Below are 144,179 nucleotides of genomic sequence, written 5' to 3'. Positions count from 1 at the left end.
ATTATTCTCTACCATACTCTGGTCTCCTTATGGGTTCACAAATTATCTAAGGACTACTTTCTTTGATTGGTAGTCATTAGCAGTATGGATATAGCTATCCAATGGTGGTCCCCCTGTAGTGCCTAGCACAGTAGCAGCAATTTTGGATTGTATTAGTAACAATTATTAATGTCAGCTCTTATTCTGACATAATCAGAAATTGAGTGTGTGTGTAATGTTTTAAATATATAATACTCTCAAAATAAAGTGCAGTTTTTGAGCAGCATATACTGGTTTGTTTCTGTACTATTTTCTTTTCGGTAAGCTCTGCATCATGCTGTGGATATTTACCAGCTTGCCTGCCCTCTAATTGCATCATGTCTGATACTTCTGTGCTGTGGAGAGTCCGGGACTCCAGAATCAACATTCTCTCACTGCAGGCTGCATCTTCTTGTGGGGGAAGCTCGGCTGCCTCTCTCATTCTATTAGCTGGAGGGAGGCACCAAAAGTAAGAAGGGAGGGAGAATGAGGCTGTTTATATTATGCGGGCTTCCCTGGCTGAATACACAGCTCAGTGCAGGGGGGGTTTTCCAGACACCCGAAATAGTCCCCTCCGTTCGCCAGTGGCCTCAGTCTATAATCCAGAATGTGTACCGCATCCCCCGACCATCGCCTGGCCACTGATCCATCAGGCAGATCAACTCAGACGATTGATGGCAGAGACCTCTGTCCTCCAACTCAGCCAAGTGATGACAGAGACCTCTTCCTCCAACTCAGCCAAGTGATGGCAGATACTTCTGTCCTCCAACTCAGCCAAGTGATGGCAGATACCTCTGTCCTCCAACTCAGCCGAGTGATGGCAGAGACCTCTGTCCTCCAAATCAGCTGAGTGATGGCAGAGACCTCTGTCCTCCAATGACCAGTCTACTCTATATGATTTCTCCTTCACATCGGTGAAAAAGCAGAAGAGTAACCGATTACATTATCTGGCTTTGGTCAGTTTTACAGTTCTTATTGTATTACCACTGATCTCTGTCAGGAACCGGCCCGCGGCACTCCTGCGTATACGGTTCCCGACTGCGGGTTTGACCAGATTAAGCGGGGAACAGCCTTATTTAAGCTACAAACTAAGCTATGCGCTTAGGCCGAATACGAGAACGCCACGCACCCACACACACAGTACAGTTGTACAGTAACACAGCACAATCAGACAATGATTTGTAATGCAAGTTACACTGTCGTGCAGCAAAACCACTAACAGTCGTTCCGAACGATACTGTTAGACTTCCCACTCGGCTGTCGAGCGCAGAAGTGCCCCATACACACAATACAATTACAATTTCATATGGTAGTGTTGCTCAAACATACAATTAGGCACGGACTTATACACAGCTACACTGCAGTCTCCTCTAGGCTGTGAGTGTTAGTTTAGTACGGCAGAAGTCAAGCTTATTAAATAATTTAATATTCCAGAAAAACATGGAACAATGCAGAACAGAATATATACAAAAGATTACAAAAAACAAAGTAAAAAAGTTACAAAATTAAGAGTTACAAAGATACACACAAAGCGATTTTGCTTACCAAAATAAACGGGGAAATAAACGTACCAGTGTATCGATCTGGCGTGTTGCGGGGGGTACGCACTTCTGGTCAGGAACCAGGTTAGTTCTAGCCGTGTGAGCTACCTCCAAGAACTACGATTTGTGACGGTCCAAAAGCTGGGATTATATAGTCCCCCTGGATGGCCTGAGGCCACTCACATGTCCATATCCAGGAATAATTCAATTTCCTACATAACGCGCGTCATATCCTTTCCTGTCTCAGTTCTCAGATCATCAAAAAGGACTTCCCCCACGGCAGGTGACAATTGATTAACGCTTCCTCAACATTTCCGCAGGTAAAAAGTCTATACATCAAAAGATTATAGTGAGGCTTTTCAACATTGCATCAGGCTGTGCTATGTAAATTACCGAGTTTCCTGATAGCCTATGAAGTTGGCAGATTCAATAGGTAAGATTGTATCCTACCAGACATTAAAAGGCTTCCTCAACATTATTTCCTAGGTTAAAGTGTATTTTAGCACATACATGAAAGATTGCATTTTGGTTACAGGTAGCAGTTTGCCTGTAATTGCCTGTAGACAGACGCAGACAATCACACCTGGGACAGCAGATCAAAAGTGAGCTAGTGGCCTAATGAGCCGCTTCCTTGCCTATTGAAGGTGACTGGTTGTATTCACTGAAGACCTCTTTAGATGCAAATGTAGGTCTAGTGACCCACCCACACAAATACACGAACAGTCCATGAATCTAACCTGCATATCTACACCTTTGACATACCACAGCAGATATAAAAATGGGAAAATGAAAATATATTACTGTATTATCCTTAACAGCATCAGCACCCCAATATATTCCTGACAATCTCCATGTCTGAGAAGTAACATCTTTTTTTTGATGTTCAGGAGCTTTCCTCTCTCTTTGTCAAATACTGGGAAAGAAGGGGGAAATTACAGAAAAAAACACAAGGAGAACAAAAACCCCTCTTATACACCTGCCAAAAGTACTTCGTACAAAAGTGCTTAGCCTCGATCTTTTACTAAGGTCAGCGATTCCAAGATCAAGGCTTCTCTTGGCTTCTTTCTTGGGGAATGGACAATGAGATAGATTTCTACCTGGCTTTAAAAAATCAGGATGTGTTGAAATAAGTATTCCAGAAATATAAATAATAAAAAACAACATTCTTGTTAGTTTCTTAATGCTACAAGGCATCTCATCATATTGCAACCACACCTTGTGCAAAAACAGGCCACACAGATTCTGCATTTGTATCTTGGTAACCTATTTTGAAATGTCTGAATATTCTCTCTGTAACACCTTCAGCAAAATAAGTCAGGTCAGTGACAGCTGCACATGTGAGCATTCAGGACAGCTGTGACACACTTGATGACATCTGGATGTGTCACTCTTACGTAAACCAGATTTCATAATACGGAAGATCTGCATTCTAGAAAGGAATACCACAGAGATCAGAATGTCTCCAATAATGCATATTTCTGAGTCTTGTAAAAATGTTACTGAAGTTTTGCCTGGTTTTTATATTGCCTAATATGGGACAATTATTGCATAACAATACAGCTAACCGATCACCAATGTCCCAAACACAAGCTTTTCTCTCAAAAATTCCCCTCCCAGACCTGCCACTGAGCTGAAAGACTTGAGGGATCAGGAGTCCAGCAGACCATCAAATTATTAAAAATGAATAAGCAGCCCAGCCCAGATGGTTTTGTAGCATCATACTGTAAGAAATTCATGGCCATACTAGCTCCCCACCTGATGAAAGCGTACAATGCGATATGTCTGATCTTGATCAACTCCTCCATGTCTCTCCCAAACTTATATGGGGCCCTGGAGGTGTTCAGAAGGCTCTCAGGCTTAAAGATCAACAATTCTAAATCAAAAGTCCTGAATATAGCAACCCCCAAAATAAATCAATGTCCTGAATTGGCACATATCCCAGTTGATCCAGAGGAAGGCAAAAACCTTTATAGGCTTGAGCCAATTAGCTTTAACAGGGGGGGGGGGGGGGGGGGATATTTTCTGAGTCCAGATGGCAGTCAGATAAATCATTAGTTCAACTCTGCCTGGAATTACCTAGTAATTATAGCCATGGATGTCCTTCAATGCAAGGAAAGCATCCAAGCCATCTTTAAATGCAGATATAGAATTTAGCATAACTAGGTACTGTTAAGATTTTCAAGATAATCCACTGTAAAGAACTCCTTTCTAAATAGATGTCAGAAACTTTTTTCCAACATTTCTTGGTAATTGAGGCCTTCGATCCCTCTGATTAATTTAGTTGCACGTCTTTGTACCTGTTCTAGAAGGTCAATGCCCTTTCTATAGAGAGGTGCCCAAAACTGTATCCCATACTCCTGATGTGGTCCCACAGGTTATTTATACAGAGGGAGTAGTATACTACCATCTCAAGATTGTATTTTCTGTTTTATGCATCCCAGAATTTAATTTGCTTTAGCTACCCCTGCTTGGCATTGCATAATGGTTACCTAACTGTCCATCTTCTTAATTTTTAATTAATGATGATGATTACAGTTAAGGTTTTGACCCCATAGAAAAAATGAGGGAAACAGGCAGCGTGTAGTCCCACCTCCAAAGTCTCTTTAACCCCTTGTCACCCACACAGGTTGGTATAGCCAGAATCCGTAGGCTGGAGAGCATGGGGCTTTATTCCCTGAGTCATACCAGCACGAATGACACATGATGGTGAGGGGGGCTCCAGAAAAGAGGGGCAGCAAAGCCTCCCATTCTCTCTCAGAGCCCTTGCCCATACAATGGACAACAGGCTCTTTCCCACCTCTGGTGCCAAGGAGGAGGTGGGGATAGGTCCTCAGAGGAACTCATGGTGAAATCTGGATATCGCATTTATAAAGAGGACCCCAAAATCTCAGTTCTCTTACCAGGTGAAACGGGTATAGGGGTACTCCAGGCAAGTCTGAAGTGAAAAAAAACAACAACTTAAAAACTGATACTCAACTATGGAGAGGGAAGGCTCTGGGTCATATAGAGCTTTCCCAGTACTCTCATGTCCCCCTGTTCCATCAATGTCACTCCTGTTTTAATCTGCCACCATGGGAGGCTTCGAGAGCCGGTGCTCATGCAGATTTATGAATGTGCAGTATGGAGCTGCCAATCTTTGGGAGCAGTCGCGCTCCCGAAGCTTTCCGTGGTTGCACAGAGCAGTATTTAACACATCGGTGGAATAGTGCTAACAGTGGGGACGGCGCTGGAATGAGGAAACCATCAGAGGAACAGGAAAGCTCTATAGGACCCAGAGCCTCACCTCTCCATAAGTGAGTATCTGTATGTCTTTTTTTCACTTCAGACTTGCTTTAAAGAGAATCTGTATTGATAAAAATACCCCTGGGGGGTACTCACTTCGGTATCGGGAAGCCTCTGGATCCTATTAAGTCTTCCCCCCTTCCTCCTCCGCCCCACGGCGGCAGCGATAGAGCTCCCCGAACAACATGGATGTGAATATTTACTGTCCCGGCTCCAGCACAGGCGCAGTAGTGGCTCTCTGCTCGGAAATAGGTGGAAAGAGCTAGTCCCAGTTGGGTCCACTCTACTGCACAGGAGCAAGTCTCCTGTGCAGTAGAGTGGACCTGACTGAGATCGGCTATTTCTGCCTATTTCCGAGCATAGAGCCGCTAGAACAGGGAAAGGTAAATATTGGACACAGCCTGACAAATTGTCGGCTGTGCATTCAGTAGGCTGCAGCGAGACCACCATGGGACACAGGAGGACGGGGGAAGCCTCAATAGGATCCAGAGGTTTCTCCTACCGAGGTGAGTACGTTTTTTTTATTACAGAGTCTCTTTAAGCACCCATTCCCCCTAAGAACATTCCTGCTACAAAAATCTAGTATGTATTTATATACAAAAAGTATGAATTTTTGCATATACTGTATATAGCAAAATGTATACAGTTTAAAAAAACATTGTTCCTATGAAACTTTAAAGAGCACCACCAGCCAAAAAAAAAAGGTTTGAATGGCAATACATATACACTCACCTAAAGTATTATTAGGAACACTATACTAATGCGGTGTTTGACCCCCTTTCGCCTTCAGAATTGCCTTAATTCTACGTGGCATTGATTCAACAAGGTGCTGAAAGCATTCTTTAGAAATGTTGGCCCATATTGATACGATAACATCTTGCAGTTGATGGAGATTTGTGGGATGCACATCCAGGGCATGAAGCTCCCGTTCCATCACATCCCAAAGATGCTCTATTGGGTTGAGATCTGGTGACTGTGGGGGCCATTTTAGTACAGTGAACTCATGTCATGGTCAAGAAACCAATTTGAAATGATTCAAGCTTTGTGACATGGTGCATTATCCTGCTGGAAGTAGCCATCAGAGGATGGGTACATGGTGGTCATGAAGGGATGAACATGGTCAGAAACAATGCTCAGGTAGCCTGTGGTGGCATTTAAATGATGCCCAATTGGCACTAAGGGGCCTAAAGTTTGCCAAGAAAACATCCCCCACACCATTACACCACCACTGCCAGCCTGCACAGTGGTAACAAGGCATGATGGATCCAAGTTCTCATTCTGTTTACGCCAAATTCTGACTCTATCGAGACTCATTAGACTAGGCAACATTTTTCCAGTCTTCAACTGTCCAATTTTGGTGAGCTCGTGCAAATTGTAGCCTCTTTTTCCTATTAGTAGTGGAGATGAGCAGTACCCGGTGGGGTCTTCTGCTGTTGTAGCCCATCCGCCTCAAGGTTGTGCATATTGTGGCTTCATAAATGCTTTGCTGCATACCGCGGTTGTAACGAGTGGTTATTTCAGTCAACGTTGCTCTTCTATCAGCTTGAATCAGTCGGTCCATTCTCCTCTGACCTCTAGCATCAACAAGGCATTTTCACCCACAGGACTGCCGCATACTGGATGTTTTTCCCTTTTCACACCATTCTTTGTAAACCCTAGAAATGGTTGTGCGTGAAAATCCCAGTAACTGAGCAGATTGTGAAATACTCAGACCGGCCCATCTGGCACCAATAACCATGCCACGCTCAAAATTGCTTAAATCACCTTTCTTTCCCATTCTGATATTCAGTTTGGAGTTCAGGAGATTGTCTTGACCAGGACCACACCCCTAAATGCATTGAAGCAACTGCCATGTGATTGGTTGATTAGATAACTGCAGTAATGAGAAATTAAACAGGTGTTCTTAATAATCTTTTAGGTGAGTGTATAGTGGGGGTGCCCAATACATCGATCGCGACGTAAAAAAATGCACCTTTAATTCCAAATAAAATATTGGCACCATACATTGTGATAGGGACATAATTTATATGGTGTAATAGCCGGGACAAATGGGCAAATAAAGTACATGAGTTTTAATTATGGTAGCATGTATTATTTTAAAGCTATAATGGCTGAAAACTGAGAGATAATGAAGTTTTTCCATTTTGTTCTTAATATTCCTGTTAAAATGCATTTACAAAAAATAATTCTTAGCAAAATGTACCACCCAAAGAAAGCCTAAAGGTGGCCATACACTGGCCCGATTCGCGGCCGTTTCGACAGCAGATTCGATCCTGGGATCGAATCTGCTGCCAATTGTTAGCGCTAAACGCACCCGCCGATCCGATTTCCTCCCGAAATCGGATCGGTCCGTCGATCGCGCCGTGCGGAAAATTACCCTCGATCGCCCGCGGGTAGGGAGCGCGTCGCTAGTGGCGGCCGATCCGATCAGGTATACATTACCTGACGCTGGCTCCCGGGCGTCTTCTCCGCATCTTCTCCGCGCAGCACCTGCTCCATCCCGGCGCTTCCTGTCACTGCAGTGACCAGGAAGTTCAAATAGAGGGCGCTCTATTTGAACTTCATGGTCACGGAGTGACACAGGAAGAGCCGGGATGGAGCTGGTGCAGCGTGGAGAAGATGCGGAGAAGATGCCCGGGAGCCAGCGTCAGGTAATGTATGCGCGGGGGGGGGACAGGCGGCAGCGGCGGCTCCACAGATTGTGATCGGTTTCAGGCTGAAATCGATTCACAATCTGTTTGCAGTAAAGGCAGCCATACGATCCCTCCCTGATCAGATTTGATCAGATAGGGATCTGTCAGCTGGTCGATCTAATGGCAAATCGACCAGTGTATGGCTACCTTAATTGGTGGCGGAAAAAACAAGATATTGATCAATTCATTGTGATCAGTGTTGCCAACTCATCCCTTTAATTACTGACACATCTAAGTTATTCAGGTTCTGGGGCTATTTGCATATAATCAGTGCCTTAACTGCATCTACCTAGCCACAAAACCTGTATAATTCATGTGTCAGTAATTAAAGGGATGAGTTGGCAACACTGATTGTGATAAGTAGTGATAAAGTTATTGGTGAATGAATGGGAGGTGAAAATTGCTCGGATGCATAAGGTGAAAAACGACTGAAGGCTGAAGTAGTTAAAGTTGATTTTCTCAAAAACGTAAACTTTTTTTTACATGTTCACACTAATCTCCCTGACATACTTGACACATTTGATGATGAATGCATATGTGGTTGCTTTCCAATTAATCGAATTATTGACTTCGATAAGAAAATTCTTTAGAACTCAAATCCGACGGAACTCAAAATCCTTACAAAATCAGAATTCAGCTGTTCTGATCATCCCTACCCACTAACAACATGACAGTGCATATCAAAGGATTTTTCACATGCACTAGTTAGAATATTTTTTTTATGCCCTTATGGGTTGAGGTGTGTGGGCAAAAGGCCAGTGTCTTTGGGTTGCAATGCTATATACTCCCTCACAGATTTTATAGGGGAGTCTTTAGTCAGCAAAGTATGCATTTAAAGGACAACTGTAGCGAGAAGTAACTGGAGGCTGCCATATTTATTTCTTTTTATACAATACCAATTGCCTGGCAGCCCTGCTGATCTATTTGGCTGCAGTAGTGTCTGAATAACACTAGAAACAAGCATGCAGCTAATCTTGTCAGATCTGACAATAATGTCAAAAACATCTTATCTGCATATGCTTGTTCAGGGTTTATGGCTAAAAGTGTTAGAGGCAGAGGATCAGCAGGATAGCCAGGCAACTGGTGGTATTGCATAAAAGGAAATAAATATGGCAGTCTTCACATACCTCTCGCTACAGTTGTCCTTTAACCACTTGAGGACCTACCCTTTACCCCCCCTTAAGGACCAGCGCTGTTTGAAGGGATCTGTGCTGGGTGGGCTCTGCAGCCCCCAGCACAGATCAGAGGGCACGCAGAGCGATCAGATTGCCCCCCCTTTTTTCCCCCCATGGGGATGATGTGCAGGGGGGGTCTGATCGCTCCTGCGTGCAGGCTAGTTGCGGGGGGGGGGCACCTCAAAGCCCCCCTCCGCGGCGACATTCACCCCCCCTCCCTCTCCTACCTCTCCCTCCCGGTGATCCGGGCTGCACAGGACGCTATCCGTCCTGTGCAGCCAGTGACAGGACGTCCCCTGTCACATGGAGGCGATCCCCGGCCGCTGATTGGCCGGGGATCGCCGATCTGCCTTACGGCGCTGCTGCGCAGCAGCGCCGTACAATGTAAACAAAGCGGATTATTTCCGCTTGTGTTTACATTTAGCCTGCGAGCCGCCATCGGCGGCCCGCAGGCTATTCACGGAGCCCCCCGCCGTGATTTGACAGGAAGCAGCCGCTCGCGCGAGCGGCTGCTGCCTAATTAATCAGCCTGCAGCTGGCGACGCAGTACTGCGTCGCTGGTCCTGCAGCTGCCACTTTGCCGACGCACGGTATAAGCGTGCGGTCGGCAAGTGGTTAAAGGATCACTATCATGAAAATTGTAAAATTTCAAATGCACGGTAAATACATATGTACACATACATATAATATTATGTGACACTAATACACTGTAAATTGCATTTTTCCTATGCTGCTGTCACTTGCAGTAGGTGTTATTCATCTCGGCAGCTCTGAACCTCTTACTAACAAGTTTTGGATGAATCCTTCTCCTCATTGGGTGCTCTCATGGTTTCCTTTATTTGTAAAAGCACTCCTTAGATAGCTGTGGCACAGTCCCTCTGTCAGAACGGTGTCACTACAGTAGGGCTTTGAAAGAAATAGAACTTTGAGAAATCCCCATAATTAGATGTACTAGTCCAAAACCAGCTGGTAAGAGGCTCAGAACCATCAGATCAATAATACTTTCCCTGACAGTTACTCTGAAAGAAAAGTACATCTTATATGTCTATGTATACATTTTTTTTTTTAACTACGGTACTTAACTAAAACTGGATCTACACACACGTCCAGTTTGAGGCTTTGTAACAGAATTAGTATGTTCCGATTGATGAATGGGAACATGTATTCCCTGAGCCATTTGAAGTGCTTGGGAATGAATGAACATTACTCCAACCATTCACAAAAATGAAAGTAAAAAGTAGTGTAAAAATGATCAAACACTTCCTGGCAATCCAGGATAGTATATAGTGTCATACTAGGGCCAAAAAGAAAAATTACAATAAAAATCAATTTACAAATGTTTTTACTGTAGTTATTAACCCTTCTACCCCCCCCCCCCCCCCCATTAGTTACCAAACAGAAACATTAAAAAAAGTGACAGACTTTACTAAAATACATAAATTGTTATCTTAGGGACTTAGTTTTTTTAATATGCATGTCATGGGGTTATATTACTGTTATTTTGGCAAATAATTGATTTTTATTATTGATAGGGTACATAAAACAGAAAAAAATACATATTTATTTCCATATAATATATTGTTGCCATACATTGTACTAGGAACAGAATTTAAATTTTGTGATAGCCGGAACAAATGGGCAAATAAAATGTGTGGGTTTTATCTATAATAGCATTGTTTATTTTAAAAATATAGGGGATAGAATTTGAGAAATAGTGTATTTTTCATTTTTCCTTGTTTTTCCCAATAAAATGCATAGAAAATAAAGTAATTACTGAAGACAAGGTACACCCACAAAAAAGCCTAATTTGTGGGCACTGCCGGTTGTAGACTTTTTGCTGCCTGAGGCAAACTTGTGAGGATGCCCCCCCACCCCCCAAATTGGAATGATAGCACAGCACCCGATAATTTGCACGGCATATTATAGCTGCAGTGAGCCCCCCCCCAACAACACCCTCAGTATAGGTAGGTAGTCAGGTATAGGTGCCCCCAGTATTGGCAGCTACGTACAGTTGCCCCCCAGTATAGGTTAGCCAGGTACAGTTGCCCCCAGTATAGGTTGGCCAGGCACCAGGGATGTTCAAATTCGAATGAAATCCGAATAGGTGTTGTTCGGATTTCATCCGGTTAATTAAAATCACCTGTGCGGTTAGACGAGGGGGGGGGGGGGGGTTAATCTCACGCATCAGGCGTCTTCTTAGGTCCGTCCCTCGGCGCCTCCCATGATGCGGTCCAAGAGGTGGTCACGTGATTACAAACACTTCCTCCTTCCGGGTTGAAGGAGGAAGTGTTTGTAGTCACGTGACGCGCGACGCCTAAGAAGACGCCTGAGGGGTAAGGTTAAACCCCCCTCGTCCACCCGCACAGGTGATTTTAATTAACCGGATGAAATCCGAATAACACCTATTCAGATTTCATCCGAATTCGAATTTGAGTATCCCTGTCAGACATTCTCTTCACTTCCTGTTTCTGCCTGGTGCTGCCCCCAGACTTCTAACACCTGAGGAAGTTGCCTCACTTGGCATCATGGATGGACCGGGCCTGGGTGTGATAAGCAGTGATAAAGTTATGGCCAAATGGATGAGAGGAGCGCTAAAGGTGAAAATTGTTGTTGGCAGTGAAGTGGTTAACCTTCCTGGCGGTAAGCCTGAGCTGAGCTCGGGCTATGCCGCGCAGGAGGATTTCTCAGGCCCTGCTGGGCTGATTTGCATCATTTTTTTTTTTGCAACACGCAGCTAGCACTTTGCTAGCTGCCTGTGCAATCCTATCGCCGCCGCTCCGCACAAGATCGCCACTAATCGCCGCACCGTGCCGCCCCCCCCCAGACCCCGTGCGCTGCCTGGCCAATCAGTGGCAGGCAGCGCTGAGGGGTGGATCGGGACTCCCATGGCGACAGGGGAATCCTTTCAGGAAATCGGGATTTCCTGATCAAAAATGGCCGGAGGAGATCAAACGCAGGCGGGGGGATGCCGCTGTACAGCGGCTATCATGTAGCGAGCCCTAGGCTTGCTACATGATTGAAAAAAAAATAAAAAAATAGTGCTGCGCTGCCCCCTGGCGGTTTCTAATAGACCGCCAGGAGGGTTAAATATATCCTGCAGATATTCAGGGTCATCATTTAACCTGTCGGTCTGTATAAATTCTGTAAGACCTTCTCCTTCTATGAATATCAGGGTTTTACATTTCTTTATACACGTAAAACACCTGTTCTTTAATTTAACCTATTTATTTTTGTATGGGTTTAACTACTTAGCACACGCTGTGCAGTATATTCATGTGACCGGGTGCACCAGGGGCGTGAATACAAGTCTGCAGCGGCGTGCGCCCACTGCTACTTAGCGGGGAGATGAATGAATGGGAACGCAGTTCCCATTCATTAATCTAAGTCAAAGATTCAATGAATGGCGGCATCTATGAGACGCCTGCATTCATTATATCTTCCTGTTGTTAAGTGCCATGCATTACTTCCTATTCACGTGCTTATGTACGTGAATCGGAAATGATGACTGAGGACATCTTGTGGCCAAATAGTAAATTACACCAATATTCATTTTTATTTAATAAAAAATCCCCACACTGAGTTTTATAATTAACTATGTCCCTCCCACACACCCCCATAGTACCCAAACTTTTTTTTTGGTATAGGAAAAAAAATGTACAGAAAAAAATATATATATAAGGAGTTACTTTAGGGACTGAATTTTTTTAATATTTATGTCAAGAGGGTATATTACTATTAATTTTAAGTTACGTGCTTGTAATTAGTGATGGAGGCAAAACTGAAAAAATGCACCTTTATTTCCAAATAAAATATTGGCGCCATACATTGTACTAGGGACATTTTTTAGACGTTGCAATAACCAGGACAAATGGGCAAATAAAATGTGTGGCTTTTATCCACAGTAGAACGTTTTATTTTAACACTATAAAGGCCAAAAATTGAAAAATAATGCATTTTTTCATTTTTTTTCTTATTATTCCAATTAAAATGCATTTAGGATAAAATAATTCTTAGCAATCACCCTGCCCATGTTGGGCTGAGGTGAAACTTTGGCTGTTATGTACCGTTTTATTTTTTTTCATAATGAAAACCTTTGAAACGAAAATAATTCTTAGCATACTGTACCTCCCAAAGAAAGCCTAATTGGTGGCAAAAAAAACAAGATATAGATCATTCAGCTGTGATTAGTAGTGATTAAGTTATTGGCAAAAGAAAGGGAGGCGAACTGACAGGTGAAAATTGCTCTGGTCCACAAGGGAAAAAACCCTCAGTGGTCAAGTAGTTAAATATACCTCCCAACTCTTTGAGTTAAGAAAAATGCACACTTAAGACACGCCTCTATCTTCACCCCTAGTCACACATATCACAAATAATTCAAATGCAAAATATGTTGTTTTATCATTCAGACCACACTGGTTTGGATCTACCATAGTTAGTTTTATTTCATAACTAGCTGGTCGCCCGGCGTTGCCCAGGTATGTAATTGGCTAGTGTTAGCTCTGTCCACTTTTTCTAATCCTAATTAGAATTACTCAATGATGACCTAGTTTGTGAGCTTTGCGGTCTTTGGCATCAATAATTGGCATTGAAATGAAATAAATGTAATTGGCTGTGGCTCCACTCCTTTGAAAATCAATAGGTGAATTTTGATTAGCTTTTGTAGGCTCCACCCACTTTTCTGAATATTAATCCCAGTCACCCAGTGACCAACTGTGCAGAGTTTAAGAACCCTGCCATTGACAGGCAGTGTAAGAATGGCTGCAGTTTACATTCTGGCAGTGAAATTTGTATTTTTCTCCACCCACTGATGTCCTAATGTTTCCCGGGTATGTATTTGGCTGCTGTTGGCTGTGGCCACTTTTTCTAACCCTAACACACAATTGTCAATAGTCAATGACCAAGTTTGTGAGATTTGTGGTCTTTGGCATGAATAATTTTCATTGAAATGAAACACATCTGATTCGCTGTTTGTGGCCCCACCCCTTTTCTAAATATTTAACCCCAGTCACCCAATGATCAACTGTACCAGATTTGAGGCTTGTGCCATTAACAGTGCAAAAATGGCAGCAATTAAATATTTGCCTTGAAAATCAATAGGTGAATTGTGATTGGTTTTTGTAGGCTCCACCCACTTTTCTGAATATTAATCCCAGTCACCCAGTGACCAACTGTGCAAAGTTTTAGAACCCTACAATTAATAGTGTAAGAATGGCTGCAGTTTACATTTTCCCAGTGAAATTTGTGTTTGTCTCCGCCCACTGAAGACTTGGCATTGCCCAGGTATGTATTTGGCTGGTGCTGGCTTCGCCCACTTTTTCTAACCTTAACACAAAATTACTTAATGACCAAGTTTTTGAGCTTTGCGGTCTTTGGCATCAATAATTTGCATTGAAATAAAATAATTCTGATTGGCTGTGGCTCCACCCCTTTTCTGAATTTGAACCCCAATCACCCAATGGCCAACTGTACCAGGTAAAGGTGATTAACAGTGCAAGAATGGCATCAATTAAATATTCCCCTTAAAGATTAATAGGTGGATTTTGATTGGCTTTTGTAGGCTCCACCCACTTTTCTGAATATATTAATCTCAGTCACCCAGTGAGCAACTGTGCAAAGTTTGAGAATCCTACCATTAATAGTGTAAGAATTGCTGCAGTTTACATTTTCTCAGTGAAATTTGTATTTGTCTCCGCCTACTGATGACCCAGCATTGCCCAATTATGTATTTGGCAGGTGCTGGCTGCGCCCACTTTTCCTAACCCTAACACACAATTACTCAATGACCAAGTTTGTGAGCTTTGCGGTATTTGGCATCAATAACCTGCATTAAAATGAAACAAATCAGATTGGCTGTGTGGGGCTCCACCCCTTATATAAATTTAAACCCCAGTCACGCAATGATCAACTGTATGTACCAGGTTTGAGGCTTGTGCCATTAACAGTGCAAGAATGGCAGCAATGAAATATTCCCCTGAAAAATCAATAGGTAATTTTTGATTGTTTTTTGTAGGCTCCGCCCACCTTTCTGAATATTAACCCCAGTCACCCAGTAACCAACTGTGCAAAGTTTGAGAACCCTACCATTAACAGTGTAAGAATAGCTGCTGTTTACATTTTCCCAGTAAAATTTGTATTTGTCTCCGCCCACTTATGACCCTGCGTTGCCCGCTTATTTATTTGGCTGGTGTTGGCTGTGCCCACTTTCCTAACCCTAACACACAATTAATCAATTACTCAATTACCAAGTTTGTGAGCTTTGCGTGTTTGGCAACAATAATTTGCATTGGAATGAAACAAACCTGATTGGCTATTTGTGGCTCCACCCCCTTTCTGAAATTGAACCCCAGTCACCCAATGATCAACTGTACCAGGTTTGAGGCTTGTGCCATTAACAGTGCAAGAATAGCAGGAATGTAAATATTCTCCTTGAAAATCAATAGGTGAATTTTGATTCGCTTTTATAGGCTTCAACCACTTTTTCTGAATAATAATCCTAGTAGTCACCCAACGACCAACTGTGCAAAGTTTGAGAACCCTACCATTAACAGTGTAAGAAAAACAAAAGTTTGCTTTCTTAAAACAGAAAAAATTGCAATAATTGAGGTTGGAGTGAGCTTGAGATGTCTCCCGGTGCTCAAATCCTGGAACGCAGTATACCTGCCGGCCACAGAGGAATCTTTGCTCACACGGGGAGTCCAATGCAGTTAGAGGCCCATCACACCTCACCATAAAGTCCATACAACAGTAACAATCCACAAGGACTCGACCCTCCAGAAGTGTAATACAGCGAAGTATTTATTTTTATATAGCTGTGATACAGCACACTGAACAGCACAACGTTTCGGGCAGAGGCCCTTTCTCAAGTGCTCAAGTCATCTGGTCACACCTTACAATTATATAACAAACATAAATTACACACCACACCCAAATCAATTAGGGGGCGGGCACATGCTTAAAGTTACATTAACCCTTCCAGAGTCAGAGAGCGGCAAAAAATTCACAAGAAGCATCTAAGACTAAAATCTTCGTTAAGGCCATAGGGTGACTGAGTCCCCAGTTTTTCCATCCACCATGCCTCACGTCTTAGTAGAGTGGACCTGCGATCCTGGCCCTCATGGAACTGCACAACCTCCAAAACCAACCATCTCAGCTGACTCACCCTATGTCCAGCTTCCTTAAAATGTCTTGCTAAGGGGGGATCCTGATTTCTTTCCTCCTCCCCCCTTTTTTTGGTTTTATTGGGGTTCTGTATATTGCTCCTATGTTCGTTAAGTCGAGACTTCACGTCTCTCTTAGTCTGCCCTACATAGGCCAGCTCACAGGGACATTTGATATAATATATCACCCCTTTAGTGTCGCATGTCGCATAATTTCTAAGGGGTATTGGGGTACCCTGTCGGGGATGTCTCACCTCTGTCCCCCTGATGATACCATTACAATTTTGACAATGCAGACAAGGAAAAGTACCCACTCTTGGTGGTCCCAGAAACATTTGTGTGGGACCCCCTGTTCTCCCTATGTCAGCACGGACCAAATGGTCCCTAATGGATTTCCCCTTTCTGTATACAAATCTGGGTGGGTTCCTACAAATGGTGGATAACTGGGGATCGGCCTCAATCACCGGCCAAAACTTAGATATCGTGTCTCGCAAAATCATCGACTCTCTACAAAAAGTAGTCACAAAATTAACTTCATTTCTCTCATCCTGTTTTTCACTATTATATGTTCTTAATGCTTCACGATCCAATCCTCCCACCTCTGCTGCTATTTCCTCACATCTTTCTTTACTGTAGCCCCTTTTAGTAAAATCCTGCGTGAGGAGCTGTGCCTGCTTAACATACAGTTCATCAGAGGATGTGATCCTCCGTACTCTTACGTATTGGCTCTTAGGGAGCCCATTCACCAGTGGCTTAGGGTGACAGCTACTAGCCAATAGATATCCATTTTTATCGGTCGCTTTCCTGTATAAATCGGTTTCAAAATATCCCGACTTTTTCATCACCTCCACACAGAGCCGGATTAAGGCTAAATGGGGCCCTAAGCAAAGTAACTGATTTGGGCCCCCCATCATGTCGTAATAGAATCAGAAGATGCAGCTGCACAGCAATATGTCGCACACACCGGGCAGCCGAGCTACTGGTTGCTATGGGCAACAGCACGCTTTCCTCTGTGGGTGCACAATGCAGGGAATAGCAGCGGCAAAATGCAGAGTGAGAGATGAATGGCCGGGACGTTGTCACTCGGGGCACCCCTGTGAAGAGGGCGCCAGATATCACAGCAGCAGCACTTTCCCCCTGCATCTCCAGCCTGGCAATAGCAGAAAGCTCTGGACACCGCCAAACCGGAAGCCGTTCCCCAGACAGAATTACATAACCACCCCCACCACCGAACAACCGATTTCCTCCCAAACTAGACAGCCACCATGCAGCCTCCATCCCAGTGAATACGATAGTCCAGCAGAGAAGGCAGCCGCAGTGGGGGAGAATGACAGCACCAGATGAATCACATTCACCTATTGCGATCCAAGCAATAGAGGTCCCGTCATTCGGAGCCCATCTGTCTCCTCTAGAGTGCTGCCGCTCTGTTACTACTACTATTACTACTTCCTACTTCATGTCTGATCTGAGAATCAGGAAGTTCAGAGCGAGCAGCTGCACTGTAGAAGAGACAGATGGGTTTCAGATGACGGGATCTCTATTGCTTGGATCATGGATAGGTGAGTGAGCGTTTGCCATCTGCTGCTATCATTCTTGCTGCAGCTGTGGTTCTCTGTGGGAAGGGAGGGTGGGGTGGGCAGCGGCAGAGCGCACAGTAGCAGGAGGGGGACCTAGGAGGAGAGCCTGGCTCTGAAGACAATCAGCAGCGCACGGCATCATTTGACAAGACAAGACAAATAACATTTATATCGCGCTTTTCTCCTGGTGGACTCAAAGCGCCAGAGCTGCAGCCACTAGGACGCGCCCTATAGGCAGTAGCAGTGTTAGAGAGACTTGCCTACGGTCTCCTACTGAATAGGTGCTGGCTTACTGAACAGGCAGAGCTGAGATTTGAACCCTGGTCTCCTGTGTCAGCGGCAGAGCCCTTAAAGGGACTCCAAGCAGTGCCTGTGGATATGCCTTTAAGCATACCCACAACTAATTCATTACATCCTCACACCTACCAGCATGATGTTTGTAATTATATCCCCCTGGGTTCCTTATATTTCATTGCATTGTGCTGAATCGAGCTGCCAACTTTGGAGAAAAGTCGTCCTGTGGCCGTGATTTCGATCGTGAAAATATCAAAAACTAAAAGGCATAGAGCAGCTGTTTATATATCATTGGAAAGAGGAGAAAAAGAGCTTTAAAATGATATGCATCTTTCCATAGTTACTGCACTGCTCAGAGTCCCTTTAACCATTATACCATCCAGCCACCGCTGACTTTGGAGAAAAGTCGTCCTGTGGCCGCGATTACGATCACGAAAATATCGAAAACTAAAAGGCATAGAGCAGCTGTTTATATATCATTGGAAAGAGGAGAAAGAGAGCTTTAAAATGATATGAATCTTTCCATAGTTACTGCACTGCTCAGAGTCCCTTTAACCATTATACCATCCAGCCACCTCTGACTTTGGAGATAAGTCGTCCTGTGGCCGCGATTTCGATCGCAAAAATATCAAAAACTAAAAGGCATAGAGCAGCTGTTTATATATCATTGGAAAGAGGAGAAAGAGAGCTTTAAAATGATATGAATCTTTCCATAGCTACTGCACTGCTCAGAGACCCTTTAACCATTATACCATCCAGCCACCGCTGACTTTGGAGAAAAGTCGTCCTGTGGCCGCGATTTCAATCGCGAAAATATCGAAAACTAAAAGGCATAGAGCAGCCGTTTAGATATCATTGGAAAGAGGAGAAAGAGAGCTTTAAAATGATATGCATATTTCCATAGTTACTGCACTGCTCGGAGTCCCTTTAACCATTATACCATCCAGCCACCGCTGACTTTGGAGAAAAGTCGTCCTGTGGCCGCGATTTCAATCGCGAAAATATCGAAAACTAAAAGGCATAGAGCAGCCGTTTAGATATCATTGGAAAGAGGAGAAAGAGAGCTTTAAAATGATATGCATATTTCCATAGTTACTGCACTGCTCAGAGTCCCTTTAACCATTATACCATCCAGCCACCTCTGACTTTGGAGAAAAGTCGTCCTGCGGCCGCGATTTCGATCACGAAAATATCGAAAACTAAAAGGCATAGAGCAGCTGTTTATATATCATTGGAAAGAGGAGAAAGAGAGCTTTAAAATGATATGAATCTTTCCATAGCTACTGCACTGCTCAGAGTCCCTTAAACCATTATACCATCCAGCCACCGCTGACTTTGGAGAAAAGTCGTCCTGTGCCCGCGATTTCAATCGCGAAAATATCGAAAACTAAAAGGCATAGAGCAGCCGTTTAGATATCATTGGAAAGGGGAGAAAAAGAGCTTTAAAATGATATGCATCTTTCCATAGTTACTGCACTGCTCAGAGTCCCTTTAACCATTATACCTTCCAGCCACCGCTGACAGGATGGCAAGGGCTGGTTTATGTGCTAATGGGGCCCCTTTGACTCTGAATGGGGCCCCAAGCGACTGCTTTTGTTGCCTGGTCGGTAATCCGGCCCTGCCTCCACATCAAGAAAATGCAGTGAGTGGGCATTATACTCCATTTTAAATTTAATAGCTTTGCCAGTTTTTCAGTACAGTGAATTGCGTACACGAAACTATTAAATTTAAAATGGAGTATAATGCCCACTCACTGCATTTTCTTGATGTATGTTAAGCAGGCACAGCTCCTCACGCAGGATTTTACTAAAAGGGGCTACAGTAAAGAAAGATGTGAGGAAATAGCAGCAGAGGTGGGAGGAATTCCAGTGAAATTTGTATTTGTCTCTTTTTGGTTATGGGAATAAAAAGTATCCTATACTTTATTCCAGGTAATGTACTATGTGTGTGCCAAATTTAATTCAAATCCGTTCAGCCGTTTTTGCGTGATCGAGTAACAAACATCCAAACATCCGAACTTTCCCATTTATTATATTAGTAGGATAACATTTAAAAGTAATAAATATATTAATTTACAGGATAAGAATAGAGTTTAGAGTCAATTGAAAATATTTTTCAGGAGAAAAATACATATATTTACATAGATCTGTACATGAGTCCTGAAAGAGGGACAAATGAGGAATAAATAGGGTGACAGGAATTTGGTTCCCAAAGAGAGACTTTCCATCCAAAAAAAAGCACAGTTGGGAGCTACAGTTTATATAAAGGGAAAATCCAAAACACTATACATACAAGTGCATAATATATGTTGTTCTTCTTCACATGTTTTTTTATGGTGAGGAGTGGAACCAGGAAATTAGGGTGTTAAAAAAAGATGATCATGTGATGGAATGACATAAAGAACTGCGAGATCTTGCTATTGGAGTAACGTGGTCTTTAAAGCCTTTTACTTTAGTGTGCTTCATCATTTTGAGATTTCATCACATTGCTGACGTTTTATACTGCCCTCAATGTGCTGTGGAATATATTTTGTCTGTTCTAAGTGTTTGAGATCTTTTTATGTGTAGCAATATCAATATTGCCATTCCCCACAGAAAAAGATTGTTTTATGTGTAGTTAAAGTTTCCTTATAATACAATAATACAATACAATAACATTTCTATAGCGCTTTGCTCCCATAGGACTCAAAGCGTTTAGGTTCTCTCAGTTTCAGTAGTAGGTAGTAGGATGAAGTATTCACACAACAAAAGTTATATTTCTGCAAATGCCAAACTGCACAGGTGGGTTTTCAGTCTGGTTTTATACATGTCCAGGGATGGAGATGTCCTGATCTATTGAGATAAGGAGTTCCAAAACGTAGCGGCAGCATGACAGAAGACTCTGGGACCAAAACTTTCCAAGTGGTCTCTGGGTATGACTAGATTATTAGGTCCTGTGGAACTGAGAATGCGGGGATTGCTACGCAGCTGCAACATATCTTTCATGTATCCAGGGCCTAGATTATTCAGTGATTTAAATGTCAGTAGGTCGATCTTTAATAGGACCCTCCATTCTATCGGTAGCCAGTGAAGGGAGTGCAGGACTGGCGTTATGTGGCAGTGACGGGGTTGGTTGTATAGCAGTCTGGCAGCAGTATTCCGTATCAGCTGTAGGCGGTACAAGTCCTTTTTTGGAAGGCCAGTGTAGAGAGCATTGCAGTAGTCCATTCGGGAGGTAATGAAGGCATGAACTAAGGTTGGTAGATCTTCTGGAGGGGGGGGGGGGGGTGAGGAGCTTGATTTTTGCGATGTTCTTAAAGAGAATCTGTATTGTTAAAATTGCACAAAAGTAAACATAACAGTGCGTTAGGGGACATCTCCTATTCCCCTCTGTCACAATTTCGCCGCTCCCCGCTGCATTAAAAGTGGTTAAAAACAGTTTTAAAAAGTTTGTTTATAAACAAACAAAATGTCCACCAAAACAGGAAGTAGATTGATGTACAGTATGTCCACACATACAAAATACATCCATACACTATTAGGCTGTATACAGCCTTCCTTTTGAATCTCAAGAGATCATTTGTGTGTTTCTTTCCCCCTTCAACTCTCATCCACTGAAGTGTCAGGCTGTTTCTTACTGCAGAGTGCAGACAGCTCTGCCTGTATGTAATTCATCAGTATGTGAAAGCCCAGCCAGCTCAAAGGACGATTTATCCAGCTTGTAAAAGACAAGAGAGCAGAGAGAAGCTGCCCTAATCTAAATAACACACAGGCAGTGTGCAGAGAGGGGCCTGGAGGGGGGAGATGCATCACAGAACCACAACACTGAAGAACTTGGCAGCCTTCCAGACACAGGGCGACAAGTCAGACAGGGGAGAGATAAGCTGATTTATTACAGAGATGGTAATAGAAGAAAGTGCTGCAGTAAGCCAGAGCACATTAGAATAGGTATAGGAACTTGTAGGATGGTAGAAAATAGGATTACATTTTTGTTACGGAGTCTCTTTAAGGTGAAAATAGGATGATTTCACCACAGCAGAGATGTGAGCTCTGAAGTTTAAATCCCCATCAATTAGAACTCCCAGGCTACGCACATGATCAGAGCTGTGTAGATCCATGCCTCCTATTCCCAGTGGTGAAGACTTCAAGTTAAGTTGTTTTGTTGTCATGTGCTGCCCTCCGATCAGAAGGACTTCAGTTTTGTCTGCATTTAGTTTCAGCCAGTTGTCACTCATCCATTGCTGTAGTTCACGTAAGCAGGCGTTTATAGTTAGAGTTGGGTCTGTCACATCAGGCTTGAAGGAAAGATATAGTTGGGTGTCGTCTGCATAGCAGTGGTATGTCAGGCCATGTTTTTGGATTAGTTTTTCAAGCGGTAACATGTAAATCGTGAAAAGCAGATGAGAAAGGATTGAGCCCTGTGGCACCCCATACTTAAGTGTTACAGAGGTGGACAGGAAGGGCCCCATAGACACTTTTTGGATTCTGCCACTCAAGAAGGATTGGAACCACTGAAGAACTCTACCATCAATGCCGCAGTATTCCTGTAGCCTGTTTATCAAGAAGTCATGGTCAACTGTATCAAAGGCTGCAGAGAGGTCTAGCAGTATAAGGATGGAGCACTCTCCTCTGTCTCTTGCCATGAGCAGGTGGTTGCATATTTGGATGAGGGCAGTTTCAGTGCTGTGATGTTTCCTGAAGCCAGAATGGAATGGGTCATAACTGTTGTTATGTAGGATTATGGATTCTAGCTGGAGGTATACAGCTTTTTCAATTAGCTTACCCAGAAAGGTAAGGTTAGAGACAGGTCTGTAGCTGGTCATTGCATCTGGGTCCAGGGAGGGTTTTTTGAGGAGAGGCCTGATGATTGCTTCCTTCAGTAAAGCAGGAAATATCCCTGATTGTAAGGAACAGTTCACAATTTTGAGGAATACCCGTACAAACAGGTCCACGGCAGTTCAACATGAACTGTGTTGGGTCAGGATCCAGGTCACAGGTAGTTTGGCGGAGGTGAAGGAGGATGCTTGATGTGACTTCTTCATCAATTTCTTTGAAGTTTGACCAAGGTGTTACGTTGTCTCTGCTAATGGTCTTCGGCTCTATATTAGGCTCAGATGCTGTAAGTTGGATGGTGGACCTTATAGCGGAGACTTTATCTGAGAAGAAATGGGCAAATTGGTCACAGAGGTCCTTTGAAGACTGGATATTAAGATTTTGACATGCCGGGCTGAAGAGTTTTTCCACTGTGCGGAACAGTTGGGCTGGTTTGTTAACTGCACTTGCAATCTCTTGTGATAGAAAGGATGATTTTTTCCCTGTGATTACCTTTTGGTAGTTCTTCAAGTGGAGGATCAAGGCATGTTTGTCTTCTGGGGACTGAGATTTGCTCCACAGTCTTTCAAATTTTCGGGCCTTGTCTTTTCAGCTCTTTTATAGTTATCAAACCATTGTGCATGATGGTGTGGAGTAAGATATTTGGTGCAGAGGAGCAATGGTCTCAAAGGTGGAGGACACACATTTGTGGTACTTAAACACCAGAGTATCAGGGTCCAAGCTGGAGTCAGTCAATTCATCAAAGCTAAGGTTATCTCGGATATGTTGTGGTGTTAGCCCTTTTAAGCTGAAATATTTTGTTTGATTCTTGAACTGGTGTTTGACAGCTGGTATTGAGAGGGGGAATTGGATAGTGTGATGGCCTGACCAGGCAACGGGATTAATTTCCACACTGGCTATTGACAGCCCCGTATGGAATATAAGGTCCAGAGTGTGACCTTGCTTGTGTGTAGCAGAGCTGATTGATTGGAAGAAGCCCATTTCATATAAGGCACAAGGTAACTCTATTCCTAATTGTGAAGAGGAGTCATCCACCCATGTATTGAAATCTCCAAGAACAATCCATCTGGGGTGTTCCAGTGTTGCATAGGAGATCTGCAAGTTCCTTAAGGAAGTCCGAGTCCTTTCCTGGTGGGCGGTAGATCAGCAATATGTTTATGTTTTTCACAGCTGAAAATTGTGCCCCCAAGCATTCAAACGAGTTGGTAGGTCCTACAGTAAGTGGTCTGATTTTCAAAGCTGATCTAAAGCAAAGTGCAATCCCTCCACCCCTGCGTTTTTTCCTGTTGCAGAGTATCACGGAATAGTTTGTTGGCACGGCGGCCTCCAGGGTGGGGCCAACTGGTTCAGAAAGCCAGGTTTCAGTCAGGCAGGCCATATCAGAAGACTCTATTAGATCATGTATGAGTGCTGTTTTGTTGTTTATCGATCTGATGTTACAGAGTACAGTCTTGATGGGGCTACCCTGGGAGCTGAGGTCTGAGATTGATGACTCCAGGAGAGAACAGTCTCCAGATGTGTGGCTGTCATCTCTGCTGGATTGTGCTGGAGCTATTAGGGTTGTTGCCTGGGTGTACTCTGTAGATTTTGTCACAGAGTTATTTTGGTTCTGCAGTGAAGAACGTCTTTTCCCACGTCCTCGTGACCCTCTTTTAGTCTTTCTGAGGATTCCAACAGAATTAAGTAGAATTATTGTTGATTTGTCAATTGGATAAATATTTCTTGGCTGGTATACAGCGAGAAGTGTCTCTGCTGAATATTGATGTTTTAAGCTACATACACACGGGGGACAATTGTCCCCCGTTGCATGCGCGCACGCGAACAGGGAGCGACAGCTGTCCACACGTCAGAAAGGCAGAGACGCGGCGGAAGCTGTTTGTGAATGGAGCATCCCCCGGCCGGATGCTCCATTCACTCGCGTAGGTCTCCTGTCCCTAGCCCGCGTACTCACGCGGGACTAGCGAAAGTTCCGGCAAAGTTGCGGCGACAGCTGTAGCCGGCGTTTGAACATGTCAATCGCCGGGCGACGGTTCGGGGCACGCGCGTCATACACACGGGCGACCTGCCGCCGCGACACGTGCGTGCCACGTGCGTGGTTGCGGTGACGGCCGTACCCCATGTGTATGGGCCGTAAGAATGGACAAAAGAGCCAGCTCAGGGCTCCTGCTGAGAAAGGCCCTATTTAGAGTGAAGGTGTGAACTTTTTCAGCTCCAGCTTTGATATCCTGCAGAGATCAAAGGGCCTGTGTACACTGAATTGTCCTTACACAGACATGTATGGATGGACAGCATGGATTCTGAAGAGTCGTTACTATTGTTGATAGCTAGACAAAATAGAATGTGTTTAACCGTTTTTATTTGCAGGTATTAGTCTCAGTATAGTTAGGGCCACGGTCATTTTCCAAAATGAAACATACAATATCTTGGAAAAAATATTGCTAGTACTGTACATAATGGTTTATGAAAATGTACGCAAGCAGATGCTGAATGTAGATACCTGGTCTAATTTAGAGCCTAGGCTAAGGGCCCTTTAACACTTAATGCCTTGGTATGCGTTAGTAGTACACATTTTTTCCATAGCAGTTTCAGAATTCTAGAGGTATTATTTATGCAGGGAAAGCTGTCATATGTGTATGTTCTAAGTTTTAATGTTCTATGCAAAACATTGTAAACTGTAAAGTTGGGGTGCTTCTTTAATATATTGCTCTGAGACATCTCAGCATTTTCCAGGCTGTGAATCTTATAATATTATTTTAGTTACAGACGCTAAAACATTCTTGTTTATGTTAGTGCGCTTGTCTGCGGCCTTGACATTTCAAAGATGCTTCTGTGTGAAGACTGGAAAGAAACACGTTTAAAAGTAAAATTACTGCAGCAATCATATATGTACATTTGCTCAGTTATTACACATAAATATTATTAATCTAAATATTAATAATCAATACAGTCCTTCTAAAGGAATAAATAGTTATTGTCAAACCCCATAATTATAAATAATAGAATTTAATACTTTGAAATACAGTTAAAAGCTGGATTCTACCAGTGATAGATGAGACAGTAAAACATTCTCGTGAGATTGTTTTGATTCTGGAGGATTGTTGACATGTTGTTGGGAACAGGCCTCATCCTCTTTAATAAAGCCCTTGTCCGTGCGGCTAGCGTGTAGCGTTGTCCGTGCTGAACCGTTGTGCGCATGTGCGCACTGCGCAGCACGGACAACGCTACACAGGGATAGCGTGGGACCAGGGAGCAGAGCCGGCGGCATGTCAGCGGACGGCCGTGTGCGCACAGCCGGGCGGTGTGTGCGCGCATGCGCGGTGACACTGCGGCGGAGAATGGGAGGGGAGTAGAGGAGAGGGTAGGTGAGAGGAGAGGGGAGGAGAGGGGAGGTGGGAGGAGAGGGGAGGTGGGAGGGGAGTGGAGGAGAGGGGATGGGATGGGGATTTGACACAGACCTAGAGCCCGTTTTTAAATGGGCTTAGGTCACCTAGTAAAATATAAAACAAAAGAAGGGGTTTTCCCAATTAGTTAAAGATGTTAAAATGGTGACATCTGGCGGTTGAAAATATTATATTTATATCTTCTTGAGAAAGGCAAATATATAGAAAATGATATTATATTATCACATTTTAATATGCAATTATATCTTATGTGATTGATTGTTTTAAGAAGAATTATATAATACGTTTTATATTTAAATAAGTATATTAGAAGCCCTGTATGTTTCAATAAGCCTTAAATTGCTGAAGACTCTCACAGGTCTGGTTACAGTGTCAACCTAACCAATCGTATTTCTGGGAAAGAACAGACACATTCCAAACTAATTAGCAGAAGGACACATTATCAGAAATGCGTCATAAATGACATTGTTTACTGTTTGGACGTTCAATGTCTGGGGCAAAAAAGTCAACCAGCAGACAAGATGGCTGGTGACGTCCATTTTTAATTAACTGCTTCAGAAATGACCTAATCAGAATTTATAAACAATAATATTATGATTTAGGTATTCAAAACTTGATAAAGCATTGACACACGGAAGCTTTAGCCAATCAGAACCTGGGAATTAGGGAAAGTCCAGATTAGGCAGCCATATTGCATCCAATCACTATAAAAGTAGGAGCTGAAAGCTCATAGTTTGCACAAGCCTACCAATCTCCTGAGAAGGCACACAAGGCAGAAGCTACCTTCCCACAAGTGGTTCTAGATGCTGAAGAGATGACAGAGAAGGGATAATATGCTTAATATTCTGGAGATTTACTTTATTAATTTACAGCATTATGTTCTGTTAAGACGTTAGCAAGAAGTTTTTTTAGAAACTATCTTTTATGCTATTTCTTTAAGAAGATTACTACAAGTTTTACACAGCTACTAGATACACAGCTATTAATACAGATGACGAGACTACTTTTGATCTTATTCTACATAACACAACTGTTATATTCTTTTTTGAATGTACTTAGAAGATTGATGATCGCTTGGCTATAAAGCCTTGATGAGATGGAATACTGTTAGAAGGAAACACTACTTGGAACTGTTCATATTTTGTATATATGCTGGATGATAAGCAAATACAGTTTTTATGTAAAATCAAATACTGAGTGTTCTTATTCATTTCAAGGTACGCCGTCAATCTATACTGTTATAGAGGGTTCAGACCCCGCTATGCCGGATTTATATGATAGCAACGCTTTAAAGGCTGGTCCTTTACTGAGTTAGCAATCATGAAAAAGGCCAGAACAGCTCAGGTTTTTGACAGCAGTGCATTGTGAAAAAGGAACTGTGCCTTAGGAAATCAAGGCATTACTTTGAAAGTCAGTTTTCTTTTAGTTTTAACTGAGACCAACTGATTAAAGGGGTTCTTCCGCGAAATAGGAAAAAAATAAAAAGTGGTTTATTTATAAACTATTAAAAATCCTCTTCAAATAGTGCGAAAAGTGTTTTTTAAAAATGAATAGTTTCATCAAAGTAACACCTAATGTAATCAGTGACGGATGACGCCAGGGAGGCTAATCCATTTGTTAGGGGTGTTTTTTTTTTGTACTATAATATCACAAACATAACTGCTGCGTACCTAGTTGACAGTTCTGTAGTCCATTGCTGTCAGGAATGGCTCTTACAATTAGAATAACGGCTGTTATCTCCCGGAGCTCTGCGCAGTTATTTATTTTAGTTTCACGGAGGGAGAGAGAGGACCCCGGAGCAATGAATCAGGCAGAGGGAGATCAGCTGATCAGTGAGAACGTAGGGTGTCTATGCAGAATCCTCTAGCGAGTGATCTCTTTGTCGCTGCAAGATTTATTGGTTTGTGTTGAGTTCTCCAGGCAGCTAAAAGTTAATAAGAAAACACAAACCCATAAATCTTGCAGCGACAAAGAGATCACTCGCTTTCAGGAGATAAAGAGGATTCTGCATACACGCCGTAGTCTGGTTGCCGGGCAATGACGTCAACAAATTACGTTCTCACTGATCAGCTGATCTCCCTCTGCCTGATTCATTGCTCCGGGGTCCTCTCTCTCCCTCCCTGAAACTAAAATAAATAACTGCGCAGAGCTCCGGGAGATAACAGCCGTTATTCTAATTGTAAGAGCCATTCCTGACAGCAACGGACTACAGAACTGTCAACTAGGTACGCAGCAGTTATGTTTGTGATATTATAGTACAAAAAAAAAACCCCTAACAAATGGATTAGCCTCCCTGGCCGACATCTGTCACTGATTACATTACGTGTTACTTTGATGAAACTATTCATTTTTTAAAAACACTTTTCGCACTATTTGAAGAGGATTTTTAATAGTTTATAAATAAACCACTTTTTATTTTTTTTCTATTTCGCGGAAGAACCCCTTTAAGTGTAAAAGGACCCTAACAAGAACCTAGCAGTGACATAGATAAAAATCACAGGGCTCCCAGATGTAGGCTTACTTGAGCCTACATGAGTGGATAAGGCAATGTACAGTGCATACTGAACATGGAGATATAGATGTAAATGTGCAGGATAAAAGAACACTGAAAAATAAGAAGGATAGTAAGCACCATGTGAGCCCCTTTTGCTCCACGACCTCATGGCATTCACTATGATTACTGCTACTCCCTTGCATGTTTATATCTTGTGTGATGGGGGGGAAGTGTCTAGTGAGGTGAAGGGGATATCATCATTCCAGGGTGCACTGAGCAACTTGATCATCTACAACCCTGAATATTTCAGAAATCTGTATCAAACCCATATGAATATACAGTACAGTATATATGCAGCAAAATACTGAAAAAGGGAAATTCGCAAAATACTGACAAAAGGAAATCCGCATTGTGAATTCTTCTTACAGTGGCTTCGTTCTGCCATCTAGTGGCAGCATCGACATACACAGATCATTATAACATTCAGCATAGGTGCTTTTTCATATACTGTAGCTTCTAGGACAGCCTTTCTCAAACTTTTTACCCTGGAGGAACCCTGCAAATAACTTTTGGATCTCAAGGAACCCTGTAAACAATGTTTTGATCTCGAGGAACCCCTGCATGTATTTTGCTGCAGGCATGGTCTTTAAAAGTAGGTGAGGCTGTTTATTTCCCTACCCCCTATTACACTGCCACTCATTATACTGTCTCCTTATCTAGTGCTTTTTTTTAATGTGCTCATTATTATTCTGACCCCCAACTTAGTGATTCTTTTTATAGTACCCCCTATTATAATGTCCTTCTCACACGATGGCGGAAAATGCCCAGGAACCCGTGCAGAGTACTCAAGGAATCCTGGTTGAGAAAGCCTGCTCTAGAGGCAGAAGATAAATGCACAAAACCTTCCAAATGTAGGTTTTTGGGGAAGCGGAGCCTTATGGTTACATATGATGTTTGGGAACAGTTTTAGGTACAACATCACTGAAGGCAAACATATTTGGCAGTAATTTATTCAGTAGAAGTAGCTTTATTCACAGCAGTCCAAACGACTTTTATAAAATGTCAACCAAAAAAAGTGTAGTAGACCAAAATACTTTTGTTAGCAAATAAAATTATTTTTATATTGTAGTTTGATTTGCAGCAGCTGTGAGCAGTCTACAAGAAAATGAGCACCTCAGCATATTTCTAAAAAATGTCATTAATAAGCATACGCTCCACCTTAGGTCATTCTCCCTTTGACTTAAAAGGCCCATACACACGGGGCTCAACTGTCGCCACAAACACGTGGCACGCGCGTGTCTGAGCGACAGTTGCCCCGTGTGTATGACGCACGCGCCACGAACTATCGCCGGACAGTAAAGTCGCCGTGCGATTGAAAAGTTCAATCGCAGACAACTTCTGTCTCCGCAACGGTTGCTAGTCCGCCACGCATACGGCGTGTGTATGCGGACTAGCGACAGGAGACAAAAGCAAGTGAATGGAGCTTCTGGCCGGGGGATGCTCCCTTCACAGACAGCTTCCGCCACGTCTCTGCCTTTCTGGCGAGACGTGTGGATAGCTGTCACTCCCTGGTCTCTTGTCTGCTGGCAACAGCAGACAAGAGTAGCCCGTGTGTATGAACCTTTAAGGCCAAGTTGCACTCCTACTAAATATCCTAAAAACACACTGCCTCTAGTTATTATCCTTATTGTATACTACCCAACCTCTTGTTCCCTCCCCTATTCCTTTAGATTGTAAGGGCAATGGGCTCTCTCACCCTTTAGGGCAGCGATGGCGAACCTATGGCACGCGTGCCAGACCTGGCACGCGTAGCCAAATCTGCTGGCACGCCATCGCAGCTGCGATTTGTCCCGTCCGATTGCATGAACTGGCTGCGGCATCTAATAGACGCCGCACCAGTTCATAGCCCGCAGCCCCGCTCCAGCCTGCATAGTCTTTTGGCAGGCAGAGCAGGGCTACGGGAAGATGGCGTCCGAAGCCCTGTACTGGAGACTATTTGTGTCTCCAGTACAGGGCTTCGGGCGCCATCTTCGTGTAGCTCTGCTATTGCTTTCAGCTTGGGAGATATGGAGAAGCAATATCTCTGGGGGAGCTGCGCGCCAAAGGCTGGCCGGGAGAGGAGACTTCTGTCAGGTAAGTAAATTCCTTTTTTTGCAGGTCAAATGTTGCCCACTGCGTTATTTTCTGCTGAAATGTTGCCCACTGTGTTATTTTCTGCTGAAATGTTGCCCACTGCGTTATTTTCTGCTGAAATGTTGCCCACTGCGTTATTTTCTGCTGAAATGTTGCCCGCTGCGTTACGTTCTGCTGAAATGTTGCCCACTGCGTTATTTTCTGCTGAAATGTTGCCCACTGCGTTATTTTCTGCTGAAATGTTGCCCACTGCATTACTTTCTGCTGAAATGTTGCCCGCTGCGTTATTTTCTGCTGAAATGTTGCCCACTGCGTTATTTTCTGCTGAAATGTTGTCCACTGTGCTATTTTCTGCTGAAATGTTGCCCACTGCATTATTTTCTGCTGAAATGTTGTCCACTGCGTTATTTTCTGCTGAAATGTTGCCCACTGAGTTACTTTCTGCTGAAATGTTGCCCACTGCGTTATTTTCTGCTGAAATGTTGCCCACTGCGTTATTTTCTTCTGAAATGTTGCCCACTGCGTTATTTTCTGCTGAAATGTTGCCCACTGCGTTACTTTCTTCTGAAATGTTGCCCACTGAGTTATTTTCCGCTGAAATGTTACCCACCGAGTTAGTTTCTGCTGAAATGTTGCCCACTGCGTTACTTTCTGCTGAAATATTGCCCACTGCGTTATTTTCTGCTGAAATGTTGCCCACCGAGTTATTTTCTGCTAAAATGTTGCCCACTGCGTTATTTTCTGCTGAAATGTTGCCCACTGCGTTATTTTCTGCTGAAATGTTGCCCACTGCGTTATTCTCTGCAGAAATGTTGTCCACTGCTGAAATGTTGCCCACTGCGTTATTTTCTGCTGAAATGTTGCCCACTGCGTTATTTTCTGCTGAAAGGTTGTCCACTGCGTTATGTTCTGCTGAAATGCTGCCCACTGCGCTATTTTCGGCTGAAACGTTGCCCACTGAGTTATTTTCTGCTGAAATGTTGCCCACTGCATAATTTTCTGCTGAAATGTTGCCCACTGAGTTATTTTCTGCTGAAATATTGCCCACTGCGTTACTTTCTGCTGAAATGTTGCCCACTGCGTTACTTTCTGCTGAAATGTTGCCCACTGCGTTACTTTCTGCTGAAATGTTGCCCACTGCGTTACTTTCTGCTGAAATGTTGCCCACTGCGTTATTTTCTGTTGAAATGTTGCCCACTGCGTTATTTTCTGCTGAAATGTTGCCCACTGCGTTATTTTCTGCTGAAATGTTGCCCACATTGTGTTATTTTCTGCTTAAATGTTGCCCACATTGCGTTTATTTTCTGGTGTCTGGGGTAACTGTTGCTTCATTTATTATTTAACCACTTCACAACTGAGGGGTTTTACCCCTGTAGCACCAGGGCAATTTTCACCTTTCAGCGCTCCTTCCATTCATTCGTCTATAACTTTATCATTACTTATCACAATGAAATGAACTATATCTTGTTTTTTTCGCCACCAATTAGGCTTTCTTTAGGTGGGATATTATGCAAAGAATTATTTTATTTTAAATGTGTTTTAATGGGAAAATAGGAAAAAATGTATTACTTTTCAGTTTTTACAGTAGCATGCATTAATTAATGCATGCTACTGTAATTAAAACCCATGAAATTTATTTGCCCATTTGTCCCGGTTATAAAACCGTTTAAATTATGTCCCTATCTCGATGTTTGGCGCCAATATTTTATTTGGAAATAAAGGTGCATTTTTTTTCAGTTTTGCGTCCATCCTTAAAGCGGAATATAACCCTGCATTTCAACTTTGCTCTAAAACATTATTTACAGCATATTATATGCAAAAAGCATTTTTTTTTTTACTAGACCAGCATTGGAAGGGTTAAACACAGAGGTTTTAAGTTCCGTGCAGACATTCAGATGGTTACATTCTATTTAGTTAGTGTGTAACTGTTTATCAATAGATACATCTCTTTGGCTGTCCTCCAAGCTCCTTCTCAGTGAGAGAGATGAGTCATAATAAACACATATTTGTAAACAAAAAGTATCTAACTCAAGTTCGGATTCGGTTGCAGAAATCTCTAGGGACTTTAAAGCCCTGTGTAACCCTTCCAATGCTGGTCTAGTAAAAAAAAAAATGCTGGTTGCATATAATATACTGTAAATAATGTTTTAGAGCAAAGTTGAAATGCAGGGTTATATTCCGCTTTAATTACAAGGCCTTAGTTTATAAAGTAACAGTGTTATACCCTCTTGACATAAATATTTAAAAAGTTCAGTCCCTTAGGGCCCGTTCAGACTGCAAAATGCGGACGGCCACGCATGCGGACCGCAACGCGTACGAACGCACGCCATCCGCGTTCGTATGCGTTGCGTGGCTGATCCCATCACTGAAAAGTGAATGGGACAGCCGCACGTTTTTGTAAGAGGGGAGGTGGGAGAGGAGGGGGGAGGTGGGAGGGGATTCGACACAGACCTAGAGCCCGTTTTTAAATGGGCTTAGGTCACCTAGTAAAATATAAAACAAAAGAAGGGGTTTTTCCAATTAGTGAAATATGTTAAAATGGTGACATCTGGCGGTTGAAAATATTATATTTATATCTTCTTGACAAAGGCAAATATATAGAAAATGATATTATATTATCACATTTTAATATGCAATTATATCTTATGTAATTGATTGTTTTAAGAAGAATTATATAATACGTTTTATATTTAAATAAGTATATTAGAAGCCCTGTATGTTTCAATAAGCCTTAAATTGCTGAAGACTCTCACAGGTCTGGTTACAGTATCAACCTAACCAATCGTATTTCTGGGAAAGAACAGACACATTCCAAACTAATTAGCAGAAGGACACATTATCAGAAATGCGTCATAAATGACATTGTTTACTGTTTGGACGTTCAATGTCTGGGGCAAAAAAGTCGACCAGAAGACAAGATGGCTGGTGACGTCCATTTTTAATTAACTGCTTTAGAAATGACCTAATCAGAATTGGGCGGTGGAAGATGGAGATTGTTAGGAAAAAAGGGGATGAAAGGGAAGAGGAAGTATGGAGAATGGAGTAAATTTAGGAATAAGGTACTGAATGGAGATACCCAGCTGTAGAAGGTTTTAGGATTAAAGAGCCTCTAAGGGGTGGAAGGGTTAAAGATTAAATAATAATTGTTTGATTTTAATGGAATTAATTATATATGTTAAAATTGAAGAATTGATGAGTAAAAGATGTGTCTTTTGTATGTAAGATAAAATTTTTGGTATAAATAAAGAATCTTTAACCAGTTCACCCCCAAGGGTTTTTATCCTAACGGACCAGAGCAATTTTCAGTTGTCAGCGCTCCTCCCTTTTATTCCCTAATAACTTTATTACTACTTATCACAAGAAAATGATCTATACCTCGTTTTTTTCGCCACCAATTAGGCTTTCTGTGGATAGTACATTTTGCTAAGAATTTTTTTATTCTAAATGCATTTTAATGAGAAAAACAGAAAAAAAAAGAAAAAAAATCATTATTTCTCAGTGTTCAGCCTTTATAGTTTTAAAATTAAACATTCTCCTGTGGATAAAACAAACACGTTTTATTTGCCCAGTGGTCCCGATAATTAAACCGTTTAGATTATGTCCCTACCACAATGTATGGCGACAGTATATTATTTTGAAATATAAGTGGTTATTTTTCTGTTTGTTCTGGCCATAATTACAAGCCCCTATGTAATAAATTAAAATTAATTTTCCCCCATAAAATATAGAATAAAAAAAGCTGAGTCCCTAAGGTAACTATTTATTTATTTTTTTTAAGCTGATTTTTTTTTTTTACAAGTGTTTTTTTTGGGGGGGAGGGTTGGAAGTGTAATTTTATTAATGATGTGTATATACTTGAAAATGTATGTATTTTGTAAGTGTAATATACTTTTTGGCCACAAGATGGCGCTGGTGAACACTCATAGGACGTGTTCACTTTTTTTTTTTTTTTTTTTTTTTACACACTTTATTAAACTGTTACATTTCCTGTTTATGTGAATGGACGTAGCCGCTGTTCGCGGTCACGTCCATTCACTCCAGGCACTGCGATTGGGTAGAGGACTGTTCAGTCCTCTTCCCCAATCGCCCAGCACGGGATCCCGACGGTAATGGCGGCGGTAGCGGCGGACACACGGCGGTAGCAGCGGCGGGAATGCGCGACGTATTAAAACGTCATGTTGCTGTTAATAGCGGTAAGCATGACGTTTTAATACGTTAGGATGGCGGTAAATGGTTAAAAAAAAAAAAAAGTTCAGTCCCTTAGGGCCCGTTCAGACTGCAAAATGCGGACGGCCACGAATGCGGACCGCAACGCGTACGAACGCACGCCATCCGCGTTCGTATGTGTTGCGTGGCTGATCCCATCACTGAAAAGTGAATGGGACAGCCGCACGTTTTTGTAAAATCTGCGTGCAGCATGCGTTCCCGGACCGCACAGGTCCGGAACGCATGCAGTGTGAACATCAGACATTGCACTCTATGCAATGTCTGATGTCCTGCGTGTCGGCCACCTGCACGCGTTTCCAAAACGCGGCTGGAAACGCGCGCAGTGTGAACGGGCCTTAAGGTAACTATTTATGTATTTTTTTTTATTGTAAATTTTATATATATATATATATATATATATATATATATATATATATATATATATATATATATAAAGAATTGGGGAGTGTGGGAGGTAATGAGTTAATTTTTAGTATTAATTTTTAGTATATACCTAATGTATTTGTATATGAAAAATGCTTTAGGGTGTAGTTTTACTATTTGGCCACAAGATGGCCCCAGTAAATTTTTGTTTATGTGTCCTGCAAGCGTCCGGCAGGAAGTGTTATGAGGCTGGGAAACTTTTTTTTCCACAATGATCAGCTGATCATTGCGGGGGCTTGGATCAACGAATGGGAACGGTTTTTCCCGTTCATTGATCTCCGGGCGAGCGGGCAGCGGCGTGCACGAACGCAGGGGTGTGCGGACGAGCGAGCGGGAGCGGCGTCAGGTGCGGATTTCTCCGTCCCTGGTGTTAACAAGGTGGAAAAAGGGACGGAGAAATCTGCACCGCTGGGGGTAAAGTGGTTAATGGTCATAGTTGGCTATATTTGCTGCTTTGGGGTTACGGCGGGTATACTAATAAATAGCATTACACAGTTTCTGCACACCCATGATGCGAATCCTCGTTTCACCACATCATGGCGGAAACACTGCTTTCTTATGCCTCGCTGTTACATCATTACATTAGCTCCGCCATTATAATGTCATGGCCACGCCCATTCATCGGCGCGGCAAACACCCCTCCTGCCCAAGGTTGAACCCAGAAAAATCTGGTCACTGTAGGTTTGAGGACCTGGTATTTGTCATCTCTTATGTTCTGAGTTGGGGGGGGGGTTATTTTGTTTATATTGGCGTGTTGGCACTTTACGAGGGCCAAGAGACTTTTGAGTCGAAGTTTGGGCACTCGGCCTCAAAGGTTTGCCACCACTGCTTTAGGGTCTTGGAATTTTTGTATATTTTATTCATCATGTTACTTTCGTCACTGTAATTATCAATTGTGTATTTTGTATTGATTCTATATTTTGTTACTAATTTTGTAAATTGGTGTATACCATTGTCTGTATTATTGTGTACCCCATGTTTGTTTCTTACTTTGTACAGCACCATGGAATATGTAGGAGCTTCTTTGTAAATCAATAATAATTAAAGGATACCTAAAGTGACATGTGACATGATGAGATAGAATATGGTAGAATATCTGCTAGGAAACCACTGCTAAGGACAGGCAACAAGCAGAAGAGACATGTTTGGGCTAAAGAACACAAGGAATGGACATTGGACCAGTGGAAATCTGTGCTTTGGTCTGATGAGTCAAAATGAGATTTTTGGTTCCAACCACTGTGTCTTTGTGCGACGCAGAAAAGGTGCACGGATGGTCTCTACATGCCTGGTTCCCACTGTGAAGCATGGAGGAGGAGGTGTGATGGTGTGGGGGTGCTTTGCTGGTGACACGGTTGGGGATTTATTCAAAATTGAAGGCATACTGAACCAGCATGGCTACCACAGCATCTTGCAGCGGCATGCTATTCCATCCGGTTTGCGTTTAGTTGGACCATCATTTATTTTTCAACAGGACAATGACCCCAAACACACCTCCAGGCTGTGTAAGGGCTATTTGACCAGGAAGGGGAGTGATGGGGTGCTGCGACAGATGACCTGGCCTCCAGTCACCAGACCTGAACCCAATCGAGATGGTTTGGGGTGAGCTGGACTGCAGAGTGAAGGCAAAAGGGCCAACAAGTGCTAAGCATCTCTGGGAGCTCCTTCAAGACTGTTGGAAGACCATTTCAGGTGACTACCTCTTGAAGCTCATCAAGAGAATGCCAAGAGTGTGCAAAGCAGTAATCAAAGAAAAAGGTGGCTACTTTGAAGAACCTAGAATATGACATATTTTCAGTTGTTTCACACTTTTTGGTTATGTACTATACTTCCACATGTGTTAATTCATAGTTTGGATGCCTTCAGTGTGAATCTACAATGTTCATAGTCATGAAAATAAAGAAAACTCTTTGAAGGTGTGCCCAAACTTTGGGTCTGTACTATATATATATATATATATATATATATCTCGATCTATAAAATGTACATGAAAAAATACATAAATAGTTGCCTTAGGGACTGAACTTTTTAAATAAGTATGTCAAGGGAGTTTATAAATAGTGATGGATGCAAAACACAGAAAATGCACCTTTAATTCCAAATAAAATATTGGCGCCATGCATTGCACTAGGGAAAAAATGTTAAACGTTGCAATAACCAGGACAAAAGGGCAAATAAAATGTGTGGGTTTTATAAACAGTAGAAAGTTACATTTTAACACTATAATGGCCGAAAACTGAGAAATATTTATTTTTTTCCATTTTTTTCTTATTATTCCAATTAAAATGTGTTTAGAATAAAATAATTCTTAGCATAATGTAACTCCCAAAGAAAGCCTAATTGGTAGTGAAAAAACCAAGATATAGATCATGTCGTGATTAAGTTATTGGCGAAAGAGTGTGAGGAGCGCTGACAGGTGAAAATTTCTCTGTTCCTAAAGGGGTAAAACCCCTCAGTGGTCAAATTATGTCCCTATCACAATGTATGGCACCAATATTTTAATTGGAAATAAAGGTGCATTTTCTCAGTTGTGTGTCCATTACTATTTACAAGCCCATAATTTAAAAAATAACAGTAATATACCCTCTTGACATACATGTTAAAAAAGTTCAGCCCCTAAAGTAACTATTTATGTATTTTTTTAAATTGTCTTTTATAATGCAAATATTTATATTGGGTAAATATGGGAGAGTGGGAATTAACTAGCTAATTTAAAAATAAATGTAGGTCTTTTTATAAAAAAAAAAAAAAAAAAAAGAAAAAGTATGTAGATGTAATTTTACTATTTGGCCACAAGATGGCCTCAGTTTATTTATTTTATGTGTCCTGTAAGCGTACTATTACGCTTACAGGAAGGGAGTGGTGGATGTGAAACATTTTTTTTCTCAAAATGATTGTGGCTTCTCATAGAAGCCGCCGATCATTGCAACAGGAACTTAGATCAATGAATGGGTGCTGCGTTCCCATTCAATGATCTCTGGGCTAACCGGCGGTGGTGGGACATTGCAGTCAAAGGATTATAGCCGGTAAGGCCTGTTTTCTGTATGTTGGATGTGCAGGATACAGTATCCCATAGTAATGCCCACAGTGAGAACTGTTCTATGTAAATGTCATATTTTCTTCACATAAATAAAAAGATGAAAAAAAAAACCATTTGTATTGCTATGTGATAGTAATTACTGGAAATATATATGGCATTTAAAAGTTTAGTCAACTTTGATAGTTGTCCTTTAAGCACCCTTAGGTGGTTACACCCTCCAGTGGTTTGAAAACGAAGGGCATTGGCAGCAGTTGTCTGAAGTAAGGAGAGTAATGTTGAAATACGATAACAGAGGCGCCAAGTAGAATAAAATGAGTTAAACTTGTTAAAAAGGGGGAAGTGGGTGGACTCCAAAAAGCACTTTTGAAGTTACTAATAAATGTTACTTTAGACTGTAAGTAACCTGTCCATTGTCCGGCCTTTTTTTCAGAAGGGAGGTGAGTCCACCCACTTCCCCCTTAACAATTTTAACTAATTTTATTCTACTTGGCGCCTCTGTTATCGTATTTCAATATTGTCTAGTCCACCCTTGGTGGAGGGGTGTATCCCCATTTTCTCCTATCTACAGAGAGCGACTTTGTAAACCTGAACGGGGTCAGGTCACAATTCTCCCTGCCGGCCTGTCCAGTGGTTGCCTTTGTGGCGACCCACCCTTATGGGTATAATCATCACAATTATTCACAACAGATCTCTCCATATTAACATACTGCACCATATTGGGCTCTCAGTTTCTCCCCCATTTTTCAAGCTAAGGAGAGTAATGGGACAATTTCAAGGGAGAGCAGCATAGCTGCTTTAAAGGACACCCGAGGTGAAAATAAACCAATGAAATAAACAATTGTATCTATCCTCCTTCTCCTAAAAATTACTTTTTAAGATATTCCACGGATTTATTTTATATTTAAATCTAATTTTTAAGTTTTCACTGTTTTATTGTTCTTGCTCGATGACACATTCATTGCAGTATACTAGAGCTAAAATCTATGAATTATTTACCCTTTTTATCTTTTTCCTGCTCTCTCAGAAGCCATTTTCTGATAGGAAAGTATTTTATAGTTGTCATTTCTTATCAGTGAGGATCACACTGTAGTCTGACCTAGTCCTGACTCCGACAGGAACCTGATGTTCAACTTTCAGGCAGAGAAAGAAAAAGGAACACAGCATAGTTATTTGTGTGCTGGGCACTGTACATACACGCCTATCTCATCATGTCACCTCGGGTATCTTTTAACAGTGACTAACGCAATTTCAATAAAGATATGGGCACTATAAGTATAATCACCATTTCATGACTTTTCAGTAGAAGTTCTGCTGCAGTTTCTAATTTACAAAGATAGTGAAAATAAACTGGATGTACATGTATGATTTTTTTTTCTTGCCGAAGTTCTGCTTTAATTCAAAGACTGCATGGAACAAAGACCAAAGGCATTCAGCAATTCATTAGCACCATTCAAAGCAATTACACTTTCTTACAATGAAAAACCGTTATCTCTCATAAACAAAAAGAAACAACACTTAACTGCAACATGATAATAAACACAACCACAGTTTAGGAATGTAATTTTTTTTCTTTACAAAAAAGGTGTAACATAAAAATAGAGACATTTCTGTACAATCCACAGGTTTAAATTACATTGCAGTTCACAATATAACTTAAGAGTAAGCAGGAAATTATCTGCAGTCTATTCAGCCACTGATGGAGGACCCTCCAGGTCAGACAGAGAATGTGATATTCCACAGTTGTTGCATGTCCTGAATGTCCTAGGTGACGCTGTGGTTAAAGGCCCATTTTTCACCAGAGTACTATTATCATCTATGAGAACTGGTGGTAACTCGTTATGGCTGTGAAGCAGCAGGGTGGCAGGACAAGATGGATGAGTTATCAGTGAATAGATCCAAGAAATGTCTTTGAGCCAAACCAAACTTATATTTCTGTTAAGGATGGATTCCAGTGACCTATATCAATCGTGTCTTATATTTTTAGCACTTCTACTCATGATGGTGGTGCCAGTTGGTGGTCCTACATTTCAGTATGTGACTTCATGTGGAATGCCAGTCAAACCAGTCGTTTTTTAAGCCTAGAGCAGAACTGGGAAGACGTACAACCTCTGCTGGCTTTGTACTTGCTTGAGATGCCCCACCCCCTTTGTTCCAGTCCAGGTGACTAATGTTGCCAGAACAGGTTTGGAATTTTTTTCCATGGGGTGCAGACTATATGGTTAAAAATAAGGCTGAATCCCTTGCTTTGACCGATCAGCATTTATACTGCAGTGAAATATTAGCTTTAAGTAGACAGACCCTTTAAAGGGTACCTGAAGTGAAAGGCATATGGAGGCTGCCATATTTATCTCCTCTTAAACAATACCAGATGCCTGGTAGTCCTGCTGATCTCTTTGGCTGCAGTAGTGTTTGAATCACACACTTGAAACAAGTATGTGGCTAATCTAGTCAGACTTCAGTCATAGCAACTGATCTGCATGCTTGTTCAGGGTCTGTGGCTAACAGTATTAAAGGCAAAGCATCAGTAGTGCTGCCATGCAATTTGCTTTGTTTAAAAGTACAAAACTTGTCATCCTCCACATGCCTCTCACTTCAGGTGTGTTTTAAAGTAATAAAGGCAATAACCATGATACATTTTAAGGCAATACTTATATTAAAGTCAAACTCAGCCAGGAACTCCTGGAGTAGATTGAAAAAGGTCAAATTATTGATCCAATTTTGTCAATAACATGCAACACGTCTGCCTTGTCCCAGACTTATGTGCAAATGTCTGCCCCATTCTTATACTTACTCTCTGCCACACACACACACCTAACTTAAAATTTGGCTGAGATGGATGTTAGGAGCCATCATGGCAGAGAATATACTTTATGTCCAGGTGTCCCTGCCTTTCTGGAAGCTGCTACATAGTGCAGCACACAGTTGACCATCATCCCCTCCCCCTAACAATGCACATTGCTATGATGTACCAGAGTGACACATCCATACAGCACTCATTTCCTGCAGTGTCATCCACAGGATCAAGTTTGATCCCAGCCAGGACACAAAACGCACTTTTAAATTTCAGAAGCTGTTGAATCCCTACGAGGTTTATTGCTTTATGTGCTCTGGTTATAGGGAATGGTTTTGCCCACAAGTGTGGCAAAAAGGTAGTAAGAAAAATCCAACCCAATGGGACACATACACCAGTAACAAACCAACAGTAGATCACCTTTCCATCCAAAACGTAAAGAAAAAAGTTTTGGTTGTCTGTGGGCTTTAAATGACTGATTCTGATGCAATTCTAATGGCATAACTGTGCAAAGGTAACCATAAGTTTTATATGCATAGCAAACAATGACCTCAATTCATAAAAGGCTGTGCGATAAAAAAATATGGACATTAAAATGAATGTGGAGTTGTGTCTGCATTGTTACAAGCTGTTCCGTGCAGTGACAGCATTACAATAGTAGGAGGCATCCCGACATCTCTTTAGAATGTACATGTTTGTTAGCTATACTGTCTCTGCTTACTCTGAATCTATCCAATAGCCTTTCTTAACATTTTATTTCATTGTCATAGCTTAGAACTTCCAGGAGACATTACACATGCCATGCTTAGGTGGTTTCCCCACTAGTTCCTCTGCATCTTCAAACAGTAACCTAAAAGGTTAAACGGCCAAAAGGCTCCAGGGGATACCTCTTTTGTCCTAATCTCTCTGCTTGCTGCCTGGGAGGTAGAAAAGCTTGTTCCACCTGAGAAGCCTTTGCAACCTATCAAAATACGATCATCAGGAATTGCAGGAGACGGGCTGTTTCTATTAGCTCTGCTCATGTCAGTCACAGCTCTCTCTGCTTCTCGCACAGTCCTCAAACGGTTTACTCCACACCAGAGGTGCCAGTAATATTTCTGGGTTTTACCACATGTTGTAATCTTTATGAATTGACATTTACTGACGTGTTGAAGTATTTACTGCACAAGTCGGTAATTTACCTCACTGCTCGGTAATTTCAGCTTTTCATGCGATAACTGCATTTATGAATTGACATTTTCCTAAGTACTCGGTAAAGTGTGCTGTTTTCTGCATTACCGTATGCGGTTATGCTTTATGCATCGAGGCCAATGTTTACATATGTAGAATATGAACAGTGAGCACATCTTCTATTGCTATGCAAGTTTAATTCATTCAGCATCTCTATTCTCTTAGACTGAAATGCCTGTGACTTAATAAAGTTAGTTATCTGAATGTAAGTGATGACTTGGTCTAGGCAGAACAAGGTAAATTCTAGCTTACAGGTGGGCGCATACTATACAATATTTTAAAAAAATTAGATGTTAAATCTAACACAAATCTATTAAAACTACAGTAGGTCATTTACTGCCAATATTACAATTCAAATATCAATCAATTATTGATTAGACATGCCCATTCCTGGCCCGATCAATGCTGACTGGAGCACAGGGGGCAGGAGCAGGAATGGTACATTAGTGATGTCATCATAGCTTCATTCTGCATCACGCAGTACAAAACCATGCTAGACAAGATCTCTGCTGAGTCCACCGTCTACTGGTCCAATGTAGTCAAACAGGTGAGCCTGTATTGTAGGTACTGTTTACCTGATTCACTACAAATTGTACAGTGTATGTCTAGCATTGCACTTACAGCCCTCACCACTAGACTGCGCTCTCTTGGACTTCCATTTTAAAGGGAAACTATCATTTTCAGAAATGCATAATCTGAGTTATAGCAATATTTACTTTAAAATGTTTTTTGATGGGATGTGATCATAATTCTTCGTTTGCTGTTCCATATACAATAGATGTTATTGCATTACGCTATAATATCAGAACTCTATGGAGACGGAGCTGACCCATAGAGAGAGGTGAAAGGCCATTGTGTAGCACTACAAAGCAGGAGCTGCATATGTAATGAAAAAAGTGGCTGTTCCAGTATATATATATCTTCACAAAGTGTATATAATATAAAGCCCCAAAAAATTAAGAATATTCATAACATCAAAAAAAATGAAACGTAGTTCCCCTTTAAAATTCTGGTAGAAAAACAAAGTAATGTGCTATATCTGTACTTACACATTATCAATTATTGCTCTGAAGATTCAGTTTCAAGCTTTTCCATTCCTCTAGCTAAAAACCTTGAACTAGAAAACAGCAAGGCTGCACACGTGTCATCAACATAGGCCCCACCTACCGATTTACTCAATTTCCTGTGCTTGCACAGAGTGCAGCGTACCACATGGACCCCCCTCCCAAGCACAGTCAATATTAGGTTTGGTCTGTTATATGCTCCTGAGCTTCTCCTGGTGTGAATCTTTATTGTAGGTGGATATGGTGAAGGTTTAGGAAAGTTGCAACCCACGCTGCAAAAAGCAGTGACTGGGTACCACGGCTACAGGTTATTTACTTACAGAAATGTTTGGAAGCATTTTAATGATAAGGATGTTTTTTTTTGTACAGACAGACTTTAAAGAGACTCTGTAACAAAATTTGTAGCCTTATTTCTTCTATCCTATAAATTCCTATACCTGTTCTAATGTGGTCTGTCTTACTGCAGCCTTTCCTAGTTGCACAGTGGCTGTATTATCTCTGTTACATAATCTAATCTTTCCCTTGTCAGCTTTGTCGGCTCAGGCAGGAATGTGCTGCTCTGCTGTGATAGGTAGAAGTTATACACAGCCTCTCCACGCCCCCTCCAGGCTCTGTATGAGTCACAGACTGAGCTTCTCTCAGCCTATCACATGCTGGTTGGCAGCCATGTTTTTTGTTTGTAAACACTGCCTAAAACTAGCAATTACAAGCCAGGATTGCAGCAGGGAGTGGCAGAAACAGCACAGAGGGGCCCAGGAGAACATAGTGAATAGATTGGTATGCTTTTTATAGTAAGAATTTTAGAGTACAGATTCTCTTTAAAGCTCTGTATGTATCTACTTTGCGCTCCAAGGACCTACATAAGACCTGTGACTGAAACCGTTGCATTCATCTAACAGCCATCTAATGTAAAACACAAGTTGTGGTCCCTCTATAGAATAGTTCGAGATGGCCAATGAGATGCAACCTATTCTTGGTTCTATGCAGATTTAATGCAAATTATGTGCAGTGTGGAACTGGGGGAAACAAATGCACTTCCTGCTGTGCTGTTTAAAGGCACATTCACACTGCATCAGCCGCCTAGAAGAATAATTCTGCATGTCAAATCAATGCTCATACCATTTTATGGGCCTGTTCACATGTCTGCATTGTAATGGATCGCATTATTCCAACTTGCTGCGTGTAGGCTTTGTATTAATGTATACGGTATAACACCCGCAGTGCCCATTGCAGTTCACATACATTACAACTCATGTGTTATGCAATGCGCACAATGTGAATCCAGCCTTAATTGGCCCAACTGCGAGCTGCATAGAATTTGCATGAAATCTGCAGCAAGCCAGAATTATTAGCATCTCATTGATTATCACCGTTTATAGTATTCCCACATTGGGGGTCGATTCATCTAATTGCGTTAATATTACCGAGCATACACAGTGCAGTGTATTTGCATGGTGTACGTGTAACAACTGCGTGATATGCTTGTAGCACGACCGCAGTACTCCAGTAGCGTGGCCGCTACTATGGTAACTTGCACGTTACTGTAGTAGCAGCCACACTACGAGCGCATCATGCGGACATTACACACGTAGGCTATGGGATCATTACTGCGCACTGTGTATGCAAGTTAATATTAACACAATTCGATTCATAAACGGCCTTAAGTATATTTACAGTATACTACTTGGCAGACCAAACACAATACAACAGCTCCCACAGACAAGTATATTGAAATATACCATAGATACATCGGTCTCTTAAAGCTCTATAGGCCATTAAACTGGCTTCAGGTGTCCGATAGACAGGTCCAAAACTCCTTTATCTACTTCTGCATTGGCGCTCAGGTAGGCTTATTGGGTATTAAGTGCACACAGACCATATAACCCCCTCTCCAGCCACCAACTAGATTTCACTCTACTGATGTCATCTCCGCAGTGGTCAACTTGGTGGTTAAGATCTTTTGCACTTTACATGCTTCTCTTCACTTTACTGAACGATCACCATAGTGATTGATCCTACACTTGAATTACAAGTGCACTCACAAAACTATTTTCTCCTCCATAAGTGGGAAAAATAAGGCCAGAGGATCTCTCCAGATGTCATGTGAGGAGGCACAGAGACCTATTGAATTAAGCCAGGGTTTTAATAGAAATGCCTGCTCTGATAGTAAGTACAATATGGACTCACGTTTTAGTGTTGACAGCTCTGCACTGGAAAGACCCCAAAAGATCACACAGGGCCTATTTTACATAAGGAGCTTTACTAATGAAAGTTGTTGTCAATGGATGACCCGTTACTTGGCTTCATAAATGTTCCTCCTGAGGCCTAGACCAGACATCCTAAGGCAAGCATTCTGCATTTAAGTGCACCTGTAGTTAGTAAAACATAATGCTGTAATGGAGAAGCAAAACTTGGGGCAGGTACTATTTATTGTTTTTGCTACTGACAGAGACTTGAAATCCTAATTTAGGCTTTTTAAGGCATATTATGTGAAACATATGACTTGCAATGCACCAAGTGTTGTGCATTGCACATAACTTTTTTTTTTTTAATTTCCTGGCTGTCTGAATTTGCAAAGCTGTTTCCCTACCTATCGTCACATGCTGTCTGTCTGGGTAAAACAGCAAGTCTATGAGTCATCCAAACTCCTCCCCCTATCCAAATATCCCACACATGAGGTAGTCAGGGAGGACATGGTGGTGTGCCAACTAGGGCATGTGGGCATAATGCCAACCCTGCCCACCTCTTCTCTGCAGTGAATAAGCAACTCCCACACTTTTGGCAGCTTCATACTTTGTGAGTCACATGACTGACTTTTCCAGAGGGAATTTCTCTGAAACAGCTCCAACAAACATGAATATTTAAAGAGTAATGTAGGAAGAGCAAAACTGCTCCCCAAAGAGGGTGGGGGCTGAGAAAAAAGGAAGAGTAGAACTGGGCACTGAGTATGAAGAAGGCGGTGGGCAACTGCTGCCAAAGAAGAGAGACTGAGCATAAAGGAGGAGGCTTGAAATAATTACCAAGATTTAAAGAACATCATACTAGTGCTGGCAACATTATTAAGTTAAATGTACTAAAACTCTCTCACCTAAACATCCAAAGGTAACTGGACATGCAGGCACACCCACTCTCGTGGCCTTTTGTCATCGGAATGACACACTCAGCTTGACTGAGCTTTCAAGACACAGAATATTTATATAGCGATTTTCTCCCGGCAGACTCAAAGCACCAGAACTGCAGCCACTAGGACGTGCTCTATAGGCAGTAGCAGTGTTAGTGAGTCTTGCCCAAGGTCTCCTACTGAATAGGTGCTGGTTTACTGAACCTTACTGAACCTTAACTAGTACACTATCCAGTCACTGCAACGTTTATGGAGGGAAAAAGGTATGACTGGCAAGCCTGAAGAAGTTCTTAAATCTCAAGAAGAACAGTGGAGATTAGACATGATCTTTAAGCATGCAGATCATCTGTTTCTCTTAGTGTTGGTAATGTGGTGCTCCCATGGACATTAGATTTCTATCCGATTCAGCTTTATCTTTCATCCACGGTCTATGGTGGCCATAAAAGTAAAGCCCTAAGGCCACCTGTGATAATGATTAAGCTCCATATTATACCAAATGAATCACTGAAGCAGGAACTTGTTTTGAGAGCCTCGGACTTTGTTCCAATATCAGAACTCTGCCTGGCTTCACCACTAATCCACAAAGCAAAGGCAGCTTCCTTTGGCAAGTGTGATGGAACTTTTTTGGCACCGGCATGGCACTTAACAAGAGGCAAAGGTTAATATTACTATCAATTACATCCTTAAACCAAAAAAACAAAATATAATTGTCCAACCTGCCTTTCTCCCTTACAGCATAGACTTTTTATGCTAAAACTACAGGTGCACTTCATTCTGACCATCCCTATTTCAATACATCTCATGTTCCCTCGTCAACACAAGATTGCTTCATCCACAGACTTCTTATGAATTCTGACCATCCCTATTTCAATATGTCTTATGGTCCCTCATCAACACAAAATTTCTTCATCCACAGACTTCTTATGGATGAATGCAAGTGGTTTCCAGTTACCCTGCAGCATCAGCAAAGCTATTCCTCCCGTAACTTCAGTGGCAGAATAAAGTGGCAATTGCAACAGTCCATGTCCTCTCTACTTCCCATGAGACTTTTGTTCTTGTCCGATGAGTGGCTCGGAGTCCTCCGCATTAGCTGGCATAGTCATCATGCGGATTTTTTCTCGCTGGTACTGTCTGGCTTTGTTGTACAGACCGACACCAATGATCACCAGCACAGTCCCGATGGCTGAAAGGCTGGTAATCTTATTACCGAACACAATAATACTGAGCCAGATTGAAAGTGCATGCTTCACAGTGCTGGCAACGCTGAAATGACAAGAAAGCCATAGGTAAGACGCCCTCATTCATTGCAGGCACATTTGGTCTACAGAGAATTTGTTATGCAGATCACAGAAGATTGCTGATTATTAGGGACTGTATAATCAGGCACGAATTTAGGCCTATATAAAGGAATATGGGGAGTAACAGAATAAGCTTCATTCTACTTTACAAAAACATAATTCTCTTGGCGCCAGTCTAGTTTAGCGGACCCAGCAGGAAACCTCATAGGGAAATTCTGCTCACATGATTGGGTTGACAGCATCTTCTCAAACTGCTAGGTTTCCAATAGGTTGTAGTAAACTATGCCCACTCTATTCGGCCAATCACAACACTTTATGCTGTAGAGGCTGCTGTGATTAGAGAACTATTTCCAATGAGGTTTCCTGCTGGGTTCCCTAAACTAAACTAGCACAATTCTTTCTGCATTGCTGTAAAGGGATATTAGAACTTTTTGAATAAACATACACACAAGACTTACAACAGCAGCCTAAGCCGGAATGCTGGAATGTCTATCGATGCGTATGAATGCACATACTAACAAGTGTGCGTGTTTATGCCTCTTGAGAATGGGAAGAGAAGACATCAGCCCAAAATACATGAAAGGAACAAAAGTGGTCTCTCACAGAAATTTCAACTGGGCAACGTTAAAGCAGACGGGTTCAGGGTTGGCGCTACAATTAAGGCAAGGGGAAAAATTGCTCCCAGTCCCCAGAGTGCATAGGGGCCCCCAGGCATCTTCTAATAAAAATGTAATGTGGCTGGCCAATGGGTACCGCAGCATGAGTAGTGAGGGTGGTGGAGGTGAGTCAGCAGTGGCAGGCAGGAGATGCTTTCTGGGCCCCCTAAGTGTTCCACCCTCACATATGCAAAGCGGTGTGCAGCACTACAGCTGAGGGTTCACACTCACCAGTCAACGTTGCCAAGAAGTTCAGAAAGTCTTCTCCACTGTACATAGACCAGCATCTCCTCTTTGCCACCCTCTAGTGGCGCCTCTCAGTACTGCATCGCTGGAGTAAGGAGGAGACAATGTGACTGTGTGAAGTGGAGAAGATTCTCTGAACTTCACGGCGACGCTGACAGGTGAGTTGTACCCTCGGCCCTTCCGCTGCACATAGCACTGTATATGGTGTGTGTGTGTGTGTGTGTGTGTGTGTTGGGGGGGGAATCCTGTGGAAGGAGGCACATCTAGTTATCTGTATTGGGAGGGAGGGGAGGCAATCATGGACAGGCTATATACTGGGGGGTATCTAATCATGGGGATTGGGGAGCACATTTAGCTACCTATACTGGAGGGGTTACCTAATAATAATAAGTAAGGGGGGGGGGGTCTCATCAGTGATGTTTTATAAGTGAAGGGAGGGTCAGCCCCTGAAGGGAGGGTCAGCCCCCCCAAGTTACTTTTGCCTAGGGGCCCCATTGGAGCTAGAACCGGCCCTGGACGGGTTTGGGCTAGTGGAACAAACCTGCAGTTTCTTCTCAGCCTGATCATAAGCAAGTGAACAAGAGGACAATGATGCATTTCTACCGACCTAGTGTAATTATAGATGGAAGTACCTGAATGTAACTGGAGAGATCTTCCCCATGAGAGCGTATGCGGTGACACTTTGCAAGTGGAATAACACACCATCAATAAGTAGTAATACAATAACATCCCAGCTGTAACTAAACTTCCGTTTTCCAATCAGTGGTACATCCTAAACAAATGTGAGACAGGAACAGATTTAGTAATAAATATATATACACACACACATATTATATATATATATACATACATACATACACACATTATATATATATATATATATATATATATATATATATATATATATATATATATATATACACACACACACATATACACACACATTATATATATATATATATATATATATATATATATATATATATATATATATATATATATATATATATATATATATATATATATACATACATATACACGCCTACATATATATATACACACACATACATACATACATACATACATACATGCATACATACAAACGTATGATTTGCAGGGTACACAGTGCTAAAGTGAAAGTAAACTAATGAGAAAAAAAAAAAAAAAAAAAAAAGAACTAACTGACCTTTTCTCTATCTCACCTGGCCTCAGAATTTTTTTGCCAGTATAACTTTTATGGCTGTAATTTGTTTATCAGTGAGGTTTAGGGCCTGTTCTCACTTGGGAGATTAGCGGGCGTTTACTGCTAATCGTTGGTGATCGATATGGCTTTTTAAAGCCCTAGCACCATGTTAATTAAATGGCAGTGATCTTCGCATGGATCACAAAATGGGCTGCATGCAGCACTTTTCGCGATTTTAGAGAGATCATGATTGTAATGCTAAAAAAGAAAAAAAAAAAGCACTAATCACGATCGATCAAAAAGCTCAGCTCTTCTTGGTTGTGCACTATGTGCCCCATGCCTCCCACATGAGGCACACCACCAATGTAAGCGAATGATGGACCCATAAAGGTCACGCAGAGGTATGAGTGAATAACAAAATGTTAAAACTTTGCATACTGGAGGAAGAAGACTGAGTGTCTGTCATAGTCCTCGCCTGATGGCACTGGATGAGAATTTTTGCAAATATCAGGTCAATTGGAAATTAAATTATGAAAATTATATCACAATTCTCTAGTAACAAAGAAAATACCTTATTGTAAGATTGTTTCATTATTGATTGCAGTACAACCAAAGGTAAAAAAAATAAAAAAATAAAAAATGTTTTAATAAGCCACAAGGGGTCAGTGTCTGACAGTATACAGCAGCCATCAAATCGGAAGCACTGTTTTGCTTTACAGTGTGATCATAGAAACTGATTTTTCTTCCTATCCTAGAAGAGGGAATGGACAAGAATGGTGGAGTGGTATGTCAATCTGAAAGCTATTTTCTAATTCTTAAAGGATACCCGAAGTGACATGTGGCATGATGAGATAGACATGGGTATGTACAGTGCCTAACACACAAATAACTATGCTGTGCTCTTTTTTTTCTCTGCCTGAAAGAGGTAAATATCAGGTATGTAAGTGGCTGACTCAGTCCTGACTCAGACAGGAAGTGACTACAGTGTGACCCTCACTGATAAGAAATTCCCCTTTTTATCTCTTTCTTGCTCTCAGAAGCCATTTTCTGCTAAGAAAGTGTTTTATAGTTTTTTATTTCTTATCAGTGAGGGTCACACTGTAGTCACTTCCTGTCCGAGTCAGGACCGAGTCAGCCACTTACATATCTGATATTTAACGCTTTTAGGCAGAGAAAGAAAAAAAGGGGAACACAGCATAGTTATTTGTGTGCTAAGCACTGTACATACACATATCTATCTCATCATGTCACATGTCACTTCGGGTATCCTTTAAAGATTGTTAGAGAGGGAAATTATTTTACCTCTGGCTGCTATTTATATGGCTGAGAAGTGGTACACCGCAAACCAGACCATCTTTAAGGCTCCTTTCTCACCTAAAACCGTAAAACGCCGACGATTTCCGCTAGCATTTTGCTGGAGTGATTTTTCCACGATTAACGCAGAAAAATCACTGGACACTGTAGCGGTTTGGGAGCGATCACGATTAGCGGTTCTATACATGCTAATCACGATCGCTCCAGAATCACCGGCAAACCGCTGCATGTAACACGTTTACGGTTAACGGATAGTGAGAACACTGCCATAGTGTTACATGTGCTAGCGGTTTTTAAAAACCGCTAGTAGTTTGCCTTGAGCGGGAATCATGTGATTCCCGCTTAAGTGTGAATGGATCCCAAAGAGATTCCCTATTGGAAAAAAAAAATTCCCCTGCGGGGTACTTAACTTGGGAGGGGGAAGCCTCAGGGTCCCAATGAGGCTTCTTCCATCCCTGTAGCTGCAGGCAATCCAGCGCCGGCTCCCTTGAATACTCCAGCAATCATCCCCCCACAAGCCTGACAGATATATTTACCTTGCTGGAAAACAACGCAGGTGCAGTAGCGGTTCTTCGCTCAGGCTAGGTAGAAATAGCCAAGCCCGATCGTATCCGCTCTACTGCGCAGGCGCAAAAGGACTCAGACCTGCACAGTAAAGCAGATTGATTGGGTTTGGCTATTTACGCCAAACCCGAAGGAAGAGCGGCTAGTGCGTCTGCGCTGGATCACGAAAGATAAATATTTACATCACCGCACTTCGGGGGACCTGGGCAGGCTAACGGAGGAGGACGGGGAAGCCTCGTTAGGATCCAGAGGCTTCCCCCTCCCGAGGTAAGTACCACCCAGGGGACATTTTTCTTAATACAGCAATTCTTTACAGTGTACACAAACCGAAGCTTGGGTACACAAAATCAGATACTTGCCTAAAGAGAGGGAAGCCTATTGAGGCTTCCCTTGGTGGTCTACAGTTCCCCGTCACTGAGCACCGTGCCCACAAAGATTACCGACAATGCACTGTCACTAATCCTATCGGGGCTGCGCGGCTCCTCTTTCGCATTCATGGCTGCGCAATAGCTGACTGCGCCCGTCCGCACATGCGCAGTAGCAAGGAGCTCACAGCTCTGTGCTACTGCACACGTGTGGGCAGGCTCGATCCTCTAATGCGTAGCCATGAATGTGGAAAAGGAGCTGAGCGTCCACGACGAGGAGGGTCATCAGGAGCATGGCACTGAGGCTTCCCTCTCTGCAGGGTAATTATTCATTTTGAATCTGAGCTTCGGCTCAGGTTTGCTTTAATGTACACCTGAAGTGAGAGGGATAAGGAGGTTGCCATATTTATTTCCTTTTAAACAATGCAGATTGCCTGGCTGTCCTGCTGATCCTCTGCCTCTAATACGTTTAGCCAGGCGTTTGAAGCAGGACTGTGGAGTCGGAATTGGATCAGTTTTGGGTACCTGGAGTCGGGTTTTTCATAAACTGAGGAGTCTGAGTCGGGAGTCGGATGATCTTTGTGCAAAATCCACAGCCCTGGTAAGTATTAGACTAAGGAGTCGATGAGTCAGAGCTATTTTGGGTACCTGGAGTCTGGAGTCAGATGATTTTTGTACCGACTCCACAGCCCTGGTTTGAAGTCAGACTGGGTTAGCTGCATGCTTGTTTCAGGTGTGGGATTCAAACACAACTGATGCACGAAAGATCAGCAGGACTGCAAAAGACGGTGGGGTAGCCCCCATAATGCTACCAATTTCATATCCTTTCAATGCGTATTTACCTTACTAGTTAGCAACATCAACCTCCTATGATGAGATTAGTAGTCCGCTATAATAGTCTGCTTGGAAATAGTGGTTACAGAGAGGATGACAGTTACATGACGTGATTCTACCATGACTTTTGTCTTTTATCTCTGGCTATTAATGATATCCACTCATTGCTATACACTCCTCACAAATGGCATTGCAACCTCATGAAGAAATGCCCATAGCCATATCAAATCACAACACAGAGCAGGGACACCAAGAGCCAAATATGGTGTAGTATGTACTGGTAGTTGAAATTAAGTATTATAGAGTAATAAGCTATACTCACAAAGCAGGGTTACCTCAAAGGCAACCAATGTATAGGCAGGTGGGGCGATTAGACCTGACCCTACTCAGGGATAAGAAGTCGCTCTCCGTAAATTAGGGAAAAAAGGGGGTAACATCCCTCCACCAGGGGTGGACTTGATATAGCGTAGTATACAGAGGCACCAAAAGGATACAAGTATTTAAAAAAGGTTAAAACATAAGGAGGCAGTGGTGGACTTACCTCCTCCAAGCAGACACAAAAATTGCCAATGTGCTTGTCAAATATAATAAGTTTATTTACATATCCAGAGGGACAATGCAACGCGTTTCGCAGATTTGATCCCACTTCATCAGGCAATAACAACGGAGTAATAGCATATGTGGTCAATAGAAGAGCCAGGCACCTTTGTGACCACATATGCTATTACTTTTGGGTCTTAATTTTTGCTATAATTTTTGTGTCTGCTTGGAGGAGGTAAGTCCACCACTGCCTCCTCATGTTTTAAACTTTTTAGAATACTTTTATCCATTTGGTACCACTGTATCCATACTACACTATAGCAAATCACAATACTGGTAAAAGATAGTTTTCGCATGTAATGGGTCAGGTGACACCCAGTTTTTGGAGGTGACACTATCTTGGAACTGCGTGACCCAAATTTGTCGATTTGTGCAATTGCCACGTGTGTTGGGGACGATGCGAGTACAATCCGTGCCTCTGACTGGAGTGTCTGTGAACCCCTGGTGCCCGGGGCTCAAAGACACTCCTGTCAGCGGCACGGTTACTGACCTGAGGAAGTGGCTCCTGCCGTGAAATGCGTTGTCAAGTGCACAATAAAAACGATATTGAATTTTACTATGAACTCTACATCCCCCTTTTTTGATCAAGGCATCTGTAAGGTAGGATACTTATAACATACTATAGTGCATCATACTTTTATACATTTTTCTTTTGCATTTTTCCTCAAACGTGTTGCCTGAAGTCAAGCTTCCATATCACCTCTGTGTAAACGAATTTCACTCACCAATAGAAAAATCCATGTTGGGATCAACATGATGACAGCAGCAGCGCTGGTGTAAAACTGAAGCTCTGGAGGTCTGAGAAATACAGGAAAGTAATACACCATTATAACTGGTTGCATTCTCTGCCTAACATACAGCCTAACCTATTACTAGAAGGGCATACTTGTGTGAATACTTCATCCTACTACCAACTATTAAATCGGAGAGAGCCTAAGGGCTTGTTTCCACTACACGCAGATTGGACGCAGAATGGATGCAGAAAAACTGACTAAAATGAATGCCTATGGGAAAATCTGCATCAGAAAAATTGCATTTAGTGGAAACAGGCCCATAGGCATTCATTGGAGTCAGCTTTTCTGCATTCAAGCTGCATCCAAAGTGTGTGTAGTGGAAACAGACCCTAAGCGCTTTGAGTCCTATGGGAGAAAAGCGCTATAGAAAGGTTATTGTCACACTTCTATATAATCATAAAAAAATGCATCCACTGGCAAAGGGTTGTTTTATAGTACTTAGGTTGCTCGTATATTTGGGATTCTTTTTTTAAAGGACCATTATTGCGGAAAAATGTTAAATTTGAAATCCATGTAAACACACACAAATAAGAAGTATAATTTTTTCCCTAGTAAAAGGAGTTCTAAATTACTTTCCTCTTATGTTGCTGTCACTTACAGTAGTTAGTAGAAATAGAATACAAAAAGGATTTGGACTAGCCCATCTCTTCATGCGGGAGTCTCATTATTTAAATGTATTCTTTACAAAAGCGCTCTCTGGAAAAGTGGGCTCCCGGTAGACTGAGCAACTGTCGTTCACCAAGTGCTTTTTGAAAATAAAGAAAACCCTGATCCCCCACTAGGAGATGGGCTCATCCAAAACCTGTCAGTTCTGTCAGATTTCTACTGCCTACTGTAAGTGACAGCAACATAGGAGAAAAGTAATTTATAGCACATTTGAATCAGGGACAAATGTCCTTTTTTATTTATGTGCTTTCCTGTATTTTAAATTTTACAATATTTTGTGATAGTGGTCCTTTCAAACATATTCTTGAAGTGATGTAAACTTCACAGGTACCAGTCTTCATTGGCTCACACCTGTCTTAGCAGGACTACAGGTATAAGTGAATTTTTGTGATTCAAAGAACGTTTTCAAAATATAAAATATGCACAAACACACGTGCTTCCTTCTTTGCCATTATACATTCAATTTCATGTGACAGTCATTGTTATGATTGTGGTCCTTTAAAGAGACTCCGTAACAAAAATTGCATCCTGTTTTTTATCATCCTACAAGTTCCAAAATCTATTCTAATGTGTTCTGGCTTACTGCAGCACTTTCTGCTATCACAGTCTCTGTAATAAATCAACTTATCTCTCTCTTGTCAGACTTGTCAGCCTGTGTCTGGAAGGCTGCCAAGTTCTTCAGTGTTGTGGTTCTGTGATGCATCTCCTCCCTCCAGGCCCCTCTCTGCACACTGCCTGTGTATTATTTAGATTAGGGCACCTTCTCTCTTCTCTCTTATCTTTTACAAGCTGGATAAATCCTCCTCTGAGCTGGCTGGGCTTTCACATACTGAGGAATTACATACAGGCAGAGCTGTCTGCACTTTGCAGGAAGAAACAGCCTGACACTTCAGTGGAATATAGCTGCAGGGGGAAAGAAACACACAAATGATCTCTTGAGATTCAAAAGGAAGGGTGTATACAGCCTGCTTGTGTTTGGATGTATTTTCTATGTGTGGACATGCTGTACATCAACCTACTTCCTGTTTTGGTGGCCATTTTGTTTGTTTATAAACAAACTTTTTAAAACTGTTTTTAACCACTTTTAATGCGGCGAGGAGCGGCTAAATTGTGACAGAGGGTAATAGGAGGTGTCCCCTAACGCACTGGTATGTTTACTTTTGTGCGATTTTAACAATACAGATTCTCTTTAAGGCAGTGAGGGATAACCTTGGTACTCCAGCTGTGACAAAAACTACAAATCCCATCATGCCTCTGCCTCCCTGAGTTATGCTTAGAGCTGTCAGAGTATTGCAATGCCTCATTGGACTTGTAGTTCTACCACAGCAGGAGTGCCAAGGTTAGCCATCACCACTTTAAGGCAACCATATCCTGTATTTTGTAACAGAAATGACAAAAGAGGCCTTATTCCAAGGAGCTCACAACAAGATTATGCCTTGGCTGGATGCCTATGGGGGGGTCGTAGAGGCTCCAGGCTACGATTAGTTAAATGAATGTTTAAAAAAGAAAAAATATTGGGATTCCATATTCAAATTTAGAGTGAATCATTCTGCAAGGCATGATACATTTTTAGTTTGGGGCTGCTTTAAAAGTGGGAGCCTACGGTTAGTAAGCGGAGAAAATCTTGCCTGCATTCCTTTTTCCTGGTATGTGGCTATATAACTTGTGAAACAAGAATTAAACTTTATAGCCCTTGGCTTGTGCTTTTAAAAATAGGTCTACAATTGCAACTCACGTTTTTCAACCTTGATAGATACCTATTTACCTGAAAGGAAACAATGGCTCCTGGAGTTGCAGCACGCTATTCATCTAGTAAATATACCTTTTAATTACATAGCTACATGCGACCAACAACAAAGGTATGTGGAAAAAATCCCACACCGCTGGCGGGGCTTACCTTGACATTTCCTCCATGTAAATGAAGCATTTGCTATAGATCTGCACTTAGTACAGAGTTCCTTCCCTGCTATTTGTCATCTGCAGATGCTCTCACCTGTTCCAAAAAATGCCTAACCAAACATCTCCTTAAAGGGAAGGTTCAGGGACTATGAAAAAAAAATAAAAATCCACATCCACTTACCTGGGGCTTCCTCCAGCCCGTGGCAGGCAGGAGGTGCCCTCGGCGGCGCTCCGCAGGCTCCCGGTGGTGCGCTCGGCCTAGTCAGGCCGGCGGCCAGGTCGGGCTTCTTCTGCGCTCCAATCTGCGTCTCACTGGTGTGCGCTGACGTCATCGGACGTCCTCCGGGCTGTACTGCACAGGCTCAGTAGTTCTGAGCCTGCGCAGTACAGCCCGGAGGACGTCCGATGACGTCAGCGCGCACCAGTGAGACGCAGATTGGAGCGCAGAAGAAGCCCGACCTGGCCGCCGGGCCTGGCCAGATCGGGCACGCCACCGGGAGCCTGCGGTGCGCCGCCGAGGGCACCTCCTGCCTGTCACGGGCTGGAGGAAGCCCCAGGTAAGTGGATGTGGATTTTTATTTTTTTTTCATAGTCCCTGAACCTTCCCTTTAAGGAAGAATATTAGTAATTCCTTTAGCAGATGTACGGTATATTCCGGCGTATAAGACGACTGGGCATATAAGACGACCCCCCAACTTTTCCAGTTAAAATATAGAGTTTGGGATATACTCGCCGTATAAGACTACCCCTCTTCCAACCCACATCAAATTAAAATAAAAAAAAATCATATACTGCTGCTATGTATGAGCAGATACTGGTGTACTGTATGTGTTACCCAGTATATTACCAGATATAGTCAATTGACTTGTTGCATTGGTCAACTCTCCTTAAGCGGATTGGTCAGCTCTCCTTGTCTACCTGTTTATCAGAGCGGTATGGAACAATAGATTGCGCTCAGCAGGGAGATCGGAGAGTCAGTAACAGGATAGAGCGTATCACCCGGCATCAATGACACCCGGCGTATAAGACGACCCCCAACTTTTCAGAAGATTTTTAAGGGTTAAAAAGTAGTCTTATACGCAGGAATATACAGTATCTACAAAAAAATTACTACAGTAAATACTCAGATGTATTAAAAGTGATGTCTGTATTACAGCTCAACTCTAGGCATAAACCTTCTTTAACAGTGAGACTTTCCCATATAAAAACAAATCTTTCTCCCAGGATCAGTGCGGATCTGCATGACTTGGGACCCTTTTCCACTACCAGCATATTGTGATTTGATTCAGTATCACTTGCGTATCACAAAACAATAGGTACAGAGGGGGACATTTATCAAGATTGTCAGACAAAATATTGGTTGGTTTTTAGAAATCCGTGCAGAACTGTCTCAGACATCTTAAGAAACCACTAGATAGTGCAGTTTCCTTACTGTATTGATACTGGCGGACTCTGAGTGAGGAAATCAGCCTGTGGGAGGAGCCTTACTCAAATTATGTCTAGCCTGCACTGCTGCACAATTTGTAGATGTGCTATTAAAGTGAACCTAAACTGAGAAGGATATGGATTTTCCTTTTAAAATAAAACCAATTGCCCGACTCTCCTGCGGATCCTGTGTCTCTAATACTTTTAGCCACAGCCCCAGAACAAGCATGCAGATCAGGTGCTCTGACTGAAGTCAGACTAGATTAGTTGCATGCTTGTTTCAGGTGTGTGATTCAGCCACTACTGCAGTCAAAGAGGTTAACAGGACTGCCAGGCAGCTGGTATTGTGTAAAAGGAAACATCCATATCCATCTCAGTTTGGGTGCACTTTAAGCACTCCTTAACCACTTAAGGCCCGGGGTATCTTTCACTGATCTGTGCTGCGTGGGCTCTCCAGCCCGCAGCACAGATCAGCTTTGAGGCAGGGCGATCAGACTTCCCCCTTTTTTCCCCACTAGGGGGATGTCCTGCTGGGGGGGTGATCGCCGCCGCTCTGTGTGGCCGACCGGGGGGGGCTCCTCAAAGCCCCCCTCCGCGGCGATATTCCTCCCTCGCTCCCTCTCCTTCCCTCCCTCTCGCTATTGGCGGCACAGGACGGCGATCCGTCCTGAGCCGCCTCTGATAGGCTTCAGCCTATCAGATGCCGGCGATCCCCGGCCAATCAAAGGGCGGGGATCGCCGATCTCCTTTACGGCGCTGCTGCGCCAGCATCGGCGTATGATGTAAACATAGGGGATTTCTTCCCCGTGTGTTTACATTACGCCTGCGAGCCACGATTGGAGGCTCGCAAGGCTGTTCACGGAGACACCCTCCGTGAACTGACATGGAACGTTTCCATGGAAACACCACTTTGACCTGCCGACACCTATCGGCGGTCGTTAAGTGGTTAATCTGTGGCAGTTTAGGGATGGATTTGCACTTAACTGTAGTGCAGTTCTACAAATTCATGCTAAACTGCCGCTATTAGAATTTAAGAAGTTTCTTATCATGCAGAACAGTCCCCCTGCAGGTTAGAACTGTTTAAGAAGAAAAAAACTGTCGGTAATGCTTTGATAAATCTGGCCCAGTGAAACTAAAGGATACCGTAGGGAATGTTTCCATAAGTGCAATCCATTAAATATGTGATTTTCTCCCAAGCAAAATAACCGTTGTCGTCCTGCCACGGTCTCTGTGTGATTGAGCTACACTTTGTATAGGAGCACAGAAAAAACGAATAGAAATTGCACCGCTATGGGATTTTCTCAGCAATTTGGCAACTGACAATTTTTTTCCCCTGGTGCAAATCACATACTCACCACAAGAGGAAATTAGGAAGAAACGTGATCACTCTGCAATGGAGATGGATTTACATAGTTATATAGTTATTTTAGTTGAAAAAAGACATACGTCCATCGAGTTCAACCAGTACAAAGTAAAACTCCAGCCCGTCCCCCACATACCCCTGTTGATCCAGAGGAAGGCGAAAAAACCCCCACAAGGCATGGTCCAATTAGCCCCAAAAGGGAAAAATTCCTTCCTGACTCCAGATGGCAATCAGATAAAGTGAAAAAAAAGCAAGAGTGTTGTATTAAAATGGCTATGCTTTCAGCTGACAGACCACATATATTTATTGAGCTGTTAAACACTGCATTCCTGGTCTCAGACATGCCCATTGAAGGTATATGTGACCAATCAGAGTAGGACAGGGTCACTTTAGCACTCCTCAGAGGAGGAGGAGGAGGAGTATTAAGCCTAAAGGGGGTCCAAGGCAACGAAGTAGCTCTGGCTCCCCATGATAGTCTTTCTGATAAGAAAAGATGTGAGTGAAGTCAAAAAAGGTGGCAGCTATGCCCCTAGACACCCAATAGGCCCCAGGCACCTGCTTAGGTTGCCTCATTTATAATTCTACTTCCCCCCCCCCCCCCCAAGCCTACAGGAAAGGCAATCCTATGCAGTAGTGGTAGATTTTAGGTTTAAACACTTAAGGCAATCTGGACGAATATATTTGTCCAGCAGTGTTGCGGCCGTTGCGCATGCATATCCGCGTGCAGGCGGCTCATTCCCCACAGCTATTACAGGGGATCGATTGCGAAAGAGGAACAAGTGTTCCTCCGAGGCAAACTATCCCTTGTGAATGAATCAAGATGCCTCCAATCAGGAGGCATCTTGATTCATGAAAATCTAGGTCACGAAATGTAAAAAAAAAAAAGAAGATCTCTCACTTCCTGGTATCTTCCAGGAGAGTGCTTAGCGCTACCTAATGGATAAAAAGTAAAATTAAAGTATAAATAGAAAAAAAACAATACATACTAAATAAAAACGGATTGACTCCCCACCCTGCCCATTATGGGCTTGTAATTAGTGATGCAAAACTAAAAAAAATGCACATTTCTAAATAAAATATTTGCGCCATAGATTGTACTAGGGAAATGTTTTGAACGTTGCAATAACCGGGACAAATGAGCAAATAAAATGTGTGGATTTTATCCACAGTAGAACGTTTTCTTTTAAAACTATAATGGCCGAAAACTGAGAAAATGATTTTTTTTTCCATTTTTCCTTATTATTCCTGTTAAAATGCCTTTACAATAAAATAATTCTTAGCAAAATGTACCACCCAAAGAAAGCTTAATTGGTGGCAAAAAACCCCCCCAAGATATAGAATATTTAGGTGTGATAAGCAGTGATAAAATTATTGGCGAATGAATAAAAAGGAACGCTGACAGGGCAAAAAATGCCTTCGTCCTGAAGGTGAAAACACCTGCGGGCTAAAGTGGTTAAAATGCACAATTTGTTATAATGGGGGTGATCTGCTGGAGCACTGTTTTTTCAAATGGCAAACTTACAGTTTACTTAACTTTTTTTTATGCAGCCTTCATTAAAGCTCTTAATGGCAGGAGTTTGGATAGTGTGAAATGTAGTTAAAACCTCTTATGTTCATTGGGGTGATTTTCTCTCAAATTTCTGTCCTTGGGGCCTTCATGGCTTTTAGATGGAACTTAGCTGAATGCCAAGCAAAATAAATGAGGAAAAGCAATAAAAACTTGATGTATGTTCAGTAGCTACATACAGTGGTGTGAAAAACTATTTGCCCCCTTCCTGATTTCTTATTCTTTTGCATGTTTGTCACACTTAAATGTTTCTGCTCATCAAAAAAACATTAACTATTAGTCAAAGATAACATAATTGAACACAAAATGCAGTTTTAAATGATGGTTTTTATTATTTAGTGAGAAAAAAAACTCCAAATCTACATGGCCCTGTGTGAAAAAGTGATTGCCCCCCTTGTTAAAAAAATAACTTAAAGGTGGTTTATTACACCGGAATTCAATTTCTGTAGTCACCCCCAGGCCTGATTACTGCCACACCTGTTTCAATCAAGAAATCACTTAAATAGGAGCTATCTGACACAGAGAAGTAGACCAAAAGCACCTCAAAAGCTAGACATCATGCCAAGATCCAAAGAAATTCAGGAACAAATGAGAATAAAGTACTGTACGGTAATTGCTATCTATCAGTCTGGTAAAGGTTATAAAGCCATTTCTAAAGCTTTGGGACTCCAGCAAACCACAGTGAGAGCCATTGTCCACAAATGGCAAACACATGGAACAGTGATGAACCTTCCCAGGAGTGGCCGACCGACCAAAATTACCCCAAGAGCGCAGAGAAAACTCATCCGAGAGGCCACAAAAGTCCCCAGGACAACATCTAAAGAACTGAAGGCCTCACTTGCGTCAATTAAGGTTAGTGTTCACGACTCCACCATAAGAAAGACTGGGCAAAAACGGCCTGCATGGAAGATATCCAAGGCGCAAACCACTTTTAAGCAAAAAGAACATTAAGGCTCGTCTCAATTTTGCTAAAAAAACATCTCAATGATTGCCAAGACTTTTGGGAAAATACCTTATGGACCGACGAGACAAAAGTTGAACTTTTTGGAAGGTGCGTGTCCCGTTACATCTGGCGTAAAAGTAACACAGCATTTCAGCAGAACATCATCTTACCAACAGTAAAATATGGTGGTGGTAGTGTGATGGTCTGGGGTTGTTTTGCTGCTTCAGGACCTGGAAGGCATGCTGTGATAGATGGAACCATGAATTCTACTGTCTGCCAAAAAATCCTGATGGAGAATGTCCGGCCATCTGTTCGTCAACTCAAGCTGAAGCGATCTTGGGTGCTGCAGCAGGACAATGACCCAAAACACACCAGCAAATTCACCTCTGAATGGCTGAAGAAAAACAAAATGAAGACTTTGGAGAGGCCTAGTCAAAGTCCTGACCTGAATCCTATTGAGATGTTGTGGCATGACCTTAAAAAGGCGGTTCATGCTAGAAAACCCTCAAATAAAGCTGAATTACAACAATTCTGCAAAGATGAGTGGGCCAAAATTCCTCCAGAGCGCTGTAAAAGACTCGTTGCAAGTTATCGCAAATGCTTGATTGCAGTTATTGCTGCTAAGGGTGGCCCAACCAGTTATTAGGTTCAGGGGGCAATTTCTTTTTCACACAGGGCCATGTAGATTTTGAGGTATTTTTCTCACTAAATAATAAAAAACATAATTTAAAACTGCATTTTGTGTTCAATTGTGTTATCTTTGACTAATAGTTAATGGTTTTTGATGAGCAGAAACATTTAGTGTGACAAACATGCAAAAGAATAAGAAATCAGGAAGGGGGCAAATAGTTTTTCACACCACTGTATATACCTTGGATAACTGTAATCCAAATTCTACAGTTGGTCTTTAGTTTTCAGTTTTGAACTTAAAGTATCATCTATGATGAGATCAGACTCCTTCACATAAAATACTAACAGTTCAAGAAATTATATTTACTTACGAAAATTTGTATTTATCTCCACTCAGAAGCTTCTTTGAAAAGACGTTTTGCAAGCTGAAACAACAAATATTTCATTTCTGGTTTAAAATGGCAAATCTGCTAGACCAGTATTTTTCAACATTACTATAGTAAGTACCCCTTTATCAATGACTGTGTTGGCCAAGTTCAGTCTTACCAACCCATGTCCATATGATATCCTACACTTTCAAGGAAAGTTTTACCGAAAGAAACATGGAGGCTTCTACTGATTACTTCCGTATTTACTGAATTCTACATTCCTGTCTATCAAGCTGACCCTTTGCCTCTAGTAATTTTTAGTCACTGTTCCAGGCTAAGTTCAAAAATCAAGTTTTTACGCTTCCATGCCGCAAGGGCCATGCAAGTCTGTGGAGACTTGCACACTTCATGTAATGCAACACGGTGCGCAGGAAGACCTGATGCCCGATGCAAAGTCTGCAGCGAGTTACCACATGATCCATGCCTACCTCATGGATTATGCAAGTCAACAGGCAATGCAGCAAGTGTGAACGACGGGAGCGCGGTGTGACGTGGCAGGTATGCGGAGACCAACGGGAATCCCAGTGACGTACATCCTGCCCAACAGGCGGTATGTTTCTAGCCGGCGGGGGTGGCCCTATGCATATAACCTTGTCACCGCACAGTGGCGCTGGGTCATATGACGGCATATTTCTGCTGTGCACTACTAACAGGTGTGAAACCGGCCTCAGGGTCAGATGCTCAACTTCTGTAGCCGTAATACAGACAACCAGGGTGAATAGAATACTTTTAATTACCATTGCATAGTCCAAGCGTTTTATGTGTACATAATGTGCTTGAAACCAGTAACCTGCATGTTTGCTGTACAGAAGCAATTTATGATGCAACAGCATTATTATCTATGCTTAGAATTCTGAAACTGAATAATCGCTATAATGTCAATAAACCTAGGCTTATTAAAAAAAAAATATTTTAAAAGCCACAGCACCTGCCATTTTCCCACAGAAACAGTGTGTAATATTTTCTAAAGGGAAAATAACTGTTGGTTCAAAGAGTGTACATTTTCTGTTATTAATGTGATTTCATAGTTCAGCTCCTTTTCCATATATTCATGTTCTTATTGCATAAAGTTGTGATAATCCCTCTTATATGTTTATCGGCTTCCCTTTAGTACATATGCTGAGATTAAAGGGGCACAATGGCACAAAATTGTAAAATTTTAAATATATGTGCAAACACATACAAATAAGAAGTACATTTTTTCCCAGACTAAAATGAGCCATAAATTACTTTTCTCCTATGTTGCTGTCACTTACCGTAGGTAGAAATCTGACAGAAGCGACAGGTTTTGGACTAGTCCATCTCTTCGCAGGGGGATTCTCAGGGATTTATTTATTTCCAAAAGCACTTAGTGAATGGCAGTTGCTCTGTCCAACTGCCAAAAAACTGTGTAGTGAGCAGGAAAGCTGGCCATCATCATTGTATAAATCCTTTTTAGGGAATATCTTTATAAAGAATAAAAACCTTGCTGAGAATCCCCTATGAAGAGATGGACTAGTCCAAAATCTGTTGCTTCTGTCAGATTTCTACTACCTACTGTAAGTGACAGCAACATAGGAGAAAAGTAATTTATGGCTCATTTTACTCTGGAAACTTCACTTCTTATTTGCCTATGTTTGCACATATTTTAAACTGTAATTTTTTCGCCATAGTGCCCAATAAACAAAGAAAACAAGGGATCATGCAGAAGTAACAGCGAGAGGCATGTGGTAGAAGCAGTAACCCACTCAGCACTCTCCTGCCAGCTAGATGAGCTCTACAGCAAAGATGAATGGAGTGAGATTCCCACACAGAATAGATGTAGACAGGCAGAAAAGAACTCGGTACAGGAAACTATAAAGGTGGCCATACACTGGTCGATGTGCCATTAGATCGACCAGCTGACAGATCCCTATCTGATCGAATCTGATCAGATAGGGATCGTATGGCTGCCTTTACTGCAAACAGATTGTGAATCGATTTCAGCCTGAAACCGATCACAATCTGTTCAGCTGCTCCTGCCGCCTGTCCCCCCCCCCCCCCCCGTATACATTACCTGAGGCTGGCTCCCGGGCGTCTTCTCCGCACTGCACCGCACCGCTGTTCTTGCTCCATCCCGGCGCTTCCTGTGTTACTCCGTGACCAGGAAGTTCAAATAGAGCGCCCTCTATTTCAACTTCCTGGTCACCGGAGTGACACAGGAAGTATAAGCGTACACTGGGACATGCGGAAATGCGGTGCAGCGAGGAGAAGAGGACCCCGGAGCCAGCTTCAGGTAATGTATACATGCTCGGATCGGGCCCGAATCGTACGCCGCAAGCGACGCGCTCCTACCGCCGGGCGATCGAGGGTAATTTCCCGCACGGCGCGATCGACGGACCGATCCGATTTCGGGAGGGAATCGGATCGGCGGGTGCGTTTAGCGCAAGCGATTGGCAGCAGATTCGATCCCAGGATCGGATCTGCTGTCGAAACGGCCGTGAATCGAGCCAGTGTATGGCCTGCTTAATAGGAATGCGTCTCTTATGTTTGAATGACTGCACCATTCACCAAGGTTGCTGAAAAAGCACTTGTTCAGATGTCTATCTGAACACTGAGATAGGTGTCATACAAAGCAGTTAACATGGGTTCAAAACTTCACATTGTGTTTAAAGGATTTTCCCCGAACTTGGATTGTGTTGTTCACACAGAATAAGCAAAAGCTGGTACCAACTCTGGATACCGAGAAAGCACTGAACTAAGTAAATAAGCACAGCACTGTTTTTACATGTATTTATCTATGTGTGCAAATTATCTACTGATCCACAGAGGGAAGTCTGAATAGTAGGTTCATTTATCCAAAGAGAAAACTCAATGATTACTCTATTGATCAACAGGGAATCTACAGCTTTTGTTTCAGTTCATTCAAAGAGATGTTTCTCAATGACCCCTATAGTTCATACAAAGACGGGTCTCTGAATGACCCCTCCCATTTAGCCACAGCCGTGTCTCTGAATGACCCCTCCCATTTAGCCACAGCCGTGTCTCTGAATGACCCCTCCCATTTATCCACAGCAATGTCTCCGAATGACCCCTCCCATTTATCCACAGCCATGTTTCCGAAAGACCCCTCCTTGCATTTATACACAGCCATGTCTCTGAATGACCCCTCCTTGCATTTACACACAGCCATGTCTCTGAATGACCCCTCCCATTTACACACAGCCATGTCTCCGAATGACCCCTCCTTGCATTTATACACAGCCATGTCTCTGAATGACCCCTCCTTGCATTTACACACAGCCATGTCTCTGAATGACCCCTCCCATTTACACACAGCCATGTCTCCGAATGACCCCTCCTTGCCTTTATACACAGCCATGTCTCTGAATGACCCCTCCTTACATTTATACACAGCCATGTCTCTGAATGACCCCTCCTTACATTTAAACACAGCCATGTCTCTGAATGACCCCTCCCATTTATCCACAGCCATGTCTCCGAATGACCCCTCCTTGCATTTATACACAGCCATGTCTCTGAATGACCCCTCCCATTTATACACAGCCATGTTTCTGAATGACCCCTCCCATTTATACACAGACATGTCCCTGAATGACCCCTCCTCCCACTTATTTAGGATGCCCATGCATTTATACTAAGAGATAAAGCCACATGACCTTGTGAAAAAAACATATCTAGCTAGCAGTAAAGAAGAGCAGTAACTAAAAATCCACAATAAAGTGCCAGTTCCTACAGAAAAATAAAAAATAAACACGTTACGCAAATCTCACCAGTCCATGATGTTAGTGGATAAGGCTGCAGAAAAGCCAAGTACATTAAAACTTATTTCAGTCGCAGTGCAGAGTGCAAGACCACCCATCACTGGTAGGAGGGACAGATTCACCATCATTCCTGCAAACAAAGGGTAAGGAAACCTCAATCAATATGAAAAAGCTAGATTTAAAGAGGACCAGTCACAAATTAGCAATCGTAATAATCTTCGACACGGTTCACACTGGTATTTCAAAGCCAAACGTATCAGTAAAGCGGATCCAGTCTCGGCTTCAACAGATCCGTAGGCTTGTTCCACACTGACAAACGGATCAGTGAAAATGGATCTGATCACCGGTAGATCGGATCAGTTTTCACTCCGGTCTGCTGAGCGGGCGGGTGAGGGAGAGAGGGTTTCTTACCAAGGCTTCCATCTATTCCCCTTGCATACCAAGTTGAGTCACGTGACTATCACACTTCCTCCTTCAACCAGGAACAAGCAAGCATGGTAGTCACATGACGCGGCGTGGGACGCAAGGGGAAGGGACAGAAGCCTGGGTAAGAGACCCTCCCTCCCTCACCTGTCCGCTCAGGTACAGTTTAGCCTCCCCATCCCCAGTGGAGTGTCCCAACATCCCCAGTAAAGCCCCACTCCCAGTGGATTTTGGCCCTTAGAATGGTCCGTTTCTTCACTAGTATCATTCATATGATCTGCAAACTTGTTCGGAGTTAGTAACTGAAGTGTTAGAAGAAGACCTGCACCAACACCAGGCAAGTAACACTTTTTAAAAGGAGAGAAAATGAGAAAGCCTCCATAACACTACAGTAGGTCCCCTTCTATAGTAAATGTGATCCACAGTAATACAAATCTCATACTCACCAGTGTACTCTCCCAGGATCAGTCTGGACATTATGACTGTAAAAATAGGTGCTGAACTTTTAACAGTTTCTGCAAAAGATACAGCCACATTCTTCAAGCTGACAAGACCCAAGACCACAGTGGAGAACCTGGAGAAAAAGGGAATGAGTTAGAAAAATAGGCAAAAAACGTTGCTATTTCTTCATTCCAGGGACAAAACCCACAACATTCCACACTATGGTCCTAAAAAAGAAAATAAGTCCATGAATGGCAGAATCAGGGAGGATCTACGGCAGAAACTTGATGACAACAGACATCCGCGATGAAATAAAACTATCGCAAAAATTATGTCAGTGACTGCAAGTACCCTTTAAACCATTTTAATAAGCTTTAAAATGTTGATGTTCGTTTCCTTTGATAAATCGCTAAAAGAACAAATTGCAATAACTGATATTAGAGGAATAATCGTTAAAGACATCATCTAGAGCCCCATTAAACTGATCTGCAGAAATGGTTTACTGACAGCTCCAGAGACTATAAAGGAGCTGGTTCTGATTGGATGATTTTGTTGCATGTCTTTTCATAAATAGGGGAAGAGAAGACATTCTAAACTGATGAGAAATACACAGTGCTATTACATCATAAAAACTGAGAATTTTAATCTGGAATGTCCAATCCAACCAAAGCTATGTATACACACGATAATCATGCAGGGGCCCCCGACCTGCAAGCGATCTGCCCAGCAGATCAACTTGGCTGAGCAACAGCCAACTTCATTGTGCACGTCGCTCCCCCACCTGCCATCACGTATGCGCCTCTCTGTTCCCCCCCCCCCCCCCCCCCAGCTGTCTCCACATATCTGTACAGCCTGGTCAAGCTATGTCACCCAAGAAGATCAGGTCCAGTCAGGCATTTAATTAAAGCTGTTTTTATTTTAAACTTATTTCAAATTGCGTCCATCGTTGAATTTTGAAAACTGCCTGAAGGTCTAAACTGCACACTGTTTGGTGCATAGACTGCCCCATTCTCCATCTCCCTGCAGCAGTATATGGCAGAAAAGGACAGGCAGCTACTTGTATTTTTTTTCCACACACCAGGGACTGACCAATTATTTGCAACAGGTTGAAAGTTCTACCCAGCATGATTTGCTAGGAATCCTTTCGAACGGCTATAAAAGAAAGGAAAAACTTTAGAATGGCTGTTGTATCTTATTTCTTGAATTTGATGAAAGCAGTCCCAACCCCCCCCCCCCCCCACCCCCCAAAAACAAAAACAAAAAAAAAAACCAACATATTCTGCAGTAGTGTTGGTATTCCAATTCAGCGTAGTAAGTTCATAACATCAGAATACTCCTACCTGCCACTGTTCAGTACCAAACAAGAGGAGAGGGTCAAGAGGCGTTCAATGAGTTGCGTGTCATGTTGCGATTCACGTGACTCCGAAACTTACTCTTTCCGTTTTAGGAGGAAGCATAAGAGTAACGTGAAACACAATGTGACACAAAAGATAGTGAGCTCCTCCTGATCCTGTCCGCTTTTCTGGTGCTGAACAACAGAGCAGCTGGGGAGAATGGCCTGCATGGGGCAGAGGAAGCGCCTGGAAAGTATAAATAATGCACTGCATAATGTAGTTATTTTCACATGCAGTAGATGAGGGGGGGGGGGGGGGGGGGAGCACACACAGGCATTCATATTGCGCTTTTCTCCTGGGGGACTCAAAGCGCTTGAGCTGCATCCACTAAGGCGCGCTCAGTAGGCAGTAGCAGTGTTAGGGAGTCTAGCCCAAGGACTCCTTGCATGATAGGTGCTGGTTTACTGAACAGAAAGAGACGAGATTTGAACTCAGGTCTCCTGTGTCAGAGGCAGAGCCTTTAACCATTACACTATTCAGCCACTGGTTAAGGAATCACTATTAATGAAAGGAGATAAGCTCAGTGGATTCTGGCCAATGTCTTGGACTGAGGCGGTCTACCATTTGCTAAAAGAACTAAGCTGCACAGAACGTCTCCATTAAGAGCCCATTGTTTTCTTTCCTTTAGCATTGAACAGATGAGAAAAGTAGTACTAATTTGCAAAACAATTTGCTCTGCTGTGGAAGTCTAAAACCTCTTTGAAAACATGTATGGTCTTTCTGTTTCAATGTCTTCAGTGTGTATAAATATCTTGCATATTCCTAGCATTCCTACAACATATGCACTGTATTAGAAGATTTGCAACACATAGGTAGGTATGTATTTTTTTTAAAAAGTCATACCAATGCATTTAGTGTTAAAGAGCCCTAAATTAGCGTCACTGATATTACCTCATGAGGCCAACAAACAGCATAATCATAAGGAAGTTTGGAGGGTAAGAGAGGCGTGTTTTGTGCTGATACAGACAGCAAGGAACAAACATTTTGATGCAGCCAATGAAGGTGGTCGACAACATCTGTACAGCACCTGAAATACAAACACAAGAATTGGGGATAAGGGAAGCAGCATTTAACACCTCAGTTCTAAAACATTCTTTAAAAAGTTCATAAATCCTCAGTGAGGTTATACACAAAATAGGCCCCAAACTGGGCTTTTAAAAGGCAAAGTAGGAATTTGTCAATCCCAATCTACTATTAAGTCCCATACCCACCAGAAGATTTTCGCTTTAAATTGTTAACGATGAATGTTCATTTGAGCAATATCATGTAACATCGTTTAACAAAAGTTTGTGAAACAATGTTTAACGACTGACTATTACACTCCATAATTGTTAAATGTCATGATGGATCCAATTGTGGACGGTCGTTCGGATCTCCATTGACCCCCGCACTAATTACCAAGACCATTCAATGCCACAGTCGCACCCATCTTTTGTTCCCAGAAAGATCTTTCTTCGCCGCATATCCCCCGATCCATCTTCCACAGCCTTTGTGGTGGGAATTTAGCTTTAGGTTGCCGAAGGGAAAAGAGTAGAATGGACTCTTGAGTTTCATAAGATCACAGCATGGTCAAAGGGAGCCTGGAGCAAGGTGAATAGACTTTTTTTTACATTCTAAATATACTGTATGTTTCAAAATGTACGGGGCTGTATTTATAAAGCAGGCCCACCATGGGAATGTGACAACCATAAAAACTGATAGTTTCAGGTATGGGATATGGCAGATTACATTGCTGTGAGGTGTTTGCTATAGCCTCTATGGCTGAGGTAACTAACCCCCTGATTAGCTGTCTATCTTTCTCCTAGGTAGTGAGGGAGAAAAATGTAGGCTTAGTTGTGATTGGTCGCTGTAGGTGTAAGGTAGAACCTGCCAGGTGTTGCTAGGCCTAAACTTTGTTGCAACAGCCAATCGGGGGAGTTTTAAGGGTATATAAGAAGGTGCTGAGCAGTTGATTTTTGCCTTATGTTCCAGCGTGGATTGGACAAGCTCCCCACCCACCCTCCCGTTAAGAAGAGATTCGTCGTGGTCAAGCTTTATTGGTCTACGTGAAGGGGTCCTTGCGGTTTAATAATATGTACTAAGTGGGTCTGAACTGTAATGGTGGACCTATCCTGGAGTGTTGGTTATTTATTAATCACTAGCTGGTCGCCCGGCGTTGCCAGGGTATGTAATTGGCTAGTGTTACCTCTGCCCACTTTCTAATCCTAACACACAATTATTCAAGGATGACCTAGTTTGTGAGCTTTGCGGTCTTTGGCATCAATAATTGGCATTGAAAATCAATAAATCCAATTGGCTGTGGCTTCACTCCTTTGAAAATCAATAGGTGAATTTTGATTAGCTTTTGTAGGCTCCACCCACTTTTCTGAATATTAATCCCAGTCACCCAGTGACCAATTGTGCAAAGTTTAAGAAACCTGCCATTGACAGAGTTAGAAAAACAAAAGTTTGCTTTCTTAAAACAGAAAGAATTTGCGATAATTCAGGTTGGAGTGAGCTTAAAATGTCTCCCAGTGCATCACTGCTGAATATATGCAAATTAAAACTAACTACAATCAGAGAAAGAACATGTGTGCATCAACCAAGTGAACCTGACAAACCTGGCTTTGCAAATTTGGCCTATTGGCTAATCACGAGACATTGCTCATGCAAATAAGGCAATGGGAAGCCTCCTCGTGGCGCCCCTGGATAGTGCTGTATAGCATGAACTAATTCCCGCGGGGATTGTTTTGCGGTTTTTGGTTTTGACCCTGCATATTTAGGCATGCGAAAGCAAATGCTTATTTGCATGAGCAATGTCTCGTGATTAGCCAATAGGCCAAATTTGCAAAGCCAGATTTGTCAGGTTCACTTGGTTGATGCACACATTTTCTCTCTGTTGTAATTAATATATGCAAATTAACCATCATTACCCTTAAAAGCTAAACACACCTCCAGAACTGCTGGAATAAAATGATGTGTCAGTTTGTTAATTTGTACAGAGCCATAATAATCCAACATGCATACAGACTGTTTTGGATTGTTTGATCCTCATCAGTGCATGGCATGGATTAATTTGGCTCTATGCAGTAGGGCTTGTAACACCGAGAGGTACAGACTAACCAGCAAGTTCATGGTGACCCAGAACTCATTGGAGTGTGTAAGGGACTACAATGGTCCTAAAAGCCCCCTTATTAAGATGTTAAGAAAAACAAAAGTTTGCTTTCTTAAAACAGAAAGAATTTGCGATAATTCAGGTTGGAGTGAGCTTGAGATGTCTCCCAGTGCATCACTGCTGAATATATGCAAATTAACCATTGTGCACTTAGAAGCTAAACAGACCTCCAGTGTAACAGTGTAAGAATGGCTGCAGTTTACATTTTCCAGTGAAATTTGTATTTGTCTCCACCCCCTTTTTGGTTATGGGAATAAAAAGTATCGTATACTTTATTCCAGGTAATGTACTATGTGTGTGCCAAATTTCAGTTTACATTTTAGCAGTGAAATTTGTATTTTTCTCCACCCACTGATGTCCTAATGTTTCCCGGGTATGTATTTGGCTGCTGTTGGCTGTGGCCACTTTTTCTAACCCTAACACACAATTGTCAATAGTCAATGACCAAGTTTGTGAGATTTGTGGTCTTTGGCATGAATAATTTTCATTGAAATAAAACACATCTGATTCGCTGTTTGTGGCTCCACCCCTTTTCTAAATATTTAACCCCAGTCACCCAATGATCAACTGTACCAGGTTTGAGGCTTGTGCCATTAACAGTGCAAAAATGGCAGCAATTAAATATTTGCCTTTAAAATCAATAGGTGAATTGTGATGGGTTTTTGTAGGCTCCACCCACTTTTCTGAATATTAATCTCAGTCACCCAGTGACCAACTGTGCAAAGTTTTAGAACCCTACAATTAATAGTGTAAGAATGGCTGCAGTTTACATTTTCACAGTGAAATTTGTGTTTGTCTCCGCATTGCCCAGGTATGTATTTGGCTGGTGTTGGCTCCGCCCACTTTTTCTAACCCTAACACAAAATTACTTAATGACCAAGTTTGTGAGCTTTGCGGTCTTTGGCATCAATAATTTGCATTGAAATAAAATAAATCTGATTGGCTGTGGCTCCACCCCTTTTCTGAATTTGAACCCCAATCACCCAATGGCCAACTGTACCAGGTACAGGTGATTAACAGTGCAAGAGGCTTGTGCCATTAACAGTGCAAGAATGGCATCAATTAAATATTCCCCTTAAAGATTAATAGGTGGATTTTGATTGGCTTTTGTAGGCTCCACCCAATTTTCTGAATATTAATCTCAGTCACCCAGTGACCAACTGTGCAAAGTTTGAGAACCCTACCATTAATAGTGTAAGAATGGCTGCTGTTTACATTTTCCCAGTAACATTTGTATTTGTCTCCGCCCACTTATGACCCTGCGTTTCCCGCTTATGTATTTGGCTGGTGTTGGCTGTGCCCACTTTCCTAAACCTAACACACAATTAATCAATTACTCAATTACCAAGTTTGTGAGCTTTGCGGTGTTTGGAATGAAACAAATCTGATTGGCTATTTGTGGCTCCACCCCCTTTCTGAAATTGAACCCCAGTCACCCAATGTTCAACTATACCAGGTTTGAGGCTTGTGCCATTAACAGTGCAAGAATGGCAGGTTTGAGGCTTGTGCCATTAACAGTGCAAGAATGGCAGAAATATTCCCCTTGAAAATCAACCAACTGTACAAAGTTTGAGAACCCTACCATTAACAGTGTAAGAAAAACAAAAGTTTGCTTTCTTAAAACAGAAAGAATTTGCAATAATTCAGGTTGGAGTGAGCTTAAAATGTCTCCCAGTGCATCACTGTTGAATATATGCAAATTAACCATTGTTACCCTTAAAGTGAATGTTTACCGGTTAAAAAAAGAAAAAGTCTGATACTCACCTAAGGAGAGGGAAGGCTCGGTCCTAATGAGCCTTCCCTCTCCTCTCCCGGTGCCCGGTCCCGCGCAGGATCCCCCGTGGCAGTATTCGACCAGTTCGGTCAAATACTGCCACTTCCGCATGCCGAAAGGACCTTTCGGAAGCCTTCGGGAGCACTCGGGCTCCCGATGACGCGGCCGCTCCATACTACGCATGCGCGAGCGCCCTCTATGACACGCTCGCGCGTACGCAGTATGGAGCGGCCCGTCTTCGGAAGCCCGAGTGCTCCCAAAGACCTCCGAAGTTCCTGCGGCGGCGGACGCGAACGGGGGAGCCAGCGCAGCACCGAGGGCACCGGGAGAGGAGAGGGTAGGCTCATTAGGACCGAGCCTTCCCTCTCCTTAGGTGAGTATCAGACTTCTTTTTTTAACCGGTACCCATTGGCTTTAAAAGCTAAACACACCTCCAGAACTGCTAGAATGCAATGATGTGTCAGCTTGTTAATTTGTACAGAGCCATAATAATCCAACATGCATACAGACTGTTTTGGATTGTTTGATCCTCATCAGTGCATGGTATGGATTACTTTGGCTCTATGCAGTAGGGCTTGTAACACCGAGAGGTACAGACTAACCAGCAAGCTCATAGTGACCCAGAACTCATTGGAGTGTGTAAGGGACTACAATGGTCCTAAAAGCCCCCTTACTAAGATGTTAAGAAAAACAAAAGTTTGCTTTCTTAAAACAGAAAGAATTTGCGATAATTCAGGTTGGAGTGAGCTTGAGATGTCTCCCAGTGCATCACTGCTGAATATATGCAAATTAACCATTCTACCCTTAGAAGCTAAACACACCTCCAGTGTAACAGTGTAAGAGTGGCTGCAGTTTCCAGTGAAATTTGTATTTGTCTCTTTTTGGTTATGAGAATGAAAAGTATCCTATACTTTATTCCAGGTAATGTACTATGTGTGTGCCAAATTTCATTCAAATCCGTTCAGCCGTTTTTGCGTGATCGAGTAACAAACATTCAAACATCCGAACTTTCCCATTTATTATATTAGTAGGATTTAAGTTTAATAAAGTTATTTGGACCTCTTTAAGCTTTAAAGGACTTACGAGGCGAAAATGTCACAAAATGTTAAATACCTGCATGTAATATCAATGCACGTAGGGCGCCGTCCGCACCCACCGTGCCGCTCCGCCGGGTCCCCGCAGCTCAATGTGCCCCCCAGCCGGTCCCGACCCCCCAGCCTGGGCTCTCATTCCTCCACCAAGATGGCCGCTGGAGCTGGCCGCGGCTGCGCAGTCCGCATATGTGCGAGTGCGGCTGCGCAGCTCTAGGGCTGCCTGTAGCGTGGATCGGGGGGGAGGCCCTAGAGCTGCGCAGCCGCACTTGCGCATATGCGGACTACGCAGCCGCGGCCAGCTCCGGCGGCCATCTTAGTGGAGGAAGGAGAGCCCGACCCGGGCTGGGGGGGGGGGGGGGGTCGGGACCGGCCGGGGGGCACATTGAGCTGCGGGGACCCGGCGGAACGGCACGGAGGGCGCGGACGGCCTCGTAAGCGGACGGCCTCGTAAGTCCTTTAAGCCTCATCTACACGGGTAGATGAGGCTCCGATCTGGCGGCTCGATTAGCCGCCGGATCGCCTCTTCCGCGTCCCCGCACGTGCCCGCCACGTCCCTGCGCATGCGCCGGATTTGATTCCCCGCTCGTCCCCGCTTATCTTCCGCTCGATTCCCTGCCATTGTCCCCTCGCGGGGAGCGAGCAGGGAATCGGCGGTGGGGAAATCCGTCCTGTCGGATCTTATCAATCAAGCCGCATCAGCGGCTCGATTGATAAGCCACATCACCGCCTCATCTACGCGTGTAGATGAGGCTTTAAGTTGAAACCAATAAAGATGGCCACAGCCTTTTTTATGCACCAAAAAACAATGGTTCTTTATTTGTGTATAGCATTAGTTAAGTATTTGTGTTGTCTACAGTCCCATTTACAATGCGCATCTTCCTACCCAAACCAGAGGGGAAGGGGCTGTGTCTTATAGTCCAGATCAGTGTTGCCAACTCATCCCTTTAAATACGGACACTTATAAGACAATTATACATGTCTTGTGGCTAGTTAGAGGCAGTTTAGGCACTGATTATGTGTGAGAAGCCCCAGAACATGTATAACTTAGATGTGTCAGTATTTAAAGGGATGAGTTGGCAACCCTAGTCCAGATATGGTAAAATGATGTATAGAGCGCGCAGGGAGGCGCTTACCTGATCCGGCTGCTGCGCTCCTCTCTTCCTCGTTCCGGTCCTGCTGATAGATGGGCTCCTCTTCTCCTACAGCTGTGGATATAGCTGAACACTGCAGCCACCTACCGCTTTACAGCTCTAGGTCCTCCATACCATGTGGCCTCTGTACTTCCTTATTGTTACTGTAACATCAGCAGGGCACGTGCTCTGGGTCACACGACGTTCGGCGCACATGCACTGCTAGTGTTACAGTAACAAGACTAATACAGAAGTCCAGAGGCTACGTGGTATGGAAGACCCGGAGCTGTATAGCGGCAGGCAGACGCAGTGTACAGCTATAGCCACAGCTGCAGGAGGAGAAGAGGAGAGGAACCAATGTATCAGCAGGACCGCAGGAAAGGATAGAAGAGCGCAGCAGCAGGATCAGCATGTACTGAAGTGTTGGTGGAGTGTTAGCGCATTACAGTGTTGTGCAGTGGAGTTTAGCTGGTGGGGCAGAAGGGGGAAGTATAGTGTAGTGCAGTTAGTGTAGTGTAGCTGAGCAGTGTACCTTAGATACAGCTTGGGGGGGGGGGGATCCATAAGACACCCCTGCGCTTTAGAGGTGCTAAGTATAGTAGTTTTTTCTTTATCCTGATTTTTGCCCTCCAAAAGGTGTGTCTTATACTCTGGAGCATCTTCTATTCCAACAAATATGGTACTTGGCTGTAGGGCTGACGGCTTGGTTTCCATGTTGCCTGAGTGTCACACCTGGTACAAGAATGCAGGTACTTTACTCAGAACATCTTTTTTGGGGGGTAACTGGATAAAGCCGAATGAAGATAATAGAAGCAGAGAATCAGCACATCAGCTACGCCAGGGCTTTTGTTTTTTTTCTTATTAAAAGGAAGTTAACAATGGCTCCTTCCTTGTTCCTCTTATTTCAGATATTTACTGAAAGAAATCTGTTCAAGTTGTCACTCCAGCACTTATTCAAAAAACAAACATAAAAATAATAAGTTTAATAGCTGCCTTAAAGGACCTCCGAGGTGAAAATAAACGGATGAGAAAAACAATTGTATCTCCCTTCTCCTAAAAATAATGTTTTGAAATACCCCAGTTTTATTTTATATTTAAATCTAGATTTTAAGTTTTTACGGTTTCATTGTCTCTGCTTAAAGAGAAACTCCAACCAAGAATTGAACTTTATCCCAATCAGTAGCTGATACCCCCTTTTATATGAGAAATCTATTGCTTTTCACAAACAGACCATCAGGGGGCGCTGTATGGCTGATATTATGGTGAAACCCCTCCCACAAGAAGCTCTGAGGACCGTGGTACTTTTGACAGTTTGCCACAATGTAACAAGGTTCACAGACAGGAAATAGCTGTTTACAGCTGTCTCCAACGGCCAAAACAGCTAGCAGCAGCTACATAACCTGCCCACAGTAAAAATGTCACCATGTAATAAATATCAGAATGTAAATCGGGGAGAGGAAAGATTTTACAACGAGCAAACACTGACAATCATTTATACATAATTATGGTAATAATGAAGCACTTTTTTATTACACCATTTTCACTGGAGTTCCTCTTTAATGACACCTTCAGTGAAGTATGCTAGAGCTCAAATCTGTAAATTATTTATTGACCCTTTTTATCTCTTTCCTGCTCTCAGAAGTCATTTACTGACAGGAAAGTATTTTATGGCTATAATTACTTATCAGTGAGGGTTATGCTATAGTCTGACACAGTCCGACCCGGGCAGAAACTGTAACTTGCATACCTGATGTTTAACTCTTTCAGGCAGAGAAAGAAAAAAAGTATCACAGCCTAGTTATTTGGGTGTTTGGCACTGTACATACACATGTCTATCTAGTCATGCCACCTCGGTTGTCCTTTAAAGTGAATGGAAGGGATGCAAATCATCCTTTTGTATTATATTACCCTGTGACCAAATTAAGATTCCAGAATTGCATGCGTACAGCTTTACATATTTAAAGCCATTTATTTTATCTTCACAGATCCTTTGTTATTTGGACACCATCAGAGCAAGCCAGGGCAAAACATGGCATCACTGAAGTGCAGCTTGTGAGAGTAGCAAAAGGAAGTAGCTTTATGAAACAGGGCAGGTCGCTACAACCACTCCACTCCTAGGTTGGGAGCAGGACATCAGCAAGCCATATGTATCGTAGAAGAGAAGAATCCCGCTGCACCGGCCGTGTATTAAAAGTCCAATTTTTATTAAGCATTGTAGACAAATCGCATAAAACAGCTCACGCGTATCTGAGCTAACTCATGGCTCCTTAACCGTAACTATGATTAGAGACCAATAATTTCCCATAAAAATGCCAAAATGTGCATGCTGGGTGTAGAATGTACGCCAGCTTATGTGATTTATAAATGACCGATCACTCGATCTTCATAAAAAGGTAGGTTCAACTACACAAGTTATGGCATATGGAATAAGTGCTAGCTAAGAGGGAACAGGGAAAAAGAGGGCATGCTCTCTACTTTAATATCTTAACACATACATTCATGCATCTGCTGAGCCCAGAAATGATCCTTGTAAAGGTGGCCATACATGATTCAATGTTTACATTTTAATAAGATTTTAATTTATTGGATTATTTTATCAAACCTACCAAACACCACTGAATTTTTAAAGCAATCAACCTGATTTTTTCCAACACAAAAACAGAACAATTGATTTCTACTGATTGAAAAAAAAAACATTCTTTTCAGTTTCTTCTGTATTCAATCATTTTGGTCAAATAAATGGGACCTTCAAACTATTTGACTGTACTATATATGGGCACCTTAAAGGGATACTGTAGGGGGTTCGGGGAAAAATGAGTTGAACTTACCCGGGGCTTCTAACGGTCCCCCGCAGACATCCTGTGCCTACGCAGCCACTCACCGATGCTCTGGTCCCGCCTCCGGTTCACTTCTGGAATTTCAGACTTCTGAAAACCACTGCGCCTACGTTGCCATGTCCTCGATCCCGCTGATGTCACCAGGAGCGTACTGCGCAGGCCCAGTAAGGTCTGTGTCTGCGCAGTACGCTCCTGGGGACATCAGCGGGATCGAGGACATGGCAACACAGGCGCAGTGGTTTTCAGACTTTAAAGTCTGAAATTCCAGATGTGAACCGGAGGCGGGGCCAGAGCATCGGTGAGTGGCTGCGCGGGCACAGGATGTCTGCGGGGGACCATAGAAGCCCCGGGTAAGTTCAACTCATTTTCCCCCGACCCCCCCTACAGTATCCCTTTAAGAGAGAACTTCCAATATCGTGTTCCTCCAGATAGATCAGTTGAAGATTCCGCCTCCATGGCAGAGAGCAACAGTCTGTGTGCTGAGCAGTTGGGGGTAGATGTTAGCTGAATAGTAAATCCCGAGGAGGAATAGCCATTGCCAGTGACACACCCGAGTTACATGTATCTCATTTACAGGCTCATTCTGTTCCTAGCCCTGAGGGGGCTTTGTGGGGCATTGAGAATTGCTTTGTAACAGAAATGTGCAGGCCTGCTGTATGAAGGCACATCTGAAATAATGCAGTTTATGCAGGTATGGAAATTTACAAACTCCAACATCGGGTAAGGATTTATTTTTTCAGACACTAGCAATTGGCCAGTCTTTTACTGCCTTTAGTTGTTCCTTTTCCTCCATATTTTCCCAGAAACCTCTTTATTATGCACTGCCCTTCATCCCTACTCTCCACATCAAAGGAACGGGTTTGCTCAGCTGAAGACGAGGGAAACCTCTGTGTGCGCACTTTTCCTTGCAGTGTAGCCCATAGGATTGAGCCCACTACTGACAGGCGACACTTAGTGATGGAGCTTACGCACCTTAACTTTGGTGTCTCTTTATTTTTATTGTAGCCTTCACATGGGCTTTGGATGATAGAACTGGTTCTTTAAATTGTAATGTCCAATGTTCTCCCCAGAATTTTCTTTCCAGCCGGGTGGCATGAAAAAGTAGCCAAGTGGGGTGAGATAAGGGGATGCAAGACCGGTGCTTTTGTGCACAACTCTGCTTACAGCATAGGAGGAGATGAGCCGATAACTGTGTGCCGACCAAAGCTGGCCGGGTGGAGCACCCAAACAAAAGAGCCTGGGGAGAATACTGGTGTTTACATGTTAAAAGTTCCTGAAGACTTATCACCACTCATACTTGTACTAGATTCTTCATGGACCTGGATTTACACATTCCCTTCATTTGTTACACATTAGTGCCAATTCTGATAACCTAAAAAAGGAGTGACTCCTGGAATCTAATCCTATGACTTTTGTTAGCACAAATAAATGAAAATTACACACTGTATTCACCCTCATTTCATTATAGCTCTAATCTTATTAGTGACATGAAAGAAGATTGTAAGCATGCAAGGGCAGGAACCTCCCCCTAGTGTTTCCTGTTTCTGTGTATTTTATCATATGACCATGTATCAGTATTAGCAAGGTTTTCAAACTACAAATCAACTATCTGTATTTGTACTTTTGTTGCTGGATGTCCTGATTGTACTGTGTCAAAATGATCATGTGTCTATGCTCCCTACTGATGTCTGTTTTGTACTATGTATAACTCTATGGAAGAGGTTTGCACTATATAAATAAAAAACAATAATCATAATAAAAAAAAACCTTACCCAACATGCTTGGCTCTGCCTCCAGTAGAGTGAGGATATATTTATTGAGGAACAGGGTACAAAAGCTGAAGAAGAACCATAGTGTGAGGTAGATGAGGGCTCGAGAGTTGCAGACTCCCAGGTCTGACTCGATAATGGTGGTTTCAGTGATGGTGATTTGCAATACATGCTCATCAGGAACGCTGTCACTTCGTGTAATGATGATCTTCTCAGCTCGGTGTGGGAAAAGTGGTCCAACGTGATAAGGACCTTTTATCTTTGATTTCTCCTGAGGCAGGACAGATTTAGAGTCCTCCGGGGATTGTGAGTTACCAGATGGCATCTTGATAGTCACAACCCAGACAAATAAGTCATGTGTTCAATATACCACATCTGGTATGGAAGGCTTGCAGCAAGCAGTGATGCAGGTTGCCTCAACACGGTCTAAACAGCTCCCCATCCATCCCCATTGCAGATCTCCTCTGTGTATCTTAAGAGTTATGCCTTACACCCTGGAGGAGAGAAGAAAAAAAAAGTGGTTTGAGTTGCATAAAAAATACACATTCACTTACGTAGGTTGTTTCCTATTACTACCAATAAAAAGTGCTAGAAGAAACTGACAACTGTATCAGGTGAAATAAATGGAGGCTGCCACCTTTATTTCCTTTCAAAAATTGCCAGTTGCTTGGATTTCATGCAGTAGTATGTGAGAGTCATAGGGCTGGAGCAAGCATACAGCCAGTGGAGTCAGATCACCTGATATTCATACTTGCTCTAGGTTAAGGCTCTTTCAGACAAACAACTGACAGCAGAACACTTAAAAAGGAACTCCAGTGAAAATAATGTGATACAAAAGTGCTTCATTTTTACAATAATTACGTATAAATGATTTAGTCAGAGTTCGCCCATTGTAAAATCTTTCCTCTTCCTGATTTACTTTCTGACATTTATCACATGGTGACATTTTTACTGCTGGCAGGTAATGTCAGGTTTTCACAGGCGCACACTGCCGCCTTTGAAAACGCTTGGCTAATATATCTCAATGGGATGGTGCACACCAGCGGTTTGAGGTTTTTAGCAAACCGCAAACGTGGCTCCTGCAGCACTTTTGCGGTTTGCAGATGCGTTTCTGCCTCAATGTAAAGTATAGGAAAAGCTCAAACCGCTCTGAAAAATGCTAGATCAGAGCGGTTTTTCAGGCGTTTTTTTTACAGAAGCTGTTCAGTAACAGCATTACTGTAACAATATATACAATCTGCTATACAAAAACGCTCAAAAAAACGCTAGGCATGTTTAGAAAACCTCTCTAAACATGCCTAGAATCGCTCTGAAAATCTGCTTCAAAAACCTCTAGCATTTTGTGGATCTGCTAGAGGTTTTGGTGTGCACTGGGCCTCAGTTGAAAGAGATGCTGCTTGCTTTTTTAACAGTTGGAAACAGCTGTAAACAGCTGTTATTTCCCACAATGCAACAAGGCTTCCACAGTGTGATGTCAGAACAATGGTCCTGAGATCACACTGTGGGAGGGGTTTCACCACAATATCAGCCATACAGAGCCCCCTGATGATCCGTTTGTGAAAAGGAAAAAATTTCTCATGGGAAAAGCGGTATCTGCTACTGATTGTGATGAAGTTCATTTCTTGGTTACGGTTCCTCTTTAAAGTGAACCTGAAGTGAGAGGGATATGGAGGTTGCCATAATTATTTCCTTTTAAACAATACAAGTTACCTGGTTGTCCTGCTGAGCCTCTTCCTCTAATACTTTTAACCATAGACCATGAACAAGCATGCAGATCAGAAGTTTCTGACAACAATCTGACTAGATTAGCTGCATGCTTGTTTCGGGTGGGTGATTCAAATAATACCAAAGACGGGGGTTGCCAAGCAACTGGTATTGTTTAAATATGGTAGCCTCCATATAACCTATCGCTTCAGGTTCCCTTTAACTGCTTGTTAGCCACGTCTATGTGCAGGGTGCTTGCATCTGACTGCAAGCATCCAGCACTTGCATCGCTCTCTGCATGGGCATCGGAGTGGGTAGCAGGCAGCATTGGACACTGCATTTTTTTATCAGACGGTAACCGCACTGCATGTCAACCCCTGACATGCTTGTGGTTACTAATGCTCCCATTTGGTTGCATTATTTGCAACAAGAAGGAAGTTAACACTGGCAACTGATGCCAAAGAGACCTAAGTGAGCACCTTTTTTAAACAGGCGGGCTTTTATTCCAGTACAACAAATGCGGTAAGACTGGATAAAGATTATATAATTGAGTGTATACTGAATGACCAAAGTCTCTACAGAGCAGATACAGATGGAAATTAATTTCTTTTAAGTGAGGAAGAGTAACAGCTGTAAGTGGTGTGTGGCAGCGACGTTCTGACGAATTAGAACCTCGTACACAAGCCATGTTCTGATACTTCCTAGACAAGACAAACAACATTTATATTGCGCTTTTCTCCTGGCGAACTCGAAGCACTATCCTATTGTAAATAGAATTATGACTGCCTTTGGCCTAAATACCACACCTTCAATCTCCACCCTCCTTTTTGGCTCTAAAAAGACGCAAATAATCCATCGTGTTGACAATTTTGCTAGATTTCTTTTGTCATTATTGCAAAGAAATGAGCCTGTTTCCAAGTGGGAGAAGCTTAATAAGAAACCCCTTATAGCCCAGGCATTGAGGCCAGCTATACCGTTTCTGTCATGACAACTATACTAAATAAGTAAACATTAAGCTGGATCCACCTAGGCAATTATGTAACAGCAGGTTTGAAAGCCATACTCCAGGAGTTACACACAAGGACTAGGCACAGAGCAAAGGAAAAGCAGCCATCACACGTCCAAATTTGTATAATTAAAGACAAATGACAGAACTAATGGTGAAAGTGTGATCATATAGCCCCGCTGCATTTCCTATGAAGAATTCCCAGCAATAGGCAGAGTCTCAGCATCTGCTTATTTTCAAACCACAAACATGGATCCTGCAGCACGTTTGCGGTTTGCAGAAGCATTTCTGCCTCAATGTAAAGTATAGGAAGAGCTCAAACTGCTCTGAAAAACACTAGATCAGAGCGGTTTTCCAGGTATTTGTGTTACATTAGCTGTTCAGTAACAGCTTCACTGTAACAATATTTGTAATCTGCTACATAAAAACGCTCCAAAAAAACGCTACGCATGTTTAGAAAACCTCTCTAAACATGCCTAGAATTGCTCTGAAAATCTGCTTCAAAAACCTCTAGCGTTTTGCAGATCTGCTAGCGGTTTTGGTGTGCACTGGGCCTAACAGATTCCCTGATCTGCACAGCTTTTGCCATTCAGGGGCCCTTCTCAGCTCACTGAAACAGCTATTGATTCTGATAGTGGCCATAAAGTTTACCCACAGCTCAGATTCAACCCCTTACAATTAAAATAATGATAGGAGAGACTAGGAAAGGACTATAAACCATTGCTTCTACACATACAATTACGGTATCTCTTGAGTTTATTTTTACTTCAAGTTTGCTTGAAGATGAACACAGACACAAACACAGACGTCAGCAGGAAGGGCTTCAGTTTACATTTCCAAGCAAATCAATTCAATCAGTGGTAAGTAATTTATACTGAATGACAAGGTGTCAGTATACGTACTGCCATCTATTATAGATGAGTAACATGGCAACCAGACCCAAACAGATCCTGTTCATGCACTAATCCTCAATAGGGTGGAAAGAAATAAACAAAAACTTAACAAGCTTCAATGACAAATTAGTGCAATGTAATCCAATATTCATTGGTGTGCAATAGACAGACTTGGCATTTGCCTTGGTTTTTCAAGTATTATCAATATGTATCAGAAGCTGCATTCGAAAATGTTTCCAGCACAGGACAACCTCATGCAGTCAATCCACTGAGGAATCAGCAGGAACCCCGAGCAGCTGGCAAATTGTGCAATTACAAACTAAAACTGGTAGCTCCACTCTGATAAAAGAAATGAAAAACCTATATCAGCTCATCTCTAAAACTGACCATACATCTAGCAATATTGCAGCCTGATCGACCGTGCACAAATCAATTAACTTTATTGAATCTAATTAAAACTGGGGCCACAACAAGCATGCCTGACCAACGATTTGACCATGTTGGGGCCGAAATCAGTTGAATGTATCGGTCATGCAAGCCGGAAAATCTCGGTCCAACGTGGTCGATTGGGGGCACGAGCAATGGTGTGCGACATTGCAACGACCGACAACGGTCCCCGGCCGCTGTCCCCCACATGTAAATGTGCCCCCTCCCACCACCCGGCATTCTAAATCTCACCTCTCATCCACTATCTACCCCTAGTGCCGCCAGGCGCACATGTGACCTCATAAAAGCCACATGGTATTGCGCTCAGTTTGAAGGCGGTGCTCATGGGAAAACAGCGGAGGAGGCTGGAAGTCGGTGGCAGCTGAGATTGATTCCTGAGAGATTTCACGCTGAAATTCAACGAGAATCGGCCTGTGGTGTCTGGGCAGGCAACATATCTCTATACAATTATTTTTGCAAGTTGTATTACAGACATAACTATAGTCGTCAGCAAAGGGTGTAATGCAATAGCCCTGCTGACACCTGCTATAGAGAAAAGAAAAAGAGGAATTTAGATCTACCATACTTTAAACCCCAATTCCTGCAATACAATTATTTTAGTTCCAGATGCAATGTTAGAGGCTTGGAAAACCATTAATTGTTCTGACTTGGTGACTGAAAACACAGCTACATCTCTAGAAGTCCATATAGGAAAGGTTAAACACCTCATTAGGACAAATCACTTTCTTGGCGCAGATGTTTGGGTGCCATACTTTCTGATGGGCTATAAATTAGTTGCAGTATACTCAGTGTCATAGCTAAGGAGCTATGGGCCCCAGTGCAAGTTTTACATTTGGGACCCCCAAGCACTATATACATAGCACTTCATACAGGGCACCAAACCTGCCAAGGACAACACAGTGTCAGAGGTGCAAGAAAGGGATGGGGAACAGTTTGTTAATGATTACTACTATTCAAAGCATCTACAGAAGTGATTATTAACAAACAAACAAAGACAGAACATTTATATCGCGCTTTTCTCCTGGCGGACTCAAAGTGCAGGACCAATAAAGAGCTAATACTGTGGTTGAGGGAGGGCCCTCCGGAGCCCCTCTGGTCCAATGGTCCCGATGCAATTGCAACCTCTGCATCCCCTATTACTAAACCACTGAGTATACTCCGAGCTGGCCATGTACAGCACCATCTTTCTTGTACAATCTTACCTCTCTCAAGTAACATAAGAGCTTACTAAACAATTCGTTCAAAGTATTTCTAATCTGTTGGTCAATATTTCTTAAGTGTCCAATAAATATTCTCCACATGCCTGTTAGCAACCCAGCTGTTAGAATTTGTTGTGACCTTCCTTCTCACTACCTAAAAATACTATACCATATTGATGCTCCTGGGTTATTGATGCTCCTGAGTTATTTCCTGTTCCTGGAGTTCATTTGTTGAATTGCATGCACTGGACACTCCCAGCAAGCAATTTGCCAGGGTGCATTACCCCTGGGCTCAAAACAATCAAGACATATGTGTACAGATTTTATTGTACGAGATAGGTCTGGAGAATCTAGAGTTAGGATTAGGTGGAGATGAGCATTTGAAAAAGAAAACGTTAACTATAGGAGCAACTGCCACTGAAAAGGACATCTGATATTCGTACACATGCCCAACTGTTGTAGCTCATCGGGGATCAGGAGCTGATCCCCATGGGTGACATCACTGGGCCGGCCTGCACACACGCGTGTCAGTTGACAACGCGCTGCGTTATTCGTGGGGATAACGAAAGGATAACGAGCAGTGTGTGGGGGATGGGGGCAGCGCAAACAATGGAATCGGCAGGGGGAATCGGCGTCACTGGGGTTGGATAGATCCATCCCGCAGATCGCTTGCGGGTTTGGCGTCAAGTGCCATACACACTTGTACATCTCTACTCATTATCGAGACACTGAGATTTTAGGCCCATGATGCATGACTTTAGGAACATAGCCTGAAACAGCTGTCAGCAAGTTGTACTGCATGGTTCTGTAAAACGAATGGGCTAGAGACATGCTCCTCACCAGTGGATCTGGGTTTATGACTGGCTTTAAGGACACACAAGAATGATTTTCACTTACTGATCTCAAGTGATGCAATATGGGAGTAGGGATGAGCTTCTGAATTCTGCAGAATTCCAAACAGAAAAAAATAAACTGAAGTGCGGAAATCAGAATTGCACATTATTGAGACTCCGAAATTTTAGTCCAATCACAAGACTTCGAAAGTATTGGACCAATTAGAGAAAGGATACTGTATTGTGGAAATTGGAGTACCGCAGAATTTTTAGGTCAATCACGAGTCTGAAGTATCAGGCCAATCGGAGAATGTGGAAGTGTACTGCGTTTGTAAATTGGAAACCCACAGCAGCCTACGTCCGCAAAAAATTTACAACTAAGTTTGTTGACAAAAATTACTAGTCCCCTCCCACCTCCCCCCCCACCCCCCCCCCAAAAAAAATCCATTCAGCAGAAAATCGGAAATTCAGATTTCTGTGGAATTTGGTCGGAATCGGAGATTGACATTTAGGGCCATCACTAGGAGTAACCTCTTGCTCAAAAAGTTGGTGATTTCTAAAAACTTTGTGTTTCAGAACTACCCCTGGATGGTATGATTTGAAAAGGGCCCAAGAGCCATCTGTGTAAAAAGGGCTCCACCATAGACAATGTTATTTGCCATGATTAGCAGCTATAAGCAGTGATTCTGTTGTGTAATGTATGCTGTATCATGTTTATATCGGCTATATCATGGAAATTTGGTTAAACTGTAACATCTCTCTTCCTCCTACTAATGGCTAACAAAGTACAATACTGTAATACTGCACTAAACAGCCTGTCTTGCAAGAAACCAAAAAACACTGACGCAAAATCACCATATGTTCAAAAAAATAAAAATATACTAATCACAAAAACGCAATCCTGCTGCCAGCCTTAGGGTAAAATGCCTGTCAAGCAAGTACACTAACATGACAAACCTTGCTTTGATGACATTCACTGAACACATCTGACAGCTCTGACTCATAGCTCCTCTGCTGCTGTCTGTAACATCTGCAAGTAACTTCTCTTTGTAAAACGTGGCAATGCAATAGACAGCTATCCATGCCAAGTCTTAAAAATATCCAGGGTTCGCTAGCTTCAGGCAGGCGAGCATGACAGACCGCAAACCATAAGCTGTGTGCGGCTTACACTGAAATCTATGATCCCTGGAGCAGCATGTACTGTACTACAGAGGGGATGATGGAGAAGGCTTCCTGCTATGAATACAATACTAACGGGCCTAGCAAAACAAAAACAAGCAGCTGAATGCCACTTTCCAAGTTAGGCTTGGCAGCCATGAGTTGGTGGCACCTGCACAGCTATCACAATACCGTGGAAAAACTGTGTAATTTCCATATAGAGCAGTCTTTAATGCAGAAACTCACCTTCCATGTTCAGTTGCCTAAAGCATGTGCCTTTGTGACTTTTCCAGAAATTCAACCCTGCACAAACCTCGTCTGGGGGCTGTATATGTAACAATCTACATAATCAATCTGATCATTTAAGTTGGCACAATTAGAACAGGTCAATCACTATTACATATACCTTGTAAACTTTCAGTAAAATACACGTTTTCACGGGAACCAGATTTTGCATCAGGGATTTGGTAACTGGCTAAGTCGCGACAGTCAGGGTCTTTTGTGCATGCAGAAGACCCCGAAGGATGCGACTTAGCCAGTTACCAAGGCTGATTGCGGCTGAAAGCAGGGCACATGGGAAGATGGCGAGGGACTCAGCGGTGCTTATGGGGCTGGAGGAAGCCCTGAGTAAGTATCAAATCTTTCTTTTAGGACGTCTCTGGTTTAACACTTTTTAGCCATAGACCCTGAACAAGCATGTAGATCAGGTGCTTTGACTGAAGTCTGCCCAGATTAGTCACATGCGTGTTTCAGTTGTGAGATCCCAACACTACTGCAGCCAAAGAGATCAGCAGGACTGCCAGGCAACTAGTATTGTATAAAAGGAAACACATATGGCAGCCTCCATATCCCTCTCAGTTCAGGTGTACTTTAACGTAGCTCTGCACCAAAACCAAAAAGCTGTATGAAATACACAGCTGCCATCGTCCCATGCTGGCCGTGAGGGATGCTCACTGAATGCCTCAGAGTTCCTTGGTTAATCATACATACGACAGCTTTGGGTTCTCTTTAAGTGGTACAAAAAAAACCCCCATACAAGTATAATATATGCACACAATAATCATTTGTTGCTTTATCCTCCCCACTGACCTGTTCTGCAGAACCCAGGCAGTGGTTACACTTCACAGGTGTAGAGAGCTGGACAGCAATACATTCTGTGCTTTGTGAGCGGTTCTCTATCAGCACTCACATCACAGGAGAACTCATACAGCTCGGCTGGGGCTGGCCACTCCCACAAAAAATGATATACTGCTGTGGTGTTATATTATAGCCATGCTCACATGGCTGCTCTGTGCTAGCCCCTCCTGCAAACAGTACACTGCCATCAGTATTATCAGCCTCAGCACAGATCTCTAACACTGAAATACAGCAGGGGGAAAAAAAAAAAAAAAATAACAAAAGATCGTGAGCAGAAGGCATCACATGACAATCAGAAGGGTTGTAATACAGTTGCACTGGGAACAGTGATCCATATCATTTACACAGCTTCAGAAAAGATTGAGTGCGTTTTTTTGTATTCTTATTAGCAAAACTTTTTTCTAATAGAATTAGCTTTCATGTGTGGCTCTGCCAAGAATCAGAACTAAACTGTATACATCAACATCTGAATGTGAGTAGAAAGACAAAAAGAACGAACAATCGAGAGCCCCCAATAGTGTATTATTGTTAATATAAGGTAATCAGAGGCGCTGCACGCGTTGCATAATTTTATGTGGAGTACTGGTTATAAATATATATTTTTCTGGATACCATATATGGTGGTTGTGTCACATATATATATTGGGGAGATGGATCCACCCCAGTCCCCCAATTTTTTATTTGGTTTTAATAGACTATTAATTTTTATTCTGCTGGCGCCTCTGAAAATACTACAAAAATCTGAATGTGAGGGCTGTCTCACACAGGTGCTCCAGTGTTAAACGACGGCTGCGGTGCTCATAGCTTAAAGAGAAACTCCGACCAAAAATTTAAAGTGGATCCGAGGTGAACTTTTACTCATTGCATAATTGTGTTCCTTTCCTATTGTTTATAGGGCATTCCTCAAGCCAAATACTTTTTTGTTTTTGTTTTAATACTCTAATTCCCTATAAACTAAATAAACCACGCCCACAGGTTTTCAGAGAGCCTTGGCAGTAGCTAGGGCTCATGGGAGCTCAGTCTGGGCAGGAGGAGGAGGAGGTGTTACTAGCCATTGATTTCAGAGGCAGAGCGGAGGAGGGGGAAATTAGGTTTTTTTCACAGGCTTAGTGATCAAGATACAGATAAGCCTGCCTCTGTGTAATGTTTACAAACAACATGGTTACTGTCATTGTATCGCAGGAAGAAATAATCATTTTCTATTAAAGCTGTTTGCAGCTATATTTGCTGTGTAAACTGTCTTAACTTTAGATAAGATATATAGACAAGTTACTTGTTATAGTTAGTTTTTCATCTCCGCTTTAACTTTATCCCAATCAGCAGCCGATACCCCCTTTTACATGAGAAATCTATTCCTTTTCACAAACAGACCATCAGGGGGCGCTGTATGGCTGATGGTGTGGTGAAACCCCTCCCACAAGAAACGTACATACTCTTGGCAGTTTCCTGTCTGTGAACCTTACTGCATTGTGGGAAATAGCAGTTTACAGCTGTTTCCAACTGCCAAAAAAGCATGCAGCAGCTACATCACCTGCCAACAGTAAAAATGTCACCATGTAATAAATGTCAGAATGTAAATCAGGGATTTAAAATATTTTACAATGTGCAAACACTGACTAAATCATTTATACATAATTATTGTAAAAACGAAGCACTTTTTTTATTACATTATTTTCACCGGAGTTCCTCTTTAAGTGCTGTCCTTTGTGCAAATAGTGCGTATCAGGGTCAGTGCACACCTAAAAGCGCTAGTGTAATCGCAAACGCTCAGCGCTTTTAGAAGTGATTTTTCTTAACAGTTCTAGGCATGTGCCTAGAAATTTTGTATTTATGTATTTTTGGAGCGTTTTGGTGTAGCATTTTTTTTTGTACAGTACAGCTGGAAGTGTACAGCTTTTGATTAAAAAACGCTTGGAAAATCGCTTTATTCAATCGCTTTTTAGAGCCATTTTCCACTGTTCTATACTTAACATTACAGCTGAATCACCTCAGAAATGCTGCAGGACCCGCGTTTTTGCAAAAAGTATTTTGCGCTAGTATTTTGAAAAGCGCTCATAAGTGCTCTAGGTGTGCACAAGCCCCTCAATCCTGATTTTTCCCATTGTGTGTGTGGGTGCTCTGGCGATGTAGCTTCCAGGATGGCGCCCATACAAATTACAATAAAACTTTTGATTTTTTTAAAAATCTAAACTGAGATTATTATGTTTTTTTCAATAAAAATCTGATCAACCATGTTGTAAAAATCTGGAAGTTTTGAATCAGGATGATACCATTTATTGGCTAACTTAGAGATGGATAAACAGTGAGCTTTCGACTTATAAAAAGCCTTCGTCGGACTGGTTCCTGACCAGAACTGAAAAACACAGCTTATATACACTGACATACAGAGGAGAAACATTCTTTAGCAAACATAAATGTAATTAGATGCCTTAACTGTTACTGAGGAGGCTTTCCCAGGCATCCTATCTAAATTGATAAGATCAATAGAATCCTCAACATGACATAAAGCAGACTCTGGTGATGAAGAGACATCGTAAATTCCGAATTCAAATGGTAACTGGCCTGGTTACATGCACCATTAATTCTAAGCTTAAGAGAATTGTGGCATTTAAAGCCAGCCAAAACTTCTTGCTTTAAAGGTGCCCATACACTCGTCAGATTGGCAGCAGACAGATAAGAAATGCATCTGATGATCTATCTGATGCGTTTTTAGAACATTTTTTACCAGGATAGAATTCCAATAGATTTCAGTTTGAAATCTGTTGAAATTCGATCTGATGGCATTTTTTGCCATCAGATTTCCATTAAGGCCAATGCAAACTGATAAGCAATCTCATCAGATCGACCTAAATTTTCCACCCTGCTAGTTCGATGGAAATCCATCGAAATCGATCGAAATCGGCCGTCGATCGGTCGATTGGCCAACCGATTTGCGATCGATCGATCGATCGCGATCGATCGGTCGGCCAGAAAATCGGCTGAGTGTATGGGCTGCTTTACTCATGGCTAACATGGTACAACACTTTACTGCTTCTACTATGTAAAAATCTGGGTGATGGTTTGTGAAATTGTATAGTGTATGGTAAGTTGTATCCTATACAATAAAACCTAACTGTCCCTGCGTCATCCTCTTTCCCTGTCTGTGTGTCCGTGGTTTTTTTGTACTGCGCATGTGCGCAGTACAGTCAACTGTTGGGACAGGAGGACGGGCCAGGGAGCAGGGCGGACGGGCGGGGGCGCGCACGCACTGACTGGCGGCGGTGGCACGTGAAGAGACCTAGAGCCCATATTTTAAACAGGCTTATGTCAACTAGTTATTAAATACTATTAGATAAGCCAACTTTTTCTTCATATTCCATAATTTTTCAAAATCAAATGTTCGTGTGTGGTGGCTCAAAAATTATTTTAAAAACGATTCAACCAAATGGTATAATCGATTAAATTTTTCTGATAAAAAAAATAAAATAATAATTGTACCGCATATGGGTACCGTTAGTGTTGCGCTTCTGTGTCCTCCTGCAGGGGTCAAAAATGCGATGGAAATAATGAACAACGGAAAGGGCTGCCAAATGCTTTTCGGTTCGCTAGCAGAAACACATTTGAGTGAGACGCCATGGGATGAGAGGCTTACTGCGCAGGTGCAGCTGCACTCCCCACAGGCGCAATACGGCTGCACTGGTACAGGGCGTGGAGCATGGCCAAGTCCGCTGGACTTGTTCAGAGGGTCCACCCTTTAGACTATCCGGAGGCTTCACTCTATCTAGGTTAGGTAGAGTGAAGGGTTTTTTTAAAAACACCTCCGGTTCAAGCAAACTTGAACAGAAAATAAACTCAAAGGACACCTGAAGTGACAGGGACATGGTGGCTGCCATATTTATTTTTTAAATAATGCCAGTTGCCCGGCAGTCCTGCTGATCTCTTTGGTTGCAGTAGTGTCTGAATCACACACCTGGCACAAGCATGCAGCTAATCTTGTCAGAAACATCTGATCTGCACACTTGTTCAGGGTCTATTGCTTAAAATATTAGGCACCGTTTCCACTGGCTGCACTTGCATTGCGTTTCCACAGTGTTTGCATGTGTATGTATTTAAAAAAAACCATTTTAATTTACTTGAAAATGTACTCGATCTTACCGCTATTATTCCAAGTTGCAAAAATTCTCCTTCGAGTGAATGAGAACGCGTTTTTTAAAGCGCAACACTGCAGAAATGTATTGTAAATGCAGCCAGTGGAAATAGTATATATAACTTTACTGAAGTCTCATTCTTATTTTCAATGCAAGAGCTAAAATGTTAACTCTGAAGTGCGGTATGCACAGCAGACATGTCAGTGTGATGTACAGGGTGGGCCATTTATATGGATACACCCTAATAAAATGGGAATGGTTGGAGATATTAACTTCCTGTTTGTGGCACATTAATATATGAGAGGGGGGAAACTTTTCAAGATGGGTGGTGACGATGGCGGCCTTTTTGAAGTCCGCGACTGGTTCACTCAGCTCGTAAGAAAGGGAATGAATGAGTTTTTGAATATTTTACCAGGTTTAGTTTCTTTGTCATGGGTGCTACACGTGAGCTCTAGAGCCTCAGGGAGATTGCGCATGAGAAATAAATAAATAAATAAATAAAGCCCTTCAGTTTCTACTACTACAATTTTGTTAACAGTATCTTATACAACTTTAAACATATGCTTCTGTTTCTCCCAATATCTGGAATGACCAACAGAGAGTATGGGGAGCTCAGAGCTAGTGAAAAAATATAAATTTTATTCTTAAATATATGGCAAGATTCCACAACCTGACAACTGACAAACAAACATATACCCTCCCAATAAAAACACAAAGGAGCCAACTGACATCTGGGAAAGAGCGTATGGATTGGAGTGCACTCCTATCTAATCAAAAATACGCATGCATGCAAATTTCTTCAGGCCCAGGAAAACAGCTGCATCCCAACAAATAACGGAACTTGATCGGAGATTTAGTTGTGCACCAGCCCGTGTGTATAGTGGTGTATACACGCCTCTGCAAAGTCCGCTTACGCCCTCATTACAGACACCTTAGGTGTCTAACCTCAACCCCCATAGCACTGACATGCTTGTATTCTGGCACTCACGTGACCTATACGGATGGCTATAGATGGCGTGGATCATACGTCGCAGGAGAACCTCCTCCAATGGTTTGGTCTGTTGTGGTTGGCCAGGATGTGCTCGGGAGCAAGAGCGAGGGAACGCATCAAGCGGTTCCTATGTGCGAGGGGGGAGGAAGAGTAGCGGAGGCACGGGCGGCGATCCTCAGTCACACTTCCGCATCTGTAAGCGTCTCACGTGACGCGTTTCGTCACGACCCACGTGACTTCGTCAGACGTGACGTGGGGGGGGCGCGGCATGGCTTCTTATACCCACAGGGAACGCCCACTTCTTGAATACATCTCATGCGACTTAAAAGAGCCATAAAAATTCATCAGTCGCCATCATGTGGCCAAAAACAATTAGTACATCGCAAGACTTTTTAAAGCCAGAGAGCGGTTATCTTCAGAGGAAGGATTTAATGTTTAAGTCTTTGTTTAGGCCCTGGGGATGTAAACTCCCACATTTGTATATCCACATAGACTCCTTTCTTAATAATTGTCTATCGTAATCCCCACGACGAGGGCTGATATTCAGTTTGTAAATCCCCATAAACCTCAAACCGGCCACATCGGAATTATGAACAGATCTGAAGTGTAAGGCCAGAGGATTTAATTTCTTTTGGTCTATGGTGGTACTTCTGATATTGCTAATATGTTCACCTATACGTGTATTCAGAGATCTATAGGTTTTCCCAATGTATATTAAGTCACAAGGGCATCTAATTTGATACACAACACGAGTGGTATTACAAGTTATACGATCATTGACAAGAAACGATTTTGATCTATCATGATTAAAAAATTGATTACTTTTATGAACATATCTACATACATCACAATCCAGGCATTTATGCATGCCTTTATTGCCCTTGGTTCCACCAGAACTGTCACTCCACCCAAATTCACTTCTGACCAAAAGGTCATTTAAATTGGTACCTCTTTTAGCGGCCATATGTGGGTACTCGCCCACAACCTTGGCCATGATTTGGTCCCTCAGAAGCAAATGCCAGTGCCTCTGTAGGATCTGTTTTATTTCCATGAAGTGAGCACTGTATGGAGTAACAATCCGCGGAACATCGTCACCAACCTTACGTTCATTCTGTATAGGGCCCCTCCTCATGCCAAGAAGATCATTTCTATTTCTGGCCAAGGCCCTCTTGTATGCAGTAATAATAATCCTATTTGGGTAACCCCTTGACCGCAATCTAGCTCTCAAATCCCCCGCCTCTTTTTCAAAATCCTCAAGATTGCTACAGTTCCTGCGTAGCCGCAGGAACTGGCCAGTGGGCACTGCCCATTTTTGTGCGGGTAGATGAGAGCTTCCGGCGGCCAAGAGGGTATTCCCTGCCGTAGGCTTTCTGTATGTACTGGTAACCAAGGTAGTACCCTCTTTTTTTATGGTCAAGTCCAAGAAGGGGATTTCTTTTGTATCACAAGTGTATGTTAGGAAGATATTTCTGTTATTAACATTCAATTCGGAGACAAACAGCTTTAAATCTAGTTCAGTCCCCTTCCATAGCATGAACACATCGTCCACGTAACGAATCCAGAGGGCGACGTGCTCCACGTACCCACGCATGGACCTCACCACCTCCTGCTCCCAAAAACCAAGGTGAAGGCATGCGTAGGACGGGGAGCACGCCGCCCCCATGGTCACACCCCTCTTCTGCCTATAGATAGAGCCTCCAAATTCAAAAAAATTGTTCTCAAGGATCAGTCTCATAGCATCCAAAACAAAATCAGCATGGGCCTCATGGCCTTCATAATGGCCATTTAGAAAAAATTCAAAAGCCTCTAATCCCTTATCATTAGGAATGGAAGTAAAAAGGGACTCAACATCAAGCCCCACAAGCAGCCAGTCCATCCCAACCTGCACGTCCCTGATGCCAGCCAGTACGTCCCCAGTGTCCATAACAAAGGAGGGTAATTTTGTGACAATACTCTTAACCTTAAGAGCAACATAAGTGGCCAATTTTATGGGACCATTATTCCCCGAGACTATCGGGCGGCCCGGAGGGTTGTTTAGGTCCTTGTGTTTTTATTGGGAGGGTATATGTTTGTTTGTCAGTTGTCAGGTTGTGGAATCTTGCCATATATTTAAGAATAAAATTTATATTTTTTCACTAGCTCTGAGCTCCCCATACTCTGTTGGTTGTATGTGGATATTCATGGGTGAGACGAGCCTATTAGGGTGATATCCCGTACCCCTTTCCTATTTTGATAGCTACAATATCTGGAATGACAAATTTGCTGAGGCTCTGCATGATAAGTTAATTACAATGTCCCCAAATAAGCATGAAAAAATGCATTTCTTTGAAATTAATGCATTTTGGTGACATTTAAAAAATAAAAATGATATAAATACTGCTATAGGCGTTTGATTTAATCTGTAAATGGATTTAATGGATCTACTTTTTGATAAATGTATTTTTCCTTATTTTTTTTATTTATAAAAAGAGTTTTTTTTATAATAGTTACATAGTTACATAGTTATTTTGGTTGAAAAAAGTCATACGTCCATCGAGTTCAACCAGTACAAAGTACAACTCCAGCCTGCTCCCTCACATATCCCTGTTGATCCAGAGGAAGGCGAAAAAACCCCCCACAAGGCATGGTCCAATTAGCCCCAAAAGGGAAAAATTCCTTCCCAACTCCAGATGGCAATCAGATAAAATCCCTGGATCAACATCATTCTGCCTTACCTAGTAATTGTAGCCATGGATGTCATTCAACTCAAGGAAAGCATCTAAGCCCCCTTTAAATGCAGGTATAGAGTTTGCCATAACGACTTCCTGTGGCAATGCATTCCACATCTTAATCACTCTTACTGTACAGAACCCTTTCCTAAATAAATGGCTAAAACGTTTTTCCTCCATGCGCAGATCATGTCCTCTAGTCCTTTGAGAAGGCCTAGGTACAAAAAGCTCATCCGCCAAGCTATTATATTGCCCTCTGATGCATTTATACATGTTAATTAGATCTCCTCTAAGGCGTCTTTTCTCTAGACTAAATAAACCCAGTTTATCTAACCTTTCTTGGTTTTACTAATGTTTTACTAAATCATAGATTGTTTTTCCTGCCAATTCCATACCATCTCTTTCCGCTTATAAATGAAAACAGAGGGGGGGACAGTGACAAGGCTGCATCACATTCATTTGTCATGTGATTACAGCAGCCAATCATTCACAAAGCTAATCACACACCATTAGGCTCAGTTCACACTACGCCAGATGCACAACGGCGCGTTAAAGAATATCCTCTTAGGATACGCTGTGGTCCGTCGCATCCCCCGTGCATCAGATCTACTCATGTCGCCACACACCCGCCGCCATTCACAGCTGGCAATGCCAGCGCAGTCAACTGCAGGGGAGAAGCACCAGTATAAAGATCAGAGCGCTGGCAGAAGCAAATTGGGCTCCTCTTTGGATCGCTACAGACCAATGGGAACCCTCCCTTCACTAGTGAGGCTTCTCATTAGACAACCATTCAGTGAACCAGTGAGAATCATCTCTCGGGAGAGAAGATTCCCATTGGTCTGTTGCAAGCCAATGGGGAGCCTCATGCTTCTGCTGGGACTCTGATCTGTATCCCAGCCCTACAGTGGGCTGGCAGTGACAGCAGCGGCAGTGGATCTGAATCCACAGGACAGGTGAGCATATCGTATGCAGGGACCAGCCTAATGATAAGGGCCACTGTTCATTCTCAAATGCTTCCATTGATTCTATTGGCATCCACTTAGTTGGCAATCCACAGCCTGAAAAATTGTGCAGGTCCCGAAAAATCCTGCAGGACTTTGTGTTCCTATTGACAATGTAAGCAGAGCCTATGTATATCAGTTTACTGTCCGATTTTGTGTTCTGATGCAACCCGGAAAAACAAGCTGTTTCGCCTGGCAGTGTGAACCGAGTCTTATGGAGTATATTAACAAATATTCTATGATGTTACCCCCAGCAGGTGGTACTTTGCAAACATTGTGCTTTATATTGGGTATAGCCTGTAATAGGTTTAAGAAACACTGCCATAACACGTCTCAGACTTAAGACTATTACATGTAATAACATGTTACTGGATTTCAGCCTATGTGAAAGCAGTACAGTCTAATTACCTTGTAGAATGCAGAAGTTGCACATAAAGTTCTGTTGTCTCAGAGCTGGACAAATCCCAGGAGCCAGGTAGCCATAACTGGCACCTAACTTGAGTTTTCTATCAGGGCTGTTTCACATCGAAAAAAATCACAACTGTTAAAGAGACACTGAAGCGAAAAAAAAATTATGATATTATGATTTGTATGTGTAGTACAGCTAAGAAATAAAACATTAAGATCAGATACATCAGTCTAATTGTTTCCAGTACAGGAAGAGTTAAGAAACTCCAGTTGTTATCTCTATGCAAAAAAGCCATTAATCTCTAGGCTTTCAAAGTCGTGGAGAGGGCTGTTATCTGACTTTTATGATCTCAACTGTTTTCTTTTTCTCTGCCAGAGGAGAGGTCATTAGTTCACAGACTGCTCTGAAAGACTCATTTTGAATGCTGAGTGTTGTGTAATCTGCACATATTAGAGAATGATGCAATGTTAGAAAAAACACTATACCTGAAAATAAAAATATGAGAATATTTTCCTTGCTGCTAATCTTCTAGTAATTATTCGTAGTACACAACCAATTCATTCTATCATATTTTTTTTTTCGCTTCAGTGTCTCTTTAAGCTGCAGCATGAATGCTCCTAAATGGAGGAACAGCAATCTCAGCCCAATCGCCACCAGCGTGAAACAGCACTTATTGTCAGGGAAGCAGTCTCATATCATTTCCAGCTGGCTCAGTTCTTATACTCACCATATTAAAAATGTATCCGACCCTGCATTCCACACCTGAAAAATTCTGGCCTGGAAGGGAGAAGAAACTGGTGTGTGTTCCTTATTCAGTGTCTATTAAAGGGAACCTAAACTGAGAAGGATATGGATTTTTCCTTTTAAAATAATACCAGTTTACCTGACTCTCCTGCTGCTCCTGTGTCTCTAATACTTTTAGCCACAGCCCCTCAACAAGCATGCAGATCAGGTGCTCTGACTGAAGTCAGACTGGATTAGCTGCATGCTTGTTTTAGGTATGATATCCAGATACTACTGCAGCAGAGATCAGCAGGATTGACAAGCAACTGGTGTTGTTTGAAAGGAAAAACATCCATATCCCTCTCAGTTAAGGTTTTCTTTAAAGTGAACTTAAACTAATGACATTTACTTACCTGGGGCTTCGATGACCCCTTGCCCCCTAAGACCAAATCATCCCCCCCCCCCCCCCGCAGCAGTCTTGTGCCCCCGCTGGTCCTCTAGATTCCCACATCTTCCCGCTACGGATAAGTTTCGTTCTTCACTGACTAGGAGTCGGCGGGCCACTGCACCTGCGCGGCCCTCGCCACGCATAGTTTACCACGCATTCCCGCCCGCAATAGAGTCCTGCATATTGTGGACAGGAATGGGTGCTAAACTACGTGTGGCGAGGGCTGCGCAGGTGCAGTGGCCCGCCGACTCCCAGTCAGTGAAGAACAAAACTTAGCCGCGGCAGGAGAATGGAGGTTCTGGGAGGACCAGCGCGGGCACAGGATGGCGGCAGAGGGGGGGGGGAGGGGCAAGGGTAAGTAAATGTCATTGGTTTAGGTACACTTTAAAGCAGTAGGATTAGCCATACAATGCCAGGGGGAAAAAACACATATAAACCGTAAGTAGATATATACTTGATCTGCTTGCATAACACATGCATTGTACTGTCCACGTTTCAGTGAATTTTATAAAGTAAATTAAGAGAATTCTGTTCCTGGTGGGGGCCATGTCTTTTGCCCACAGTTTAGGCTAAATCCTGATGTCATTTCTGCCATTTACTTTTTTCTTTTCTCCTCCAATCGCTGAGTCACCTCAGCCTTGCTTGTAAACACGAGTAGGGGATCAGGTTTCAAATAAGTAGCTAAGCAGGGAAATAAAGGGAAGAGGAGGAATATATTATAGATAAAAAGAACTTCCAGCATGCAACTGTTTCGCACTGACTACTAAACGGCCAGTGCTCCTTCAGTATGTGATAACTCCAAATCATAACAGCAGAAAAAGTTTTGAAAGTTTTGAATGCAGGATTAGCATCTTTATCACTTACTACACTCAGACCACTTGCTGTTGAAATTTGATTTTTATGGTGACACTACCACTTTACGTTTTAAATTTGGTGTCTAATAAACATGCCTTCAACAAGTCTTAAAGCTCTGCACCAAAAGCAAAAAATATACTCAGCTGGCACCATATCATGCTGGCTGTCAGGGATGCTCGCTGAATGCCTCAGGGATTCTCGGTTATGCTTTATACAATGCAATGCCTCATGTGACTGCTCTAGCACCTTGTGACGAGCCGAGTGCTGTGGTGAGGGCTGCAGCCACACACAACACGGAAGCCATTGTTGGAGACCAGTTGAGCACCCTTTCCAAATTGTATACAATGAACAGAGGCACCAAAAGTATAAAATTAGATTAAATGAGCTTAAAAACAAACAAATGGCAAAAATGAAGGAGGAAGTGGTGATCTTACCTCCCTCAAGCAGACACAATGACTGTGATTCAGACAGTCAAACACATTTAATAGAAACTCCCCCCCCCCCAAAATTTTTGTAACGCGTTTCGCAGGCTCAATCCCGCCTCATCAGGCAATACAGGGAGGAGTATCAAGCGATCTGCACAAGGATTCAAGTTAAGCAACACAGAGGTGCTTAACTTGAATCCTTGTGCAGATCGCTTGATGCTCCTCCCTGTATTGCCTGATGAGCCTGTGAACCGCGTTGCAAATTTTTTTTTGGGGGGGGGGGGGGGGGGAGTTTCTAATAAATGTGTTTGACTGTCTGAATCACAGTCGTTGTCGTGTCTGCTTGAGGGAGGTAAGACCGCCACTTCCTCCTTCATTTTTGCATTTGAGTTGGTTTTTAAGCTCATTTAACACAATTTTTTCAGCAAAAGCGATCTTTCGATGCGATTTTTACAATTGAATAGTACAGCAAATTCGCAGTTTATTAAGCAATCGTTTGGGAGGGATTGTTTGCAATCTACAGTGTTCTGGAGCGTAGTCTGGCCTTATAGAGGGAGTCCAGGGCAGGGAGTTGGTTTCCAATGATCCTTTCTGCTGACCTGATGACCCTCTGTAGTTTGCGTCTGTCGCTATCGGTGGAGCCAGCATACCAGACAAGGATGGAGGAGCAGAGGACAGATTCAATGGTTGCGGTATAGAAGCTCCTCAGGAGTTTTGGGGACATGCCGAACTTCCTCAGTTGGCGAAGTAAAGCCTCTGCTGGGCTTTCCTCTGGGTGGAGACGGTGTTTGCCTTCCACTTCAGGGTATTGGAGATGGTGGTGCCCAGGAGGCGTACACCGGGCACTCTTTCTACCACCATCCCTCCAGTGTGCAGTGGAGGCGGGGTGGGGGCGTGCTTCCTAAAGTCGATGATAGTCTCAACGGTTTTTGCAATGTTGAGGACCAGCTTGTTCTCCCTGCACCTGTTCGTCATTGTTGAAGATCAGGCCGACTATGGTGGTGTCATCTGCAAATTTTATTACCTTGACAGAATTCGCTGAGGATCTGCAGTTGTTCGTGTACAGGGAGAACAGGTATGGTGACAAGACGCAGCCTTGTGGGGCCCCTGTGTTGGTGATCCTTGGTTGCGAGGAGGTGGAGCCCAGCTTGACAACCTGAGATCTGTTAGTAAGGAAGTCCTTGATCCACAGTTGAAGGGTGGGGTGGACCCCGAGCTCAGCCAGATTCTCTTGTATTATATGGGGGCTAATGGTATTAAACGCCGAGCTGAAGTCGAGGAGGAGGACCCTGGCATATGAATTTGGTTTGTCAAGGTGATTGTTGGCGAGTTCCAGGCAGATGTTAATGGCATCGTCTGTTGACCTATTTGCCCTATAGTGTACAGTAAACACAGCGCAGACGTGCTCTTCTGTATGAGTAGTACACTCCTCCACTCCTCCACCTGTATGCACTAAGAGTGCAAATAGAGTAAACAGGGAGACTTTGCCGTCTTCAGGGGTTAAACAGGAGCGGGTAGACTCACATGGTGATGATGTGAGTCTACCCACTCCTGTTTATCCCCTGAAGACGGCAATAGCCGAAACTAGTCGGGACAGGAGCGGGCAACTAAGCGGCAGGGTCGATTTGAGGGGCCAGAGTACCACTACCAGTGGGAAGCGCTACCAGCCAGGGAGGGTCCTAAGTGGATTAGGACCCTCATGAAGTAAGTGCCTCTACTCGAACTGCTAGCATGTACCTTTTATCCAACAATAAAAATCTTTGTATATTCCACTAAAAGCCTCCCTGTTTGCTCTATTTGCACTCTGAGTGCATACAGGTGGAGGAGTGGAGGAGTGTACTACTCATACAGAAGAGCACGTCTGCGCTGTGTTTACTGTACATATTAGACTGTTTGGATGTAAGGATTCGTCCTCACACAGCTGCACTGCATTCTGTTACTGTTGGGGCGCCATGGTTATCGTATTGAAAAATTGTCTACAACTATTTGCCCTATAGGCAAATTGGTACAGGTCTAGCTGGGCTTCAGTTAGCTAGTTCGAGAGTTTTGACTCAGACACTGTGTATTCCAAAACATAAACAGGGCTACCAGTCAACTGACATTACTTACAAGGAAATAAATAAATATTCCTTTCACCTCAGGTTCTCTTTAATCAATGATACTCCACAATATTGCAATACGTTTCACGTTTAACATCCTGCTTCATCAGGCCATACAAGCAGCTTCTCAAAGTCCAGACAGGTATACTGTTCACCATATACATGCTGCCACTTGGAGAAATCATACAAAAACATGGCCTGACATATCATTGCTATGCTGATGACACCCAGCTATATTTGTCATTCAAACCTGACGTCACAGACCCTACTCCACAAATAAACGCATGCTTAGCTGAGCTTCAGGAGTGGATGAATAATAATTGGCTAAAACTTAATGCTGACAAAACTGAGGTTCTTGTTATCGAGGGCCAGGGCTCAACAGCAAAGCAGCCCAAGTCTCAACCAACACCGCTAAGGATAGGGAGCTCAGACCTGAACAACTCAGACTGTGTGCGCAGCCTGGGAGTACTGATTGATGGGAAATTAAGCTTCAGGAATCAAATCTCAGCTGTTGTGAAACATTCCTTCTTTCACCTAAGGAATATTGCAAGGATTAAACACCTAATTCCTTCAGAGGATCTTCCAACCCTAGTTCATGCCTTCGTCACATCAAGGTTAGACTACTGCAACGTCCTCTACACAGGCCTGCATAAGAAAGACTTACGCCGCCTGCAATTAGTACAGAATGCCGCCGCAGGCTGTTAACGAGCCAACCCCGCCATTGCCACATAACACCAACCCTGAGCTCACTACACTGGCTACCGATAAAATGGAGAATTCTGTTTAAGATTGGCTTACTGACATTCAAATCCTTGCACAATCTTGGCCCTGGATACCTTAAGGACTTGTTGCAACTACATCACACCCCCACAATCTTCGATCAAAAGGACGTAACACCTTGGTCACCCCCAGAGTCCACCTCAAAACCTTTGGAGACAGAGCCTTTTGTCATGCTGCCCCTACACTTTGGAACTCCCTGCCACACCCAATCAGGACAGCTCCATCCCTGGAAGCATTAAAGTCTAAACTGAAAACCTACCTCTTCCGTCTGGCATTCATGAACATCTGACTATCTCCTCTGTAACACAACCCAGCCTGCAACCCTGTATTAATCTGAGACACAGCTATGCGCTTTGAGTCCTATGGGAGAAAAGCACTTTACAAATGCTATTGTATTGTATTGTATTGTATTGTATGAGCTCCTCTGTAGTCTAACACTACCCTCCCTTTTTAAACAGTTTTTAATAATTTTATTCTCACCTGGCGCCTATGTTCATAAATGTGTTTATCTCATGAGTCCACCCTGGATGGATGGGTATTACCCCTTTTTCCTACTTCTACGGACAGCGACAGACTTAGGGGGGTTGGGTCTAATCTCTCCATCTGCTATCACTGTGGTTACCAGTGGTAACACAGATTTGTGAGTATATCCTCTAAACACTAAATACATCAATTGAATCGACATATTGCACTACTTAGGCTCTTAATATTTTTTGTCTTTCAAGATTATTAATAAAATTACTCTTGCAGTGGGTAGAAAGTTCACATGTATGTTTTTCAATTGTGCTTTTATCTAGTTAGCTGGAAATGCCTTTTGGTGCTATAGTTTATGTACAAAACATGTAAAGTATTTGTAAGGCTGAATATATGTGCGCACTAAAGACCATAAATACCTAAAAATAACATGACCTTTTAAATCAGCCAGTCTAGAACTGTCATCAGCCAGTTATGACTCTATAAACAATAAAATGGAATGTTTCTAATTGTATGCTTCCTGCACAAACAGGGATACAGATTTCAAACGTGACCGAGGACTGGATTCTAAATCCCAATTTACAATCCATGGAAATAAACGGTCATTCTGACATTCTAAGAAACCATTTACTCTTTCCAGGACTAACACATTATGTGACTAGAGCAGGGCTAGTGCACATGGGCTTTTGTTGTCAGTTTGATCTCAATACGACAAGTTAAACAGTCTGAGTTTCAGGTCAACCTCACTTCAACTACAATTTCCAAATTCAGGCCATAAATTGACGCGACCCAGGAATTACTCCTGGGTCGCGGCTTAGCTTCCGATTGGAGGAAGCTTACGGAGGCGGGGAACGAGGGGACACATGCGAGGGAGCCCTGCAATAGAGGAGGTGGGGCAGCGGTGCTGATTGACAATATGCAGGTAAAAACAAGGCTCGCAACAAGATTGTCGCTAGCCTGGTGCTATTTTTAAGGGGGGGGGGGGGGGGGGGAGGACAGCAGAGCCGGGTGGGACTGGAGGCGGCAATAGAAGGACACAGAGGCATGTCATTGTGCACAGAACATGCCTATGTTTCCTAATCAGATTTAAAAAAAATACACCTCGGGTTCTCTAAAGGAAACATAAGCCGGTTTCAAACAAAAAAGTTTCACTTACCTGGGACTTCCACCAGCTCCTGCAGCCGCCCTGTGCCTACGCTGTCTCTGTACGATCTGCTGGTCCCCCGCCGCGGCGAAGAAAATCTCCTACTGGCCAGTCGCTCAAAAGCAAAACTTAGCCATGGCGGGGGACCGGAGGATCGTACGGAGACAGTGCAGTCACAGGGCGGCTGCAGGGGGCTGGTAGAAGCCCCAGGTAAGTGAAACTTTTTTTTTTTTCATTTTGGTTTAGATTCACTGGGCACTATGGTGAAAAATTTTAAAATGTAAAATATGTGCAAACATATGCAAATAAGAAGTACATATTTTCCAGACTAAAATGAGCTATAAATGACTTTTCTCCTATGTTGCTGTCACTTACAGTAGATAGTAGAAATGTGACAGGTTTTGGACTAGTTCATCTCTTCATAGGGGATTCTTGTAGCGATTTCCAAACCGCTTCCGCCTGTGAAACCGATTAGCTAATGTATTTCAATGGGATGGTGCACAACAGCAGTTTGAGGTTTTTAGCAAACCGCAAACGTGGGTCCTGCAGCACTTTTGCGGTTTGCAGAAGCGTTTCTGCCTCAATGGAAAGTATAGGAAAAACTCAAACCGCTCTGGAAAACGCTAAATCAGAGCGGTTTTCCAGGCGTTTTTGTTACAGAAGCTGTTCAGTAACAGCTTTTACTGTAACAATATTTGTAATCTGCTACACAAAAACGCTCCCAAAACGCTAGGCATGTCACAGACCCTACTCCACCTGGCGTCACAGACCCTACTCCACAAATAAACGCATGTTTAGCTGAGCTTCAGGAGTGGATGAATAATAATTGGCTAAAACTTAATGCTGACAAAACTGAGGTTCTTGTTATCGGGGGTCAGAGCCCCACAGCAAAGCAGCCCCAGTCTCAACCAACACCGCTAAGGATAGGGAGCTCAGACCTGCACAACTCAGACTGTGTGCGCAGCCTGGGAGTACTGATTGATGGGAAATTTAGCTTCAGGAATCAAATCTCAGCTGTTGTGAAACATTCCTTCTTTCACCTAAGGGATATTGCAAGGATTAAACACCTCATTCCTTCAGAGGATCTTCCAACCCTAGTTCATGCCTTCGTCACATCAAGATTGGACTACTGCAATGTTCTCTACACAGGCCTTCATAAGAAAGACCTAAGCCACCTGCAATTAGTACAGAATGCCGCCGCAAGGCTGTTAACGAGCCAACCCCGCCATTGCCACATAACACCAACCCTGTGTTCACTCCACTGGCTACCGATAAAATGGAGAATTTTGTTTAAGATTAGCTTACTGACATTCAAATCCTTGCACAATCTGGGCCCTGGATACCTGAAGGACTTGTTGCAACTGCATCACACCCCCCACAATCTTAGATCAAAAGGACGCAACACCTTGGTCACTCCCAGAGTACACCTCAAAACCTTTGGAGACAGAGCCTTTTGTCATGCTGCTCCTACACTTTGGAACTCCCTGCCACACCCAATCAGGACAGCTCCATCCCTTGAAGCATTTAAGTCTAAACTGAAAACCCACCTCTTCAGTCCGGCATTCATGAACACCTGACAATTTCCTCTGTAACACAGTCCAGCCTGCAACCCTGTATTGATCTGAGACACAACTATGCGCTTTGAGTCCTATGGGAGAAAAGCGCTTTACAAATGGTATTGTATTGTAAAATCTCTCTAAACATGCCTAGAATCGCTCTGAAATCTGCTCCAAAAATCTCTAGCATTTTGAGGATCTGCTAGCGGTTTTGGTGTGCCCTGGGCCTTAGTGAATGGCAGTTGCTCTGTTCAACTGCCAAAAAACTGTGTAGCAAGCAAGGGGAGCTGGTCAGCATCTTTGTTTAAATCCTTTTTAGGGAATATCTTTATAAAGAATAAAAGCCATACTGAGAATCCCCTATGAAGAGGTGGACTAGTCCAAAACCTGTCAGGTCTGTCAGATTTCTACTACCTACTGTGACAGCAGCATAGGAGAAAGGTAATTTATGGCTCATTTTACTCTGGGAAAAACATACTTCCTACTTTTTTTTAGGTCTGCACAGATTTTAAATTTTACAATTTTTCTGCATAGTACCCCTTTAAAGTAGAATTCAACTTCACAAAGAATAGAAAAGCGATCTGGGCCATTGTCATCTTCAGTATGCCCAAGACTTCCAGGATGTGGAAGCACAGACTCGTCTTGCAATGATGTCACCAGGCATGTAAGTTGTGGGCAAGAACACCATACTCATGGCTATGTGTATCTGGATAAGTGTCATGTGGGGGGGAGGGCATGTGCCTAAGGGCCGACTCACCCTGGCATGTTCTGGTAAACAGATGCATGAAAACAGATCCCGATTTCTGTTCCAATGGATCTGTTTGTATTAGTTTCTGTTCCATTCCAACGGAAAATGCTGAAAATAGCCCTATGCTCTGCAAAGTGTGCAAACAGAGGTTTATCTGCACTGAGGCCTTTTTAACATTGCATTCCATTTGCGTGTCTGTCCGCGTTGGGCTGTTTTTGAGGCGTCTTTTTTTTTTTTTTTTTTGATTCCCGGAGCTTGGGTGGGCGATTCGTTTTTGTTCTTGGCGGCTTTCTGGGCCCTTTTCCACTAGCAATCGCTAGCGTTCACGCTGAACGCTAGCGATTGCTGAATCGCAATTACCGGCGATTCCCCGAAATTTGCGGCCGCGATTTTGCTATGCTATGCACTGCATAGCAAAATCGCGGCAAATATCGCTCCGCCTCGCGTTCGCGTTCCCGTAAAAAACGAATCGCGGTAGTGGAAATGACCTACCGCGATTCCTATGTTAAAAAGCAAACCGTAGCGATTGTAAAATCGCTAGCGGTTTGCGTCTTTCCGATTCCGCCAGCGCTGGTGGAAAAGGGCCCTAAAAGTGTTTTTTCCGAACGGTTTTGTAATTCACTTCCTGACTCAAGCCAGGAAGTGAACTCTTTGACTCGGAAAATAATAAATACAATGTATTTATTCTTAAAAACGTGAGCGCTTTGCGTTACATTGAGGCAGAGTCCACGCACCACTTTACTAAACGGACAGCGCATGACCCACGCTGATATGAACCTTCTCATAGACATTCATTGCACAAGCGTTTGGTGGGCGGTTTTGAAAATCGCCAGCGTGTAAAAATAAAAACGAAAACGCCTACAGTGTGAATGAGCCCTGAGCAAAGATGTTTGGCACAAAACTGATGATTAGATTGTGTGAGGGCTGCAAGGGGTCGGGTTGGATTGTTGCACCTTAATTTGCATACATGAGCTACATGTTAGCATTTATCCCCAGTCTGGTGCATTGTCTTCATTTGCTACTCCTGCTTCCTAGAGTTTGCAAAGCATTTCAGTTTGCAGCCGCTGCAAGATGATAACAACGGCATTGACTGCAAGTTGGGAAAACTGTTGCAATCTTGCAGGGGGCAAGAATTCATAAACTAGGTTGACTCGGTACGCTGACATGAGAATGATCGTTATACGATACTAGGGAAGACAGAACAATTTAAGAAAACTTGGTCCCTGTGGGATATATACAGGGAATCTGAGGACCCTAAAATTAAACTTCTCCAGCCTTAAATGACTGTGTTCTCCCCAATATGGCATTTTGATATATATCATTTAGCCTAAACAAATATCCCTCTCCCCCCTCCCCTCATCATTTACACTAGTGATGTCCAGGAACCATTCACCCCTTTTGTTTGGTCACTGTTTGGGCGTTATATCAGTCCCTTTGGTTTAGAGACTTCTAGGGGTCTTTTACAATATAACCCTAACAGAATGACTATTTCTCAGTTATTTTACTGTAAATAGCCAGTATATGAGAAAAATTTTATATGAAAAAGTGATCCTCTCGACTAATAAGATAACCGTCCATTTTATGACCTTCTGTATATTTCATTCAAAAATTGTTATGTACTGCCTTAGTCGATGTGTATCTTTATATGCCGGATTCTTTCAATAAAGAATTTAAAGCGGTATTGTCACCATAAAAATCAAATTTCAACAGCAATTGGTCTGAGTGTATTAAGTGATACAGATGCTAATCCTGCACTCAAAACTTTTTCTGCTGTTATGGTTTGGAGTTATCACATAATTTAGGAGCACTGGCTCTAGTGCCAAAAAGTTGAATGCTGGGAGTTCTTTTTATCTATAATATATTCCTTCTCTTCTATTTATTTCCCTGACTAGCTGATCACTTGTGCTTACAAGCAAGGCTGAGGTGACTCAGTGATTGGATGTGTAAATAAAAAAAAAAAAAGACTCTGGGAGGAGGGCAGCTAATGAATACACAATGAGCAAGAGAAAGGAGGGGGGAGAACAAGAGTCAGGGAGGATATGATGTCAGCATTAGCTTGGCAAAATGGCCACTGCCTTGAATAGGATTTTCTGCTTTTCCTTTATAAAAATTCACAGGAATCATTACGTAGATAGCACAACACATCTGTTATGTAAGTAGAAGTAGTATTTATCTACTTATATCTGTGTTTTTTATTTCTAGGTTAGCATGGGTGTCGCTTGTTCTTTAAAAAAAAAAAAAAAAAATCTTGCAGGGGGCACTCGGGCTTATGTAACAGGAAAAGTGGTTGCAGAGGTCCATTTTTTATAGTCAGTGTGTTGTAAAGATCCGTTTACTCATTGTCCCATGCAGAGCTTTGGCTATCGGTTTCCAGAGGAGCAACGGATGTGAAACAGACCAATGTAAACAGATCCATAGGTTAACACTAGATCCTTTGTGGGCGATTTTCATGTGTAAATAAAGTCAGAGCTGGATCATCCCCAAGGCAATTTAGGCAGGACACTAGGGCCCATTGGTTGTCCAGGGGCCTAGCTTGCACCAATTTCTTATGTTACCTTTCCAAAGAAGCCAGATGGCCAGCAGTGGGAGCAAAGTTTGCTATCTTGCCTAGGGCCCTAGTTGCCGAGTCTCCAGAGATGAATTTCCCAGAGGGTAGCAAGGAATATGGTCAACTCTGGATGTGTGTAGCCAGATTTCTGTACCAGCCTCTCCTTGGGGCTCAGTGGAGTCCAGTTGGTGACAAAAGCTGTGCTGCTGACATGGTAATACAGATAGGCCTTTTCACAGTGCGACCTCAACCTGCTGGGCGGTCTGGACGAGCTCAGCTCGTCCAGTACCGCCGGAGCCTGCCGCTCAGGCCCTGCTGGGACGATTTGGCTCAAATAAAAAGCAGCACACGCAGCCGGCACTTTGCCAGCCGCGTGTGCTGCCTGATAGCCGCTGCAGTGCGGCGATCCGCCGCATGCAGCGGCGAAAGAGGGTCCCCCCAGCCGCCTGAGCTCAGCGTAGCCGGAACAAAAAGTTCCGGCCAGCGCTAAGGGCTGGATCGGAGGCGGCTGACGTCAGGACGTCGGCTGACGTCCATGACGTCACTCCGCTCGTCGCCATGGCGACGAGGTAAGCGAACGGAGGCCGCTCATTGCGGCCTTCCGTGTTACTTCTGGCCGCCGGAGGCGATCGGAAGAACGCCTCCGGAGCGCCCTCTAGTGGGCTTTCATGCAGCCAACTTTCAGTTGGCTGCATGAAATAGTTTTTTTTTTATTAAAAAAAAACCCTCCCGCAGCCTCCCTGGCGATCTTAATAGAACGCCAGGCAGGTTAAAGTTGCACGTTAGAAAATGTTCCAACGCAGACTAACGCACAGCAATACTAAGTCTGTGCGACATTCACAGTGCACACGTTGCGTTTGTGTGTAACATGTACCGTTATTAGAAAGTACTGCATGCTGTGCATTTAGCAATGAATCTGCTGCGTTATTTGTGTTGCACATGCTCAGTAATGTTTTTTTTTTTAAATAACATGTGCAGTTTTCGTTCCATCGTAAATACACGTGTTTTGTGTTTATTTTGATATTGTGCATGCTTTTTTTAATATAAATATTTTTGGGGGGATTTTTGTTTATTTGTAGTATCCGAAGTAATCACTGTTATAAATTGAATCTTAATTTGTTTATTTTTTGTCCGTTTTTTATGTGGAACATTAACGTCGCTTGTAAAGAGCACCAATAAGGTCGCACCACGTGTGCGTCATAACACTTAACGCAGTGTTAAAAACCGCACAATAATATCCAAGTTAAAGTCTATATGGGCTGCGTTGTGTAACCTTAACGTCGGACTGAAACGCAACATCCTACTGTGAAAGAGGCCTTATATGTTAATGTTATAACAGAGTGGAAGAGGAGGAATTTCACAGGACAAGAGAAAAAAAAAAAAAAAAAAAACTGTGGTAATTGATTAGGCCCCGTCCATACTTGTAAACGCAAATTGCGATCGCAATCATCTAGCGATTGGGATCACGATTTTGCATTACTTTTTTTTCGGTGATTTCATTTTGCAATTCTCTAGTGAATGAGAATCGCAATTCAATCACCAGGAAAAAGCAGCATGCAGCCTGTTTACGACCGGCGATAATCACAACCACGCCGCAATCATTGAAATTAGAGTAATCTTATAAGATTCCTTGTGCAGCAGAGTTTTGCTGATCTCTGGCAATCATCAAAGTGTGAATCGGGGGCAAAAAGCACCTGAGTGTGAATGGACCCAAAGTACATGTCAGAACAAAAAGGTCATCATACAGTCTTAAAAAAGACAAAACACTGTAAGAACAAATGCGTATGCCGTCTAACTATATAATTCGTAATGGATGTAAATATAAACAGATGAAGACTACCTGGGTTCTTATAAAGGGTTAGTGACAGTTGTACCTGGGTAAACTGCTCAGCCACCCAACAACGTAACTTGGTATACAATGAATCCACCAAAGGTGCCCATACACTTACTCGATTTCCCACCGATACACAGCAGATTCGATCACTGTGATCGAATCTGCTGTGAAATCGATGCGCAACGCTGACCGATCTTCATCCGGAATTGATCGAGTCGATCTGTCCGCGTGGAGAATTTCGCTCGATCGCCAGCGGGTCGGGAGTGCGTGGATAGCGGCGTTCGAATGTCCGACGACCGACACTAGCGGCAATACATTACCTGTTCCGTCAGCGCGTGTCCCTGCTGTCCCTTCTCTGCACTGGGCTCCGGCTGGCTTCACTTACTTCCTGTCGGGGGAAATTTAAACTGTAGAGCACCCTCTACTGTTTAAATTTCCCCGACAGGAAGTAAAGTGAAGCTGAAGCCCAGAGCGGAGAAGAGACAGCGGAGAGCGGAGGACTCGCGCCGCCCAGATCAGGTAATGTATGCAGGCGGCAGCGGCAGCTCCACAGATTGTGAATCGAATCAAAATCTGTTTGCAGTGTAATAGATCCCTCTTTGATCAGATTCAATCATAGAGGGATCTATCTGCTGGTCGATCTGGTGGCAATCGACCAGTGTATGGCTGCCTTAAGAGCGTATAACCATCACCGATTCATTAGTCATGACTGTTTGGAAAACACAACTCATTTTGTGAACAACAGACACTTTTTCAAGCGTGCAGTTGAGAAAAAGAAAAAAGGTAGTTGAAGAGTAGCATCCTGTCAACAATAATCCTCCTAGCGTTTGATGTTCCTGAGTGCGGTCAGACACATGGTCAGGTTCGGATGGGTGTAGTCTGAATTTGGGAAGACCATGAGACTCCAGAATCTGGCAGACGACAGCAGGCTGTGCTGCTGAGGTGGTAAAGCTGCAGAGTGTTAGGCTGCTTTCACAGTGGGACGTTACAGGCGCACGTTAGAGCAGCCTGTAACACAGCCCAACTCACAGTAATGAAAAATCAATGGGCTGTTCACAGTGCCCACGTTGCGTTACATTGTAACGCTGCACGTTCAATGAAAGTGCAGCATGCTGTTCGTTATACGCGGTTTTAGCCGCGTTAGACTGTTTGCACATGCTCAGTAATGGTTTTTTTTGAGTGCAGGAGAGGAGGAGGGGAGAGTCCTCTATTGTGCATAGCCACATGGCTAATTAATATTCACTGCACTGCAGTGTTTACTTCCTGGAGCAACCGCTTATTGGCTGGCGAGACCACGTGATGCGGAGTGTTCCGATCATGTGGTCTCCACAGTCTTTTGACACATGTGCCGTTTTCGTTCTATCACTATCGAACGAAAATGGCAGACCAAGAGCCGCATAACACGGCTCTATGTAGCGTCCACCTTTAGCACCACCACGCGTTGCGTTAGAGCAGGGGTGTCAAACTCAAATAGACGGAGGGCCGAAATGTAAAATGTAGACCAGGTCAAGGGCCGACAAGTATTTATCCCCCCCCCCCTATTTGGAATGATCGCACAACACCCCACAATTTGCACCGCACGTTATAGCCACGGTGCAAAAAAACAAAACCGCCTCAGTATAGCGAGGTAGCTGGGTATAGCTGACCCCTGTAAAGGAAGCCAGACATAGTTGCTCTCAGTATAGGTAGCCAAGAATAGGTGCCTCCAGTATAGATAGCTAGGCATAGGTGCCCCCAGTGCAGGTAGCCAGGCATAGGAGCCCCTAGTACAGGTAGTCAGGCATAGGAGCCCAAGAATAGGTAGCTAGGCATAGAAGGTGCCCCAGTATATTTAACTAGGCATAGCCAATGCCCCAGTTTAGGTAACCAGGCATAGCAGGTGCCCCAGTATAGGTAGCCAGGCATAGCAGGTGCCCCAGTTAAGGTAGCCAGGAATAGCAGGTGCCCCAGTATATGTAGCCAGGAATAGCAGGTGCCCCAGTATATGTAGCCAGGAATAGCAGGTGCCCCAGTTTAGGTAGCCAGGAATAGCAGGTGCCCCAGTTTAGGTAGCCAGGCATAGCAGGTTCCCCAGTTTATGGAAGCCAGGCATAGCTGGTTCCCTAGTTTAGGTAGCCAGGCATAGCTGGTTCCCTAGTTTAGGTAGCCAGGCATAGCAGGTGCCCCAGTATATTTAACCAGGCATAGCCAATGCCCCAGTTTAGGTAACCAGGCATAGCAGGTGCCCCAGTATAGGTAGCCAGGCATAGCAGGTGCCCCAGTTTAGGTAGCCAGGAATAGCAGGTGCCCCAGTATATGTAGCCAGGAATAGCAGGTGCCCCAGTATATGTAGCCAGGAATAGCAGGTGCCCCAGTTTAGGTAGCCAGGCATAGCAGGTTCCCCAGTTTGGGTAGCCAGGCATAGCAGGTGCCTCAGTTTATGGAAGCCAGGCATAGCAAGTGCCCCAGTTTAGGTAGCCAGGCATAGCAGGTGCCTCAGTTTATGGAAGCCAGGCATAGCGGGTGCCCCAGTCTATGGAAGCCAGGCATAGCAAGTGCCCCAGTTTATGCAAGCCAGGCATAGCAAGTGCCCCAGTTTATGCAATCCAGGCATAGCAGGTGCCCCAGGTCAGGTAGCCAGGCATAGCAGGTGCCCCAGGTTAGGTAGCCAGGCATAGCAGGTGCCCCAGGTTAGGTAGCCAGGCATAGCAGGTGCCCCAGGTTAGGTAGCCAGGCATAGCAGGTGCCCCAGGTTAGGTAGCCAGGCATAGCGGGTGCCCCAGTTTATGGAAGTCAAGCATAGCAGGTGCCCCAGTTTATGGAAGCCAAGCATAGCAGGTGCCCCAGTATAAGTAGCCAGGCATAGTAGGTGCCCCAGTATAGGTAGCCAGGCATAGCAGGTGCCCCAGTATAAGTAGCCAGGCATAGTGGGTGCCCCAGTATAAGTAGCCAGGCATAGCAGGTGCCCCAGTATAAGTAGCCAGGCACAGTGGGTGCCCCAGTATAGGTAGCCAGGCATAGCGGGTGCCCCAGTATAAGTAGCCAGGCATAGTGGGTGCCCCAGTATAAATAGCCAGGCATAGCGGGTGCCCCAGTATAAGTAGCCAGGCATAGTGGGTGCCCCAGTATAAGTAGCCAGGCATAACAGGTGCCCCAGTATAAGTAGCCAGGCATAACAGGTGCCCCAGTATAAGTAGCCAGGCATGGCAGGTGCCCCCAGTTTAGGTAGCCAGGCATAGCAGGTGCCCCAGTATAAGTAGCCAGGCATAGCGGGTGCCCCAGTATAAGTAGCCAGGCATAGTGGGTGCCCCAGTATAAGTAGCCAGGCATAACGGGTGCCCCAGTATAAGTAGCCAGGCATAACGGGTGCCCCAGTATAAGTAGCCAGGCATAACAGGTGCCCCAGTATAAGTAGCCAGGCATGGCAGGTGCCCCAGTTTAGGTAGCCAGGCATAACGGGTGCCCCAGTATAAGTAGCCAGGCATAACAGGTGCCCCAGTATAAGTAGCCAGGCATAACAGGTGCCCCAGTATAAGTAGCCAGGCATGGCAGGTGCCCCAGTTTAGGTAGCCAGGCATAGCAAGCAGGTTTCCTTTCATTTTGGTTTGATTTCCATATATTTGCAGCCAGCAGTTTGTGTGTGACATGCAGCCCTGCCATGCCTGTCAGGGCTCTGCAATTTGTCACATACACAGCACCGTAAGGAATTCTGTGTCATCTGCTCCTGGCTGCAGAGGTCGTGTACCCCCGGAGCAGATGACACCTCTCTCCCTGAAACACAATGATTTGTTACCTGGCTGGGGGAGCAGACGCTGTCCTGAACCGAGAATGCAGCTCTCTCTCTCCTCCTATAGCTGCTACTGTCTAGTCTGGTTGTCTGCACGGAATAATGGGGGCAGGCTCAGTCAGCTGGCTGCCTCTCTCTCATTGGCTGGAGGGAGGCACCAGCAGAAAAAAAGAATGCCGCTGATTGGAGGGCGGGGGGAAGCTTGATCCTTCTCAGGGCTCTTTTCCACTATGAAATGCGATCGCGATTCCGATCGCAATCGCGTTTCAATTTCCACCATGCGATTGCGATTGAGCTACTATACTCATAGTCCAGCTCAATCGCATACAAAACGCGGCAGGACGACGATTGCGTTTTGACCAAAATCGCATCGCAATCGGATCGCACTAATGGAAATTGCTTCTGCAGTTTCCATTAGTTTAATGTACCTTGCGATTTGCGATCAGAAGCAAATCGCAAATCGCAGGCTAGTGGAATAAGGCCCTCACTGTGTGGCCGCTCTGCCTATAGCTGCGGTGCACACAATAATTGAATAAGAGAATCAGGGCAGTGATAGGACAGGGTAAAGTTAATATCTTTTGGCGGAGCAGTGCGGCCCGCTAGCGTGGCTGCGGGCCAACTTTCAAAGCACCGCGGGCCACTAGTAATGTTAATTAAAAAGCCAGCCGCGGGCCAAGTTTTTTGGCGCTGCGGGCCAAATTTTGCCCGCGGGCCAGAGTTTGACACATGTTTGTTAGAGGAACGTTATGCGACCTTAACGTCCCTTGCAACGTCCAAGTGTGAAAGAGCCCTTAGGTGTAGAGCAGAGTTCCCCAACCATATCCTCAAGGCCCACCAAAAGTACATGTTTTGCAGAAATAATAATTAGTGTCTCAGCAGAGCTGATTACCTACCTTTGTAGATCTCCACAAAACATGCACTATTGCTGGGCCTTGAGGACAGGGTTGGGGAACACTGGTGTAGAGTGTTCACCATGTAAATACTTTAAATCGGAGCAGTTGCTTTTCAGAGCTGCTAGATTTGGGTGCAGCCGACACCACCATAGACTATAATAGGAATCACATCTATAACGGCGCTCAGTGAGTAATGTCAGCGCCGTCAGAAGACGAAGCCGAAGTTGCTTAAAAAAAAACCACAATAATTCGGCCTCCAGCAAATCGTTGGAAGCCAAATTATTTCATTACCCACTATCCATGGTGGCCTGGAGGTGGAATAGTAATTAACACTGCCCGGACTTGTGCAGCAGCAGGATCAGCCATATACCGGCTGTGTCCTGCGCCCAAGTCTCCCGGCGCTGATTTCATATGTATGCTTTTAAATACCCATTGTCTGAAACACTGCAAAGGCTTTGGGTAACAATTGGTCCCTGAGCATGCCTGGGCCTCTGTAGAATCGCACATACAAAAAAAGGGTGCAGAACAGGTGGAATCCATTGCAGGGAATACAATAGGAATCAACCAAATACATTTCAGAAGAGGCAGCAGCAAGGATCTGGGACAACTGAACACACAGACTATTTCATGAGTGACCAAATTGAAGCCATTTGTCTGTGCCTCAGCAAGAAGAAACCTTCTCCATGCTTTCTAGACTATCACATGAGCCATGTCTTAATTCATTTTACACACCAAAATTGCTATTCAATGGTTTGATTGTTGCATCTCCCTCACAACAGTCATTTATTAGTTCATTTAATTTGTGCATTTTAGCTGGGCGTCAACATGAAGCATATCTGGTTTTAGTAAACTCAGTAGGCTCAGAGGCATTGCATGTGCAACAAACTCCACACTGGATTATGCCTGAACTGCGCAAACAATAAAAATGACTCTCTAAAGGAGATGTCTATCAGTGGCTCTTCCAAACGCAAAACCAGGGAAGCCAAAACAAATAGCTTATTAGCTTTCTCTTTATGTGTGAGAAAACCTGCTTAACCTTCCTACCAAAATAAACACTACAGTCAAGCAGGACACCTTCCCATTAAATACACAGGGAACCAGGGCTGTGGAGTCGGTCCAAAAATAGACCGACTCCTCAGTTTAGCATTCCACCGACTCAGACTCCTCTAATTTGCATATTACAATTTTGTTGATTAACAGTATGTAACGTGAAATTCGTCTTAACTGCCAACGCTTAGGAATTTTACAAGACAACTGAAGTGAGAAGGATATGTAGACTACTATTTTTATTCCCTTTAGGCTAAAACTAGTCCTTGGTAAGAGTACTTGTAAAAGGTACAGACCGGAACAAAGTCCCAGCTGCTTACCGGTAGCCGTGTTTCGGCGAGTCCTCCAGGACGGCTGCTGCTGAGACATTGCTGTCTCCTGTCACGCTGGAAACACCTGAAATAAATTCTAATGTTAATTAGATCTGAGCCCATAAATGGAGCTCCTCCTCCCTCTCATCCTCAGTTCTCACCGAGTACCCATTCATACGCACATTATATATATATATGTAAATAAGATCCCCCCCCCCCCTTTTTTTTTTTTAGGGTTGGGCACTCAGGCAGCCGTCCTGGAGGACTCGCCGAAACACGGCTACCGGTAACCGGTAAGCAGCTGGGACTTTCTCCCATCGTCCTCCAGGACGGCTGCTGCTGAGACCAGCGAGAAATTTACCTTTAGGGAGGGATAATGGCCTGTAGAACTTTCCGTCCAAAACTTTGGTCCTGGCTTGAAAGTAGTTCGACCCGATAGTGTCTGATGAATGTGGTATATGAAGACCAGGTTGCAGCTCTGCAAATTTGTTCTAGGCTTGCCCCTGACCAGGGGAGGACTGGGACCTTTCGGCCTGGGGGGGCAACACAAACTAGAGGCCCGTTTCACGGCATCCCCAGCCCAAAGCCATATCTTTCTTGTAGACACACACACACACACACACACACACACACACACACACACACACACACACACACTATGTACCTGATGCCTAACCCCATTTCTCCGCACAATCTACCTGTCTGTGTCTGATGCCTAACCTTAAAGGAGTTATCAGGCTTTTTTTTTTTTTTTTATGAAAATAAGTGCTACTTACCCAGGGCTCGTCCAGCCCCAAGCTCCCAGCATGTCCCTCGCCGCAGCTCTGCAGTCAGCTGTTCGCTGCCGCTGCCTCCCAGCCCCCGGCGATGACGTCAGGCCGACTGCGCCTGTGCGAGCGGCGCTGTCAATCACCGCCACATGGACCAGAGCGTACTGTGCAGACGCAGAACTACTGCGCCTGCGCAGTACACTCCGGTCCACGTGGCGGTGATTGACAGTGCTGCTCGCACAGGCGCAGTACAGGCCGACATCCAGGTCGGACTGGTGCCATCGCCGGGGACTGGGAGGCAACGGCAGCGAATGGCTGACTGCAGAGCTGCGGCGAGGGACATGCTGGGAGCGTGGGGCTGGAGGAAGCCCCGGGTAAGTAGCACTTATTTCATTAAAAATGCCTGATAACTCCTTTAAACAACCCCCCACACACACAAACCTACCTACCTCGTGATGCCTAACCCCACTCCTGCCCACCCACCATACAAACTACTTGTCTGACACCTACCCCCCCCCCCCCTCCAACTACCTGTTTGACAGTGCCTAACTGCCTGCCTCCCCCCTCCCCTGCCGCCAATCACACCACAAGAAGAAAAAACGTTCCCCCTCAGGCCAGGGTCAGAATGGGGATGATTATCACACACAAAAAAACTCAGAGGGCACTGGCCTGGGCAGAGAATTGAATTTGACAGCAGTAGCAGGCAGGCAGCAAAATGTGAGTAACTCAGTGACAAGAAGGGAGAAGAAGTACAGAAACAAAACTTATAAAAACCACCTTCTCCTCTGGCAACCTGGACCCGACCTCCTCTATCCTCCTGTCTCCTCAGTCCTACATCTCCTCCTCCTCCAAAGCAGCAAGCAGCTATAGGTGGCATCTCCGACTCCCAGCCCCCCGAATGTCCAACTCCTCCAGCCAGGACAGCCAGCCACTCGTAGCCGCAGCTCCGGGCCCCCAGCCCCCAGCACAGAAAGCTGAAGAGTGAGACAGCTCACTCTGGCGACACCTCAGGCACAGCAGCACAGGGGAGGACTGTGTCCGACTCCTCCAGCCAATCCAGCCAGCCACTCGTAGCCACAGCTTCAGGCCCCCAGCCCCCCCAGCACAGAAAGCTGAAGAGTGAGACAGCTCACTCTGATGACACCGCAGGCACAGCAGCACGTTGCGGGTGGCAATGGCTCCAGGCGGGGGGCGGAGTCAAGCAGGGTCAACCCACCGGGCCGGAGAGGACATAAGCTATTTGTGTCCTTGTGCCGCTCACATCCACCGCAGTCGCAGCCACGCACAAGGGCACACCATGGCCGTCTGCCTCAGCCCCTTCTCTGATTGGATATTTCAACTTGCCGGGAAATATCGCGCGAGGTTGCGATCCCCACTGCGAACCTGTCACCTGTGGTATGTCTGCGGCCGCTGCGTATAGCAGCGGCTGGCCCTAATTACTTAAGATTCGGGTGGCCCGGGGGGCAATTGCCCCCCGTCCCCCTGGGCCAGTCCTCCCCTGCCCCTGACCTTTCTGCCCATGAAGCAGCTAAAGACCTAGTAGAGTGTGCGGTTACTTTAGAAGGAGCTGCTATTTTAGAGCACTTGTAGGCTAATGTGATTACTTCCTTCACCCATCTAGAAATGGTGCCTTTAGATGTCTGTAACCCTTTACTTGCCCCTGCATAGGAAACTAACAAATGACTCGACCTTCTCCACTCAGCCTTACGCTGGAGATAAATAAGAATTGCTCTTCTAACATCCAGTGTACTCCATTTCTTCTCTCTGTCATTAGTTGGATTTGTGGAAAAAGGCGGCAAAACTATTTCCTGTGATCTATGAAAAGCTGTAGCTACCTTGGGTAAATAAGCCGGGTCTGGTCTGAACACTATCCTATCGGGATGCACCACCATGTATGGGTCTTTTATAGACAAGGATTAAATATCGCTGACTCTCCTAGCCGAAGTGATCAATATTAAAAAGGCCACCTTTAGGGACAAAAATTTTAAAGGTACTTCTGACAAAGGTTCAAACCTCTCTGAGGTTAGAAAGTCCAGAACCAATGATAAGTCCCAAGGTGGGACTAATTTTTCTGGCACTGGCTGAGTCCTGGCCACTGAGGTAAGGAAATTCTTTACAAAAGTATTCCTGGACAATTGTCTATTAAGAAAGACCGAGAGGGCGGATACCTGCACCCTTAGGGAGCGGACTGCTAACCCTAATTTTACCCCATTTTGTAAAAATTCTAATATAAATTTTAAGTCATTAGACCTGACTCCATTTTTCTCCTTCCAGCTTAAGTAAGCTTTCCAAATTTTACCGTATTTTTTTCTAGTTGATGGTTTCCTACATTTAACCAAAGTGGAAACTACCGTATTTTTCGGACCATAAGACGCACTTTTTCTCTCCCAAAAGTGGGGAGAAAAAGTAACTGCGTCTTATGGTCCAAATGTAGCATGGGGAGGGTCCGGAGTTCCCAGCTTTTCAATAGGCTATTATCAGCACATAGTGCTGAGTCTGAAGCGGCACTGCAGGAGGATTTATTAACTAATTCTAGCAAATTTCAGTGGTGATTCAGTGCATCCCGCTATGCGGAAGAGCCAGTAATTTAAAATGCTTTAATTTGACTGGCCCGATGGTCTCTGAGGCAGGATGATGGCTCTGTCATTGAGCCAATCACTGTACAGTCACTACACAGTGATTGGCCCAATGACAGAGCCATGGTCCCACCTCCGAGACCATCGGGTCCAGTCAAATAAAAGCATTTTAAAACTACCAGCTTTTCCTCTAAGAGCGCACCTCACAGATGTGCTGAATATGAATGGTCTTTCACGATCCCCACTTCCACTGTGAGAGAGGAGGCAGGGAAAAGTCCAAACGCTGGGCAGAGTGCAGAGGATTCAGGCAACGGGCTGAGTGATCCAGAGCCGTCTCAGCTGAAGAGTGTGTTACTTTGCAGGGAGACTGGATCATAACGTCAGCCTCTCTTCTTTCTCTCTGGCTGGACACAAGTATCAGAGGGCTGTTTCAAGCAGCTGAGGGCTTCAGGTCACTCACCCCTGTCACGCTACTTGCCTGCTTTATGTCTGGTCACGCTCCACTCCCCTCCCCACTGATGTGTATACAGAAGCAGTGCCGCTGTCCTATTAGGAATCAGCGTCAGTGACGCTATGTGCTTCTGTATATACATCGGAGGGGAGGGGAGTGGAGCGTGACCAGACATAAAGCAGGCTAGTAGCGTGACAGGGGTGAGTGACCTGTAGCCCTCGGCTGCTTCAAACAGCCCTCTGATACTTGAGTCCAGCCAGAGACAGAGAACGAGAGGCTGACGTTATGATCCAGTCTCCCTGCAAAGTAACACACTCTTCAGCTGAGACGGCTCTGGATCCACTCAGCCCGTTGCCATGAATCCTGTGCACTCTGACGCAGCGTTTGAGCAGTGTAATTTCCCTGCTTCCTCTCTCCTTGTCTCCACATGCACCACAACATCTGAGCTCAGCGATAAACAGCAATGTTGTCTCAAGCGGACCTGAACTCAGGACTACCTCTCTGCTCTAAAAGATGCACAACAGCATAATAGCCTTTAAAGATTTACATTTCTTTTTTGTAGCTGATACAAATTCTGCATTCACTCTGCACTGTTTCTACTTCCTGCTTTCATGGAAGCAGACATATTGTTAATATACTGTGCTTTCAAATGAGCTTATCTGCCATGGCAGTCTGCTGACCTGGGGGGGAGATCAGATTACAACTTGTGATTAGACACAAATTAGGGGAAATTAGACATGCTAAACTCTCTAAATACATACAGGGTGCATTCATCTCAGTTTTCCTCCTGTCCTGTGCAAAAGTTCAGGTCAATTTACTGTAACATGTTGCCTTCAGACTGAAATGGCACCACAAGTACAGTGTGGACCTCCTTGGCATCCTGCAGCAGGTTCACCAGTTCCACCACCACCATATACTAGCCAACATACCACAGCCGAGAGATCTGCTGCCCATCATGCACTTACATGCTGATAGATAGATATAATTAGATAGATACCAAGGACGCACCAGGTTTAGTATTTTTTTTCCTGGTTTTTGTCCTCTAAATCCAGGTGCGTCTAATGGTCCGGAGCGTCTTATAGTCCGAAAAATACGGTACTTCTTTTGAAAAACCCTGTTTTCTTAAGATGCTTTCCTCAGCATCCAAGCAGTGAGGTTTAACAGTCGAGGGTTGGGGTGCAGCCGCCCCTCCTGCATCAAGAGATCTGCTCTGCTGCCCAGATACCATGGACCCCTGATGACAAGGTGTTGTAGATATGGGAACCAGGTCCTTCTGGGCCAGTACGGCCCTATAAATATTACTGTGCAATCTGACATCTGTATCTTCCTGAGAACTCTGGGAATCAGTTTAAATGGGGGAAAGGCATAGAGAAGTCCTGTCGGCCATTCCACCACTAATGCATCCAATCGATTCTCCAGCACCGTAGGATGTAGGGAACAAAAGTCCCTTACCTTTGCATTCTGCGGTGTCGCAAATAAATATTACATTACCGGGCATCCCCATTCCTGCACAATCTGCAGGAAAATTTCGTGATTTAGCTGCCACTCTGCCTCTACTGACATCCCCCTGCTGAGTGAGTCTGCCCATCTGTTCCTGATTCCCTAAATGTGAACTGCCGTCAGTGAGATGAGATTTGACTCTGCCCAATTCATTATTGTTAACGCGAGATCTCGTAGATTCCGGACTCTGGTTCCCCCTTGTTTTCTCAGGTAGGATACCGTAACTATGTTTTCCGAGTACACTAAGACTTCCTTTCCTGCCAAATGAACCTGCAGGTGTTGAAGTCCCAGTTTTACTGCCATCAATTCTCTGAAGTTTGATGAGGCATCTACCATTTCTTGATCTCAAAGGCCGCTGACCTGGAAAGTTGAGTGATGGGCTCCCCACCCCCTTGAGCTGGCATCTGTATAAACTTTTGCCGGGGATGTCTGAACCCACCTCCTCCCTTGTGACAAGTGACTTTGACAAGTCCACCACTGAAGGGATATCAGAACCTGCCCTGGGCACTGAACAAGATTGTCCAACGACCTTTGGTTTCTGTCCCAGATTGAAAGAAACCAGGTTTGGATGTCCCTTGAGTGAGCCTGTGCCCACTCTACTGATGGGAACGTTGAGGACATTTGTCCCAGCAGAGACATCACATTTTTTAGGGATACACTTTCCTCTCTCATAAAAACCTGAGCCTTCAATATTATTTTTTCCACCTTCTCCGCTGGTAAGTACACCATCTGAGTTGTGGTGTCCCATAGTAACCCCAAAAATACTATCCTTTGAGTTGGGTCCAGCTGGGATTTCTCTCTGCTTATAATCCAACCCAGCTTTGTTAACCATTTCATTGAAAAAATTAGCTGCTTTTTTAAAACTTCCTCGGACTCCGCTAGAAACAGGAAATCGTCCAGATAAGGTAGAACCCTTACATTGTGGAGATGTAGAAAAGCTATTACCTCTGCTATAACTTTCGTGAAAATTCTCGGGCGCAGACGTAATTCCAAACGGGAGGGCTCGATATTGGTAATGACATATCGACTCTCCAATCTGAACCGCAAATCTTAGGAACCTCTGATAATTTGGATGTATAGGTACGTGAAGATACGCATCTTCTAAGTCCAACGTCGCAAGAAAAGCTTCAGGAAACATCGAGTTTTTTACAGAGGTAATACTTTCCATCCGGCCTTTATAAATATCATCCCGAACAGATTTAACAGACAAGTCAGATTTAATCTGTTCTGAATCATATACTGCTTTTAAAATCTCTTCAGTATCTTCAGCAGAGAATAAATAACGAGTGGATTTGACTGCTTTAGACTTTTCTGAGGTGTCTGATTCTATGGCTTCCCCTTCCTCTGAAACTTCAGAAGCCTCCTGCAACTGGCCACAAGGTAAAGTCTGGGAACTCAAATATGTATGACCCGATAGATCTATAGCAGATTGGCCAGAGTGTGGGTCTGCCTGTTGATCTATTGTGGTGGAAGCTGATCTCTGGGTCTGATCCTGATTTACAGAGAAAGCTGATCTAAATGCAGTAAAAGTATTGTTAATCTCATCTTTTACAGTCTGCATCAACTCAAGTAAGGCCACTGTAGCCTGAGCATTCTCTCCCCTGGAAGTAGTAGACTGTTTAGACTGTAAGTGACAGTCTTTACATATGTCCCTAGTCGCCCCCTCCTGAAGCCTAGCATTGCAGACCCTGCACCTTATTTTCAGCTTTGCTGTGGCTTTCTGTGGGGAAAACATAAAAAGAAACCATTTATCACACTAATGCTGTTTCCACATGTTATAAAAGAAAAACAACAGCATCAACCTCCTTTCCACATACCCGCGGGTTTGTGCCAGCCTGTTGTAAAGTAGCCGCCGGGGTATCCTGGGCTGCTGAGTTGGAGGACTGCACCTGCTCCATGTTGCAGCTTGAGCGGCGTTCCTCGTGCGCCTAAGCGCGGCTTCTATAGCCGCACTTCCTGGTTTCGGACGCCGCCCTCCCGTCCTGCACCAGTAGCCGGAAACGGAAATGACGTACACGCCTGACGTCTCCCCACGAGATCAGTTCTTAGCCAATTTTCCGCCGGCTGCGCACTTCACCGCACGCTCCTTAAGGCGGTTATGGCGGCTTCTCACCTGAGAGTGTTTAGGAGACCAGGAGGACAGGTAAAACACCCCCTTTCCACCTCCCACCAGGCAAAAACATCAGTTACCGGCCCCAGCCGTCATAAGGCAATAAACCCTAGCTAAGACATGGGTGCCCCAGGCAAAACCCCCATATCAGCCAAATAATAAACTGCTAACTAGTCAGGCGTCCAGCATGAATGGGAAACAACAAAAAACTGAGGATGAGAGGGAGGAGGAGCTCCATTTATGGGCTCATATCTCATTAACATTAGAATTTATTTCAGGTGTTTCCAGCGTGACAGGAGACAGCAATGTCTCAGCAGCAGCCGTCCTGGAGGACGATGGGAGAAAGAACATCTATCAGGCCCTCGGCAATGTAACTGTGGGTACATGTAAGAATAATGTGCAGGTACTCTGCAGGGGAATGAGGGAGATTCTTCCTCTATTACACATTCTTCATGCACAATCTGAACCAGGTTAATGGGTGATAGACAACACCTCTGTGTTCAATGTGGACAATGTGTGATGAAATGAAAGTTTTTTACATACCTGGGGCTTCCTCCAGCCCCCTTCAGGCTAATCAGCCCCTCGCTGTCCTCCTCCGCCACCTGGATCTTCTGCTATGAGTCCAGGTACTTGAGCCAGCCTGGTGTAGTGCGCATGCACACACTCCGCTGCCGGGAGCGTACTACACCTGCGCAGCACTATTGCACAGGTGCAGAACGCTCCTGGCTGTGGAAGAGGCATGCAGCCGGGCTGCGCTGACTGGCTGAATTACCGGGACTCATAGCAGAAGATCCAGGTGGTGGAGGTGGACAGCGAAGGACCGAATAACCTGAAGGGGGCTGGAGGAAGCCCCAGGTATGTATAAAGTTTTTCTTTTAATTTGCCTCAGGTACCCTTTAATTCATAGTCACCAAACCAAATTTTAACAACATATCAAATGATTTGATTTCATGAGCAAAGAGAGTGCATACATTTGCATAAATCAGCATCAATGCAGAATTATTTCCATCTCGTTGACCATCTCTATTAGTGACACAGCTACACATCAGGCTTTATTCTTACAGCATAGATGTTATTTAGTATATATAAGAGATTCCTGTGTACACATTATATATACAGTCACAATCAGATGTGTATATCTGACTTTAAAGATACGGGGACTGCTTTATTGCAGAAGCACAAGTAACTAATTTTGATTGGTTTATTTCATTTTTGTGGACTAAGCACAGCTATTACTGTATGTATAAATTATTTCTGATTACTATTATCTGAGAAATAGAACATTTTATCATATTTTCTATTTTAATTACAGTTTAAATTCATTAGGAGTCGGAGTCGGTGCATTTGTTCCCGACTCCAACTCCAGACACCCAAAATTGCCCTGACTCCGACTCCACAGCCCTGTTAGCAGTTAATTCCATTTTCCCACAATAAAAAGAACAATACAAGAAAACTCGGTTGACTTGAAAATCTACCAAATGCATACTTTACAAAGGCTCGGTTCACACTTGACACAAAAATGGGCCTTTTTTGCATCAGATAAACAATCCCCGATGATGCTGGGCATACACGGACAGTTTATGCACCGGTATCGAGCCAGCTGTAATATTATACAGTGGCGCTGTTTCTTGGCCTCATTTTTGGAGAAAATAAGTTTGCATAACTAGCAGTGGGTCTTTGCTGTAGGTCTTTGGTGCAGATCACTGACAGCTGGTTAGGAATATTAGCACACCTACATTCGGTTGAGTTGAGTTGGGTAAACTGTTGCAGCTGCAGTTCTCACTTGTGAGAAAAATAGTGTTGGAGTGTAAATAAGAACAAGCTAAGCCCCTCTTTAACTGAGCACAAGTAACAATACAACAGTGTAAAAGCAAACTGTAAGAAAATAAATAAATCCAGACAGAGACAGCACAATTTACAATAGTAAATACTCACCAACAGCTACTGCAGAACTTAACTACTTATCCAATTGATAGTTTACAATGCAAAGTCTGCAGGCCAAAGTACAGATCCTCATTTGACCAAACAAGCAGCAGGTAAAGAGTGATAGCAGTAGCTGTACACACTGTACTAATCTACGAGTCCTGATAGCAACAAGATGAGAATTCCGTTTTTCTGATCAATTTCTCATAGATGTCAATGGAAATAGACAAAATCGGACGGAAAATCGCCCCCCAAAAAAAACGCACTGTGTGTACCCAGCATTAGTGGCACAGGATCAGCAGGATAGCCAGGCAATTTGCATTGTTTAAAGCTACCATCATCCCATAGCGAAAACTAAGTTGGGCTTTAACCCTAAATTATGGTGGAATTAAGACAGAAATATTGACAGGTTTTCAGCTGATTAAAGGGAACCTAAGCTGAGAAGGATATGGATTTTTCCTTTTAAAATAATACCAGTTCCCTGACTCTCCTGCTGATCCTGTGTCTCTAATACTTTTAGCCAGAGCCCCTGAACAAGCATGCAGATCAGGTGCTCTGACTGAAGTCAGACTGGATTACCTGCATGCTTGTTTCAGGTCTGTGATTCAACCACCACTGCAGCCAAAGAGATCAGCAGGACTGCCAGGCAACTGGCAGAAGCGTAGCAATAGGAGGTGCAGAGGTAGCGACCGCATCGGGGCCCACCCTTATCCACAATATTAGCTTTTTATTGGTCCTGTGCTGTTAATATTCACTTCTATAAATGCTTTAAATAGTAGTAATCATAAAACTGTTCCCCATCCCCTTCTTGCATTTCTGACACTGCGATTGTCCTCTATTGGTTTTGATGAACCGTATCAATTGTTATGTATAGCATGCACCGGGCCCATGGCTCCCTACCTACGCCACTGGCATTGTTTAAAAGGAAACATCCATATCCTTCTAATGTTGGGGATACACGGTACGTTTTCCCCCTTATCCATCGAGACGCTGATGGTTCGATTGATAATTTCTGACAGGTCCGATGACCCCGCTCGATCCACGCCAGCTCGATCCCCGCGGGTGGACAATAGCGGGGAGTCGAGCGGAAGATAAGGAAGCGCCCGCGGGGACGAGCGGGAATCGATCCGGACGGCAGCGGGGACGCAGCGGGAGTCGACCCGGCAGGCTAATCGAGCCTCCAGGTCGTACCGTGTATCCCCAGCATAAGTTAAGTTTCCCTTTACGTCACATCCAGTGATTGTAAAAATAGACCAGGTACGCATTTTTTGTTTACGATACTAATACAATATAACTTCCATTAAACAGTACTAAGGTGCTGTGTCCACTTAACTGTCTCATAACATCCACATACCTAGATTTTATTACCCACGCTACAGTTTAATGCGGTCATAAATCAAACATAAAAGTACAACATACATACTGCAATGGCTTCTATGAACACAGTATGTATAGCTCAAATAGTAGGTTGTACAAACACAATGTCCAGGCAAAGCGCTAGGCACATAAACAAATCAATGTTTGACGTTCAAAAGGCATGTGTGACTGAACCATGACCAGCAAACAGAAAAGAAAAAAAAACCCACCAAGTTCCCCAGTATTAATTGTCACCTAACCCTTTCCTCTAACCCTAACCTCCTCCTTCATATGTTGATTTTTGTACCGACTCCACAGCCCTGGTACCAACTCTATATAAATAAACCTGACCTGGAACACAACTAAAGCATACATTTAGCGATTTGGCAGGCGACCAACCAATGCGACCATCAGTACCGCCACAAGCATGCCCAACCAACGATTCGACACATTTTGGCCCGATATTGGTTGAATTTTGCAATCGGACATGCTGGGAAATCTCAGGCCGACATGGGCGATTGGGTGCACGGTGGTAACAGTGTGTGATATCAGGATAACAACGGTTGCAATGGAACCTCAGCCACTGTCCCCCAAAAATGTAAATGTGCCCCCTGCCTGTGCATTTATACTTCACCGCTCTGCTGTCACCTGCAGTGGTTTTCATCCATGTTTGCGCGTCACTCGCTGCTGGGGCGCATGGCATGTGTGTAATGTCACACATGCGCCCCTAGTGGTTTATGCCGGTAGCCACGTGAGGGTGGCAATGCAGAAGATGGTTGGGCACCGCGGCAGGCAACAGCGGACAGGTAAAGTATAAATGCACGGGGCACATTTATGTTACAGGGGCAGCGATGGATGCGGCGTCTCAAGGCCGATACCAGAGAGATTGCATGCTGAAATCGATTGGGAATCGGTCTGCGTTGTATAGACATCCAACAGATTTCTCTCCGATCAGATCTGACTCTTGGTTGAATCTGCTAAACACTACCCTGCACCCCTCCTACATGACTAACCCCAACCTTCAGCTAAAAATGCCCAGCACTACCCTGCACTAGGGATGGCCATGCCTAGGAGAAATTATGGAGAAGCATGTGATCAGTCTGATCAGCTGATAGATTTGTAAGCCTCTGATTTGCTGTGATGACTTCCTGGTTTAACACATGATCATGACCAGCAAATCAGGACCTTACAAATCTATCAGCAGATCAAACTGATCACATGCTTCTCCATGAGTTCTCCTAGGCTGGGCCATCCCTACCCTGCACCCATTCTACATGACTAACCCCAAACTCCAGCTGGCAAGGCCCAACACTACCCTGCACCCCTCCTACACTACTAGCCCCAACCTTCAGCTGGTAATACCCAATGCTACCCTACACCCATCCTACATGACTAATCCAAACCTTCAGCTGGAAATACCCAACACTACCCTGCACCCCTCCTACATGACTAACCCCAACCTTCAGCTGGAAATTCCCAACACTACCCTGCACCCCTCCTACATGACTAACCCCAACCTTAAGCTGGCAATACCCAGTGCTACCCTGCACCCCTCCTACATGACTGGCTCCAACCTTCAGCCGGCAATACCCAGTGCTACCCTGCACCCCTCCTACATAACTTACCTCAACCATCAGCTGGCAAGGCCCAGCACTCCTCTCCATCCCTCCTACATGACTGGCCCCAACCTTCAGCCGGAAAAAAACAACACTACCATATACCCAAATTTAAATATTTGATACAGCTATGTAAATTAACATAGTAGTGGCCACAAGAAGAATAGCAGTTACGATACTTCACAGGACCGCCTGCAGCTAAGGTTACGTGCGTTTCTATGTAAGCAAAGCGCATAACTAAGGCAGGCAAGCTCCTTACATGGCAGCAAGCGCTGCTATGAGCAGGGCTGTGGAGTCGGTCCAAAAATCCACCGACTCCGACTCCTCAGTTTAGGATTCCACCGACTCCGACTCCACGACTCCGACTCCTCTAATTTGCATATTACAATTTTGTTGATTAAAAGTATGTAACATGAAATTCGTCTCTTAACTGCCAACGCTTAGGAATTTTACAAGACAACTGAAGTGAGAAGGATATGTAGACTACTATATTTATTCCCTTTAGACTAAAACTAGTCCTTGGTAAGAGTACTTGTAAAAGGTACAACCGGAACAAAGAACATCTATCAAGTGTGGGTGCATGTAAGAATGATGTGCAGGTACTCTGCAGGGGAATGAGGAGATTGTAAACAGACAACACCTCTGTGTTCAATGTGCACAGCATTCTCAGTGGATTCCCTGCAGCTCTGTGGGGAGTGCATATGTAGAGTATAGTACTACTGTGTAACAAAGTAAACCTGAGACAGATGAAATTAAAGTTTTATACATACCTGGGGCTTCCTCCAGCCGCCTTCAGGATAATCAGTCCCTCGTTGTCCTCCTCCACCACCTGGATCTTCTGCTATGAGTCCAGGTACTTGAGTCAGTCAAGCGTAGTGCGCATGAACACACTCCGCCGTGAGCGTACTACACCTGTGCAGCACTATTGCGCAGGTGCAGAATGTTCCTGGCTGTGGGAGCGGCATGCGGCCGGACAGCGCTGACTGGCTGAATTACCAGGACTCATAGCAGAAGATCCGGGTGGTGGAGGACAGTGAGGGACTGATTAGCCTGAAGGGGGCTGGAGGAAGCCCCAGGTATGTATAAAACTTTACTTTTCATCCGTCTCAGTTACCCTTTAATTTGTAGTCACCAAACCAAATTTTAATAACATATCAAATTATTTGATTTCATCAGCAAAGGGAGTGCATACATTTGCATAAATCAGCATCAATGCAGAATTATTTCCATCTCGTTGACCATCTCTATTAGTCACATAGCTACACATCAGGCTTTATTCTTACAGCATAGATGTTATTTAGTATATATAAGAGATTCCTGTGTACACATCATATATACAGTCACAATCAGATATGTGTATCTGAGCTTAAAAATAAGGGGACTGCTTTATTGAAGCAGCACAAGTAACTAATTTTGATTGGTTTATTTCATTTTTGTGGACTAAGCACAGCTATTACTGTATATATACTGTATATATACATTATTTTTAATGACTATTATCTGAGAAATAGAACATTTTATCATATTTTCTATTTTAATTACAGTTACAAATTCATTAGGAGTCGGAGTCGGTGCATTTTTTCCCGACTCCGACTCCAGGCACCCAAAATTGCCCGACTCCACGACTCCAACTCCACAGCCCTGGCTATGAGGCAGGCAAAGCTGGCGCTCCTTCACACTTAGGGTCCTTTTCCACTAGGGTGGAAACCGCCGCGATTCCGCAGAGTTTCTCCGCACATGAATCGCACGAGGAAACTTTGCCATAGGGGAGAATGGCGTTGCCGGCGGAATCGCTTGCTGTAGCGATTCGGCCGAAATCCCCCGCAGAATTCGCAGCTGAGGCTGCGAATCCCATAGCCGTGCATGGCACGGCTGATGGGATTCGCCTGCGATCCCGCCCACCCACTCAGTGCCGGCGTGCGTCTTGCACTAGTGGAAATGAGCCCTAAGGCCTCTTTTCCACAAACTGTTGAGCTGTGTGCTCGGCAAGCAGTTGCCAGGCAGCAGTGAGCAGTTACCATGCAGCAGCAAGCAGTTGTGAGAGTTTGAGAGGCATTTTACTGCCTGTAAACAGTTCGTGGAAAAGAGGCCTAAGCTAGGCTGCTTAGCAGCGCAGCTTGATGAATCAGGCCCATAGTGTCAGCATTTCTACACCTGTATGCAGCTTGGTATCGGACCAATTAACTGCACTTTCTGCTGATATGGATTTCCCCAATGTCAAGCTGCATACAATTCGCATTATATTTACAAGACAGAATAATTTGCATCTCATTGAACATCTCCACTGTGACTATCTCATTGACCAACTCCCCCGCCCGCCGCAACGTCATATGCACATTGCTCCGCCTCCCGGCATAGCAACAGAACACATCCTCAGCTACACAGCTGACATGCATCTGTACAGGCTGGCCCAGCTATGTCACCCAAGGGGACCGGATCCCCGACCCAGGCAACATAACTCAGCAGTGTGGCGGCACACATAGACAAGATCCAATTCTAAGGCCTGGAACACACTAGAGCGTTTAGGGAGTGCTTTCAATCGCTAGCAATTTCCTTAACTGCTCTGCCAATGTAAATCGATGGGACTGATTCCACTAGAGCGAATTTGATTAAGAAAATCACTATCGCAGGACATGCAGTATTTTGGGAGCATTTCCATTCTAATGAGTTGTATTGGAGCCAGGATATCCCCCCAAAATCGCTTGCAAAACGTTATCATAAATTCCTAGCGAATGCGATAGCGTTTTGCGCTTTCTAGTGGGTTCCAGGCCTAAAAATTTGCTCTTTATATAAATGATACATGAGTAGCAACCAAATTGCACTACAGTGCTCATTTCAGTTAGATTCTCAACAGAAAAATGTATCATCCGGCTGCTCTGCAAGCTTTGCATTGCTCAACATGTTACAACATTATGTGGCATACACTCCCATGCCATTGGCATAATAGTAAGTCACTGCCATTCACAAGTGCACAGCCTGAAATCAACCTCATTCATTAGAAAGGTGGGGCTCAAATAAATAAACAATCTTCTGTATTAACTACAAATGTATGAAATTTCACTAGGCGATTTGTTATTTTAGCTCTGATACCTGGTACACACCATGCAATTTCCCGTCGGATTTCGGGTTGAGTCAATAGTTCCCAACAGGTCCAATCTGATTTCCGATCATTTTTCAAATCTATTTTGTACAGAAGTGATCAGGATATTGATCAGAAGAAGAATCTGAAATCATATCGGAACTGTCAGAAATAATCAATTTGACCTGTTTATCTGATGGGAAATTGCATGGTGTGTACCAGGCATAAAGTAACTAGACTCCACAAACTGGACCGGAACTTTGCACAGGACTTCTAGGATTTGGAGGGCTGATAAACTGATAACTTGATTAATTGGCTGCCAGTTAACTTCTGAATCTAATTATTTCCATGCCAAGTCTGTTTTATGCTGGGAATACATGAGTCGATCCGGCGGCTCGATTAGCCGCCGGATCGACTCCCGCCGCGTCCCCGCTGCCATCCGGATCGACTCCCGCCGCGTCCCCGCTGTCATCCGGATCGACTCCCGCCGCGTCCCCGCTGTCATCCGGATCGACTCCCGCCGCGTCCCCGCTGTCATCCGGATCGACTCCCGCCGCGTCCCCGCTGCCATCCGGATCGACTCCCGCCGCGTCCCCGCTGCCATCCGGATCAACTCCCGCCGCGTCCCCGCTGCCATCCGGATCGACCCCCGCCGCGTCCCCGCTGCCATCCGGATCGACTCCCGCGGCGTCCACGCGGGCGCTTCCTTATCTTCCGCTCGATTCCCCGCTATTGTCCGCCCACGGGGATCGAGCGGGGAATCCATCCGGCAGGTCATCGGATGTGTCGGAAATTATCAATCGAGCCATCAGCGGCTCGATTGATAAGGCCGCATCGACCCGTGTATGCCCAGCATTAGACCTGGGACCCACTAGCAGCACTTTTCTAAGCACTTGTGATTTGTAAAGCTCTTGCTAATGTGGGACCACACTCATAGCATTACATTAGCAAGAGCTTTTCACATCACAAGCATTGGAAAAGCGCTGCCAGTGGGTCCCAGGCCTTAGGCTAGGTTCACACTGTACTGAATGCACAACAGTGAGTTCATAGCATATCTGCTCTGTGGTCCATCGCATTACCTTCCATTGTACATCTGGTCTGCCAAAATTGGAGCCTTGGAAAAAGCATGGGACTCCCTAATGGATTGCAACAGACCAATGGGAATCCTTTCTCCACTAGGGACCATTTTCATTGGTCCACCACTCAGTGAACCAATGAGAATCCTCCTTCGGGAGAGAAAATTCCCACTGGTCTGATATATATATATATATATATATATATATATATATAGACAAAAATTACTTACGGTAATGTCTTTTCCAGAAGACGAAAGGACAGCAACCCTGAGACTTGTCTCCTTCCATAATTCACTGGACAGGAAGCTAGATAAGAATTTGCATAATAGATTAGATAGGGATTAGACAGGTATATACAACATAGTTCCCGCTTACCCCATCAGTTGTAAAAAAAAAAGACTCCACACAGAATGATGCTTCAAAATAAATTTTAATAAGACAAAATCCGGGTGGGTAGTAAGGGTGCTGTCCTTTCGTCTTCTGGAAAAGACATTACCGTAAGTAATTTTTGTCTTTCCCAGAACGTCTCAGGACAGCAACCCTGAGATGATATACAAGATCAATTTAGGGGGGGGACTACAGCTTGCAATACTTTTCTGCCAAAACATAGATCAGAATTTGACAATACATCCAGTTTATAATGTTTGACAAATGTATTGTGACTTGACCAGGTGGCTGCCTTACATATTTGCTCGATAGTGGCTCCAGCCCTCTCTGCCCAGGAAGTCGAGACAGCTCTCGTCGAATGTGCTCTGATTGTAGAAACAAGCTGCTTCCCCTGATGAAAGTAGGATAAAGCAATTGCCTGTTTAATCCATCTGGCAATTGTTGGCCTAGATGCTTGTTTGCCTCTAAATTTACCTGCGAATAGTACCAGTAAAGCATTAGATTTTCGCCATGACTTGGACCGCTGAAGATATTCGATTACACATCTTCTGACATCTAAAGAATGCAACTTATTTTCTTTTTGATTAGATGGGTTGTTACAAAAAGATGGTAAAAAAATCTCCTGAGATCTGTGAAACTTGGAAGATACTTTAGGAAGAAAGGATACGTCTAGCCGTAGCGTAATCCTATCTTCACTGATAACACAATAAGGTTCATTTATTGAAAGAGCCTGTAGTTCTCCTATTCTTCTGGCAGTTGTTATTGCTAACAAAAAAGCAGTCTTTAGTGTCAATAGCTTATCAGATATATCAGAAATAGGCTCAAAGGGCAATTCACATAGAGCTTGCAACACCGTATTTAGGTCCCATGACGGAATCTTTGACTGGACAACTGGTCGAAGCCTCCTTGTTGCCTTAAAAAATCTGACCACATATTCTTCCTCCGCTAATCTTCTCTCCAGGTAAACACTCAGAGCCGATACTTGTACTTTTAATGTGCTGATGCTAAGACCCTTTTGAAATCCACATTGTAGAAACTCCAGCACCGAATTTGAGTGTGATGTGTCCATCTCATTCTTCAAACACCAGGAGAGATATGTTTTCCAAGCCTTATGATATATCTGGCGTGTAACTTTTTTCCTACTCTGAATGAGTGTTTCTGATAAACTATTAGAGAAACCCTTGCTCTTTAATATCCTCCATTCAGGCTCCATGCCGAAAGCCGAAGAAGAGTCGGATTGGGATGAAACGCTGGGCCCTGGGTCAGTAGATCCTGTCGACATGGAAGGATCAGATGGTCTGAGGCTAAACGCTGAAGTGGAGCAAACCAAGGTCTCTTGGGCCAGAAAGGAACAACCAGAATGACTTGTGCTTGGTCTCGCCATATCTTGTTCAAAACCCTCGAGATGAGATGTAGAGGGGGAAAGGCGTACATCTTGTGCTGGCTCCAGCTGATTGAGAATGCGTCCACTTCCCATGGATTGTCCTGTGGGCACAGGGAACAAAATAGAGGGCATTTCGTATTGATTCGTCTTGCAAACAGATCTACTTGTGGAGCCCCCCAGAGATTCGATATTTCTTGAAATATTTGATCGTTTAGGCTCCATTCGTCTTGAGAGAGGTTCCATCTGCTTAAATAATCTGCTAGATAGTTGAGCGTCCCTTTCAGATGTACTGCTTTTAAGGAAAGTAGACTCTTTTCTGCCCAATGAAGAATCCTTGATGCTTGGGACCTTAAGACTCTGCTCTTCGTACCCCCCTGCCGGTTCAGGTAGGCCACTACTGTACTGTTGTCCGTACGAATAGTCACATGGGATTGGTGAATCTGAGTCTGGAATGCCTGAAGTGCTTCCCATACAGCTTGCAACTCCCTGCTGTTTGAAGATCGTTTGTGAAGATGTGCAGACCATTGACCTTGAGCAAGAAGAGTATTCAGATGTGCTCCCCAACCCCCGGAGCTTGCGTCTGTAGTTATTACAGTCTGGGTTGGAAAGTCCCAAAGATTTCCTCTGGAGAGACGATTTGCCTCCAGCCACCAAAGAAGAGAGTGCTTGACACTCCAAGGAATCTGAAACTTCTTGTCTAGGGAAGATAACCTCTTGTCCCATTTGGATAAAATCCAGCTTTGAAGTACTCTCGAATGAAGTTGACCCCATTGTACTGCAGGAAACGATGCTGTTAATAAGCCCAGTAGCGCCATAGCTTTTCTTAGAGAAATGATCTTCATTCTCTGAAAAGAAAGAACAGAATTTAGTAAAACAGTAGATTTCCTGGAAGGCAAAACAAGTGTTTTATTGCCAGTACAGATCACAAAGCCCAGGAACTCCATACTCTGCTGAGGTTTTAAAGAGGATTTCTCCCAGTTAATTACCCACCCAAGGGACTGAAGAAAATCAAGTGTGAACTCTGTTTGGAGATTTACTGAGTGGACAGAGGGACCCCAAAGAAGTAAATCGTCCAGGTAGGCCATAATCTGGATAGAGTCTAGTCTCAGGACAGCTAAAACTTCTGCCATAACTTTGGTAAATAGCCATGGGGCTGAAGATAAACCAAAGGGGAGGGCACTAAATTGGAAGTGTCTTACCTCTCCGTGTAGAACCACTGCGAACCTCAGGAATTGCTGTGATTCTAGGTGAATTGGCAGATGTAGGTAAGCGTCTTTGAGGTCTAGAGAGGTTAACCAACAGCCCTCTTGTAGCAGATTTATCACTGAGCGAATGTTGTCCATTCGGAATTTCCTGTAACGGACTGCCTTGTTTAATTTCTTCAGATTCAGGATAAACCTGTAGTTCCCTTGAGGCTTCTTTATCAGGAACACTGGAGAGTAAAATCCCAGACATTCCTGGCATCTTGGGACTTGTCTGATGACTCTTTTTTCTAGTAGAGAGTTTACTTCGTTTAGTAATGCCTGTGCCTGGTCTGGACTGCTTGGACAGGGAGTCACAAAGAACTGTGTCGGTGGGCGCTTGATAAATTCTATTTTGTATCCCTGTAAGATTATGTTTAACAACCAATTGTTCTGGAATGTCTCCTGCCATTTTTCGAAGAAATGGGCTAGTCTGCCGCCCACCGGTATCCTGGCGTCATTGTTTTGTTGGAGGGTTTGGATTGGAGTAAGAGGGATTTCCTCTTGGCCGCTGCGTTCTATTTGGTACCCACTTCTTCTTCTGGATATTCTTATTTTCTGTTTCTTGTTTTCCTGAAGGACGAAAGGAACGATTGAAACGAAAATTTCTCCGCTTAACTGGAAAATTTTTCTTTTTATCTGCAGATCTTTCCAAAGTCTCTTCCAACTTTGTTCCAAACAAGAGATTGCCTTCACAAGGAATTCCGCATAGTTTAGACTTGGAAGAGGTATCACCCTGCCAGGTTTTTACCCACACACCTCTCCTAGCAGAATTTACCAGAGCTGTTGTTCTAGCCGTTAGACGTACTGAGTCATCTGCTGCATCCGCCAGATAATTAGTGGCATGTAGGATCTTAGGGAAGGCATTCAATATTTCCTCTCTAGGGATGCCTGACGCAATCTGTGATTGGACTTCCATTATCCATAACTTTAGGGATCTAGCCACTGCAGTAGATGCTACCGAAGGCTTGAAGTTTAAAGAAGCTGCCTCCCATGCCCTTCTTAAGATGTTATCCATTTTCCTGTCAATTGGATCTTTTAGGCAACCGAAATCTTCAAATTGCAGATCCGACCTTCTGGACACTTTAGATAGTGAAGGGTCAAGTTTAGGTGAGGTCCCCCAAAACTTTTGATCTTCTGCGCTATATGGGTATCTCTTGGCCAAAGACTTAGGCCAAAAGGCTCTCTTTTCAGGATTGTCCCATTCTCTTTTAATGATGTCCTTAAGACTATTATGCACAGGAATAAAGGACATCTGAGGTTCAGATAAAGTCTCATACATTTGATCTAAGGGTGTTAATGTTTTCTTTTCTGTAGCAATTCCCATTGCCATGTGCATGGCCTCTAACAGTTCTTTCATAAAGTCAGTGGAGAAAGCAAACCTATGGCATTTACTACTCTTTTCTTCCACATTATCTGTTTCAGAAGGTATTTCATCAAAAGAAGAAATTTCCATTTCTCCCTCGGATCTTTCTGATTCCTCTGAAAGCACAACGTCTAATTTCCTCTTCTTAGTCGGAGGGGTACCTTCAGGAGCCCGATCCGGCTGTTTAGTAGCCACAGAACCCGAGGGTCCCGGTAGGACTGTCAAACCTGCCCTTACTGGAGAGGTAGCTGAGCTTTTCATAGTCTCTACTGCTGAAGAGATTTCTGCTCTAATCCATCCTTTTAAATCTTTAAACATAGAAGGAGATTCATCTCTGACCACTTTATCTGTACAAGACTGACATAACATTTTAGATGAGGATGAAGACAAATGACCCTTGCAAACTGCACATTTCTTAGAAGGCTTATGAGATGCTTTAGCTTCAGAGCCTTTAGATTTATCAGTGTCAGTTTTATCAGGCTTGTTAGGGAGTTCTTTATCAGACTTAGTGTCCATCTTCCGGGTTTTAGGCTAAAATAAAACACAAAGAAAAAACCCCAATCAGCCTGATAACCCTCAATAATCAGCCAATATGAATCAAGGAACCACAATGATGCATACCAGAGAGGGTACGGAGCTTGACTCCACAGAGCCCTGGGAGGAAGATCCAGAGGCAGCCTCCATAGTCACAGACACTGTAAAGAGTGACTAAGTTAGTTAAGTAAAATGTACCTGCCCACAGCATAATAACATTATCCCTGGCTATCACCAGAGATCCTACCAGTCCAGAAGATTCCACAGCTTTCCAAGTGGTTACTGCAGCTTGCACGTCCGCTGTCCGGAGGAATCCGTGCTAAACGCTGCACTGGAGCGCACGCCGGGCCAGGAGACTTCCTGCTTCCGGCTTCTGGTCACGTGGGTGCCAATCACGTGATGCGCGGGCGGGACTTCCGGAATCCGTACGAACTTCCGCATCCTGGGGAAGGCTACAGCGTGCAGCGTGATCCCGCGCGAGGACAACTAGCCTGCGCAGCCAGGGAGATCACACAAGCAGCGGCTCCTGCAACTAGCATGGGTGGCCAGCCATATCCCCACACCTAGCATCCTGCTGGACAGGATAACAACTGATGGGGTAAGCGGGAACTATGTTGTATATACCTGTCTAATCCCTATCTAATCTATTATGCAAATTCTTATCTAGCTTCCTGTCCAGTGAATTATGGAAGGAGACAAGTCTCAGGGTTGCTGTCCTGAGACGTTCTGGGAAATATATATATATATATATATATATATATATATATATATATATATATATATATATATATATATATATATATATATATATATATATATATATATATATATATATATATATATGTGCATCTATCCTGCATTGGACAGAGCAGCAGTGTTGGACCAGAGGTGCCTGAAGACAAGTGAGTAAATTAAGGCAACCAACCAAATGAGAATGGACACTGTCAGTTCTCATAGGCTTCCACTGACTTCGCTGTCATCCGCTTTGCCAGCTATCCAGAATTATCACCTGCTGAATAACCTGGCATTCTGTTCGTCGGAACTAAAAGAATGGATCGGTTATGAACAGACTGATGCATTGCATAGAACCCATTTGTATGTCGGACGATCTGTTGCGTTCTGTTAAGCAGGTTTTCACGTGGGAACCCAGCCTAAGGCCTGTAACCCACTAGCAGGCAGTTACTAAGCAGTTGTGATTTGTAAAGCTCTTGCTAATGTTATTCTATGAGTGTGATCCCACTTGAGTGCTACTCTAGTTCAGAGGACCCAAGTTAAAACCTCATAGGGAACTATTCTCCAATCACAGCAACCTCTACAGGACAAAGCGTTGTGATTGGCCCAATTGTGTGGGCGTAGATCACTACAACCTACCTGAAACTTAGAAGTCCAAGAGAGTACTGTCCACCCAATGTTAGTGGAATTTCCCTATGAGGTTTCCTGCTGGGTCCCCTAGAGTAGACTAGTGCCCTAACTTGAGCAATGTGATTTTATAAAAATTCCCCATAGCATTGCATTAGCAAGAGCTTTTTCAAATCACTAGCACTTAGAAAAGGCTGCTAGTGGGTTTGAGCCCTAGGACCAGTTGAAAAAGCCCTATAGCCACTATATATAGTGTAATGGTTAAGGGCTCTGCCTCTGATGTAGGAGTCCTGGGTTCAAATCCTGGCTCTTCCGACTCGGTAAGCCAGCACCTATTCAGTAAGGAGTTCATTGGGCAAGTCTCCCTAACACTGCTACTGCCTACTGAGTGCGCTCTAGTGGCTGCCTCGCAAGCGCTTTGAGTCCGACAGGAGAAAGGCGCTATACAAAAAAAGGAATTATTATATTATTGCATATCTGGACTGTCCATCATTACTGCAATACCAGACATGACACCAGGTTGAGATCTGCTGCTTATGAACATGAGTGACAGCTCTAGCAATACTTCCCAGCACTTGCTCAGGATACTGCAAAGCAACTAATCGGAAAACAAAATAGTTTAAACCAATGTTTCAGTAATATTCATAACAAAAGCAAAACAATCAACACTTGCACATAAGGCATGGCAATGCTCTGAGACACAGTAACATGTAAATAGAAAGAGGTCATCAGCAGATTGATCGGCATGCACTTCCCCAGACAAAGAAGCAGCCTTTGCCTGGCTGTGCTGCTGCACCTTATGCTATTACAAGATAAATGAATGTGAAGTGTTCATACCCGCAGACAGGGGATATACTGGGCTTGGTGTGCTGGCAGCGGCCTGCTTCCTTCTCAGAGCCCGGGACTTTCCTGCGTACTGTACCCGCATAGGGTGCCTCCTACACAGGCCTCTCAGCTTGCAAGGAGCCGGTCCTTAGGAGAGGCGGAGCAAGAGCAATCAATCCTCAGTACGCCTTTCCCGCTGTAGTTTCTGCCCGATTCTCCATCATGACCAGCTAACCCGACACTAATAACGAGGAACTCTGTCCAGTTGCTGCATGACACCGACCAAGTAGTAAGTACAACCGTAGAGAACCGCTGCTAGCCTGTCACCTAGTGGAGGATTTTGAGTATAGCAAGGCATTGGACAATTTTACTTACATTTTTAGATAAACAAAAATTTGCTTTCCTAAAACAGAAAGATTTTGCGATAATTCAGGTTGGAGTGAGCTTGAGATGTCTCCCAGAGCAACACTGCTGAATATATGCAAATTAACCATTGTACCCTTAGAAGCTAAACACACCTCCAGAACCGCTGGAATGCAATGATGTGTCAGTTTGTTAATTTGTACAGAGCCATAATAATCCAACATGCATACAGACTGTTAACCTTACATTTTTAGGTTTGAGAAAAATATGGAAAGTTTAGAATCTTAGTCAGGTTTATATAACTGTTTGCCCCAGTTGGGGAGATTTCCGTTTATGGCATCCCAGTCACTAAAGGTGAATCAGCGGACTTTGAGTCACTAAAGGTGAATCAGCGGGCTTTGACGTCACCCACCCCCTCAAGCTCCCCAGTCCAACCCTCCATTAGCCAGCTACAGGTCCTTCTAAAAAAATTAGCATATTGTGATAAAGTTCATTATTTTATGTAATGTACTGATAAACATTAGACTTTCATATATTTTAGATTCATTACACACAACTGAAGTAGTTCAAGCCTTTTATTGTTTTAATATTGATGATTTTGGCATACAGCTCATGAAAACCCATAATTCCTATCTCAAAAAAAAAAAATAGAATATCATGAAAAGGTTCTCTAAACAAGCTATTAACCTAATCATCTGAATCAACAAATGAACTCTAAACACCTTCAAAAGATTCCTGAGGTTTTTAAAAACTCTCAGCCTGGTTCATTACTCAAAACTGCAATCATGCAGGCCCGGCCCTAGACTTTTTGCCGCCTGAGGCAATTTTCAGTGAAATCGCCGCCCCCCCCCCCCCCCCAAACCGTTGTTGTGGGGGGCCGCCCGAGCTGGAGGGGATAGCGGGCAGGAAGGGGGTATTGGGCCTAGCGGCGGGGAGGGGGGTCGGACCCCCCCTCCCTCGCCTGGGTCCCCCGTCCTCCGCTCCCCTCCAGCTTTAAAAAGGTCCGTGCTGTGGCTGCAGCTATTCGTAAGAGGCAACGGGCGGGGATTACTCACCTCTTCCTCGTTCCAGGCCAGCGTGAGCGCCACTGACGTCACTTCCTGCGGCGTAGCAGGAAGTGATGTCAGTGGAGCGCACGCTGGCCTGGAACGAGGAAGAGGTGAGTAATCCCCGCCCGTTGCCTTTTACGAATAGCTGCAGCCACAGCACAGACCTTTTTAAAGCTGGAGGGGAGCGGAGGACGGGGGACCCAGGCGAGGGAGGGGGGGGTCCGACCCCGCTCCCCGCCGCTAGGCCCAATACCCCCTTCCTGCCTGCTATCCCCTCCAGCTCGGGCGGCCCCCCACACACATGGACGGGTGGGTGCCGCCCCCCCAGAAGTGCCGCCTGAGGCAAAAGTTTCACCCCGCCTCATGGGCGGGCCGGCCCTGCAATCATGGGTAAGACTGCCGACCTGACTGCTGTCCAGAAGGCTATCATTGACACCCTCAAGCAAGAGGGTAAGACACAGAAAGAAATTTCTGAACGAATAGGCTGTTCCCAGAGTGCTGTATCAAGGCACCTCAGTGGGAAGTCTGTAGGAAGGAAAGAGTGTGGCAGAAAATGCTGCACAACGAGAAGAGGTGACCACACCCTGAGGAAGATTGTGGAGAAGGACCGATTCCAGACCTTGGGTAGAGTGACCATATGTCCCGCTTTACCTGGGACGCGTCCCGCCTTCGGGGTCCGCTGTCCCAGGCTGCATGAAATCCCGGGAAACGTCGCTTTTAGCTGTGGGACGTCCCGGCCTCGGGACTCTGGCCACCGTACCTGCATGAACTGGCTGCGGCAACTATAGACGCCGTGCCAGTTCATTGCCCGCAGCCCCGCTCCAGCCTGCATACTCTTCCGTTCCGGCAGGCGAGCAGGGCTATGAGAAGATGGCTACCTAAGCCCTGTACTGGAGACTATTAGTGTCTCCAGTACAGGGCTTCAGGCGCCATCTTGCCATAGCCCT

General features: G+C 43.8%; 1 protein-coding gene across 3 annotated transcripts; it reads right to left on the bottom strand.

Annotated features, from left to right (window-relative positions):
• Window positions 1-39,806: 39,806 nt before the first annotated feature.
• On the bottom strand, window positions 39,807-142,106 carry SLC35E2B (solute carrier family 35 member E2B). 3 transcript variants are annotated; one of them, XM_068240566.1, is made up of 10 exons: window positions 141,833-142,106; window positions 98,616-98,722; window positions 81,007-81,497; window positions 70,137-70,272; window positions 67,857-67,984; window positions 66,997-67,117; window positions 63,188-63,241; window positions 54,255-54,327; window positions 49,302-49,441; window positions 39,807-47,732 (listed from the first exon to the last, which is right to left on the bottom strand). In XM_068240566.1, the coding sequence occupies exons 3-10, from the start codon at window positions 81,326-81,328 to the stop codon at window positions 47,501-47,503; spliced, it is 1,206 nt and encodes a 401-aa protein (XP_068096667.1). In that variant the 5' UTR covers window positions 81,329-81,497; window positions 98,616-98,722; window positions 141,833-142,106; the 3' UTR covers window positions 39,807-47,500. The 3 variants fall into 3 exon arrangements, with proteins under 3 accessions (XP_068096667.1, XP_068096666.1, XP_068096668.1); XM_068240565.1 differs by lacking the exon at window positions 98,616-98,722; XM_068240567.1 differs by lacking the exons at window positions 98,616-98,722; window positions 141,833-142,106 and adding an exon at window positions 118,277-118,331.
• Between the last annotated feature and the right edge of the window lie 2,073 nt (window positions 142,107-144,179).

This window comes from Hyperolius riggenbachi, chromosome 6 (assembly GCF_040937935.1).
Source record: "Hyperolius riggenbachi isolate aHypRig1 chromosome 6, aHypRig1.pri, whole genome shotgun sequence".
In the NCBI taxonomy this organism is placed as follows: Eukaryota; Metazoa; Chordata; class Amphibia; order Anura; family Hyperoliidae; genus Hyperolius; species Hyperolius riggenbachi.
This window is presented reverse-complemented; position numbering and strand designations above follow the sequence as displayed.

Excerpts from the sequence above, each read along its gene's own strand:
- SLC35E2B (XM_068240566.1), bottom strand. The coding sequence starts at position 81,328 with ATGCCATCTGGTAACTCACAATCCCCGGAGGACTCTAAATCTGTCCTG. Across the intron at positions 67,985-70,136 it reads CTGTTTGTTGGCCTCATGAG|GTTCTCCACTGTGGTCTTGG; the intron begins GTAATATCAGTG and ends CTTTTTCTCCAG. Across the intron at positions 47,733-49,301 it reads ATCTCTCCAGTTACATTCAG|CGTTGCCAGCACTGTGAAGC; the intron begins GTACTTCCATCT and ends TTGTCATTTCAG.